The following is a 144,179-nucleotide window of genomic DNA, read 5'->3' on the forward strand; positions in this document are numbered from 1 at the left end:
AAGTACTACTTTAGGGCATGCCACTCTATTCTTCATGCTTGACTACACTTGAGTGTTTCTATCTTGTGTCAGAATTTATTTCAGTCCTTGCAGGGTTTTTTTTTTTTTTTTCCATCTCTGCTGTTATAAAGGCCCAAAATTCTCTTAGGGAACAAGATTTTTCAATTCCTCAGGAGATACAGCTCTCCAGTATGCTCTGCAAAGTTCAAGCCTCTAGTTTGGGGCCTTTTTCCTCTGTGCATATGCATTCATCAAATTCTGAAAGGAGGTTCATGAACCCAAAAAAGGCTAAGAACCACAGCTCAAACTATTATGACTGAAGCACAGCTGCTCTATTTATGAGGAGCTGGGGTTTGGTGCTTTTCTCCCTAGTCCTAGTTTTGTATGTCCAATGTCAGATAACACCTAGATTTTCTTTTTGTCAAAGCCCCGTGGAACGCTGGTATCATTCCATAAACCCTAAAAATAATTCTGTGTTGTCAAAATTCTTAAAGTTTGGAAACAATACTTAAAACACCCCCATCCTAGAGATTCAAATGCTCACTAGCCTGTTAAAAATGCTGAGAAGTACTGCAGTAAAGAAAGCTGTTTAAATTACCTCCTCGTGGAAATGCCTTTTCCTGTGTAAACCTATTAACCCCCCGACAGCATTAGTACCTGGAGAAAAAAAATTCCCTATTAGACAGAAGTGTGCAATCCATGAAATTCATACAAAGTGTACCCCAGGAGCAACGCATTTCAGAGTTATACTCTTTGAACATTTCATGCCAACTTTCAGAAGGACTGTATATAATTTGCCATATATAATTCATGATTCTCTCTCATTATGCTGAGCATTTTGTAAGGACTCATTTTTTGGTCATGCTTACCTTTCAAATACCATCCAAATGTCTGAAATGTTTTAGTTATCAATAAAAGCTTCATGAATAAATGAATAACTCAGAACATTTTGTTTGTTTCATTGATGGGGAATTGAGTAACCAACTGTTCCAATTTTCCCAGGACTGAGAGGTTTCCCAAGACTGGAGTCTTTCAGTACTAAAGCTGGAAAGTCCCAGGCAAACTGGAACAAGTTGGTCATGCTAAGTGGTGGTGATTTTTTGTTTTGTTGATTTTTGTTTTCAGTAGTTCCATTTGTGCATTCTGTGTGTGCGTGTGTGTGTGTGTGGTATGTGTTGGGAATTGAGCTAAACATTGACCATGAATTTTTTATTGTCGTTTAATCCTCACAACAGTCCCAGGAGATAGGAGGTATTATTTTGTCTCCATTTCAATGACAAGGAAACTAAGACAAAGGTTTCATGCCTGGCTCAAGAATACATAGACTTTCTCTGAAGAAAACCATAATTCGAAAGGATACATGCACCACAATGTTCATTGCAGCACTGTTTAGAATAGCCAAGACATGAAAGCAACCTAAATGTCCATCAACAGATGAATGGATAAAGAAGATGTGGTACATATATACACTGGAATATTACTCAGCCATAAAAAAGAATGAAATAACGCCATTTGCAGCAACATGGATAGACCTAGAGATTATCATACTAAGTGAAGTCAAATATTACATGATATTGAGAAAGACAAATATCACATGATATCACTTATATGTGGAATCTAAAAAAAAAAATGATACAAATGAACTTATAAAATAGAAACAGACTCACAAACTTCAAAAACACACTTATGGTTCCCAAAGGGGAAATGTGAGGGAGAGAGATAAATTAGGGTTTTGGGATTAACATATACACACTACTATATATAAAATAGATAATCAACAAGGACCTACTGTATAGCACAGGGAACTCTACTCAATATTCTGTAATAACTATATGGGAAGAGAATCTGAAAAAGAATGAGCATATATATATATATATGACTGAATTACTGGGCTGTACACCTGAAACACAACATTGTAAATCAACTATACTCCAATATAAAATAAAAAGTAAATTAAAAAGTAAAAAGAATACACATCCTTGACCCCCCTCCAGCCCTGGAGCCTGTGCCCTTAACCACCTCCCTCCTGCCTTCCAAAATGGATTCTGCAGGTACAGCAAAGACAATAAGGTCACAAAATTCCTCTTTGAAAATAAGCACTCAGTAATTCATGTGGAAAATAACGTGGACAAGGATAATCCAGTCCCTGCTGGGTGAGATAGAGATGGGAAGAGAAAGAAACCTGGAAATTCATAATCTTGACATTAATCCAAGAGGCGAGTGAATTTGAATATGAGGTTTTAATATGTTATAAACAGGCCAAGCAAGCTGAGAGCTATTATTAGCTCTGAGTTATGAAATACAATCACATGGGCAAGTGGCCTACATTTTCAGTTTTATATTTGGTGAGGAGTTTTGCCATCTAAGTGAGAATGACATTTTGCCAACCCCATTTGGAAAAGGCAGCTGGAGTCCTATGGATTCTGAGTGTGCCAAGCAGGAGACCTATTGATGTTGAGGAGTGGGAGACAGAAAATCTGGGACCACTCTCTAGCAATATGACTGGGGTAGAGCCACTTACAGAGTTTGTACCTCAGCTTCCTCATCTGAGAAACAGGAGATGGTGGGAAGGTCAAGATAGAGTAGAAGGCATGGAGAGCCAACAAACAGAGTGCATTAGAATCCTGGTTCTACCCCTTAGCACCTGTGTATCTGAACCTCAGTTTCACCATCTGGAAAATGAAAAAAATTAATTCACCTCTCACAGATGTACTGTGAATTTTAAAGAGGTACTGTACATTAAAATATAGAAAACATATCTGGCATAATAAAAGTGATCAATAAAATTATAATTCCCTTTCCTTGAAGGTTTAATCATTAATCCTTTCAGGAAGATGCATTGATTTAGATTCCGCATAGAAGCGATATCATACGATATTTCTCTAAAAAAAATTATTTTTAAATGATGATACACATGAACTTACATACAAAACAGAAACAGACTCATGGACTTAGAGAAAGAACTTATGGTTACTGTGGGGAAGGGTGTGAGGGAGGGAGAGTTAGGGAGTTTGGGATGGACATGTACACACTGCTGTATTTAAAATAGATAACTAATAAGGACCTACTGTATAGCACAGGGAACTCTGCTCAATATTCTGTAACAACCTAATTGGGAAAAGAATTTGAAAAAGAATAGATACATGTATATGTATAACTGAATCACTTTGCTGTACACCTGAAACTAATACAACATTGTTAATCAGTTATACTCCAATATAAAATTAAAAATTAAAAAAATAAAAATAAAGGAAGATGCATTGAACACCTGCTATGTGCCAGGTACTAAGTTAGGTGCTAGGGATTCAAAAGTAAAGATGACACAGTGCCTGTCCTCAAACCACTTACCATTTAGTAGAATACGGTGACACATCTCCAGCTTTTCGTCCTTCGGGAAGTTACTCCACAGCTCTAAGCCTTGGTTTTATCAATTATAAAACTAGGGATGGAGTGGGAGTTTGGAGTCAGCACATGGAAACTATCATATGTAGAATGAATAAACAACAACGTCCTGCCGTACAGCCCAGAGAACTATATTCAATATCCTATGATAAACCGTAATGGAAAAGAACATGAAAAAGAGTATATATATGCATAACTGAATCACTTTGCTGTATAGCAGAAATTAACATTGTAACAGTGTAAATCAACTATACTTCAATTAAAAAATAAATAAAAATAAATAAAATTAAAAAATAAAACTAGGATAATAAAGTAAATGCTAATAGAGTAATTGTGAGAAATAAAAGTGTTCAGCAGAGCTTTTAGCACACAGAAAACCCTCAGAAAATATTTAAGGAAGGGGGGGGTGGTCTCTAAGCCTCTTTACATTTGTAGGGTGTATGAATATTGTGTTCACTAACCTCAGGGCTACTATTTTCTGCTTTCTTCAGAAAACAAGTCTGGAGATTTAGGATTCTATCTCTGCAATTGTTGGCAACAGAAATCACGATCCTGAGGAATGTAAAACAATGTTATTCGACCCTCAGAAACTATCATAGAATTTAGAGTGTGTGAGGAGACTTCTTAGATCATATTTGCTGGGAAATGGGCTCTGAGACTGAGGTTTGCATGCAGGTGGCTCCCTGGGGAATGCTCTTAGGAACAGCACCTGTGAGGGAGAGATGGCAGCGGGACCAGCGCGAAAAGTTGGACCGTGATGCAGTTGCAACAAAGGCCTCAGCCAATCCCTTGGGGATCTCTGGGGCTGGGATGGCCCTCAGGAACTGTCTCAAGCAGATAAGGGGCCAGGCCTTTGTATCCCTCACTGACCAGTCTCGGATGTGGGTTACCTTGAGTGAGGCGGCTCCCTTCAGCCGAAGGCAATTCCTGGAGGGAGTTCAAATATGAGGTCCAATTAGAGAAATGCAAATCAAAACTACGAGGTACCCCTTCACACCGGTCAGAATGGCCATCACTAAAACTCTACAAATAACAAATGCTCGAGAGGGTGTGGAGAAAAGGGAACCCTCCTACACTGTTGGTGGGAATGTAAGCTGGTGCAGCCACGATGGAAAACAGCATGGAGGTTCCTCAGAAAACTAAAAATAGAATTACCATATGATCCAGCAATCCTACTCCTGCGCTTATATCCGGACAAAACTCTAATTCAAAAAGATAAACACACCACTATTTTCATAGCAGCACTATTCACAATAGCCAAAACATGGAAACAACCTAAATGTCCATTGACAGAGGAATGGATAAAGAAGGTGTGGTACATATATACAATGGAATAGTACTCAGCCATGAAAATGAACGAAATAATGCCATGTGCCGCAACATGGTTGTAACTAGAGTTTATCATACTAAGTAAAATAGGTGAGAAACAGAAAGACAAGTACCATATGATATCACTAAAATATGGCACAAATGAACCTATCTACAAAACAGAAACAGACTCACAGACACAGAAAACAGACCTGTTGCCAAGGGGGAGGGGGGAGGGGGAGGGATGGACTGGGAGTTTGGGGTTGGTAGACGCAAACTATTGCATTTAGAATGGATAAACAACAAAGTCCCACTGTATACCACAGGGAACTATATCCAATCTCCTGGGATAAACCAAAATGGAAAAAAATATAGAAAAAGAATGTATATATTTACTATTATTGACATAAGGGGTGCTTGGAATTGAGAGAGGAAATGTGAAGAGTAGCCAACTAGGGACCCAAAGAGAAGAGGCTACAATTAACCTGAAAGACACAGGTTGGCTCTTGGATATGACTTTCTGTCCAGCTCTAGCCAGGCCCACGTGTCATGCAGGTATAAACTGATATTATCTGAGGAGGGAAGCAGTAATGTGTTTATAAGGACAAAGGGTGATTCTACCAGAAACATCCCGGGAGAAGCAAAAGCGGGTGTTCTCAAGCATAGCGTGGGTTGCGGCCAGCAGCCAGGAGCACTGTGGTGTGCGTGGCGTCTGCAGTGATGGAATATGTCACAAGATCTGGCTCTGCCACTTTCTGGACGTGAGACCACTTCCCCTGCCTGGGCCTCAACTTCCTTGTCTTAAACATGCAACGGTGGTCTCTTTTATTCCTATGTACCGAAAACTCCAGATCTTAATCAACATTGTCAGCATGAAAAATTGGTTAAAAAACGGATGATTTGGTAATTATTTAGCTTTCTGAAGTAAGTTAAATTTTGTGGCAATGCTTTCTCTGCATTATTCATTTTCCTACTGAAACGCCAGTTGAAGTATTTATGGATTCATATTATTGAGGGTTTTTTTCCCTATTCTTTTAACATTTTACATTTCTACTCTATTTTTCAATTTCTTGAGGCTGGGAGCTTGTCTCTTGTTCACTGTACAGTCCCTGGAGGAGTGTCTTTCACATGCTAGATATATCAGTTATGTTTTTTTACAGGGACCAACTCAGGCTAATATAAAGGAAAAAATGGGGGTGACTGAAAGAATATCAAGACATTCAGAGAATCAAAGGGAAACTGGACCAAAAGTAGGAACCAAGGGCATTTCAGAGGCTAAGGAACAGAAGTCAGCAGCCAAGAAACCATGTCCTGGCTAGAATGGCCCAATGAGAATCCCACTAATGGGGCAAATGCCTCCAAGCCTACATGCTGCCCTTGCATCACTTGCTTCAGATTTAAATTGGGGGAAATAAGAACTTGTTATTGGCTGAGCTTAGGACTCATGCTTGCCTCTCTATACCTCTATGCATTACAATTCAGGGTTCTTTCTCTAGGGGGGGCAGGGAAGGAAAGACTCTCCTTGCCTCAGTTTCCATAAACTTGGGTGGGCACAGGGAATTCTTCCTCCATCAACCCAATAATTAAGAGATCATTCTCCAAGAAAGTCAGAACGTTTTTAAGAGGGAAAATGGATTCTGGATACATCAAGAAAAAATGACCAATGTCTGTTCCAACAGGTGCTGGAATAACTTTTTAGGTGGATATGTGCTCACACATAAAATGTTGAACAATTTGCCTAAAGCAAACAAAAGCTTTGCTTTAACACAGATGCATAAGCAAACCTGTTTTAAATGTTTTCCTACAGTAGTTGGGATTTTGCCTTTAGCGCTGATATCTGCACAATATCTAAACTTTCTTTAGTGGAGTTAGAATCTATAGCATAAACTTGAAAATCTTAATCTGAAAGAGAATAGCCTCTACAGTTGGGCACCAACTTACAGCATTCCAAACTTATTTTCTATTATTTCTCTTCATGAATATTACATTCCAGACAAACAGAATACTGTTTGCTGAATACATCTGCATACCGTCCTTCCCATTTCACTGTATCTCTCTCTTGTCTAGAACAAATGTTATGTTCTTCAAGTCTCCACTCTGGCATCTATCCTTCCTTTATTCTACCATAGCATTTTTTTTTTTAACATCTTTTTTGGAGTATAATTGCTTTACAATGGTGTGTTAGTTTCTGCTTTATAACAAAGTGAATCAGCTATACATACACATATATCCACATATCTCTTCCCTCTTGCGTCTCCCTCCCTCCCACCCTCCCTATCTCACCCCTCTAGGTGGTCACCAAGCACCGAGCTGATCTCCCTGTGCTATGCAGCTGCTTCCCACTAGCTATTGGTTTTACATTTGGTAGTGTATATATGTCCATGCCACTCTCTCACTTTGTCCCAGCTTACCCTTCCCCCTCCCCGTGTCCTCAAGTCCATTCTCTAGTAGGTCTGCATCTTTATTCCCGTCCTGCTCCTCGGTTCTTCATAATCTTTTTTTTTTTTTTTTTTAGATTCCGTATAGTCAGAAAGAGAAAAACAAATACCATAGCATTTTATGTGTATCTCTTGTAGTTGTTTATAATTTTCCACATAGAATTAAAGTTACTTATATGTAGATATTGTCCTCACTTTAGTTTATACTATAAACTGCTTGAATATAGGAGCTCTGTTTGATATATCTTTTTTAACATTTCTACTGTGAAATATATCTTATACAGAAAAGTACATAACAGAAATGTACATAAACGCTTTGATTTTAGGAGCTATGTTTGACTTACCTTTTTTAACATTTTTACTGCGAGACAGGCATGTATATTTTTAAGTGCATAAAACATCTAGTTTTAGTTTAATAATAGCAAACTCCAATATATCCACCACCCAAGTCAAGAATAGAGCAGCAGCTCTGTACATCCACTCCCATACATTTGTATCTGTTTGTGGTTTGCTTTCTTTTTACACAACAATAGAAAAATGGCTGAAAGATTTGGAAAAAAAAAAGAAACACGTGTGTTTAGTTTCATCAGTAATCAAGGAAATGCAAATTAAGACGACAATAAGAAAACACTGACCTCTCTCCAAATTGGCATAATTTAAAACCCCAGTTATACCACGTGTTGGCAGTGGGAATTCACACACTGTTGATGGGAGTATAAATTGGCACAATCACTTTGGAAAATAGCACATTTTATTTAGTAAAGTTGAAACTGTATATAGTCTATGATTCAGCGATTACACTTTAAAATAGAAACACTCTAGAGAACTGAAGGCAATGTGCACTGACACACATGACAAAAATGTTCACATCAGCCTTGTTCATCTTTACCCCAAACCAGAGATAAACCAAATTAACATGAACAATAGACTGGATAATTAAATTTTGTATTTTTCTATTGGGTTGTCTGACTTTTTCTCACTGATTTGTAGAAAGTTTAAAACAAAAACATTTTATACAAACACACGCACACTAACTTTTTGCTGATTAAATACACTACAGTAATCTTATCCATCCCCGCCCTCCTCAACTAACACACACACATACCTTGCTTGTGAAATAATCACAGACCAGCCACTGAGAAATCCCATGCTATGAACAGGAGGTAGGACTCCAGGGCTTGGATCTGCATAGCTGAGTGGTGGTATCCTACAGAAGTCTCTCTGTAAAAGCATGATTTCTCTGTGGGGACACAGTTGTTCCCATAAGCCCAGGCTCTTCATCCAGTTTGATGGGAAGGAGTCTTAATTGACTAGAAGTAATGGACTGAGGAGTTGGTGATTTACCTACTTCTAATCTGAATAGTTTATTTTCTTACAAGTTCCTGCCAACAGAAGATCCTGCCATATGCAATCCCATCTCCACACCTGAGTTCAGATGGGTCCCTATAGGTCAGGAACTCCCCCATTCAGCTCTGCTTATAATAGAATTCCCAGCAGCAATAATGTCCTTAGAACAAGGGTGGCAATTTTTAAAATGCTTTCCTGCCCATTATCTCACTTGACCCTCATAACACCCTTGAGGAAGGCGTGGCTGGTGCTTTTATCTCCACTTTGATGAGGAGGAAATTGGCTCAAAGCTAAGTGGCTTATGCCAATCTCAGAACCAGTAAGTGGTAGAGTTTTGACTTGAATCCAAGTCTCCTGTCTTGGAATTCTGGACTCTCTGTATCATCTCTTCAGATTCTGGCTCAAGTTCCACCTCCTCCAGGGAGCTTTTTCCACCCACAGGATTCTTTCTCACCTCTGAAGAGTTCTAAATATTATTTTCTATACTACTCACTTGACAATAACCACAAATGCCTTGAGTGGTCATCTATCTTGAAGTATGTGCCTTGTTCCACTGCACTATTTGCAAGCTTCTCCTGAAGCAGGAACAGTGTAGTCTATTACTGGTTCCTTCACAGACCTCACACCATGCCTTTCCTGCAGCTTGTGCCCAGTAAGTATTGGCTGGGCCTTGGCTATCCCCATGGGATGCAGCATTCAAAGAGCCAGTTCCAACTATCAAGACTGATATGCTCTGATCGATGCATATTTCATAGAATATAGGACAAATTCCTGCCAACAAAGTTGCTGAACACTGAGTCATGAATCTCAAAGTGCATTACATCGGTCACCATATATGCAGGAGGATTTGCTTTGTTGAAGTAGGAATTATATCTTATATTCTTAAATGTGTTTGTATTCTCCAGCATGCCTTTCCACACAGCAGGGACATATCATGAAAGACTGTCTTTAAGTGATTTATACATCAAATAAGTCATCTATTGAAATTTACTGAAATACAAGGCTACTTTTTTTTCTCAGAGAATTGGGCAGGAAAGCAAGACTTATGTTCAAATCTGGCTCCTCTTGTTACTGCTAGGCAAGTAAGCTTTGCAAAGAGTTGATGTCTTCAACTGCAAAACTGAAGCACAAAAATCTGTCTCCTAGTGAACAAATGAAAGTAAAAATGTCTTTTGATACATCAAGAACTTTATAGAAAGTAAATGATGAATAAGAGTCAAGGAAGATTTGGTTCTTGGGAGGTTAAGCAAGTTAAACTGTGGGAATCAGGGTTTTCAATTGTAAAATGAGAGAACTGGTATAGATTATTTTTAAAGACTCTTTCGTGGCTAAAGAGTCTATGACTCTGTAATGTTAGCTTCAATCGTCCAGGACTCTTAATATTTTAATTTTTCTTTCCATATACATAAAAGCTAAACAAATTATCTCATGCACAAAGGGAGACTCCTATTTAAAATAATTCAATCATGAATCCTTTTTCAAAAGGATAATCTACCCTGATGTAAATAATTGTCCTTATATATGTGTTTTCACATTCTGTTTTTGGACATTTCAGGAAGGAAGTCTTCCTGTGCCTTTACTGTGCTAACTTGAGCTTCAGGTCTTACTCACAGTGCCTTTCCTTCATGAGGACATTCATGCAGGGAGACAGTGGGTGTTGTTAAAAACCAAATGAGCATTTTGTCTCCATTTGAGAGATTTCCCTTGTGGATGTGAAAAGTTCCCCATGGTAATTTGTATTCTGTAAATTGATGTCTTACTGGCAACAAGACATCTCCTTCTGAGTAGCTTATGTAAATGAATACTCACACGATGTCAGATTGAAATGTGTCTGCTGTAGGACTGGGAGGTTGGAGGACAGGAAATTAAACAATGAATGGACCTAAAGGCTTGGACGTGGATGGGGTGGACAGAGTGGGGGAGCTCAGGAGCCAAAAGTGGGAAGTACAAGAACAGATAAGTGAGAGCTATTGCAGGACTCTCAGCTGTATAAAACATGCATGCATTATGACGGGCATGTTTGCATACTTTATTTCATGGTGTCTTCACAGTTTATCCTGTATGTTGGGTTCAAAGAGATCAAATGACTTTTTCAAGGTCACACAACTGATAAGAAGGGTAAGAATCTTCATCCAGCTCTTGATACTAGAACTAGGACCTTCATACCCATTTGTAGTCAACTGTAGTGCTAGTTTGAGATGACTTCAATAGAAAACGTAATATGTAGTCATTAGGCCTTTAACTCTTAGAAGATCCACATACTTTTCTGCCTAAACTGGGATATAGAGGCAGAAAGAAGCATGCCCAGAAACACACCTTACTAGGTACTGTAACAGTTTTAATATAAAAACTATAGACTTTAATTTTTCATAGGGATCTAACTGCTTAGTGGTGAGGGAAGTTCTTGCTTGGGCTGAAGATGGAAAGAGGTTGAGGATAAAAAGGAAGAAAAAGAGGAAGAGGAGAAGGGAAAAGAGGAGCAGGAAGAAGAGGAAAAGAAGTGAATGATATCTATCAAGTAGGAAAAGAAGCTGAGCTCTGAACGGAACACACTCAATGCTCGGATAGATGCTTCCCAGACTCATCTCCATATCTGGGTACCTTGAGCTCTGCAACTTCTATAAGTCACTGAGAAGGACTCCTTGGTGAAGTGGATCCTGGCCATTCAAGGTTGTTCTTCTGTGTGTTACTGGAAAATCCTCACTGCTAAGGCAGGGAGGTGGGAGGATGGATGAGGCAAGCCTAGGTTGTCAAGGCCTTGGATCCAGAAGAAGCTCCCAATCCCTTTAGGTGATGGTGACCATGTGCTTGAGAAAGTTTTTCCTACAGATCAGCCTAATGTCCCTCTTTGCTTCCCTCTCCACAAGACCCATGATCAACCCTCTTCAGACCAAGGCTGCCCTGTGCGTAATGGAGTTTGATCATCTCGAAACTAATATGACCTTCTAAGCTCCCTGATTTAGCCCACCAAGATTTCTGGTTTTCACATTTAAGATAAAAAAAAAAAATTTTTTTTTGAGATCTTGAAATCATGAAATATGTGGCAGCTTAGACTAATCGTAGCTATAAATATCAAGCAGTTGATATGTGAGAAGTGAAATTAATCACCGCTCCCTTCCCACCCACACACATCCGCTCACACCATTTAGCTCACGAAACAAGACCTGAAGGTACACTTGTGCTGTGTATCATCAGGCCATTCCCATCTTAGGAAGTACATTAACACAGGCTTTTTAATTTTTGCTGCATCTAATTACAGAACATCTGCATAGAACAGGGATCCAGAGGTGAACTGAATTATTGAAAAAACAGAAGCAATGAGGGCACAAAAATCTATTGTGTGAATTCATAATAGATTCACCAAACTTAAGGATGCCGAGAAATGCAAGCATTTAATTCAGAAGACAAATATCCCTTCTCAAGGCCCTTGGAAAAAAATTTTTTTTCTTTAAACCTTCTGTAAGTTTTGCTTATTATGTTAGACCAAGGCCAAAAGCATAGAACAGAGTGCAGGAACTCTAAAAAGAGATATACTTATTCAGGTTAAAGTTTAAACAATTTATCTACTGAAACATACATACACAAGGTGGCTTATTGTTTTCTACCAAAGTTGTCCTAACACTTTAACAGAAGGAGATGGAGAATACAAATGCACACAACCTATGAGTGAGGATGGGAATGGGAGTGGGTGCAGAAGCATCGGGGTTAGAAGGATTTCATACTGGGTCACCTGACTCTTGGTCCAGTGCCTTGTCTTTCAATTACAACCTTCTCTGAGACGTTATTAAAAATATTGAAACATCCTTTGTCAGCATTAGACACTTTAACTTTCAAACTCACAGATCAAAGAAACGAAAAGCACAAGGCGGTGACTTCCAGTTGACAACTATTATTCAATGAAGATGTAGTCCTTACACCACGTTTTAATAACAAATGGAAAATTTCTTCCAATTAAAATAGGGAGAAGGAAAGTCAGTGCATTCACTTTATGCTTTGATCTTCTGCTTTAAACCATGTCGGGAAACTAAAGCAGGAAGGATTTTAAATATCCCAGGGTGTTGTTCACTAAATATAAGGTTATTTTTCTGAGTGAGACATTTCAGAGGACTGCTTTTTTACCACTTTTCCTAACAGCAGAAGTAACCACTGTTCTTGGAGAAGAAAGAACTGAAATCTGCCAAACCTCAAAAGTTGAGGTGGCGTCTAGGTCTGGGGGGAAGGTTTATCCCTTAGTTACCTGCCTACTTCCTACTCACACTTAAAGACTGGGAATTAAGTTTGTTGAGTATTTTCCAGAGAGCATGTTTCACTTCTTTGTTCCTAAGACTGTAGATCAAGGGGTTCAGCATGGGAATCACCACCGTGTAAAACACAGATGCTATTTTGTCCATGTCCACGGAGTGGGTGGAGCTGGGCTGTAAGTACAGGAAGATGATTGTTCCATAGAAAATGGAGATGGCCGTGAGATGGGACGCACAGGTGGAGAAGGCTTTCTTCCTTCCTTCCGCAGAATGCCTCCGTCAAACAGCAATGTATATGAAGAACTAAGAGGTAAGGATGACCAGGAGGGTGAAAAAGACATTGAAGCCCACGACAAAGAAGACCACCAGCTTGCTCATGCATGTGTTGGAGCACAAGAGAGCCAGGAGTGGAGGGACTTCGCAGAAAAAGTGATTCATCTCATTTGAACCACAGAAGGAGAGTCTGAGGGTGTCTGCTGTGTGGATGCAGGCATTGAGGAAGCCACGGACATAGGAGCCCATCGTCAGGAGGGCACACACACCTGCTGTCATGGTGGTGGTGTAATGAAGGGGCCTACACAGCATTGCATGGCGGTCACAGGCCATGGAGGCCAGGAGGTAGCACTCGACGGTGGCAAAACCCACAAAGAAGAAGGACTGAGCAGCACATCCATTGTGGGAGATGAGTTTGTTTCCAGAGTGCAGTGCAGCCACTGTCTTGGGAGCTACAGCTGATGAGTAACCCGGATCGACAAAGGAGAGGTCCCTGAGGAAGAAGTACATTGGAGTGTGGAGGTGGGAGTCTGGGTAGATGACCAGCATCACCACCCCCCATTCCCAACCAAAGTGATGAGGTAGATGAACAAAAATACCAGGAGGAGGGGAACCTGGAGGTTGGGGTCATCTGTTAATCCCAAGAGGATGAACTCTGTTGCTTCTGTGCTATTCTCCACTGAGGTTAACTTCAATTTAGCCTGGCAATTAAAGAAGAGGAGCCAGTGAAACAGGTGAAAGTATAGAGGGATGATGTAAAAATAGAAAACTAATATATATTGAGAAAGTACTCTGTGTAAGGCACCTGCTAGACCCTTCTATTACATTACAGCATTTAATCCTGTGAGATAAGTACTATTATGCCTGCTTTCTTGGGAGCTTAATATTGACGAGAATAACCTAATTAGTAGGGGTCAGAGTTTAATTCACATCTTTATACTTCTGAACCCAATGTCCATACACTCAGAGCTTGAATTATTCTACCTGTTTATATCATATGAAACAAAATATGATATGTCTGGTAGCCTAGCTTTTAAGATTTTGTTTATTCAGTTTTTAAAAAATCAAAAAGAGAATAGTATGAAGTAAAAAGTATAAATCCCTCATTCCTTGTTTTTTTATTCCACTCCTAAGAGTACAGCCTCTACAGAGATTTCCTGATATTTTGTATGCCAATAGAATTATATGGTATTAAGCACAGTAAGAGCTTACTGTATGCCAGGCACTGCTCCAAGAGCTTTACTTGAAGTTAACTTCTTTAATCCTCAAACCAAGTCTTTGGGGTTGATCATATTATTTTCCTCATTTTACACAAGGAGAAACTGTATAAATGTGTAAACTGTGCAAAATATACCCAAGGAGTATATATGATAATACCCTTATTTCAAAATGTTCACCTTTTTCAACAATGTTCCATGATATAAAATATGCAAATAGAGCATTTTGCTTTTTACTTAGATTATTTCCAGTTGTCAGTATATTTTATACTTGGTCTCTTTTTTCTGGCTACTGTCTGCTCCTAAAATCTAGTAGCTTTTAGATGAAGACTGGAGAGCTATTATTATGTAATACTAATAAGATGAAGAAGAAGGAGGGGGTGTAGGAGGAGGAAGGGGGGAGGAGGAAGAAGAGGAAGAAGGAGAAGAAGAGAAGAAGAGGAAAATATCGCCCAAAGTCACATAACTGGTAAGTCTTGAAAGTGGAATTAAAACCTTGGTCTCTCTGATATCAAATCCAAAGCTCTTAACTACAATTTTAATGTCTTTATAAGTTTATCCCTCAACAGTAATTCAATTGTATTTTATATTAATATATTTAAATTGAGATTATACCTCTCCACTTCCTATCAGAAGTCTTTGTCATTGATCCTGATTACAATTAAGTTCTCCCTTCTCTGCTCTCCCAAAGCACTTGAGATTTGAGTGATTCACACAATTAGTTGAGCAACCACCCAGCCTACCATGACCCCTTGATCACATACCTAAATATTTGGTGAATTAATTAGAACATCAATAGCAAAGTGTTTAAACATTTTTCATGCTAACTAACCCCACAACAAACAGCTTCTTGTTCTCTTGTCTAGCTGGGTCCACCCTTTCTGCCAACATATTAGCTAAGACTTGTAGTATAAAAATTATTCAGAACTAACAGTGAGACTGGGGATGGGAAGGCCTGGTGAAAGACTTGTGCCCTAATTCTAGTGACCTGTCTCTCTCTCCTATTGTTTTCCCTCAGTCTGATGTGCTTATAGGTTTGTCCTGTCCCTGGTGGCAGAATGGGTGGCAACAGGCTCAGACAGAGGAAGAGAGAAAAGATGTGAAGGAAGGAGAGAAAGGGAAAAAGAAGGGATGTACGGGAGAAAAGGCTTCAGCTCTGCTTGGCCTTGGTTAATCTGCAACTGCAGTGATCAGATTGGGTAAGGAGCCTTTTTTATACCACAAAAGGAGACAGCCCAGCCTGTCATGTTCGGATGACGATTACACACATGAGTGTCTCAGTTGGTATCACAAGACTGGCTCAGCCAGTTTGGAAATGCTATTGGTCAGGAACCATGATAAAACTCCAGTCCTGGTTTCCATTTTCCACCTTTATAAACAGTGCTCCAGGGAATACCCTTGTAGATGTCCTCTCATGCCCCTTTCTTTTTCCTTAAGATAAATTCCTAGGATTTTACATTTTTATCCTTCTTTTGCTTATTGACAGATTTCCATTCAGTAATGTGTCCATTAACTTTCCAACCAGCAGCACTTTCATTACATCTAGCCAGTCCTTCATTTTTTTTTTTCTTTCAACTTTTGTCATGTGTGCGTACTCTGTAATTTAGCAGACACAATATCCTATCATCTATGACAGGCAGTTTCCTGATATTACATATTAGGAACCTGGGGCCTCTTAACTGCAATATCTGTACAAAGCCCCAGAGCAGGATCTATCAACCTCATGACTATTAACATTATGTGCTGGATTAAAAAAAGAATGGAATAATGCCATTCGCAGCAACACAGATGGACCTAGAGCTTGTCATACTGAGTGAAGAAAGTCAGACAGAAAAAGACAAATATCATATGATATCGCTTCTACGTGGAATCTTTAAAAATGGTACAAATGAACTTATTTACAAAACAGAATTAGTCACAAATGTAGAAAGCAAACTTACGGTTACCAAGGGGGAAACAGGGAGGGGGAGGGATAAATTGGGAGATTGGGATTGACATATACATGCTACTATATATAAAATAGATAACTAAATAAGGACCAACTGTATAACAGGGAACTCTATTCAATACTCTGTAATGACCCATATGAGAAAAGAACCTAAAAAAGAGTGGATATATGTATATGTATAACTGTTTCACTTTGCTGTACAGCAGAAACTACCACAACATTGTAAAGCAACTATAGTCCAATAAAAGCTAATTTAAAAAAAACTTTATGGGCTGGACAGTTCTTTGGTTGCAGGCGGGGGTGAGGCAGGGCAAAGGCTGTCCAGTGCATTGCAGGAGCTTTAGCAGTATCCCTGGACTCTATCCACTAGATGCCAGGAACATAGTCCCTTCCCGAACTGTGACAAACAACAATGTCTCCAGATACTGCCAAATGTCCCAAACGTCCACAGGGTCATCCCTGGTGGAGAACCACTGTCCTAGAGATTATAAAACTCTATCTGTGTTCACAGTTTACTAAATCACAATTCCATGAGTTATGTATATTATATATTTTATAGCACACATATATATTACAGACCCATATTCATGTATGGATGTATATATATGAAGAAACTGAGACTTGGTGAGATAAAGCAGTTAGTTCAAGATCTAGCGCTCCAGCCAAATATTGCTGCTTATTGGTGGGGTAGTCTAGGAAGGGAAAACTGCTTGCCAAGTACTGTGGTCCTTCAACTAAAGAGATACTCACCTTCCTGTTTCATAAACCAACCTCTTCCCCAACACGAGGTAGGGTAAGCGACGCAGAAAAACTCCAAAAATGAAAGGCAGCTGACTTAGTGTGGATTCTGAATTCTATTCCAAAACACCTTCTCAAATGCTTATTTAATCAATTTTCTTGGTTAATACTGACCACCCAATTATATGTACCTAAGCCGTAGGTCTGATTTCTAACAGTTATCACGCACTCCCTATATTGAATTGCCCCAGACTGCCATCTTCATATATTATCAATTAACATTCAAAGTATTTCTATGTTCTCTTGATGGACAACCCTTTCTATCATGCATTGTGTCACTATTAATAAATGTGTCTGGATGCAGAGCAGCAAAGAGAATTTGGAGTCAGGGCAGAGAGAGGAAAGCCTTGTTTTGCCCAGCACCATCCCTGAAGGCCTGAATCTAAATTCCATTGCTGCCACTGCTGCTGTGTTCCCTTCCACCAAAGTCCTACAAAGGCCAAGCTTTTCTGCATAGGCCTAAAATAAATATCAGAAGGAGCCTTGAAAAAGTAAAGACATTTAAAAAAAAATTTAAAGATAGCCTGTGATCAACTGCTTTATTTAATAAATAACAAACATGAAGGAATTCCCGGGCGATCCAGTGGTTAAGACTCTGCACTTTTACTGCCGAGTGCCCGGTTCGATACCTGGTCAGGGAATTAAGATCCCACAAGCCGTGTGGCCTGGCTAAATAAATAAATAACAAATAAGAAAGTGTGTTGAAGACTGAAAACCATTAAAACTTCAAGGATTAAGGGATTATAAAAGTAGAAACCACCAAGACAGATAATCTGAAAATAAAAGTGTTATCAAAATTGTTTCTAAAGGTGTTTGAAGAATCACCCTCAGCCATCACATCCCACTGGGGGATTTCCAAAAGAAGATTCTCAACGGAAAACCATAAGACTAAATTCCACGAAAAAAGAGACAGTAAAGGATTAAGGAAGATAAAATATGAGAAAATCTAGCCACTGTGTGGTCTATGGTGGGTGCTCAATACAAACTAGTTCATCTTTTCATTAAACTATCCGTCAATCAATAGAAAACAAACTTACGGTTACCAAAGGGGAAAGGAGGTGGGGGAGGGATAAATTAGGAGTTCGGGATTAATAGATACAAAATATAAAATATTGTATCTATATGTAAAATAGATAAATGACAAGGTCATATATATTTATATATTATATATACATATATTATATATATATTATATATAATATATGTATATATAACTGAATCACTTTGCTGTATACCAGAAACTAGCACAACATTGTAACTCAACTATACTTCAACAAAAAATATTTTAAAAAACCATCGGTCAATCATATGAACTTGAGTCCCAGATTTTATTAACACCAGCTGGCAGCAGCATTCTACCTAGACATGACCATGTCAGTTTCTGTTTAAGAAAAGATGACCCAAAAATTACCTAGGAGAGGTTCATTGTCTCAGTTTTTCATGTGGCAGAGGAAAGTGGGGAAAATGGAATTGAGTCCTTTTTTTATACCTACTTCTGAGCCCCTTTCTCCTAAAAAAACCCATTATTGTTACCCACAGTACGATGAATGTTGGAAAAAAAAAAGTCAGGGAAAACATACCTAGTTCCTTGGGAATTCTGAGACCTTAATTCAGAACTGCCTTCAACTACGGGGGTTTTGGAAGCCTGCAAAAGAAAAGAAAAGCTGTTCAGTCTCAGAAGACGTCAGATTTCAAAGCGTAAAAGATTTCCTGAGGCTACAAAGTAAGTGTAAAAGCAGTTCCGCTGCGTTTGCTGCTTGTTTCAGAGCGTGAGTGGTACCAAACTGTATGAGAGGCCTGGGATCAGCCAGAAGCTGGCATCTATGTAGATGTGGGAGCCTCTGGAGGGACTCAACCCCAATCCAGAGCTCAGTAACGTGCAAACGAGTAACCAAAACACCACTTTCCTCAGGCAATGAAACATTATCGTGATGTGGAAAGGCTTAAAGGCCCAGGGGGAGCTCCAGGCCTTCAAGCAAGGGCTAAAATGATTGGTGATCAAGTTCCATCAAAAATGCCTTCAAAGGAGCTGCAGCGTCCAACCATCCCCACTCAGAAGACGTCCTGTGAGAATTTGGGATTTGGCACTTTCTCTAAGATTAAACGGGGAGAAATTTTCATTTTAATTTAATCTTTATTTAAAATTAGAATTAAAATTTCTAATTTTCATTTTAATTTCATCTATATTTAAAATTAGAAATTAAAATTTCTAATTTTAAATATAGATGATAGACTTCATCAAAATTTCCATTTGCCTAAATCCAGCTCTAAGGAAACTCAAGTTACAAGGACTTTTATGGATCAAAACGGTTTCATGAAATTTTTTTCCAATCAACTTGATTTTAGATGAGCTTTAGCATGCAGCTTACAGGAAGCAGTCTTCTATTCCAGCCCCTACTGAATGATCACATATTGGATGCTTCCTATGTTTCAGACCCTTGCTAAGTACTATATGAGTATGTTTTTTCACTTACTGTTCACCCAACTCTACGAGAAATGTATTGATATTATCTTTCCAGTTTTACAGTTGTGAAAACTTCAGTATATACCTAACACCCTAATCTTGGTTTCTAATAATAATCTCCAATAAAAGGAACCAGAACTCCTTGGAGAACTGACTGATTCCAAGACTAGAGCAAGGGACACAACACACGAACTTGGAGCAGCTTGTCACTCCAGGAAGTAAGGAGATGCTCAAGTCTGTCTGACTTAAAGTCTACATAGGTTTACACTGTGCTCTACTGCTCCTTTTGAGAATCAGTGTAGAAGAACAGGGCTGCTCTCAGAATCCAGAAAAGGGTCCTGCTTCCCACAGGGACTCACAAATGCATGTTCCAATAGAGTCAGCTACAAAAGTGAAGCTTATTTACATTTTTTTCTTTTCCTTTTATAAAAAAATTTCTGTTAGAATAAATTTAAATTTTTTTGATAAAATAAGAAGAGGCCAGGGGGAGGAGAGAAGATGGCGGAAGAGTAAGATGCGGAGATCACCTTCCTTCCCACAGATACAGTAGAAATACATCTACACGTGGAACTTCTCCTACAGAACACCCACTGAACGCTGGCAGAAGACGTCAGACCTCCCAAAAGGCAAGAAACTCCCCAGGTACTCGGGTAGGGCAAAAGAAAAAAGAAATAACAGAGACAAAAGAATAGGGACGGCACCTGCGCCAGTGAGAGGGAGCCGTGAAGGAGGAAAGGTTTCCACACACTAGGAAGCCCCTTCGTGGGCAGAGACTGCAGGTGGCAGAGGGGGGAAGCTTCGGAGCCACGGAGGAGAGCGCAGCCACAGGCGTGCGGAGGGCAAAGCGGAGAGATTCCCGCACGGAGGATCGGCGCTGAGTAGCACTCACCAGCCCGAGAGGCTTGTCTGCTCAGCCGCCGGGGCGGGCGGTGGCTGGGAGCTGAGGCTCAGGCTTCGGTGCTAGCCGGGAGGGAGTCCAGGAAAAAGTCTGCAGCTGCCGAAGAGGCAAGAGACTTTTTCTTGCCTCTTTGTTTCGCGGCGCGCGAGGAGAGGGGATTCAGAGCGCCGCCTAAACGAACTCCAGAGACGGGCGCGAGCCGCGGCGATCAGCACGGACCCCAGAGACGGGCGTGAGACGCTAAGGCTGCTGCTGCCGCCACCAAGAAGCCTGTGTGCGAGCACAGGTCACTCGCCACACCGCCCCTCCCGGGAGCCTGTGCAGCTCGCCACTGCCAGGGTCCCGTGATCCGGGGACAACTTCCCCGGGAGAACGCAAGGCGCGCCTCGGGCTGCTGCAACGTCACGACGCCTCTGACGCCGCAGGCTCGCCCCGCCTCCTCCGTACCGCTCCCTCCCCCCGGCCTGAGTGAGCCAGAGCCCCCGAAGCAGCTGCTCCTTTAACCCCATCATGTCTGGGCGGGGAACAGACGCCCTCAGGCGACCTACACGCAGAGGCGGGTCCAAATCCAAAGCTGAACCCCGGGAGCTGTGCGAACAAAGAAGAGAAAGGGAAATCTCTCCCAGCAGCCTCAGAAGCAGCGGATTAAAACTCCACAAACAACTTGATGTGCCTGCATCTGTTGAATACCTGAATAGACAACGAATCATCCCAAATTCAGGAGGTGGACTTTGGGAGCAGGATATATTAATTTTTCCCCGTTTCCTTTTTTTGTGAGTGTATATGTATATGCTTCTGGGTGAGATTTTGTCTGTATAGCTTTGCTTTATAATAGCTTTATTTTACTTCACTATATTATAGCCTCTTTCTTTCTTTCTTTCTATTTTTTCTCCCTTTTACTCTGAGCCGTGTGGACGAAAGGCTCTTGGTGCTCCAGCCAGGCATCAGGGCCATGCCTCTGAGGTGGGAGAGCCAACTTCAGGACACTGGTCCACAAGAGACCTCCCAGCTCCACGTAATACCAAACGGCGAAAATCTCTCAGAGATCTCCATCTCAACATCAAGACCCAGCTTCACTCAACGACCAGCAAGCTACAGTGCTGGACACCCTATGCCAAACAACTAGCAAGACAGGAACACAGCCCCATCCATTAGCAGAGAGGCTGCCTAAAATCATAATAAGGCCACAGACACCCCAAAATACACCACCAGACGTGGACGTGCCCACCAGAAAGACAAGATCCAACCTCATCCACCAGAACTCAGGCACTAGTTCCCTCCACCAGGAAGCCTACACAACCCACTGAACCAACCTTAGCCACTGGGGACAGATACCAAAAACAACGGGAACTACGAACCTGCAGCCTGTGAAAAGGAGACCCCAAACACAGTAAGATAAGCAAAATGAGACGACAGAAAAACACACAGCAGATGAAGGAGCAGGGTCAAAACACACCAGACCTAACAAATGAAGAGGAAATAGGTAGTCTACCTGAAAAAGAATTCAGAATAATGATAGTAAGGATGATCCAAAATCTTGGAAATAGAATAGACAAAATGCAACAAACATTTAACAAGGACCAAGAAGAACTAAAGAGGAACCAAGCAACGATGAATAACACAATAAATGAAATTAAAAATACTCTAGATGGGATCAATAGCAGAATAACTGAGGCAGAAGAAAGGATAAGTGACCTGGAAGATAAAATGGTGGAAATAACTACTACAGAGCAGGATAAAGAAAAAAGAATGAAAAGAACTGAGGACAGTCTCAGAGACCTCTGGGACAACATTAAACGCACCAACATTCGAATTATAGGGGTCCCAGAAGAAGAAGAGAAAAAGAAAGGGACTGAGAAAATATTTGAAGAGATTATAGTTGAAAACTTCCCTAATATGGGAAAGGAAATAGTTAATCAGGTCCTGGAAGCACAGAGAGTCCCATACAGGATAAACCCAAGGAGAAACACGCCAAGACACATATTAATCAAACTGTCAAAAATTAAATATAAGGAAAACATATTAAAAGCAGCAAGGGAAAAACAACAAATAACACACAAGGGAATCCCCATAAGGTTAACATATGATCTTTCAGCAGAAACTCTGCAAGCCAGAAGGGAGTGGCAGGATATACTTAAAGTGATGAAAGAGAAAAACCTACAACCAAGATTACTCTACCCAGCAAGGATCTCATTCAGATGTGATGGAGAAATTAAAACCTTTACAGACAAGCAAAAGCTGAGAGAGTTCAGCACCACCAAACCAGCTTTACAACAAATGCTAAAGGAACTTCTCCAGGCAAGAAACACAAGAGAAGGAAAACACCTACAATAACAAACCCAAAACATTTAAGAATGGGAATAGGAACATACATATCGATAATTACCTTGAATGTAAATGGATTAAATGCTCCCACCAAAAGACACAGGCTGGCTGAATGGATACAAAAACAAGACCCATATATATGCTGCCTACAAGAGACCCACTTCAGACCTAGAGACACATACAGACCGAAAGTGAGGGGATGGAAAAAGATATTCCACGCAAATGGAAATCAAAAGAAAGCTGGAGTAGCAATTCTCATATCAGACAAAATAGACTTTAAAATAAAGAATATTACAAGAGACAAAGAAGGACACTATATAATGATCAAGGGATCGATCCAAGAGGAAGATATAACAATTGTAAATATTTATGCACCCAACATAGGAGCACCTCAATACATAAGGAAAATACTAACAGCCATAAAAGGGGAAAGGAAAATACTAACAGCCATAAAAGGGGAAATCGACAGTAACACAATCATAGTAGGGGACTTTAACACCCCACTTTCACCAATGGACAGATCATCCAAAATGAAAATAAATAAGGAAACACAAGCTTTAAATGATACATTAAACAAGATGGACTTAATTGATATTTATAGGACATTCCACCCAAAAACAACAGAATACACATTTTTCTAAAGTGCTCAGGGAACATTCTCCAGGATAGATCATATCTTGGGTCACAAATCAAGCCTTGGTAAATTTAGGACAATTAAAATTATATCAAGTATCTTTTCCGACAACAACGCTATGAGATTAGATATAAATTACAGGAAAAAAACTGTAAAAAATACAAACACATGGAGGCTACACAATACACTACTTAATAACGAAGTGATCACTGAAGAAATCAAAGGGGAAATCAAAAAATACCTAGAAACAAATGACAATGGAGATACGACGACCCAAAACCTATGGGACGCAGCAAAAGCAGTGCTAAGAGGGAAGTTTATAGCAATACAAGCCTACCTCAAGAAACAGGAAACATCTCGAATAAACAACCTAACCTTGCACCTAAAGCAATTAGAGAAAGAAGAACAAAAAAACCCCAAAGCTAGCAGAAGGAAAGAAATCATAAAGATCAGGTCAGAAATAAATGAAAAAGAAATGAAGGAAACAGGGCTTCCCTGGCGGCGCAGTGGTTGAGAATCTGCCTGCCAATGCAGGGGACACGGGTTCGAGCCCTGGTCTGGGAAGATCCCACATGCCGCGGAGCAACTAGTCCCGTGAGCCACAATTACTGAGCCTGCGCGTCTGGAGCCCGTGCTCCGCAAAAAGAGAGGCCGCAATAATGAGAGGCCTGCGCACCGCGATGAAGAGGGGCCCCCACTTGCCGCAACTAGAGAAAAGCCCTCGCACAGAAACGAAGACCCAACACAGCCATAAATAAATAAATAAATAAATAAATAAACCCAAAGTTTAAAAAAAAAAAAAAATGTAACACTCAAAAAAAAAAAAAAAAAGAAATGAAGGAAACAATAGCAAAAATCAATGAAACTAAAAGCTGGTTCTTTGAGAAGATAAACAAAATTGATAACCATTAGCCAGACTCATCAAGAGAAAAAGGGAGAAGACTCAAATCAATAGAATTAGAAATGAAAAAGGAGAAGTAACCACTGACACTGCAGAAATACAAAAGATCATGAGAGATTACTACAAGCAACTCTATGCCAATAAAATGGACAACCTGGAAGAAATGGACAGATTCTTAGAAATGCACAAACTGCCGAGACTGAACCAGGAAGAAATAGAAAATATGAACACACTAATCACAAGCACTGAAATTGAAACTGTGATTAAAAACCTTCCAACAAACAAAAGCCCAGGACCAGATGGCTTCACAGGTGAATTCTATCAAACATTTAGAGAAGAGCTAACACCTATCCTTCTCAAACTCTTCCAAAATATTGCAGAGGGAGGAACACTCCCAAACTCATTCTACGAGGCCACCATCACCCTGATACCAAAACCAGACAAAGATGTCACAAAGAAAGAAAACTACAGGCCAATATCACTGATGAACATAGATGCAAAAATCCTCAGCAAAATACTAGCAAACAGAATCCAACAGCACATTAAGAGGATCATACACCATGATCAACTGGGGTTTATCCCAGGGATGCAAGGATTCTTCAATATACGCAAATCAATCAATGTGATACACCATATTAACAAATTGAAGGAGAAAAACCATATGATCATCTCAATAGATGCAGAGAAAGCTTTCGACAAAATTCAACACCCATTTATGATAAAAGCCCTGCAGAAAGTAGGCATAGAGGGAACTTTCCTCAACATAATAAAGGCCATATATGACAAATCCACAGCCAACATTGTCCTCAATGGTGAAAAACTGAAACCATTTCCACTAAGATCAGGAACAAGACAAGGTTGCCCACTCTCACCACTATTATTCAACATAGTTTTGGAAGTGTTAGCCACAGCAATCAGAGAAGAAAAAGAAATAAAAGGAATCCAAATCGGAAAAGAAGAAGTAAAGCTGTCACTATTTGCAGATGACATGATACTATACATAGAGAATCCTAAAGATGCTACCAGAAAACTCCTAGAGCTAATCAATGAATTTGGTAAAGTAGCAGGATACAAAATTAATGCACAGAAATCTCTTGCATTTCTATACACTAATGACGAAAAATCTGAAAGTGAAATTAAGAAAACACTCCCGTTTACCATTGCAACAAAAAGAATAAAATATCTAGGAATAAACCTACCTAAGGAGACAAAAGACCTGTATGCAGAAAATTATAAGACACTGATGAAAGAAATTAAAGATGATACAAATAGATGGAGAGATATACCATGTTCCTGGATTGGAAGAATCAACATTGTGAAAATGACTCTACTACCCAAAGCAATCTACAGATTCAATGCAATCCCTATCAAACTACCACTGGCATTTTTCACAGAACTAGAACAAAAAATTTCACAATCTGTATGGAAACACAAAAGACCCCGAATAGCCAAAGCAATCTTGAGAACGAAAAATGGAGCTGGGGGAATCAGGCTCCCTGACTTCAGACTATATTACAAAGCTACAGTAATCAAGACAGTTTGGTACTGGCACAAAAACAGACATATAGATCAATGGAACAGGATAGAAAGCCCAGAGATAAACCCACGCACATATGGTCACCTTATCTTTGATAAAGGAGGCAAGCATATACAGTGGAGAAAGGACAGCCTCTTCAATAAGTGGTGCTGGGAAAATTGGACAGATACATGTAAAAGTATGAAATTAGAACACTCCCTGACACCATACACAAAAATAAACTCAAAATGGATTAAAGACCTAAGTGTAAGGCCAGACACTATCAAACTCTTAGAGGAAAACATAGGCAGAACACTCTATGACATATATCACAGCAAGATTCTTTTTGACCCAGCTCCCAGAGAAATGGAAATAAGAACACAAATAAACAAATGGGACCTAATGAAACTTAAAAGCTTTTGCACAGCAAAGGAAACCATAAACAAGACCAAAAGACAACCCTCAGAATGGGAGAAAATATTTGCAAATGAAGCAACTGACAAAGGATTAATCTCCAAAATTTACAAGCAGCTCAACATCAAAAAAACAAACAACCCAATCCAAAATTTGGCAGAAGACCTAAATAGACATTTCTCCAAAGAAGATATACAGATTGCCAACAAACACATGAAAGGATGCTCAACATCACTAATCATTAGAGAAATGCAAATCAAAACTACAATGAGATATCATCTCACACCGGTCAGAATGGCCATCATCAAAAAATCTAGAAACAATAAATGCTGGAGAGGGTGTGGAGGAAAGGGAACACTCTTGCACTGTTGGTGGGAATGTAAATTGATACAGCCACTATGGAGAACAGTATGGAGGTTCCTTAAAAAACTACAAATATAACTACTATATGACCCAGCAATCCCACTACTGGGCATATACCCTGAGAAAACCATAGTTCAAAAAGAGTCATGTACCAAAATGTTCATTGCAGCTCTATTTACAATAGCCAGGACATGGAAGCAACCTAAATGTCCATCGACAGATGAATGGATAAAGAAGATGTGGCACATATATACAATGGAATATTACTCAGCCATAAAAAGAAATGAAATGGAGGTATTTGTAATGAGGTGGATGGAGTTAGAGTCTGTCATACAGAGTGAAGTAAGTCAGAAAGAGAAAAACAAATACCGTATGCTAACACATATATACAGAATCTAAGGAAAAAAAAAAAAAAGGCCATGAAGAACCTAGTGGCAAGACGGGAATAAAGACACAGACCTACTAGAGAATGGACTTGAGGATATGGGGAGGGGGTGGGGTGAGATGTGGCAGGGTGAGAGAGTGTCATGGACATATATACACTACCAAATGTAAAATAGATAGCTAGTGGGAAGCAGCCACATAGCACAGGGAGATCAGCTCGGTGCTTTGTGACCACCTAGAGGGGTGGGATGGGGAGGGTGGGAGGGAGGGAGATGCAAGAGGGAAGAGATATGGGAACATATTGTATATGTATAACTGATTCACTTTGTTATAAAGCAGAAGCTAACACACCATTGTAAGGCAATTATACTTCAATAAATATGTTTAAAAAAAAATGCCTTCAAAGGAGCTGCAGGGTCCAACCATCCCCACTCAGCCTATAGAAGACGTCCTGTGAGAATCTGGGATTTGGCACTTTCTCTAAGACTAAACGGGGAGAAATTTTCATTTTAATTTCATCTTTATTTAAAATTAGAATTAAAATTTCTAATTTTAAATATAGATGATAGACTTCATCAAAATTTCCATTTGCCTAAATCCAGCTCTAAGGAAACTCAAGTTACAAGGACTTTTATGGATCAAAACGGTTTCATGAAATTTTTTTCCAATCAACTTGATTTTAGATGAGCTTTAGCGTGGAGCTTACAGGAAGCAGTCTTCTATACCAGCCCCCACTGAATGATCACATATTGGATGCTTCCTATGTTTCAGACCCTTGCTAAGTACTATATGAGTGTGTTTTTTCACTTACTGTTCACCCAACTCTACGAGAAATGTATTGATATTATCTTTCCAGTTTTACAGTTGTGAAAACTTCAGTATATACCTAACACCCTAATCTTGGTTTCTAATAATAATCTCCAATAAAAGGAACCAGCACTCCTTGGAGAACTGACTGATTCCAAGACTAGAGCAAGGGATACAACACACGAACTTGGAGCAGCTTGTCACTCCAGGAAGTAAGGAGATGCTCAAGTTTGTCTGACTTAAAGTCTACATAGGTTTACACTGTGCTCTACTGCTCCTTTTGGGAATCAGTGTAGAAGAACAGGGCTGCTCTCAGAATCCAGAAAAGGGTCCTGCTTCCCACAGGGACTCACAAATGCATGTTCCAATAGAGTCAGCTACAAAAGTGAAGCTTATTTACAGTTTTTTCTTTTCCTTTTATAAAAAAATTTCTGTTAGAATAAATTTAAATTTTTTTGGTAAAATAAGAAGTGGCCAAGTAAGTGGCAAGCTAGGTGTTAAGAGGCCAAGGATGTGTTTGCACCACTCTTCAAATTTTGTAGGATCTAATCTTCTGACCCACACATCCAACTTGAAGACTAGACTTTCCTCATTGTTATTTTATTTGATCACTACAACAACCAAAGGGAGGATGGAGAGAGAAAGAGGGAGAGAAAAAGGGAGAGAGATTAAAAAGAGAGAGAAGAAGAAGAAGACGAAGAAGGAGAAGAAGAAGGAGGAGGAGGGGGAGGAGGGGGAGGAGGGGGAGGAGGAGGAGGAGGAGGAGGAGGAGAAGGAGAAGAAGAAGAAGAAGAAGAAGAAGAAGAAGAAGAAGAAGAAGAAGAAGAAGAAGAAGAAGAAGAAGAAGAAGAAGAGGAAGAAGGAGAAGGAGAAGGAGAAGAAGGAGAAGGGGAAGGGGAAGAAGAATAGCAAGAAGAAGAAGAATAGCAAGAAGAAGAAGAATAGCAAGAAGAAGGAGGAGGAGAAGGGGGAGGAAGGAAGGGGATGAGGAAGAAGAAGAAGAAGGAAAAGAAGGAAAAGGGAAGAGAAGAGGGAAGGGGAAGGGGGAGAAAGGAAAGAGAGAGAAAGAGAAAACTTCACCTTGTAGGTCCAACATCTAACAACCGAGACAATCTAGCCAAAACATCTGACTCTATAAAATAATTTAGTACTCTCCTTTATCTGCGTTTAATATTCTAAAAAAATTAAACTGCTTAAAATGAAGACTATTAACATTGTAAAATGGAATAGTACTGGCTCTTGGCGAGTGAGAGACCTAGAATCCGCTGCTTACTAAACGGATAACTCATCATTTCCTTGTGCTCCTGAATTTCTCTTCTTCCTCTTCCCTCCCAAAGGCTCTTAATTCCTATGGGGATACTTCTGCTTTGACTTCTGTGGCTCGTTCACCGTTGGGCTCCTCACAAGATCAAGCTGTGACTTCACCTTCAAATAAGTATACTTTGGGGTTTTAGAAAAATAAAGGGGAAGAAAGGGGTCAATTCTGACTTCGGGGTTAGTTCAAGGCCAGGTATCTCTGAGTTAATGCTGCCACCTTGCGGCCATTGCAAGCCTTTCCTGCGAGGATTACAAGAAGAGTGAAGAAGCTACCAGTCTATCTAAAAAAGTTAGTTTTATGGACACATGGGATGTCAGCACATTTTAAGACTTAAGCGATCACTAGGTGTTAAGGTACCCAAGACACCATGGCTCAGAGGTGATAAGTACAGTCCCTAGAGCTAGATGCACGGGTTCAAACCCCAGCTCTCCCCCCAGTGCCTGGATGGCTCGGACAAGTCACTTAGCCTCTCTATTCCTCTCTTTCTCATTATGGGATTGTTGTGAGAATTAAGTGAACAGATGTAAAGTACTTAGAATACTGAACACTGTATAACTATGTGTTATCTTGTAAATATCTAATTTTATAGAGGAATAAACAGGTTCATAGAGATGAAGTGATCAGCCTAAAGCCACGCTGCTGATTAACAGCATGATTGAAACCCATGCTCTAAGACTCCTGACTCATTTCCATCCATCAATTTCCCCAGAATTTCCCGAGCTTCTCTTGAGTCCTCAGCCCCACTGAGGTATCTGCACTCTCCGCGGATGACAACGTCTTCTTTACTAAGACTGGGGACACCTGATGTTAATGTCACCTCAGCCACTCCATCTAAATTCATGCTGCCTTCTGCCTTCCTAGCTCGGACCTTGCCCTCTTCTTTTTCCACCCCCTCCATCTATACCATTGATCCAATCTCTGCTTACTCTTGTGAGATCTTTACTGTAGCAATTAGTCCCATCCTTCATACCTTCTCTTACTTGCTCTTACCCCATGTGTCCACAAGCATGCTTAATTTACCCATCCTTTACCCAAAACTCTCAAAAGGCTTTCTCCCACCCTAATAGACCCTTATGCTCTACAAGTATCCCTCCTTCTACCCTTACAGTTGTCATCTATATCATCTCCCATCCTATCATCAGTCTACTGCACCATAGCCTCAACTATTTCCACCTCCATTCTATTGAAACAATGTTCTTAAAGGCCACTCCAGAGCCTGCTTCACAGACATGCATCTAGTGTAGTCACACGGGGACCCATGCTCAGAAGGGCCCCATCCTTGGGGTTTAATGCTCTGCAGTTGTCATCTTCAAATTATTAATAATTTTATCTTCAAATATGTATTTTGTAGATAAAATCTGATGGGACAATGGAGCGTGCATGAGAAGCTTGGAACCTCACCTCATGCGTGGTCACACCTCCCTCTGCCTTGCATTCTCCCTTCAATCCACCATGTTCAAAACTTCAATGACTTGCCTGTTGCCTACAGATGAATGTGCAACCTCTCCAGCCTGACATTCAAAGCAAACTAGCCCCAACCAACCTTTGCTTGCAGTTTTATTTCTCTTCCTTTTTTCAGTTTAATTTTTATTTTATATTGGAGTAGAGCTGATTTACAATATTGTGTTAGTTTCCAGTGTACAGCAAAGTGATTCAGTTATACATATACATATATTCATTCTTTTTCAGGTTCTTTTCCCATGTAGGTTATTACAGAATATTGAGGAGAGTTCCTTGTGCTCTACAGTAGGTCCTTGCTGATTATCTATTTTATATAGAGTAGTGTGATTATGTTCATTCTCTTTATTACTACCAAGTATCTACTTTATCCACACACACCTGGAAAGGCACACCTTAGATCCTCAGTAAAGGAGCTCCTTTCTCCACCTACCATATCAGGCACATTTTCCCCTTTGCCTTACTTCATGCTTCTCCGCCCTGCCCCACACCCCTGCCCCAGGTTGGAATGCCCCAGTTTTCTTTTCCTGCTTCCACGTGAAGATTCAAATTAAAGCCATCTCTACCATGAAGTTTTTCTCTGAGGTTCTGAGAAACATGTGTGCCTCCTTCTATTTATATCACTTTTCCAAATTGCCTCCTTTTGTTTCCTTTCCCAGAACCGAATACTTCCACGTTTCCCACCTCCAGGTCCTTCGTCTTTCACTGCCCTGACCTCTGCTGCCGAGGAAGAAACCCTCCTGCATGGACAAGCTCATATTAGGGCTGAATGTGTGACTCTTCCTAGACTGTAAGCTCCTTGAAGACAAAGTCTTACTATCTTAGGTTTTCCCCTGGAACCTAGAACAGTCCTGTAAACAGTAATTGCCTACTGAATTATGCAAATCCTACCTGATTTTCTATTTAAGACTAGGAACAGGGATGTCATTTGAGGAGCTCACTTAGGTCAAATTTATTTGTCTTTAACTCACCAAACTAACATTCAGATCACCAGAGGTGGTAATGTTAAAAAGCACTGTATGCTTCTCATTAAGCATAAAAATGGAAAGAATAAAAATGGAAAATTATCTATAAGAATAAAAATGGAAAATTATCTATAAGAATAAAAATGGAAAATTATCTATTTGTAGATTTGCAAACCCTGAGGGCTTCTTTGTTAGTGAAAAATAAAAAAGAAACAGTTTAAACTGGTGCTTTGAAATATATCTCCCCCTCGCCTTTAAAGAGGAAACCAACAGCCATCGGCTGTATCACAGCACATTTGCATATGTAAACTCATAGAAGAGGGACCAGCCTGATTCCTTAGGATAACACCTCACCTCAGCCTCCATCTCATCTGTCCCCTGTTGTATCTAGTTTGATTACCTTCTTCATCTTAAGACTCCAATATCTCCATCTCTGGGACCTTCGTCCTCTCAGCACACAAACATCCAAAAAATACTTCTCAACTCTGATCATCCTTAGAGCTACCCTTCTAACGCAGCTTTAGTTTCCACAATATATCTCAAAAGAGATGTTCATGTCCACTGAGTGAATGAACAAAGAGATGATAAAAAGTCAAATGATATTGCACAAGGTAACAGAACTAGTAAGCAGTAGAGCTGGACAGAAGCCTACACCTGAAGTCAAAACCCACATCATAAAGCCGTCCCCAACTTCCCTGGTGGTGCAGTGGTTAAAAATCCACCTGCCAGTGCAGGGACACGGGTTCCAGCCCTGGTTGGGGAAGATCCCACATGCCGCGGAGCAATGAAGCCATGCGCCATGCCTACTGAGCCTGCGCTCTAGAGCCCGCGAGCCACAACTACTGAAGCCTGCACGCTCTAGGGCCCACGTGCCGCAACTACTGAGCCCACGAGCTGCAACTGCCGAAGCCCACGTGCCTAGAGCCTGTGCTCTGCAACAGTAGAAGCCACCGCAATAAGAAGCCCACGCATCCCAGCGAGGAGTGGCCCCTGCTCGCCGCAACTATAGAGAAAAGCCCATGCACAGCAACGAAGACCTAACACAGCCAAAAAATAAAATAAACAAATAAATAAATAAAATAAAAAATCGTAAAAAAAAAAGCTGTCCCCATCTTTTAACTAAAGTTCAAATACATCAGTCCCAAATGAGCCATAAACCCATGCCTTAGTGTGTTTACTTGAAGGAAATGGGTTTACTACTCGACAAGCAGAAATCATTGCATCTGCATTGGTCAAGATCATGGAGGCCAACATGGATCTCATCTACAAAGATATGTCACCAAGATGCAGCGGGACATCATTCTTCGGCAGATAATGTCTCAGGTTGCTAATGTGAAAAAGGATATGATTATTATGAAGAGGAGCAAATTTCCATCCTTCAAAGCAGAAAATGAGAAAATGAAACTTGAACTATATCAATTAAAACAAGTTATGGATGAAGTGATAAAAATCAGAACAAATACAGAATTAGATTTCAATGTAGAAAAGAGCAGAATCAAAGAACTATATTCATTGAACAAAAGAAAGCTGCTGGTAATGAGAACAGAAATAGTGATATTACATCTCAGCAAGATCAGTCCCCCATTTAGATAGACACTGAGGTTGCTGGCCTCAAAACCATGCTAAAGTTGTACAAGCTTGATAATATTAAATAGTTAGCAGGGTCTATATTTTTGTGCCTAATGTAAGTCTGGGATTTTATGACCTGTGTATATAATAAAGTGTCTATTAAAAAAAAAAAGATCAAAAAAAAAAAGGATCAAAATTTGCCTGTTGATGAGTCTGGAATTAGATAACGGAGTGAAGCCACCAAGCTTATGACCAGAAAGCATGTGGAATTGTATCTTTGCCACTGTATCCTTTTAAGTAATATTATGGACAGAATTGTGTCCCAACAAAGTCCATGTGTTGCTTTGCTGTTTATCTGAAACTAATGCAACATTGTAAATCAACTATACTTCAATTAAAAGAAAAAAAAAAGACTATGTGTTGAAGCCCTAATTCCCAATGTGTCTGTGTTTGGAGATACGGGCTTCAAAGAGGTAATTTAGATTAAATGAGGCCATAAGGGTGGGACCCTAATCCAATAGGACTATTGTTCTTATAAGAAGAGGCAGAGACACCAGGGAGACACATGCACAGAGGAAAGAACATGAGCGGACAAAAGAGAGAAGGTGGCCATCAGCAAGACAAGGAGAGAGAACTTAGGAGACACCAAACCTGTCGACACCTGGATCTTGGACTTCCAGCCTCTAGAACTGTAAGAAAATAAATTTCTGCTGCTTCAGTCATCCAGTCTGTGGTATTTTGGTAAAGCACCTCTGGGAAAACTAATACAAGTAATAATGATGCCTGGGAATTTCACTTGAATTGTGGTTAAGCCATTGACAGGCAATGAACATCATGGCCTTGGAAGGTTCCTGAACTCTTTTTCCTTGGTTCTGCTTCCTTAACCTGGGTTCGCTGTTTTCTATCTATGGGAAGCAGCTCACTGGATGGATTTCCTGTGCCATGGAAATCATTCTGTCTTGAGCATTACTTTGTCAATATGTTGCTGCAAAGGAAGATTATCAGCTCACACTGAAGCTCTTCTCCTAATCTCCCAGCATTTTCAATTCCATCAGCTTTCATCCTTATCCCAAAAAAGATTTCTAAAATCATACATAAACAACTAAAAGCCTGCCATGGTTTCACAGTCTCCATGGAAATTCTGCAGAGGGAAGCTATACTGACTTCCTCACATATCTCTTGGACTATTTTGTTAATGCCTTTTATGTACGATTCTTGGAGGTTTACAAAGCTCTTTCGCACTTATTATCTTGGTTAATCCTCACAGCAAACCCACATGGGAGGTATTATTACCCACATTTAGCATATTATGAAGCTGAAGTTCGGAGAAGATAAATAGCTTAACTAATGTTTACATAATTTGTAAGTGGTACAATTGGCCTGTGAACTTGGGTCTGTCTGATACCAAGGCTACAGTTCTTGCCACTATACCCCTAAACAACATAGGTTGCACCACTGGATCACCCTTCCTGCCCTAGTGCCCCTCACTCATCCCTTGAAAATTCACCTCATGGGACATATTTCTGAGATGTATTTTACACTGTTGAAGTAAAGCCTAAGAGAAAGTGTCCCAGGCAAGGTATACTAAACAGACATTGGCCTGGTTCTAGTGCTATCACTAAAATTGAGTGATCTTGGCCCATTCATGTCATTGATCATTTTTCCATAGGTAAAATGGAAATAATAATCCCATTGCCCACTCTCTTCCTCCCTAAATGCCCTCCACCATTACTACACTAGCTGTAAGCTAGTGTAATGCATTAAGCTTTCTAGAACTGGGAACATTTTAAAATTCTGCAAACAAATGGCTTACGACCCATTCCAAATATGATCATCAGTGACTCGAAGACCTTTCCAGTGAATTTTTTTTCTTACATGCTTACCTCCTCATAACTTTCCCCAACAGATGCTCTAAGTTTCCATATCTGGTGGTACTCGTGGCCAGGGGCACGCTGATGCTTCCTCCTGCAAGCAGCTGTGACTCAGACTAAAGGCTTTCCTTGGTCAGAAGCATGTCCAGCTTGCACAGAGGGAGGCAGAGGTGGGGTGGGGGCACTGGCTGGCATCCCATGTGGTCTACAATCAACCTCAGAGGTCATGAAGAGTGTTGAGCTCCAACTTCCCATAGCAGCAACCTGTTCATTAACGAACGCTGAACTGGCCCTTTGCTGTCTCATTCCCTCGCCCCCCCGCCACCTGTACATCCAGCGACACCCTCCTAAATAGACTATTGCACACAAATTCTAGTCTCAGGGTCAACTTCTAGGAAAACCCAAACTAAAAGACACTCCAGGATGAGAGGTAGTATCCCCAGGCAACTTGCATAAGGGAATTAACTGAGTGACAGGATCCCCATTACAACCACTCTTCCTCACAGAGTGTGTTGTATGTCACCCTTCTTGTTTCCCCATGTTTCCTTCTTTACTGGAAGCTCTGGAAATTTCACCTTGTCCAACTCACAAGCTCTCTTGTATATCCCATAACTTTCTCCCCTCCTTCTTTCCCTCTCTTTCAAAATTTTCAGATTATTTTAGGAAAATCTCTCTCCCTCTAAGCTCCCCCACCTTATTTTTGAGCCTCTGATATTTCTTAACTCACATCTGAAAATGCAAGGGCACCGGACAGGGAAAGTCATATTTTCCCAGTGTCACTGGACATAATGAAAACCATCACCCTCAACCTCCAGAGCACAAAAAAGTATCCCTACAATCTCCTCTCAGCATCACTATAAATGTCTTCTTTCTCTTCCTCAAGCTCTCATAAACCCAATTTTCTTCAAGTACCAACTTTCGGGATAAAGGTAAATATAACTCTCTTATAATTTTCCATTTTTTTTCCTTGTTTTTTGCAAGTAAGGCATCAAGTTTTTAAAATTATTTTTCACTACAAATACACAGCACTACAGTAACATTAAAGGTTTAATCATTTTCTATGCAGGGGCACTAGACAAAGCAGCATATATAACATGATTTTCAACACATTTTTGCGTCTCAGAGGATGGCAGCACCCTTCCCTCTTTTTTGCCCCCTTAGTGATATTGATACACATTACTCAACTTTACTAGCAAATTGGACAGGAACAAGAAGCTTGTTTTCTAAATATATGAGCTATGCACAGGATGCCTCAGACTTAAAATACAGCATTTCACTGTGCTCTAATGTAAAAAGTACTGGGCAGTGAGCAGATAGTTTTTTGGTCTATTTGTTTTTCATGGTGACATGCAGTGTACATCCTGTACCACTATAGAGTTTACTTGTTCATTTATTCATTTTTTCACAATACTTTAAGTTTATAAAAGAAAGAATATATCTGTTCTGCTTACTCAATTAATTGGTGACACAATTCCAACTCAAATCAGCTGAAGCAAAAAAAGAAAAGTTACAGCTTCCCAGTCTGAAGCTAAGATGCTGATACGCTAAGACTGAGTGGCTCTAAAAAAAGAAGACATTGCCTCTCCATTATTTATTTCTACTTTCCTCTGTGTAGGCTTCGTTCTCAGGCCCCCCAAGTGATGCTAAAGATACTACTTCTCAGCAGCAAAGGGCTTTTAATATCCTCGGAGCCAGAATCCTAAACAAATCAGAGGGCCTCTTTCCCAATAAGTCCAGGGAAGGTCCTGGGGAGCAATCTGATTGGCTTTGCTAGGGTCACATGTCTACCCCTGATCCAATCACCTTGATCCAGAAGAACAAAGAACATTTACTGGTCAGGCCTGAGACTTGGGGCTGAGGGTAAAGTCAGCCCCACCTAAGCACATGGACTGAAAAATGGGAGCCATGCAACTCCTTGTGGAAAAACTAGACTGAAAAAAATGATGCTGAGAAATGTACTTCCATTCTATTTCATATCCCCAGTTAGTCCCGTCATATAATGCAACATAGCATATCAAAGTCCAAAGGCAAAAAAATCCAAAATCAAATTGTCTCACCAACTCTGAGTTGAAGTTTACAGGAAGTAAAGTCCTGTTTGATTTCTTGATTTGTTCATTCTCAGCTATAGGAGTTGTATCATTTACACCCGTGATCTGAGATATCTCTCACTGGAATTGGGATAGTTTTCCCAGGCAGAAATGTTATTCCTAGAATGCAATATTTGTTGAGATTTGGTGATACCTAAAATAGGGAGGCAAGATGGATTGTTCTGACCAGGATGGCAGAATGTCTATGCAATTATCAGAATCCATGGCCTGTCAACCTAAATGCAGTTAGGAGATGTCTTTTCACAGGAAGTTAATTTAAACACTATGCATTTACCATAACTGGGGAGGAGGAACCTCCTACATTAACAGCATTTTACCGAATAGATTTGAGAATAGATTTGAGACATTGCTGCCTCTGGGCATAATTATACATTTGTAACAAGCACAACTCAAGCACCAGCACTGATCTGAGAATTCTTTCTTCCTCCTCCAGGGGATCCCAGTAGATTTCCATTTCCGCTTTGACCTCTGGGTTCTCAGCACTTAGTTGCTGCCCTGATGGAGAGTTTTATCTAATAACACAACCTCCACAATATTTTGAGGGCAAGTAGTCACCTTTTTAGTCTCATATTTTAGTGGCTGCCACCTCTGTCCTTATTAAGGACCTGCTCACACCTGAGACACTTGCCCCTAGAGAGAGTTGTCACTCCTTCTCACCTTTATTTCAGCTAGAAGATCTCCCTTCTCAGATTCTCACACTGAAGCTGCTTTTTGATGTTTCTTAATGCCGTGCTCCGCCCCACCCCCCAGGGCCTAGGGAAGATCAGTATCTCTGCCATATGTTGCTTTTAACATCATGTTCCTGGCTCTCCTCTGCTTTTACATCCTGTAAGGTTCTCAGGCATGTTCCCTCAGGGCACTGGAAAGATCTAGCTTACCTTCCATATTATCTTGAAACTCAGAAGCTCTTTAATATTTTTGTTTTTGAACATATAGGCATATAATTCAAGATTCATTGCCCTCTTTTTACCAGTACCCAGATTTTTCAATATTCACATCTCCTCCACAGAGCCCTTGTGTTTTTAGAAACTTAATCCTGCCCCTAACTCTGGAAATGATCTAGTTTGGTTTAAGGCAAGCTGCGTAGTACAATTCCCCAGCAAAAATCACTGGCGGGTATGTGACCTAACCTAGTACAGTTAGGATGATCTCGGGACTTTTGCTTGCAAAGATAGAGAAAAGTACTCTCTCTCCCTCTGCTGGTCACAAACAGGGAGCCTGTAGCCAGCAGCCATCCTACAAGGTTACGTGCTAGAACTTGTATAGAAAAATGATTGCCATCTTTATTGAAGTATCACCTTGGAGGACTCTATACTTATTCCAAACAATCATTGGCCAAACTGAGGATTTCCTCCTTGAGAACAGAGTTCCCAATCTATGGCACATTCTTTTATAAAAATATATAGCCTCACAGGTGGAAAAAACCTGTCTTTTGAGGGTAGGTTTTACATTTTTATTTCTTTAAATTAATTTTTATTGGAGTGTGGTTGCTTTACAATGTTGTGTTAGCCTCCCATGCACAACAAAATGAATCAGCCATTCACATACAGGTATCCCCTCCCTTTTGGACTTCCCTCCCATTTAGGTTACCACAGTGCATTAGGTAGAGTTCCCTGTGTTTACATTTTAAAAGCTATAACTTACTCAGAACCAAGAGTAAACAGGTATATATCAGTGTGAGAATAGTATTTTTTTTAACAGGCGAACGTCAAAATTTTGAGTGGTTTCCTTGTTGCTAAAACCTGGGTCCTGAAGGCAGCATCTCCTTTTGAACAAATATATAACCACTTACTTTCATTATGAAAAGAAAAAGTTTTCACTTCCTAATTTCACCCTAGTAAACTCTGGTTTTTCTTCGAAACTTTTAAATACATAGATTCTACTGAAATCTCAAAACAGCTAATCGTTAAAAAAAAAAAAAGTCAGCACCTGAATGTTCTCTCTTAAGGGTTAAAACCCAAGTTTCCTTTGTCAAATTCCCAAAGCTACCATATAAACATCTGCAAATGACATCACAGAGTCATATGCAGTAAAGACGATGTTTAGAAATCGAACATATATTTTGCTTAGTCTGGTACTCTCAGCCAGCCAAACAGGACAAAAACCCAGCTGGCTCCCTACCTGGGTGGCCTCCCACATAGTTTGGATGCATTTGGAGCTCCTATTTTATAGAATTAACTGTTACTACTTCCTTTTAATTTTCAAAAGCCCCTCATCATCCGTTCCAATAAAGGAGACCAAAATGATAAAGCTTAGCAAGAATCATTTAATCCATTTCAGTTCTCCAAGAAATTCTGTGCCCACATTAATAATCTAAAGACACCAAATTCAGCCCTATTTTTAAAAATACCTCCAGTGAAGGAGTTTTCCTCAGTAATTAAAAAAAAAAATTTTAAATACATTTATCTATTTATTTATTTTTGGCTGCGTTGTGTCTTCGTTGCTGCATGGGCTTTCTCTAGTTGCCACTAGCGGTGGCTACTCTTCGTTACGGTGTGCAGGCTTCTCACTGCAGTGGCTTCTCTTGCTGCAGAGCAAGGCTCTAGGCGTGTGGGTTTCAGTAGTTGTGGCTCGTGGGCTCAGTAGTTGTGGCTCGCAGGCTCTAGAGAGCAGGCTCAGTAGTTGTGGCGCACGGGCTTAGTTGCTTTGCAGCATGTGGGATCTTCCTGGACCAGGGCTCGAACCTGTGTCCCCTGCATTGGCAGGTGGATTCTTAACCACTGCGCCACCAGGGAAGTCCCTGAAAATTTTTTAATAACAAATAATCAAACAGTTATTTTTAAGATCATGGTAAGAGAGATATGGTATAGACCTTATCGAGATTTCTTTTGAAGAAGCATGGCTCCTTCTGAAGCTGACTTGAGATAGGACATGAGAAAGTCAGATTCCTTAATAGCCTGGCAAGCTTTTGTACAATTTTACTTATAATATTTTTCAGAGGAAAAAATAATTAAGTGGAGATTTTTTTTTTAGGTGGGCCTGGGATTCCCTAATCCAAACTGGAAAATGGTGAAATGAGGTTTTATAGCATCTTTCTTCAGAGATGCTCTAAGAACAGCCATCTTGTTTGTCTTTATGAGACAACTATGAATTAAGGAAGATGCATGTTTCATTTTTTTAAACAGCTTTATTGAGATATAATTGATATACAAGAAAATTGGACAAATATATACAAATTTATGAGTTTGGAGATATGCATACATATGCAAATATGAATTTGGAATTGCCTAGTGGAAATCACTTTTTCCATAGGTAAACAAAGTGATGAAAAACTTTTAAGAAGCTTTGCCATCTTTTAATCAATCACCGAAGTGCAAAAAATAAAGTGAATGTTATGAGCCCAAATTAAGAGAAAAGTTAGTGACTAGGAGTCCCCCCTTTTAATTTCTTTTGATTTAAATGAAGCGTCCATTGTATGGAAGTAAACAAGAGGTATGATACAAATTTAATTGCCCATTGTGCCTAGTATATAACATGGGAAGCAGAAAGTTTATTTACCAAAGTAATATGACATTGAGCCATTAAAACCACAAGCTACTTTATTTATCAATGATGTCAGTATTCAAAGTTGTCCAGTTAAAAATCTACTTTCTCTTGAAAAAGAAATACACTGAAGGGAAATGCAAGGAGCTTAAGAGTGATATCATGATTCCTAACAGCAAAATAAAGTCTGCAGCAGTGATTGTGAGAAAGTGAGTCACATGGAAATGCGGGTAGCTTAAAAGACCCAGTTATGAGGGCCAGAAAAGAGAATATCTGAGTAGAGTCATCATAGGGGTGAAAATGGAGAAATGTGAGTAAACCAGTGTGGAATGAATGTGTGCATGTGGAAAATACATCTGCAGAGGCACTAGACAGCAGCTCCCAGATCTAAATTCAAGTACCTGATAAAAAAAAAAAAGTAAGACTTGAAATCAAAACTTAATACCACAAGCCTAGTCATGTAACATCTAGACGTTCCCTTATTTTTTCATCACCTTTGCTTTCTCTGTAAGCCTATGGAGCAGAAGGTCAGTAACTACAAATGTACTCTCTCCTCTCTTGGTTTAAATTTTATAGCAAATCAGAAGAGGGTGTGGGTTTAGCTGAGATTACAGTGGGAAGAGCTTATTGAAGCAGGGTTGACAGTAGGTCTTGTCATTCTGCTCTCTGAAGATTCCCTTCGACAGCTGCGTCAGGCAGAAAGCACATACAAAGTGTTCAGGATGGAACTTGTAGCCCATGGCACTGATGCAGCGACCAGTGATGGGCTGCCCACATCCGTGGCAAAGGGTTCCTCGGCGGTGATGGTAGTGGAGTTCACAGAAGGGACGTCCATCCAGTTCAAAGAAGGAGCCAGTAGAAAAACTGCTAAAGCAGTCCTGGGTGGGGTGGTGGAGAGAAGAAAAAGAAAAGGGAGGCAGATGTCAAGCAGTAAAAGCATCAGCAAAACTTCAGCCTTGAAATCCCTGCTAGTTTCCTGCCAGTGCAGGAATTCACTCGGGTTCTTGACAAATAGACGCTAGAATATTGCCCATTTGCAAGACAGACAAGCAAATGCCCACGATGGAGGCTGTGTTTTGTGTTTCTTTTAAGAAGGCCCCTGTCAAATTCTCATCCCGAGCTGTGAACCCTCTTACCAACTGCCTCTCAGAAAGGAGAACCCTGACTTTCCCTAAATCCAAAAGATAAGTGAGTATACAGACCCCACAGACAAAGCACTCTGGGTGCCAGACAGTGTCCATGGCTGAAAGGTAGTTTTCCAACACTGGGCGGTTGCAGCCGCCACACTTGGGTGAGAACATGGCTAAGAAATCCTTCCGGCAATACGGCTTCTTGTCCTTCTCATGAAAGCCTGGAGAGAGAAAAATCAAGGGTTCACTACTGCACTGTGAGACCTTAAACCAAGGTAGAGACTGAGAAGAGGCCAATGATTTAAACTCTCCCAAACTCAGTGTCTTCATATTCAAAATGGTGCTAATAGATACCTACCCCAAAGGGCTGTTAGAAGAAATATATGAGATAATGCAGGTAAAGTGTTTCCGTATTGTGTCTGTTTCATAGTAAGCATTTAATAAGCATTAAGGTCTATTCCTCCTCAATGCCTTTGTACTGAGTACTCCCTCAGCCTGTACAGTTCTGCCACAGGCCTTGATATGGCTAGCTTCACCCTGTGTTTCAGAAATCAGCTCAAATATCATCTTATCAGAGAGGCATCTCTTTAGCCTGTATCTACACTTCATCTTTTTTATTGTCTTTATAACATTTTCTATTATCTGAAATTTTGTGGTCTGTTGTCCATCAATGGAACATTTGCTCTAAAAGAAACTAGATATTGTTGCTCTGGTCACATTATATCCCTAGTGCCTAATATTTAAAAATAAAGTACTATTAAGTAATAATTACCAAATTGATGCAAGATCTAAATATAATAATAAAAACCCTACAAATACTTAAATTAAATATGGATAGGTTCCTCTTTAATCAGGGAATGAGAAAATTGTAATAAAAACATCTCACATTTCAAAAGCAAGTTAGAGACTAATAAATTTAGCTACATTAAAAATACATATGAATGACTTACGCATGACGAAAAATATCATAAGCAAAGACAAAGACGAAGGACAAACTGAGGAAAATATCTGCTAATTATATCTCAGAAAAATATAGCTAATACAAGAGTTCCTAACTGGATGCATGATTTAAAGTATTGTTTTATAAAATTTTAAAAAATATAAAATAAAATAGAAAAAAACACAATCCCTAAAAATTAAATCAAGTTTAGGCAAATTAACTTAACTGTATATCAAATTGATGATATGACTAAAGAAAGGCAATGATTCATTCATGTGGCTTTAAAACACAGTATTTTGACTGTATAGTCATACTGGATCTAGCCTAAAGACAAAAAGAGCTACAAAGAAATTTTAAACTTTTTTCAATAATCTTGTTTTTGCAACATTTATATTCATTTCTTTAAAATAATATGGGTAGATTTATAAGAAAGCAAATAATCAGTTATAGTAATTTGGTAATACCCTTGGTAGGTAAGGCTTTCAGTGTGAAAAAAAGATACAAGCATAATATAAAACAATTTCAGTAAAGGAAAAAACCTGTAATCTTATATTAGAAATATCAGTATAGAGATAGCCTCATCCACCAGAGGGCGGACAGCAGAAGCAAGAAGAACTACAATCCTAGAGCCTGTGGAACAAAAACCACATTCACAGAAAAACAGACAAGATGAAAAGGCAGAGGGCTATGTACCAGATGAAGGAACAAGATAAAACCCCAGAAAAACAACTAAATGAAATAGAGATAGGCAATCTTCCAGAAAAAGAATTCAGAAAATGATAGTGAAGATGATCCAGGACCTCGGAAAAACAATGGAGGCAAAGATCAAGAAGATGTAAGAAATGTTGAACAAAGACCTAGAAGAATTAAAGAACAAACAAACAGAGATGAACAATACAATAACTGAAATGAAAAATACACTAGAAGGAATCAATAGCAGAATAACTGAGGCAGAAGAACGGATAAGTGACCTGGAAAACAGAATGGTGGAATTCACTGCTGCAGAACAGAATAAAGAAAAAAGAAAGAAAAGAAATGAAGACAGCCTAAGAGACCTCTGGGACAACATTAAACGCAACAACATTCGCATTATAGGGGTCCCAGAAGGAGAAGAGAGAGAGAAAGGACCTGAGAAAATATTTGAAGAGATTAGAGTCGAAAACCTCCCTAACATGGGAAAGGAAATAGCCACCCAAGTCCAGGAAGAGCAGAGAGTCCCATACAGGATAAACCCAAGGAGAAACATGCCTAGACACATAGTAATCAAATTGGCAAAAATTAAAGACAAAGAAAAATTATTGAAAGCAGCAAGGGAAAAATGACAAATAACATACAAGGGAACTCCCATAAGGTTAACAGCTGACTTCTCAGCAGAAACTCTACAAGCCAGAAGGGAGTGGCATGATATACTTAAAGTGATGAAAGGGAAGAAGCTACAACCAAGATTACTCTACCCGGCAAGGATCTCATTCAGATTCGATGGAGAAATCAAAAGCTTTACAGAGAAGCAAAAGCTAAGAGAATTTAGCACCACCAAACCAGCTCTACTACAAATGCTAAGGGAACTTCTCTAAGTGGGAAACACAAGAGAAGAAAAGGACCTACAAAAACAAACCCAAAACAATTAAGAAAATGGTAATAGGAACATACATATCAATAATTACCTTAAACGTGAATGGATTAAATGCTCCAACCAAAAGACACAGGCTCGCTGAATGGATACAAAAACAAGACCCACACATATGCTGTCTACAAGAGACCCACTTCAGACCTAGGGACACATACAGACTGAAAGTGAAGGGATGGAAAAAGATATTCCATACAAATGGAAATCAAAAGAAAGCTGGAGTAGCTATACTCATATCAGATAAAATAGACTTTAAAATAAAGAATGTTACAAGAGACAAGGACACTACATATTGATCAAGGGATCAATCCAAGTAGAAGATATATCAATTATAAATATATATGCACCCAACATAGGAGCAACCCAATACATAAGGCAACTATTAACAGCTATAAAAGAGGAAATCAACAGTTAACACAATAATAGTGGGGGACTTTAACACCTCACTTACACCAATGGACAGACCATCCAGACAGAAAAATAAGGAAACAAAAGCTTTAAATGACACAATAGACCAGATAGATTTAATTGATATTTATAGGACATTCCATCCAAAAACAGCAGGTTACACTTTCTTCTCAAGTGCGCACAGAACATTCTCCAGGATAGATCATGTCTTGGGTCACAAATCAAGTCTCAGTAAATTTAAGAAAATTGAAATCATATCAAGCATCTTTTCTGACCACGCCATGAGATTAGAAATCAATTATAGGGAAAAAAACGTAAAAAACACAAACACATGGAGGCTAAACAATACGTTACTAAATAACCAAGAGATCACTGAAGAAATCGAAGAGGAAACCAAAAAATACCTAGAGACAAATGACAATGAAAACATGATGATCCAAAACCTATGGGATGCAGCAAAAGCAGTTCCAAGAGGGAAGTTTATAGGTATACAATCCTACCTCAAGAAACAAGAAAAATGTCAAATGAACAATCTAATGTTACACCTAAAGGAACTAGAGAAAGAAGAACAAACAAAACCCAAAGTTAGCAGAAGGAAAGAAATCATAAAGATCAGAGCAGAAATAAATGAAATAGAAACAAAGAAAACAATAGCAAAGATCAATGAAACTAAAAGCTGGTTCTTTGAGAAGAGAAACAAAATTGATAAGCCATTAGCCAGACTCAATAAGAAAAAGAGGGAGAGGACTCAAATCAATAAAATTAGAAATGAAAAAGGAGAAGTTACAACAGACACCACAGACATACAAAGCATCCTAAGAGACTACTAAAAGCAACTCCATGCCAATAAAATGTACAACCTGAAAGAAATGGACAAATTCTTAGAAAGGTATAATCTTCCAAGACTAAACCAGGAAGAAATAGAAAATATGAACACACTAATCACAAGTAATGAAATTGAAACTGTGATTAAAAATCTTCCAACAAACAAAAGTCCAGGACCAGATGGCTTCACAGGTGAATTCTATCAAACATTTAGAGAAGAGCTAACACCCATCCTTCTCAAACTCTTCCAAAAAATTGCAGAGGAAGGAACACTCCCAAACTCATTCTATGAGGCCACCATCACCCTGATACCAAAACCAGACAAAGATACTACAAAAAAAGAAAATTACAGACCAATATCACTGATGAATATAGATGCAAAAATCCTCAACAAAATACTAGCAAACAGAATCTAACAACACATTAAAAGGATCATACAACACGATCAAGTGGGATTTATCCCAGGGATGCAAGGATTCTTCAATATATGCAACTCAATCAATGTGATAAACAATATTAACAAACTGAAGAATAAAAACCATATGATCATCTCAACAGATGCAGGAAAAGCTTTTGACAAAATTCAACACCCATTTATGATAAAAACTCTCCAGAAAGTGGGCATAGAGGGAACCTACTTCAACATAATAAAGGCCATATACAAGAAACCCATAGCAAACATCATTCTCAATGGTGAAGAACTGAAAGCATTTCCACTAAGATCAGGAACAAGACAAGGATGTCCATTCTAGCCACTCTTATTCAACATAGTTTTGGAAGTCCTAGCCACGGCAATCAGAGAAGAAAAAGCAATAAGAGGAATACAAATTGGAAAAGAAGAAGTAAAACTGTCACTGCTTGCCGATGACATAATACAATACATAGAAAATCCTAAAGATGCCACCAGAAAACTACTAGAACTAATCAATGAATTTGGTAAGGCTGCAGGATACAAAATTAATGCACAGAAATCTCTGGCATTCCGATACACCAGCAACAAAAAATCAGAAAGAGAAATTAAGGAAACACTCCCATTTACCACTGCAACAAAAAGAATAAAATACCTAGGAATAAACCTGTCTAAGGAGGCAGAAGACTCGTACTCAGAAAACTATAAAACACTGATGAAAGAAATCAAAGATGACATAAACAGATGGAGAAATACACCATGTTCTTGGATTGGAAGAATTAATATTGTGAAAATGGCTATACTACCCAAAGCAATCTACAGATTCAATGCAATCCCTATCAAACTACCAATGGCATTCTTCACAGAATTAGAACAAAAAATTTTACAGTTCATATGGAAACACAAAAGACCCCAAATAGCCAAAGCAATCTTGAGAAAGAAAAACGGAGTTGGAGGAATCAGCCTCCCTGACTTCAAACTATACCACAAAGCTACAGTAATCAAGACAGAATGGTACTGGCACAAAAACAGAAATATAGATCAATGGTACAGGATAGAATGCCCAGTGATAAACCCACGCACGTATGGGCACCTAATTTATGACAAAGGAGGCAAGAACATGCAATGGAGAAAAGACAGACTCTTCAATAAGTGGTGCTGGGAAAACTGGACAGCTACATGTAAAAGAATGATATTAGAACACTACCTAGCACCATACACAAAGTAAACTCCAAATGGATTGAAGACTTAAATGTAAGACCAGACACTGTAAAACTCTTAGAGGAAAACATAGGAAAAACACTCTTTGACGTAAACCACAGCAAGATCTTTTATGACACACCTCCTAGAGTAACGGAAATAAAAACAAAAATAAACAAATGGGACTTAATTAAACTTAAAAGCTTTTGCACAGCAAAGGAAACCATAAACAAGACAAAAGGACAACCCTCAGAATGGGAGAAAATATTTGCAAATGAAACAACAGACAAAGGATTAATCTCTAAAATATACAAACACCTCATGAAGCTCAATATCAAAAAAACAAACAATCCAGTTAAAAAATGGGTGGAAGACCTAAATAGACATTTCACCAAGGAAGACATACATATGGACAAGAGGCACATGAAAAGATGCTCAACATCACTAATTATTAGAGAAATGTAAATCAAAACTACAATGAGATATCACCTCACACCATTCAGAATGGCCATTATCAAAAAATCTAGAAACAATAAATGCTGGAAAGGGTGTGGTAAAAAGGGAACCCTCTTGCACTGTTGGTGGGAATGTAAATTGATACAACCACTATGGAAAACAGTATGGAGGTTCCTTAAAAAACTAAAAATAGAAATACCATATGACCCAGCAATCCCACTACTGGGCATATACCCTGAGAAGATCATAATTCAAAAAGACACATGTACCACAATGTTCATTGCAGCTATTTACAATAGCCAGTTCATGGAACTGACCTAAATGCCCATCAACAGATGAATAGATAAAGAAGACATGGCACATATATACAATGGAATATTACTCAGCCATAAAAAGAAACGAAATTGAGTTATTTGTAGTGAGGTGGATGGACCTAGAGTCTGTCATACAGAGTGAAGTAAGTCAGAAAGAGAAAAACAAATACTGTATGCTAACACATATATATGGAATCTAAAAAAAAATGGTACTGATGAACCTAGTTGCAGGGCAGAAATAAAGAGGTAGACATAGATAATGGACTTGAGGACATGGGGTGGGAGGGTGAAGCTGGGGTGATGTGAGAGTAGCATCGACATATATATACTACCGAATTTAAAATAGTTGGTTGCTGGGAAGCAGCAGCATAGGACAGGGAAATCGGTTCAGTGCTTTGCGATGACCTAGAGGGGTGGGATAGGGAGGATGGGAGGGAGGCTCAAGAAGGAGGGGATATGGGGACATGTGTATGCATATGGCTGATTCGCTTTGTTGTGCAACAGACACTAACAGTATTGTAAAGCAATTATACTCCAATAAAGATTAAGAAAAAAAAAAGATTTCTTTTAAATATATAAATATCTCAATCCTGAAAATTAATCCATACAAATAATTCAAGAGAAGAAAATTCTACGTTTAAAGATAGTCATTACAGGACTTCCCTAGTGGCGCGGTAGTTAAGAATCCGCCTGCCGATGCAGGGGACATGGGTTCGAGCCCTGGTCCAGGAAGATCCCACATGCTGCAGAGCAACTAAGCCTGTGCACCACAACTACTGAGCCTGCACTCTAGAGCCCGTGAGCCACAACTACTGAGCCGTGTGCCACATCTACTGAAGCCCGTGTGCCTAAAGCCCATGCTCTGCAACAAGAGAAGCCACCGCAACGAGAAGCCAAGCGCACCACAACGAAGAGTAGCCCCTGCTCGCCGCAAGTAGAGAAAGCCCGTGTGCAGCAACGAAGACCCAACGCAGCCACAAATTAATTAATTAATTAATTAATTAATTAAAAAAAATAGATAGTCATTACAACACTACTAAGACACCAGAAGTAATCTAACTATACTACTACAAGCACATTTATTGTAGTTGTTTTCAGTATTTGGAACTATAATGCTTCAATGAACATCTTCAGGCATATAATCCATTATAATTTGTTTACATAAAGAAAGCCCTAATGGAATAACCGATATTATTTAAATTATTATTATAAAATTATAAGACAGCATGGAGAAATAAGTTAAAAAAAAAGGAATTTCAGATACACTATATCTTTTGTATTCATAAATATTAATAAATGTAGAAAAAATATTGGTAGGGCAAATTTTTTGTTGCATTAGGTTAAGAAGGTAATAGATTATAAATGAAATTTTATGCAAAGTCTTCTTATTGTCTTTACATTAAAAAAAAGAAAAATATAATAAACTAATGCATCCTCAAGCACTTATTCAAGTGATATATTCCCTCTGCTTCAAAAATCACTTCCCAAGATACCCAGATGGTTTGGTTCTTCACTTAACTCAGGAGTCTGCTTAAGAGAACAACTGATCGGATCACCCTATTTCAAACAGAACCCTGTCACTCTCCCCACAACCTCTTTAACACATAGAGCAAGTTAGTTAATTAGTTAGTTAGTTGGCTAGTTTGATTATTGTCTGTCTTTCTCACTAGCATATATGCACCATGAAGGCAGGAACTTTGTTTTTTGTCATTGTCTCCCTAGCACCTAGAATAGTACCTGACACATACACAGTAGCTGCTCAATAAATATTTAACGAATGAGCAGACATGTGAACAATATTACAATGGCAAAATTGAGACCATCAGCTTCAGAAGAGGGTTGCCCCACTTCAAGATTAACTAGAACATGTATAAACAGGAGAAATTTTCTGGAAGAAACTCTCCTTAGCGTTTACAAGGAGAGTCTCCCTAAGACGAAGAGGACTATTAGCAGTCCCATTTGCGCAGGGAAGTACTTTGTACTGGTTCCAACTGAGGGCTCTCCCTACAGTATTAAATCAAAATTAGATTCTTCACAGCATTCCTCCCATTTTACAGGTGAGAAAAGGGAAGCTCAAAGAAATTACATATAACCAATGTCAGTGGAAGAGCTGAAATTCAAATCTAGGCCTAACTTCAAAGCCTAACTTGGATGTCACACCCCTAGCTTAAATGCATTCTGACCTTGACCTCTCTGTGGGAACTGAGAGTATTAGCTGAGCCCAAATATCATAACCCAATAACTTTGTAAATATGAGAGCTCTCTAACTGTGCCCCACCAAAACAGCATGTAAGCAAAACATGCACAGTGGATTGGAAAGCAGCCCATCCAAGAAACATTATTTCTAGAAATATGCTTTGATAGTAGCAGCCAGACCAAAAACAGGCAACAGGAGTAGCCAGGTTTGGGACCCAAATCATGTAGCTGCAGTGGTCTGTTATCTGCGGTCACTTTTTGATATGCCTTACCTTGTTCAACTATGCTTTCTTTGAAAAGCAGACAATTTAATAGACTTCTGAGGTCTCTATATCTAAGAATGTAAACTAATACTTTTATAAGCTGTCCTGTATTCTTCTTTTCTACCCCTGAGACACAGAAAAGCTCACTTTGCTTTTTCACTTTATCGAAGAATGTCCAGAGTCTGATCAAGTACAAAACTGAAAGCAGGCATGGGGGTTCCCTGGTGGCGCAGTGGATAAGAATCTGCCTGCCAATGCAGGGGACACAGGTTCAATCCCTGTTCGAGGAAGATCCCACATGCCGCAGAGCAACTAAGCCCGTGTGCCACAACTATGGAGCCTGCGCTCTAGAGCCCATGAGCCACAACTACTGAAGCCCGCGTGCCTAGAGCCCGTGTTCCGCAGCAAGAGTAGCCCCCGCTCACTGCAACTAGAGAAAGCCCGCGTGCAGTAACGAAGACCCAACGCAGCCATACATACATACATACATACATACATACATGAACTGAAAGCAGGCAGTCCTGCTATTTAAGAAAAACAAACCAACACCCACAACCATCTTTCTTGCTTTTGTGTGGCACACAAACTATAACGTGCATCCATCACCTGGAGAGTTTGTCAGTATGCTGACTGCTGGGCCCCATCCCACCCAGAGTTCCTGATTCAGTAGGTTTGGGATGGGCTCGAAAGTTTGCATTCTGGACAAGTCCCCAACGTGACGCTGATGCTTCCTAAAGCAAATGGCGTAAAACCGTGCTTGCCTATAAGTAGGTGTCACTCGAGAAAATTATAAGACATTCCGACTGACCTAGGAATGACCCTCATCTAGGCATTTACAGGGTATCTGGTCTCAAGAATGAGACAGCAGAGAAGTAACAGCCTCCGTTTCAACTCAGGTGAGTCTCAGGAGAGGAATCAAAAGCAATCAGCCAAACTTGCTGTGATACCCCTGCATTTAGTAATCCAATAAATTGAGGAAGTTTCAGCACTAACTTTCCTGGAGGCTCTCTCTGGGGCCAATTACCTCTGGAGGATGGATGAGAAACACTAACAATTAGAAGTGCCTTAGAGAGAAGAAGGGTGTTCATACTCTGCTGAGGCTCTTAGCCACAGGGGAAATTAGGGAGCACCTGCATGGCCTGGATAATGAACAATTAAAAAGAAAGACATAGGCACTGAGGACCTGGTCCCTGTGGGAGGACGCTAAGGCCCGATGTGCTTAGAAACTTGAACCTTAACAAGGAATTCTCTGAACTGAAACAAAAATGCAGACGAATTTAATTTCCCAGGAGGCTCAGTAGTTAAGCTGTCATTACAGAAACTTTGTGTGTGACTATGTGACTTGGGGCAAGGCAGGATGCCTTGGACTAATTAATGGACTAACCATATGGCAGGAGACCCATTTACAGAAAACAAAGGATGAAAACAAAAATACAACCCAAGAGGAGCTTCTGGTTAGTAAATGGCCTTTTTTGTCACTTGTCTCAGTAAGTATGTTTTAGGTGTGGCTTCATATTTTCATGTAAAGTCATAAATGACCAAATCAGCCTTGTCTGGTTAGAAGGGGTCCAAGTCAAAAACATTAAGAATTAGCTACCTTCATGGCACTTTCTGATCATCCTATGAATAGGGTATTTTTCTTTTGTATCTAACTTACGTCTCTTCTTGAAATATGTCTGCATCCTGTTATTCTGCTCTCAGGCAACTTCCACATCATAATCATCTGTGAGCAGTATTCACTTGCTGACTGTTCTACTCAACAAACCCTCAGACTTCTAAGGCTACCAATGCAATATAAACTGACCATGACTTAGATTAAATCTCAATGAAAAATGCTGCTTAACCAAAGTGCAATCTAAAAATGAAAGACCTAATGATTTGTGAAAAGCATTGAACAAGCTTCAGTGAGCAAGCAAATTACTACAAAGCACTTTGACAATGGATTTTATCAGTGCTACTCTATCCAGGTCTGTCTTCAAATAAAGTGTACCGTGTTGGTGCCAAGAAAGTAAAGAGACAACAACAGCAGAAGAGGGGCTGAGCCTCTGTCAAGGGGCAGTTATGATGGTGCAGAACAAAACATGGAACTTGCTGAAATGAGACCTGAATTTAAATTCCAATTCTTTGATTTTCTAGTTGCATGACTTTAAAAAAATCACTTTACCTCCCTGATGCTCAGTGTTTCCGTCTATAACTTGGTAAAATGTGGGATAAAATTATTCTCTCAAAGTTGTGGTGGGGATTAAATGAATAATAGTTAGGAATATACATAATAACCTGCCTGATATTTAGGACCTGACCTCCAGGAGAATGGCACAACACACAGGTATATCTTCACGCCCTCTTGAAACATCACCACAATAGTTAAAGAATTATTTAAAACAGAAAGACTCATAGGAAAAAAGAGAAAAGGAAAGGACATGCCACAGATGAGATATCAATAAAATTCTCCAAAATTTAAAGTAGGTATTAGAGTGGCATGTAGCTTGGCAGAAAGAAAAAACAAACTGAAACCTAAATCTCTGAAGAGGGGAGGTGCCAATAAAACTCAAGCCATCCTGAGCTCCAAAACATCAAAGGGGCTCAGGAACTGAATGCATAAAATAGTCTTCAAGGCTGAAAACAGGATTGGTGGAAAGTCCGAAGAGCTGTCAGAAAATCAGATCTCTCATCTTAGCATAAGATGCAGTGATTATTTCTATAAATTTCAAACCAGAGGGTCTCAACGATCAGGGATACTGGACATCATAAGAAAAGAAGTCAAGCTTTCTACTAAAAATTGAGAATTAAATAAAAGTTGGCATGCCGAATGGTGAAAACCCCATCCCCCAATCTCTTTTACTAACTTCTGTAATGTCAAAAGGAGAATAGAGGAGGATATCAGAGGAGGATGTCAGAGGAGAATATCTCTTTGGTAAAATTTATTCAAGATGAAAGACCTAAAATAGTCAGGGGTCCCACAGCAAAATGGCCAGAGCACCCTACCTGAGTACCATACAGTTGAGTCCACCAGTCAACACGTTCTGCCTTACCCACAGAGCTTCCAGTTAGCATTTTAGTGTCTCATTCATTCTTAAATAAAAAATGGGCAACCAAAGGTCAGCAGCATTTGGCAAAGACCATTGTAACAAGATATAAGGCATCAAGATGTAATAGACGTCAAAGTTCAAAGTGGGCTGCAAGACATCCCTCAAAGTAGATAGCCACGGACTATTTGCACAAATCTTGAACTCTGCACTCACACCTAGGATATCAAACAGGTAAAGAGAAAGGGAAATTGAGAGAGGGATTTCTTTGGAGAAAACTGTGCTATGTGTGCTCCACCACCACCACCAAGAAGCATGCGGTACGGTTCCGGCTGAGCTCAAGTCAAGAGAGGGAACTCAGTGGGACCACTCAGAGAGCTGGGTATGTGTCCCCTGCCATTAGTGGGATACAGTTGATGGTACTTGATTCATCCCAGGTGAGCATCTGGCTGAAGAGGCCTATGGCAGCTGAATAGAGTGATGCGCCTGAAATTAACTGCAGTCCCATTGACTGCAAGAGAAAGATGCAAGTTTCCCATGGTCCCTATTTGAAACTATGAGTGAAAGAGTTAATCTGGAACCATTATAATCATTTCTAAGTGATCACCTAGAGGGAACAATGAAAATCCTGCAGAAAAGAGTCTCTGTGGAATGGATCCTCAAAGATCCATGTGCTAAGGGGAGAACAGCCAGCCAAGACATGTAAAGGGCCACCAAGAATTTGTAATTGGATCCGGACTGAATCCACAAAAACATCCAAGTAAAAACAGAAAGTCAGAGTTAAATATCTGACAGGCCCGGAGAGCACAAAGCAAATTAGACAAGTTAGAACTTTCCTGCCCTCCAATCTCACCTCTGTCACCCCCGTTTCAACCCTGGAGCGGTCAGCTATCAAGATTAGCAGTGGGTATGAGAGTGGAAGCAAGAAAGGACCAATGAAAGGCCACAACCCCCTTCCCTGGCCTCCTGCAGCTTAAAGGCCCCACCAGGGGAGAGTGTAGCTGTCACTTTAAAGTTGGAAAGCTCAGCTCTTACACAGACTGAATTACCTAAGGACTCAGATTTGTGTTTTGTGTCTTAAATTGATTTTCTATTTAGAAGAGTTTATTAAGAACAATAAAAAAAGACATGGGACTGCCCAAATCTTTATTTAGAAGAAAACTTTTCCCACTGAGTTAATTCTAAAAGGACAGGAACAGAAAAAATAAAGAAGCTTTCTGATTCCATGCATGAATCATATTTGTTCAAAAGAAACATAAAAAGAAGTCAGAAAAAAAATCAAGAAAATTCAGAAAACAGAAGGAAAAAAAGCTTGCAAAAGGGGAAAAACAGGTCACATAGAAAGGATCAGGAACAAGAACAAAATTTTAAGAAAAAACTTCTCAACCATGGAAGCTGGAAGACAGTGAAGCAATGTCTTCAGAATGATGAAGGGAAATAGTTTCCACCTAGAATTCTATGTCCGGGCAACTTAAGGTAGACAAAATATTTTCAGGTATTCAAGGTTTCAAAACGTTTACCTCCTATTCATTCTTTCTCAGAAGCTACTGGAGGTGTGCTCCACCAAAATAAAGGCAATAACATGTATTGAAAGATAGAGGGAAATAGTAAAAATAATTCCCAAGATACCGGCCCAGAATAACGGCTTCTCAGCAGGCCTGAGGAGAAACCGTTTTAGGCAGGAGCAGGAGGAAAAAAGCCTCCTGGACAGACGTCTCCAAGAAGAAAACAAATGGAACTGACATACTACCAGATGTGGTGGACCCTTTTGGGAAGGATTTCACAGCTCTGTCAGATAAATTAGTGATAAGTACAATGAAAATTAAGCTAATGAAAAAGGGATCCAAATATTAACTTCAGGAAAAAAACAAATGTGTATGAAAAGGACACCATGATAATGATAATCATCATCATTACCAGGCTCCATGCGCCAGGCACTGTTGTAAACGCTATACTGATACTGTCTCTTAAAATCTTCATAATGATCCTAGAAGGTAAGCATTATTATTAGGCCCATTTTACTCATGAGGAAAGTGAGGTACAAAGAGGTTAAATGACTTGAACAACATCACATAACTGATAAATACCACAGCCCAGATTTGAACAAGACAGTCTAACCCCAAAATCCATGCTCTACTATATCAGTTTGTTACGTGGCTCAGCTGTGAGCCATATTTATGTGACTGTCAACATATACACACTGAATACTGATCTGACCTCTAATTATGACCTACTTATAAGTGAGAGAATGGGGGAGGAATTATGTTGGGGGTAGGTGGGGTAGTAATAAAATTTCTAAATCCTCATCTCTCCTGGTAGAAAGTTAATACATAATGGTTAAAACTGGGGGAAAAAAAAATCAGTATGTAGTAATATATTATTTAAAACATACAAATAAATAATAGAAGAAGCTAAAAAATTTACAGAGGAGAACTGGATTTGGCAGTGGAAAAAGGAAAAGCAAGGGACTGTTCTTTTTAATATTACTCTTGAAGTAATATTTGCATTTTTAAACTATGCATTTGTATTTCTTTGATTAAAAAAGTCAATTTAAACAAAATTCATCAATGTTGGAAAAAGGTAGGGAGGGATGGCACTTGGTACTGAAATGGGCACTTGGATGGTAGAGGCAAGAACCAGGACCAACAAAGCAGATCAGGGAAAAGCTCTGCTGGTCTTCTTGTAACCACCCTGGGTCATACCTTCTTCACCAAACACCTCTCCACAGTGAGCGCAGAAGAAGTGCTCTGGGTGCCAGGTTTGGTTCATGGCCGTCAGCACTTTCTGGAAAAGAAACACACCGGAGAGATTAAAATGCTACAGAGCTGTAAAACCTGACCCCAGCTCTAAGCGAGGAGTAAAAGCTACATGAAAGCTGGGGGGAGGGCGGTTTACTTACATCCAGGATGGGAGCTCCACAGTAAGCACAGCGCGGAGAGAAAAGGTGGTGGTAGTCCTTGGGGCAGTAGGCCAAGCCACTCCGCTCAAAGAAGGGACTGGAGCCGATCTCTCTTTTGCAGTGAGCGCAGACAAAGTGCTCCGGATGCCACGCTTGCCCTAGAGCATGGATCACCTGGAGAACAAAACAAGGCCTGGCAAGCGGGGGCCCAGTTGGGGGCTCTAGGGTCCATAGGGGGCACGACTCTGGAGGGCGCTCTTCCAACAGTATTCCATGTAAACGACTCCCCCTGGAGTTGCACAACACTGAGGCCTAGACCTAGGTCTCTTGTCCGTACTTTATGGATAATAAAACAGTGCCCAACTTTCCTGAGCGATCACACTGAGAAAGGCCTATAAATGATCATTCCCACTATACTGCCCCAGAGGATGGGAGAAACAAAACAGAGCATCACAGTGATGGACAAGAGATAACTAACCATACCTTGGCATGGAAGGGACCCCTGGAAGAGGAGAAGGCCAATGACAGTTTTCATTCCTCTGATCTGAACACCTCACCTCACACCCCATGCAAAATCAGGTCTCAAAGCCCTTTTTTATGGTTTTGGTGAAGGATGATGCCCGAGCAGGGGTCTGTGGCCATGATATGGAGCCGAGTGCAGCTAAAAATCGAAATCAATTGATTTACACCCAGAATGTCTGAACAGAGGGAGCAGTGAGAAAGTTCCTCTGGGTGAAGGCAGTACAAGAAATTGGTTAAGAGCTCAAACTCGGGAGCCAGACTCTCCTGGGTTTGGATCTTACCTCTACCTCCTACTAGACCTTGGACATGTCAGTTAATGACCCTGAGTCCTCGGGTTCCTCATCTTTATAAAGGGCTTGTGGCCACTGAAGGGCTAATGTGACCATTAAATAAAGGAATACTTGTAAAGTGCTTTGTTCAGTGCCTGGAGCACAGTAAGGGATCAGTAACTATTACTAAACTGTCTTAGAATATAAGGAGAAAGAACAATCCTTAGTGGGATGGAGACAGACATACACACAGACATAGACGGCTGTAGGATCAACGTCTTGGCCTATCCCACCTTTCCAGCAATCGGTTTCCAGCAGGAAACACAATGGCCCTTGGGCACTGTCGCAATTCCAAGGTCCTGCAGTTCCTGCTCCAAACCCCCCAGCATCGAGTCCAGGGAGGCCTTGTGATCCTGCTTGTCTGGTAAGTGCTTCTTGCTGGTATCTGCTTTCACTGTAACCTGTGTCAGGAAGAGAACCACAGAGACAGTCATCCTCACTGGCATCTTCTGCACGATCCCTTAGTCTTTCGCTAGCCTTCCTCCAACGCACTGGGAGAATCTAACATTGTAACACCAATAAAAATGCTTTCATTTCCTTCTCATTCTAAGTTCCTCAGGGCAAATGAAATCTGACTAATCTTCCTCTGTTTGCAAATCTTTTCTGGCAATAGGAAATTGAATATATGAAGATGATACTTTATCTCTTATGATGACCACAGGTCAACAATTAACCTTATTTTCTTTTTATTCATTTATTCTGCAGTATTTATTGGGCACCTGGTTTGTGCCAATCACTGCTCTAGGCTCTTGGTGTAGAACAATGTACAAGACCAACCAAGTGTCTGCCCGTCATGCAGTTTACATTCTCTGGGTAATAGACAATAAGCAATTAAAGAAATAAATATATGATGTATATCTCAGGTGGAGATAAGATGTAAGTTATATATTGAGACAAATGACAGAGGGTGGAATGGAGAGGAAAAACGGATTTAGATGAGGGTGATCAGAGAAGGCTCTCTAAGGAGGTGATATCTGAGCAGATATTTGAGTGATGTACTGAGATCTAGAAATATTGATATTTGTGGGAAAAGCATTCCAGAGGGAAAGAAGGCCCAGAGGAAGGAGACAGTCTGACACATAAAAAGAAAAGTAAAAAAGGTCAGTAGGGCTAGAGCAGAGGGAGTGAGAATGAGTGAGTCAGGAAAAAATGATGGAAAAAGAGGCAAAGATCACATAGGGCCCTCAGGATAAAAGCTGCAGTTCTATTCCAAGGGTGATGGAACCATTTTGTTTCAAGCATGAGCGTGAAAGAATCTGATTTACAAGATCCTTGTGGTAGCCGAGTGAGGAATTAGGTGTGGGCAAGCCAGAGTGGAATTAGAGGCACTAGTCAGGCAGGAGACCATTATAACAGCTCAAACTAGAAATGACTTGGACCAGTGTCAGTGGAGAAGGTGGTGAAAGCTGTCAGATAAGACTTGCTGATGGATTGGATTTATTAAAGCAAAACTCCAAAACAGTTATTATAAAACGTTCAAAGGAAAAACCTCAAATTACAAAACAGAACAAATTACAAATTGCCCAACTTATCCTTCGTCAACTCTGGTCCTGAGATTCCATCTCTCTCAACTCCTTTCCAACTGGGCTACTGCAACCATCTATCTAATACTTCCTGATCAGAGAACTACGATGATTCTCCATTGCTTCCAGCATGGAATTTGCAGCATCAGATGGGCATTCTAAGTCTCCCATCCACTGCCCTCACTTTACCTTTCCAATCTCATCTTTTATTACTCCGTAAAAAGCCTCCATTGTTTAAAGCCAGCCAGGTTCCCTGCAGTCTCCTGAATGTGATCTGTTACTGTCTGCCTTCAGGCCTCTACTTATCCACTTTTTACTGCTTGGAATAACCTCACATTAGCTCACTAATCCAAAATGCTCATTTCCCTTCAAGAATCTTATCATATGACACATTTCCTTCCTCCTCTATTATATAATGTTAGTTAATGCTGAAGAGAGTAGTGTTCAAAAGGTTAACAGGGAAAAGGCCTGAAAGTACCTAAGTAAAAACACAATAATGTATCTATAGCTACACATCGTACATTTACATCTATAGCTATTTGCTGGTATATTCCAGAGTACTTTTGAAAGGGTATGTAAAAAGTAGAAAATACTGACTACCTCCAAGGGGCAGAACTGGATGGCTAGGAACAGCTCACTGTAAACTTTTGTACTTTTGATTTTTGTACAGTGTAAAGGTATTCAAAAAATAAACAGATATTTTTTGAAAATGTAAATAAACCAAGACACGTGCTAAACCAATTTAAAAACACCACACAATTAAAACTCCTAGTGCAGGGACTTCCCTGGCAGTCCAGCGGTTAAGACTCTGCACTTCCAATGCAGGGGACGTGGGTTCGATCCCTGGTCAGGGAACTAAGATCCCACATACAGAGCGGCATGGCCAATAAAAAAAAAAAAATTCCTAATGTAGATTTTTTTCTAGTATTTTCAGATATACAGTGCAATGAGGAATGCACCCAGCTTTACTGTAGACATTAAAGAAACCTTGTTTCTGATATTTATTCATTTGTCCCTCTAATAAGTACGCATTATTCATAATGTATCAGGAACAGTGCTGGGCATTGGAAGTCCAAACGTGAGCCACAGAGATAAGCTTCCTGCCCTTCCAATCACACACATTTTTATACACTGCCCTGAAACTATTTCATGCTCATTTCATGGGTACATATCATATCCCCCAACCAATTCAGAATGGATGGATTCTCTATCTCAAGAATTCTAGCTCAATATTCTGTAATAACCTAAATGGGAAAAGAATTTGAAAAGGAATATATACCTGTATATGTATAACTGAATCACTTTGTTGTACACCTGAAACTAACACAACACTGTTAATCAACTATACTCCAACATAAAATAGTTTAAAAAAAGAATGAATTCTAGATGATAATTCCCTTAATAAATTCTTAGGTCCATTTATGTGAGTTCCATTCCCTGCCAGGCCAGTGAGCTTGCCACCCATGCTCTGGAGACTAGAACAAGGGGGCAGATTTTATCTCAGTATGAGTTTAGGACTCATCCTTCCTACTGTCAAAGCCACACTTTGCTCTCCCTTGCTCTGACCCAGCTAGCCCACAGGTGTCCTCCATCCCACTCAGGGGGTTCTCTTTAACAGCCCTTCCACGCTTTATCCAGCTTTAGTGGCAAACAATCTGTCTTTTATTCTATAAATGTCACAGAGTCTTATGCCTCATTTTATCAAGCACACTCCAAGCCCCTTGAGATCAGAACCCGTATCACAGTGTCTTTTATGTCCAGATAATACACCTTAAAAAAACTGATACAAATGAACTTATATACAAAACAGAAATGGACCCACAGACATAACAAACAAACTTATGGTTACCAAAGGGGTAAAGGGGTGGCGGGGGCTAAATTACGAGTTTGGGATTAACATATACACATTACTGTATATAAAATAGATAACCAACAAGGACCTGCTGGATAGCACAGGGAACTATACTCAATATTTTGTAATAACCTATAAGGGAAAAGAATCAGTTTTATATATACATACACACACACACACACACACACACACACACATAACTGAATCACTTTGCTGTACACCTGAAACTAATACAACACATTGTAAATCAAGTATACTTCAATTAAAAAAAAATACATAGTACAAATTTGAGTTCATCCATTGAATTAAATTTAGTATGGGAAAATGAATAATGACTTAGAAGAGTTTCTCAAGGGGGAATGCAGAGCTGAGTCCACAGAGATGAGACCCTGATGGCTGTATCACAGGGACTGTGCTCACCTGGGTCTGCATTTCACACAGGTGGGCCATCAGCTCCTCCAACTGCACAGCTGCTGAGGTTTTAGGAGGTGGTGGTGATTCCTTTGGTTCTTGGACCTCACTATAGGGAGAAAACAAAAAGTCATACCAACACATCAAAACTCAAATAAATGTTAGGCCATGCATAAAATACCAGAAAACGCAGTTTTAACTATTAACCCCTTAGATATGACTAAAACTAGAGACAGAGACTATTTTTAACAAATAGGTACTAAACATCTGAACAAGGTCTCTCTGCCTTTGTCTCCATGTCTCCCTCTGGCCGTCTCAAAAACTGACTATTGTTCTCAAGTGCATGAAGAAAAGTGCCGGACCTGTAGCTGGGTGGCCATTCTCCCCCAACAACCAGGAAAAAAGCAGCCTCTGAAAAGAGTTTGAAGACCACGGTCCAATGTGTATTTTTTATTTTAACAGCATTCTTTTTTAAACTATAAAGTATTATATCTTCTTTCAGTTATTGTCAAGTGAAAGACAAAAAATAAATATAATATATATACTATATACTTATATAATATGTTTAATATATATTTATATAACATATAATAACATTTATATAATATATAAAATACATAAAAATAAATAAATACAGGGAAGACATTGGTCCATGGGCCCCAGAAACAGTAAACAGATTTTTATTCTAATATCTGCATAATCATTAGTAAAATTAATCATGTGTGAGGACACAAAATAGTCTAATAAATTCTAAGAAGTAAGTCATACAGACCATATTCTGTATACTTAAATAAAAATAAAGTAATTCTTGGGAGAAAGAAAAAATTAACAATTTTCAAACTGTTTAGAAATAGCTATAAAATCACACATGCTCTTCAGAGTTGAAAGCAAAATGTTATTGAAAGGAAAAATATAAATAGACTTAGGTGCAATATTGAAAAATAAAAAAGACCAGAAGCAAATGAAACATCCAACTCAAGACTCTCAAAAAATAAAAAATAAAATAATAATTAAACAGAAGGAATAAAAGCATAAATCAATTAAACAGAAAACAAACCAAAAAAACTAACAGCTTTTTGGGAGCGTTGTATAAATTACCAAGTACATAATAAAATATGGAAAAATCACCCAACAGGTTCAATGAATATCTCAGAAACTTGGTACTAAAACCAAAGACAGAATGGTGTGCATGTGTGTGTGTGTGTGTGTGTGGTAGTGTGCATACCAGTCATCCAAGAATGGTTCAACATTACGTAAAGGATTATTATAATTCATTATACTAACAGAAAAAGAGAAAATCTTTATAAACATATTGAGAAGTACTGAAAAGCAATTGAAAACAAATTTAACCACCATTCTTGTTGTTGAAGATCGAGGAGAAGAAGAAAAATTCCATAACCTGACAAAATATGTCTATAAAAATCTATAACAAGCCTCATATTTAATAGTCAAATACTAAGCACATTTCTAATTCAGGGAAGAGGAGGACAAGGCTCCTACCCTCATTGATAGTCTCCAATATTATTCCAGAATGCATTAGCAAATGCATTTAAAAGTAAAGATAAGAGATTTATATATTTTAAAGAAAAACGTAAAGCACTCTCACTCTTTTTAAATATATAATAATATTCCTAGAAAATGACAGATAAATGATATAACAACTATTATAATGAATTTTTAAAAATCAGGATGGCTACTAGATACAAGAATAAAATGAAATAATTCGTGTCTTTCCTATAGACCAGGGGTAACTGATTTGAAGATTCAATGAGGAGAAAAATGTGTTCACAATGCCAAGAAAAAAATATATTAAGTATTAAAGAATAAATCTAACAAGAAATGTGTAAGATTTCTATGAAGAAAAATCACTAAAAACAAGACCCACCTAAATAAAGATGCATAATATGATGTCAGTTTCTCCCAATTAAACTATAAATTCAATATAATCCATACAAAAATTATAATCGAATTATTCAAGTTAATAGGCTGATGCTAAAATTCAATACAAGCGAGAACACTCAAGGCAATTTTGAAGAAAGAAAAAAAAAAACAGGGATAACTTGCCCCAGTAGATGCGGTATCCTATAGAGTGATAATAATTTAATTTGTGTGATGTTGGTAAAGAAACAGACAAGTAGAACAAAAGTAGGGTAGACTAGAAAACCCAGAAACAGACTCTGGTACCTATGAGCACATTGCATATGGTAAACCTGGCATTTCAAATAATCAGGAACAGACTATTAGAATCAAGGTGCATGATAACCTATTTGGAACACAATAAATTTAGATCCCTAACACACTGTACGCACAAATGTGTTTTTAATGAATTCAAGATATAAATGTTTAAACAAAAATACTAGAAGAAAATGGAGGATTTTTTAATAATTTGGAGTGATAAAGACTTTCCTAAGAAAGGCATAAAACTCCCAAGTGATGTCAAAAAAGAAAAAATATTGATAAAGATAGTATTAAAAAATTTAACATGAATAAATATTTAAAACATAAACAATATTCAAATATTTAAAAGTTGATTAATCAATAGTAAAAGTATAATGCAAAAGAAACCTGAGCTAAGGATTTTTTAAAAAGTAAGTTTCAGAAAAAGAAATTTGAATGTTTACTACATAAAAATATACTCAATCTCAATCTTTAATATGCAAATTAAATGGTGAGATACCATTTTTTTCCCATGAATCAAAGTTTTGAAAGATTGACAATATGCAGTGTTGGCAAAAGTCAGGGTTATATCTACACAGATACATTTAAATATATTATAGGTAGCTACATAAGTTATAAAACCCTTTGCAAGGTAGCATCTATCAATATTTCAAATGCATATACCCTTGGATTCAGCAATTTCACTTCTAAGACTCTATCCTACAGAAAAATTGGACATATCTATAAAGATATACGTACAAGGACATTCCTTAAAACACAAAAACAGAATAGTTTTTATGAGCAAATTAAAACTAAATGAAAATATAGTCAAATAAATTATGGTCCACCCATGCTATGGAATAACCCTGCAGCTGCTAAAAAGAATGCCCACATAGAATTTTATGAACTAAGGAAGACTTCTCATTTATATTGTTAACTTAAAAAAGCAAGGCCCAGAACAGTATGAAAAATATCCTTCCATTTATCTAATTTTAAAAGCACAGATACATAAATATGAATATGCATACACAAAGTTCTGTAAGAAGACATACCTACCGGCACAGTTACCTAAGGAGCTGGTAATTAGGTGGTGGGAGGAAAGACTCTACTGGAGGTGGTCTCACATCTTACCCTGTATATTTTGCATTTCTTTGACTTTTTTTTTTTTTTTTTTTTTTGGTGGTGCCAGCGTGGCTTGCGGGATCTTAGTTCCCCAACCAGGGATTGAACCCGGGCCCAGCAGTGAAAGCACAGAGTCCTAATCACTGGACCACCAGGGAAGTCCCTTCTTTGACTTTTTTTAAAGACTATTTTTTAGGGCAGTTTTAGGTTTACACTAATATTAAGCAGAAGGTATCTCTCTGACTTTTTATATACGTGAGTTTATAAAATAACTGTGTACATGAAGTTGTATTTTCAACACAGAGGTCCTCTATACTAGAAAAGAAACAATCATGAAAACAGATGAGGCATCACCAGTACAATTCTCACGTATATCTTAGTTATACACACATGCACACATTCATAAATAACGATTCCATAAACAACCTTCCGTATACTACATTAATACAGTTACAGTGTTGTGAGTGAGTCCTACTAAAATTATTTTTAAATATAAAATTAATACGTTAAATGTAGAACATTTTTAAACTGCAGAGGAATACAAAGAAAAAACTAAACCACACATAATCTTCCTTTTGAGAGGCAGTTAATACTCTAGACATGCTGGCTTATATTTTTACACTCTTCTATGATTGTGTATGATTTTAGAAAATTTGAATATTACTGTTTTTTTCATGTTTTAAAGTTAACATTTTTCCATACCCTTATGCACATCCTTATCTGTCCTTTGCAAACGTAATAGTTAACATTTATTGAGTGTGTACACTACACCAGGCACTCTGTAAAGGGTTTTACACATGTTCTCTTTAAATCCTCATAAAAACCTTAAAGGTAAGTTTTATCACTCCCAGATGAAAAAACTGGGGCCTAGAGAAGTTAAAAACTTTGCTCTACCCAATACAGATGGCAAATAACAGAGTTTGGGCCTGGACACTCTGAAGCTTGTGTTTTCTATCACTAAATTATCTTTTTAAATGATATATAAAGGCTATATAGTTTTCAAATGCATAATGTGCCATAATTTATTAAAATCAATCACTTATTGTTAGATACCTAGATTGCTTCTGATTTTCACTGTTATAATCAATACTGCTACATAAATATTTGATATTTATTTCCATAGAGTACACTCTGAGAAGTGGAATCACTGGGTTATACAGGTAACTGACTCCGGAATAATGTTTGCAATTAACATTAACCAAGAAGCTTAGCTAACAACCCACCAAACTGTGTGTGTGTGTGACAGAGACACACACACACACAAAGCAATAAATAAAACCAAATATTCTACGTCTTTCACTAAATATATTTTCAAAAATGACAACAAAGTCTTACTACTTTACTTATTTTTATGTATTTATCAGCTGGGGAAAAAGTAGAAGGAAGATGCTTATCTTCCTCTCTTAAGAAAAAAAGACTATCTCTTGGGTACAACATGTCCTGCTACTGACTCAGTTTGAGTATTTAACAAGGAAAATTTAGGAGGAAGTGGATCTCTTCCCTTCTTAAAAGACTTTGTCTTTTAGGTACAACATGGCTTCCTGCCCCTGACTCAGTTTGAGTATTTAACAAGGAAAATTTAGGAGGAAGTGGATCTCTTCCCTTCTTAAAAGACTTTGTCTTTTAGGTACAACATGGCCTCCTGCCCCACATAAGCTTGGGTTTTTTTTTTTTTTTTTTTTGGAGTAGGGGTGTTTAATCTAAGAACAAAAATGGTCAGGTGACTGATTACAAGTGACTGATTTAGTTCTTGGAGGTTTCCAACAAAGTACGGAGGAGCTCTCTCTCACAACTCTTTTCAGTCATAATCCCTTAGTAATTGCTGCCACAGGCATGTGTCTTGGAAATACAAAAGGCAGCAGGACTGGGAACACATTCTTCTGCCCTGTGCCCCAGCGTAGAATAAATGTAGTTTCTTAGATGGGTCTGTATAATCCTAAAAACCTGTCCATCTCACAGGTGGGGTATACTTGTGCTTATTGAAAGAACTCTTACTGGTTTCTAACCAGACTCCTAGTGCATTGTGTAAAGAGAAATAGATCATTGCCAAAATACCCTAAGAGTAATTGTGTCAACAATATAAACTTCTAAATAAGAAATGAGAGACCTTGAAGAGTTGATGTTTGCATCACTACAGGAAATGTTTGTGAAAAGAGAGAAACCTCAAATCTCCTTTGATTTGTCCCCAGACCTATTGAAGATGATAAAGGCGCTTAGCATGCCATCAGCAACAACTTCGTTACTCAGAGGTTTTAATAATACAAATACAAGAGATGCGTTTAAAAAAATCCAGACTTCTCAAGTGAGGGGCTTCATTTTTTTCCCCCATTCATTCCTCTGCAATATTTTTATGAAGTCTCCCTCCCTATTCTTACCAAAATTATTTCTGTTCATATAAAAGATACATTTCTAAATACTATCATATTGTTATATTCTCAACTAGTATTTCAAGGTATTGGTACTTTTAAAGTTGAAACTAACGTTTGGTTAATTTAAGCAAGCCAGAGGAAATGGTGGAAACAATGCAGGAATCTTGTTTCTGTGTCTCATGTTCCATCTGTACACGTGAGCCTTATTGGCTCTGAATTATACCAGCCTCGGGTTTGTATCAGTCCATTACATATTTACTAGGCCACCTGGATTTCATATCACTCTCCCACTCAGATCTACGCAATAAGTATCATTCAGTAATGGTTAAGTACATCGATCAAGGTCCACTCAGGAAAATACAAACACTAGGAGTAAGAAGAAGGAATTCAATCTAGAAATTTGATTACACAGGTGATGGGAGAGCTAAGAAGCAAACAGAAAACACTGAGGGAACCCAGAGATTAGCTACAGCAGGAAGCCATGAGGCCAAAGGGACAAAGCAAAGAGGCAAAGTTACCAGAGCCCAGGAGCCCAGGTTAATAGGCATAAACTGGAACCAAAACAGACCTGTTTTTCTCCAGCTGAAGCCATAAAAGTAGATATAACTGCTGACAGAGACACTGTGGAGAGAGAGACTGGGGGGAGCAAAGGCCCTAAATTTCCCTGCCTTTCACCCTCCAGTCTCTCCACAGTGCCTCCCATTGGTTGAAACCAGTAAAAGCCTACAGACCCTGGAGCCTGGAAAACCCAACCTGCAGGGTTCAGCTCCCCTGGAGTACAGAGCAGAACAAGAGAAGAGGGAGAAAGGGGTCTGATGGGAAACAGATCACAGATTTGTACTACAGAGGAGGGGGTGTCAATAAGTTACCATTGGCATGCCATCAACTGATCACAATGCCAGATATACAGGAAAATGGCTGTTGGTTGGGCCGGTTCTCATACGTTCCTGTGTTTATTAGTATTTCCATTAAAGTCTTGGTTTCCTCAATTTAAAAAAAAATCAGTATTAACTGAGAGCCTATTGTGTACCAGGTACTGTTTTGTTGTTGTTGTTGCTTTGCTTTGTTTTCATGTTTTTACAAGGGGGAGAGACAGGAAGGCCTAGGAGACACGCCCACCAGGCAGCTTCCTAGAACTGGAATTAGCTGGCATATGTATTAGTAAATTGGCCTCACTCCCATCAAAGTAGAAAGTGCCTTAAAGTGGGGAGTTGTAAAAAGACTTCAAAAGATAGCACAGGTCCTTCCCTTATTTTTACACCGTGTGTGCACTATTGGTGGCAATTCTGAAACCAAATAATATGTGGTGTAGTACTCTTCACCAAGCATGGACCTTTACTACCTACATTTTAAACCCTTTGTTTCCCAGAATGCTGTCTCACTTTTTTTTAAAAAATTGCAAGCTATAACTGAAGAGAGAACAGGAAAAGTGGCCTTTTAATTTTTTTAGACTGTCAATTCTGCTTTGGCCAGAAGAGATAATTTAGTAAGTGGATCTGTTTCAATAAATAACTTTTATTAAAAGGAAATCCCTCCACCACTAAATAAATTTTGAGCAAATATGGAAAGAAGTATATATTCATCAATCTTCCATGGAGACACACTGTTTTAGCGCAGCCCTGATCCTAGGTCTGACTTTGTCGGCATCTTGCTGAAATTTCTTTAGGTGTTTTCTCTTTTGTGAACTGAAGCATGATATCTGAAATGGCTGGGCCAAAACATCTGTGGTGACTTGGACTATTTACACTTTTTCAGGTGGTAAAGGAAATAGCAGAGCCCACCAGCCTGCACAACCCGTCTAAAAGCCAGGCTCCTTGAGAAACTGCCAAGTCAGCTGGGAAGAAATCCACCTCTGCTCACAGATCATGGAACGAGGGGGAGGGTAGTAGGAATTCTAATAATAAACACCTGTAAAGCAAATTATGGTCCAAACACAGGTGATAACAATTATCTAATAAACTTAATTTTTTAAATATTTAATTTTAAAAAATACCTGTGGACATGGGGCTCCTGGATTTTGGTAGTATACACGAGCTGCACCTAAGACATACAAGTGAAAGAGAAGAAAGAATGAATTTCTGTTGGATGCTGGATAAACAACAAGGTCCTACTGTATAGCACAGAGAACTACATTCAATACCCTGTGATACTAACACACCACTGTAAAGCAATTATACTCCAATAAAGATGTTAAAAGAAAAACCTGTGATAAACCATAATGGAAAAGAATACGAAAAAGAATACGTATATATATGGATAACTGAATCACTCTGCTGTACAGCAGAAATTAACACAACATTGTAAATCAACTATACCTCAATAAAATAATTTTTTTAAATAAAAAAAAAATGTTGGTACTTATCTACACCCAGAGTTAGAAGATGTTTTTAGCTTGTAAAGGGGACGATAACTAGCCTATCTGAAATCTCCTTTCACAAGGCAGAGGAGTACCAGCCATCCCACAGAGGAAGGCCAAATTCTAAGCACAGTAGCTGGCATGTGAACAAATACGGTGTCCCCCTCCCTGCCCTAAAAGCACTGACATAGAGAAGTCATCGTACTCAGAAAAGAACCATAAAACAAACAAAATGAGTCAGAGGAAAGCCCCTTAACTAGACAGGATGGTGTCTAGGGGAAGACTATAACACAATTAAATTTAACATACCAAAAGAAATAATGAGTGACTCTAAAGGGTAGTTGACCAGTAGTTTATTTCACGAACAAATATTTATTGAGTGTCTGTCATGTGCCAGGGCTGGGGATGCAGGAGTCAACAAACAAAACAAAACAAAGGAACAGAAATGGTTCCTGAGCCTTACATTATGGTGGTGAGAAACAGATAATAAATTAATAGGTAAAAAAATATAAAAATTAATGAAGGGTAGGAGATAAGAAATGGGGGAGGGATGGCATTTATAAATATATTGGTCAGGGAAGGACTCACTGAAAAAGGGGCACTTGGACAAGGGCTTATAGGGGGTGAGGGAAGCATGCAGATATCAAGGGTAACATGATCCAGATAGCACCCTGGAGCATCTATGGAACAGATAGGAGGTGAGTGAACCAGTGAGACAGGGGCAAAGAGTACAAGGGGCCAAGTCATGCAAGTAGGGTGACCATATAATTCATTATTCAAACTGGGACACCTTTGAGAGTGAAAGAGGGGACTAAAAAATAATTAGTATTACATTAATTTTTAAATATGTATTTATGGACCAAAAATTTTATTTTATTACATTGGTGGACCAATAAACTAATTCTATTCAAAATAAAATTTTCTAGAATATTTTTAAATGACACACAGCTATGAACATGAAAGCAAAAAAATTTTAAACCTTTCATATTGATTATTTAAACATTTAAAAATAGCATAAGTAAATAATTATTCTTGAGATATAGATATATTTATATATACCTTAATTGGCTACTTAGCCATTGTTGCCTTTAACACTGTGATGTGAAAATTTTTCTGAAAAATGTCTTTCTTTTCTACATGATCTTATTTATTTTTATATTTTTTATAAAATTGCAATCTTCTACAAAGCTTCATTTTATGGTTAGTATATTTGAAATTGTTGACACTGCTTCTCCATAGCCCAGAATAGTTTTAACTGAGAAAATACTCTCTCTCCAGATGCTGATGAACCTATAAGTTCAGAGCAGATTCTGCTAAATGGAAGATATTCTGAATTCTATTTTTTATATTAAAATGTGTAATTATTTCAGCTCCAATATTTTCACATGCGCTGTATTTCTGCCTCCATTCGGCCCACCTTTCTTCAATAATATTTTTACAGGACAGAGCTCTTAAATTGTCTCTATTTGTGATGCCTTTTAACACTTCATCAAATGTAGATACTGCAAAATCACAGGCCTTTACAATTTCATCCCATTCCGGTGGGAATATAAATCTATCCAATTAAAATCAGGAGGTCCGTCAAAGTCAAGATGTTTCCAAAGCACGATTTTCAAGTTAGGTAATTAAACCATTTGAACTCTCATCTTTTGATTTGTTGAATTCCTCCCAGGCTTTTGTAGGGAGAAATCTGAGCTTCTTCCTTTTTGTAAGCTTTGTTTCACATAATTGCAACTTGTTAAAAACTTCAAAAGCTGACTTTTCATGCTACATTCATTGAATAATTTGATTAAATATTTCCAATTGATTTTGCACATAAATGTGGCCTAAATTTAGGCTGCTTTACAAAGTGGTTTTTCAAAGGCTCAGGCTCACAGGCAATGAAGAGAGAAAATACATACAGCCATGCTAATATATTTTTACATTCAACAAGAGCTTCTGTCACGAAAGTTTTGTAGATGAGCTATATATATACCCTGATTGTGTACAAATATACATACATATATAATTTGTAAATTTTAACAATTGCAGTTTCTATTTTGATTGGTGGAATACTAAAGCTTATTTGGATGCAGTCACGAATTTTGTGCATATCACAACAAATTCCAAGTACACATCTGCACCATAGGCTTTTAAGTATGTAAGAACATTGATTTTACCACATGCTCTGCTCCACCAAAATCTGTATTAGTATTATCACCCCCCCAAAACAACATTTAATCTCCATTGTTGAACTTTTCAACTAAATTTACAATGGCATTAACAATCTCATTTCAGACAAAAGAATGAACTTCTAAATACTTTGCTTTGATTCTTTGAATTGGATGTAAAAATTAAACCATTTTGAAATTAAATTTTCTAATTGAGGTCTCTAATTGATTTAATCTGGTATTATTTGATGGCTTGCAAAGGGAATCAATTAATTAATCATCACCAATTCACTTTACTTACAAGCACAAGAAAACTTGGAATTGAAAATGAGCAAAATTAATTTAGAAGAGTAATTTGATCCAAATGGAAAGGTGTGCTTTTCAATGACATGTAAACATACCTCCTGCAGCTTCACATATTGAATTATCATCTGCTGGCCCATTCTTCTTAAATTAGACATTAATTTTTGAAGTAGATCCTGATGCTTCTTCCCCATATTTGTGTCTTGCGGTTTTCAAATGGACAGTGATAATTCTATTCCCCCCACAGTGGATGGTAAATGTTAACAAATACTTAGATTCCACATCCATTATCAACTTTATTTTATTATTTTTTTAATTTGGTTGCTCTGGGTCTTAGTTGTAGCAGATGGGCTCCTGAGTTGCAGCATGTGAGCTCTTAGTTGCGGCATGCATGTGGGATCTAGTTCCCTGACCAGGGGTCACACCCAGGCCCCCTGCATTGGGAGTGCAGAGTCTAAGCTACTGCACCACCAGGGAAGTCCCATCATCAACTTTTTTGAGACAAACGTGCAGTTTTGGTTTTGGTTTGAGCCAAATGCTGCTGAAAGCGTTTGTTGCAAAATTTAAAAGCATTACCAAATAATAAAACTAACAGTTATTGCTTTAGTATACAATTAGTGACAAAACTGATTTAACAAGAACATTTAGATTATACTGTACTCTATGGCAAGAATGCTCAGCCTCTATTTCCTAGACACAACTTGTATGACATTAAGTCACAATTTCCCATATTTCTTTCTGACCCTGAAGAGGCTCCCTGCATCTCACAGACCACCACATGGACCACAGCACAGCATGAGTGGTGCTATACCAAGTGGCCACCAGGGGAGAAAAAAACCTCAAGGTTTTTCCTGCCACCACCTAAGACCAAAGGAGTTAGCTGCCCCTGACGGCTGTGCTTGAACTCTTAGCTTTAACAGCCAGTACCTTGCATATTATCCTTCAAAGGGAGCTGTCAGTTAGATTTTGTCTTATCAGGATCAGGAAATGAGAGACAAGTGGTCATTGGTCTTTTAGATCCAGCTACAATAAAATAAGAACTCTGTTCACTGCACATGTGTTTTATATGCTACTACATGAGACTGTGAGAGAAGCCAGAAGAACCAAACGGAGGTCTATTAATCCATGCTGGTTTACTTTAATGCAAATACTAATTTTAAAAATTTCACACACACAAAAAATGGAAAATCTGGGGTAAAAGGTAAAGTCAGTAATACGATGTCAAGAAAATAAGCATAAACCCAGGCTCTTCCAAGGGAACCAAGACGTAGGTCACCCCATAAAGTCAGTGTAAAGACTGTGGCTTTTATTCCAAATGAGATGCCAATTCATCGTGGGGTTCTGAGTAGAAGAATAAGATGATCTGATTTAAGTTTTACAGGATTATCCTGGCTGCTTTTTGGAGAATAAATTGCAGGGGGACGGTCAGGATAGGGGATCAGTTAGGAATCTATGGCTATAATCTCACAGTGAGAACAAAGACAATAGCTCCTTAGTAGAGAGATAAATGTGTATCCTTAAAACTGTATGTATATAGCTGGAAGGAAGAACAGTTAAAAGGGAAACCTACCCATAGGCTCAAATTTCAAGTCTGTGCTACTGGTGATTTCCTTTAGTGTACAAGGATGAATCAGAATATCATAGTTGAGAAACACCAGATATGAAGAGCACCTACTTAATTCCTCTTACACTAATCCATTCTCATCAAGTAACCTTCTAACCATAAAGTAGATGCATGTAGACTTATCCATAGGAAGGGAATACATATATCAGCAAATACTACTATCTGTTCTACTTGATAGTTTAAACTCTAACCAGAAATTAATAAATTGGATTTCTGGGGTTTTTTTATACATAATCTTTTATGAGTTTAGTTTGTTTGTGTTGGTTCCCTAGAGCTTCGTCATCTCTGGATATACTAATTGAATTTCCTAATATATTCAGCAGAATATAACAGCTGGAAAGTGGTGATCCTAAAAAATCATCCTCAGAAGCTGGCTGAGCTGCTGCCTGGCCTTGCCCAGGTGATCTCTGGCCTTACTGAGTGCCATTCCAGTCAAACTGCAACATGCATCTCTGATACCCAGACGGTGATATCAGAATATCCCAAGTGAGTTAGGGAATACTCTGCCTGTTACCAGGCCCTCAGGAAAAAAAAAAAAAAAAAGTTCTCAAAGGTTTATTCTTCTATGATTTTTCTCCATTCTCCTCTTCTTTCTGAAAACAACCACCTTTAAGTTATCATTGAGTAATTCTTTTCTCTTTCTTGGATATATGATTTTCCTTTTGCATCATTTTATGTAAGATACAATTAATTTTCAGAAATGCACTCAAATATCTATATTCAAGGTACTCCAATAAATGAAAAGTTACCGAAAAGGGACTTGAGTCATCCGGAATGGAAGGGGCATTTGAGGTCTCAGCATGGTTGCTCTCCTTTCCGGAACGCTGGTCCAGGGGAGGAGAAGCTGTGTTGGAGTATTCATCACTCTCCTGGAGGGTGGAGTATTCCAGTTCCTCCAACAAGGCATCTATAGCAAAAGATACAAGGGAATCATGACATAGAATATGTACGTTTTCTGGAACAATTATCCTCTTAAATATCCCCACTGTGCCTCCATTCATCTCCCTCTTCTCTTGGGTCTTAAGAGAAGGCTAAATTCAAACATCCTCCCTTACTCCTTATTTGACTTCAAGAGTATGGTCCATTCTACCAGGAGATGTTTAATGCCCTCTGCATACTGTAGCCTGCTTCTTATTTCCTATGGTTGCATTCAATTTCATAGTCTTATTCTACAATTTGGCTTTTTATATTGCAGCATATTCATTTTTATCATTTATTTAGAGTGGATCACCCACCAAGATCTCCAATTAGAAAAAGGTAAATGCTACATATTTTTTCCCATCAGAAAAATATAGGCAATTATATTACAGTTTTCCAAAACATGCCAGTACAGTAAAACTTATTCTTAATCCTGATAATTTTTTTTCTTACATCCCCAGCACGTAACAAAATTCTCAAAGCAAAGTATAAGTATTCTGTCATTTAAGGTGTGGGGAGAAAAAGGGATTGGAGGGGAAACAGATGTTGCAAAGTCAAGCAAGATGCTGCAATCCAAACAGCTGAGATTTGTTTCTCTTGTAGTTTTCTTGGGAAAAACCAATGGACTTTAATGGATGAGTATTACACTGTTACCTTTCTGTTTTGAGGAGATTAATGTTAATAATAAAATTAACACAGGACAGGCATTGTGCTCAGGAGTTTATATACTTCTTATATATTTAATTATATATTTATATATTTAGTCATCCTAATGCTTTGAGGTAAGTGATAGCATTGTCCTTATTTTGTAGATTAAGAAAGAGACAAATACCTTGTTTAAGGTAACGCTGCTACTGAGTGAAGCACCTGGCTGACCCTGGGCTATCTGATCCCTGGCCCCTGCAAGTCAGAAATTCCAGACCCCATTCCCATGTGGATTCTCTGGAGCATCTTGGCATGACACTTTCTTTTCTGAAGCTGTTTCCTCATCTACATAATAAAGCAATTGTATCACAACAGTATTTTTTTAAATTGCGGATGGAGACCCACTAGTAGATCTCCAGTGGATTTCTTACCACAGATTGTAGTTTTTCAACTTTGCAAAACACTGGATTATATTGTTTCTAAGGATCTGCCTAGCTCTAAAGTCTTCAGATGAGGAAAATGAACTTCACAGGTCATTAAAAAAAGACTTTAATTTATTTCAGATATTCGGGGATGGGTATTTCTTAATGGCATAAGAAAAGATCTAAACATTTCTTACAAATGAAATCCTCTACAGATCTTTCTCAAGAATCCAGCTCACAAATATAATGAATTTTATGCACCATTTTAGAGATAAGCAAACTGAGCTAAACTCTTCAGGGCAAATGATCCTTCAACAAATAAACTGTAATGGAAAAGAAGAGATAGAGGGGGAACCAAAAGGCTAAAAGAGACATAAGAGACTTACAACTGATTTCAATGTATGACTCTTAAATAAACAAGCAAAAACCAAACAAACAAAGAAACAATTAGTAATACTGAACAGTGAAAATTCAGTAAGTAATAAGTACTGTTAACTTATTTTAGTTGTGATAGGATATTTGATAATATTAAGTAATTTCTGTTAATATTTTAGGTGTGATAATGGTATTTCGTGACATTAAGAAATTACTACTAAGGATATTATGGATATGATAATGGTATTATGGTTATTTGTATAAATGTATATATATATATTTATGCTGAAATATTTACATATGAAATGATACAATGTGTGAAATCACTTTAAAGTAATCTAGGAATGGAAGGAATGGGTGGATGTATACATGAAATAAGATTAACCAAGAGTTGATAACTGTTTAAGGTGATTGATGGGTACATCAGATTTCTTTAGCTATTTTCTTTCCTTTTGTAAATTTTAAAATTCTCTATAATAAAAGGTTTTTAAAAAGAAGAGGAAAGAAAAGAAAAAGTAAGGTAGAAATAGAAAGTAAAACTTTTTCTCTCAGGACTTTACTAGCCAAACTGAATGCCAAATCTCTGAGTTCCAAATTTTTATTCTATAGCCCTCTATTAAGATATAGCTTCTTTCTTTTCTATTTCCTAAGCTTTGCTCCAAACAGAAGTCATGGTTTCTCTTGGATTCAAAATAAAAAGTCGGGACTTCCCTGCTGGCGCAGCAGATAAGAATCTGCCTGCCAGTGCAGGGGACATGGGTTTGATCCCTAGTCCAGGAAGATCCCACATGCTGCAGAGCAACTAAGCCTGTGCACCACAACTACTGAGCCTGGGTGCCTAGAGCCCACGCACCACAACTAAGAGTAGCCCCCGCTGGCCACAACTAGAGAAAGCCCGAGCACAGCAACAAAGACCCAACGCAGCCAAAAATAAATAAAATGAAATCTTTAAAAAAAAAAAAAGGCATTTACAATAAAGATGAGGGGAGAGGGAAGACCCTCTATAAGAGAAGCAAACCATACCACTAAGAGTAGAAGGTTACCCTTAGAAGCGCCAGCTAACCAGAGTTACTAAAACTCCTTTCTGGGTCATGAGTTAACAGGCCTTTCTCTTCCTGTTTCCTATGAGTGTACACATCACCAACACCCCGAGATTATCTCCCTTTTGGCCAGATGCTGTAATTTGAAGATGACTAATTTCAGCATGACAAATACGGGATTACTGGTGCAGGGTGGGGGGTATCAGACTGAACACTCTGCAGTCCATTTTCATAGCGCCTCGTCTGTGGAAATCAAACAGTGTCAACATTCACAGGAAGGGAAGTAAGTGAGGTGTGTTGAGGGTCTCACTAGACTGTAATGACTTCATTCCGAGCCAGAGTCTGCTCCCGGTTCACCTTTATCTAGCATCCCCATGTAATGAGGGTTTAGGTAAGACTTTCTGGGTGGATATAAACTACCAACCTTGAGGGCAGTACTGCAGAGAGGAAATATTGGCCCGCCTGGGCTGACTTGTCCTCCAAGCTATTTCCCCACATTGGAGAAGAAACACCCACCCTAAGTCTTTTGGGTAGTTATTGAGCTGATGACAATTTGAAGAAGTGATTGAGGTGTAGCTATTAACAGCCTAATGAGGTTTAGCCACCTGGATAACATACATGAATGTTCCCTTCCAGGCCACTTGGTACTTTCCACATTCCTGGACCAAATTTCTCTACCATTCATCCTGCTGAGGAAATGCAAAACTGCGCAAATCTACTTTTAAAAAAATTTTTAAATTAGCTGGGTTATCCTATTGGCTGGAACACCAGAGCCAACAAACTGCTAAAATAGGAGAACACCTTGTCACTTAATCGGTTTTGGTGTCAGATGCTCCTATGAGTGACATTGAACAAGTTATTTTGTTTTCCTTAGTTTTCTCATTTGAAAAAAACCAGTGGATAATACCTATTTCAGAAGGTTGCTTGGAACACTAAAATGATTAACATATGTACAAATGTAGCTTAAGTCACTGAATAAGCATTACTTCCCTTGCCGATTACCTACATTAAAGCCATGAGGTATCCCTAAAATAAAAAAGCAGAACTGGACTCTGGAGGAACTCATGCAGAAATGTGAACTTCCCCAACCTTCACACAGGATAAGAACTGGGAGTCTACCCCAAATCCAAAATATATTCTACTCCAACTATCAAAATAGACTTTATTTCCAAAACAGTTCAGTATTTATTAAACATTAAATACTCTTCTCCTTTTCATTAACATCTCTTCCCTCCTGTAATTTGCCTTCCTTCCTTCCTCTACTCCTCCAGCTCTCAAAATACATTTTTTTAAAAAAGACAACATGCAAGATGTTTTTTGTTGTTGTCATTTGCACTTTTGACATACCCCAAACATACAAAAACCCAGGACGCTGTGTAATTATGCAGCTTGAACATTGGGTAAAGGTGACTCAGTGTTAGTAAGGATGACAGCAACAAAAGTTGGCAAAAGATATGGAATGAGTCCCAAGAATGAACATTACTCCAGAGGTTTGAAATCAGGGATCTCTCTGAGCAGCGTGGCCAATGGCTTCACTGCTGGTTTCAACTGCTTTGGAGTGGAAGGAGGTATCATATTTGCAGGCCATGGTAATCTGTTCCTTCAGAATTGCTCTCAATAAAAAGCTTAGCAATGAAAGCACTAGAGTAATAGTGCTGTGTCTTATTTAATACTAAACCATGGAACAAATGAAACCGCTCTGGCCTTTCTCCAACCTTTGCGAATCCCTCATTCTTGTACTTCTATTCCATTTCTTCTCATAACACCCTTTAACCCCCCTCCTTTTTTCTTTTGCCCCCCAAATCACATCTCTGAACTTGCCAAATCTGTGACCACCCTAAGATCTCCAGCAGCCCCCAAGAGGCAAAATGTTCATAATAAAATGACAATTTCAATCACAATTCAGTCCACAAGTATTTGTGCAGAGTTTACTCTGTGGTTAGCACCAAATTCTCTGCCTATTGTGCCTCTACAAACAGCAAACCCATAGTTCCCCAAAATAACATAGTTCCTCATGCTTCACTCTTGGTTGGCCTGAGGTCAGGAAAGAAGTGAAAATAAAATCTTCAAAACACTATCCTCCATCTGGCTAGAAGTATACCCCACCACACATGGAGATGGCAGCCAAGTCTTCATTCCCTCAGAGTTTCTCCTCCAAGAAGATCCTCACTCACCCAACTCTTCCATTGTCACACACCCAAGATGCTCTGGTACCACAGGTTGTGAGGAACTGTTTTGGCATGTGTTGAAGAAGAGGACCGCAAAGGAACTGAATGAGCCAGCGTGAAGCAGCCTCTATAACCCTTTTTGGTTCCTGTATTTGCTTAGCACTTCCTCTCTTTTGATTTGGTGAGTTTCTTTCTTTCTTTTTTTTTTTTTTTTTTTGTAGGTCAGAGTTTTAAAAAATGAGCCTGACATAAAAGGTGAGCAATTGGATTCGAGTTCTGGCTGTGCATTGGCCAGGGTGATAAAGAATCAAAACTAATTTTGAAAAATTTGAGAACCTACTATGTGCCTGGATTCATCTTGAATTCATGGGAATGGCAGATTTGCACTTGTGTTTTTGCCCAGTGTGGGTATCCTGCTGTAACTGTGCATGATGGAATCTGATTTTTTTTTCCCCTGAGGGACCACGGAAGCATAATCTCCTTCATAAAATTTCCATCAGAGTTAACTAGCACCCAATTCATTTTGCTTAATTATCCAGAAATTGTGCTTACCTGGTTTTCTGAATAGATCATAAACCCATTAAAGGCAGGGAAAAAAAGAGATACAAATGAACTTATTTATAAAATAGAAGCAGACTCACAGACTTAGAGAACTGAATTTATGGTTACCAGAGGGGAAGTGGGGGGGGGGATAGTTAGGGAGTGTGGGATGGACACACTGCTATATTTAAAATGGATAACCAACAAGGACCTACTGTACAGCACAGGGAACTCTGCTGAATATTCTGTAACAACTTAATTGGGAAAAGAATTTGAAAAAGAATAGATACATGTATATGTATAACTGAATCACTTTGTTACATACCTGAAACTAATACAACATTGTTAATCAACTATACTCCAATATAAAATAAAAAGATAAAAAAAAAAAAAGGCAGAACAGGATTCTCAGGACCAGGTTCACATTTGGATTCTCAGGGCCAAGTTTATTTCAGTGGTTCAAAATGCAAACAACTATAGGGTCATGAAGAATGAAACAGGAAGATTTAAGACACCAGGTTCTAAGCTGCAGACATCTCAATTAAGCACAATTCCTGCCTAGTTATATTGTCTTAGTTTCTCTAAAAAGTGACACTGAGGTTAACTTTCACCTTTTTTTTTTTTTTTAACCACTGTGATTTTATTCACCTTGAATAAAATAAAACAATTACAAAAAGCCTACTATGAGAAGGCAGTACATAAAGAACTAAAATTACGGTCCTGTGAAACAGATATTATCCCCATTTTTACCAGTGGTGAAATAGATACAAGGAATAGAAACTTGTTAAAGATAATATAATTAGTAGGTGGCTTTGCTACTTACTATAACAGATTTAACTTCAAAGCCTGTAATCTTTCCTCTACAACACAGTGGTCTTTTTAAGGTTAATCTAAAGGAATCATTCATTCTCCATTCCATTGTGACTCTAAGACTTATAAAAAAATTTTTTTAATGTAAAGGAGATCCCACCTCTGCATTACTTTGAGCAGCCATTGGATGTCAGTGCCATTCTAAAAGTCTGCTCACTGCAAACATAGGTTTGAAAAATTCCCATCCACACTATGCTAAACAGTTTTTACAACTGAAATGCCATTATCCGCATGAAAGTGCAAAACACTCAACAGAGAATATGAACATTTGCCCAATCTGAAGTGGTAACTGAACCAAAATACTGGAAGGAAAAATGCTCTTCAGCATTTGGCTTGCAGATATTGGACTCCATCTGCAGTTTAACTAAATGATTAATGTGAAATTTAGAACTGGATTCCGAGATCTTGTTTCCATTCACTTACGTTGGAGATTTTTAACCCCGGATGCTTTAGTTTCCAGGGGTAAGAACTGTTCCTGCAAATCGCTCCTTGATTATAATGGATGAAAGGAAAAAAGGAAGCAACGCAAAAAGCTCACAGCCATCACCAAATGCAACTTGGAGATAAGCAAACGGAAACTCCCGTTTGATGCGTTAGAGCAATTTAGTTTCACATGCTAGCGAAGAGAAAAGTAATTTCTGACAAAGCTGCTATTCTGACCATGCTTCCTGTGCAGCAGAAACATTTAAAAACCGCAGAAGCAGATGGTTTCAGGGTGGGGAGTGTGAGGGAGGCCTTCAGTTTTCCGGGTAGGTCACGCTAACAACCCTTCACCTCCCTTCCTTCCAGCCCAGGGACCACAGCCAAGTTAAGCAGCCGATACCAGTTCCTCGACCCCGACAACATCTAGTAAAAAAGCAATTCTACAATTATTTCTACAAACTTTTATTAAGAATCAAATGAGTGGTAGGAATTGTGCTAGCCCCCCTAGGATCCAACGGAACCAGATTCAATCCCTGACCTCCAGACGCTCACAGGTTAGTGGGTCAGACACAGAAGACGGATATTGCAGATATAAACGCTAACCGGTCCCAGATGAGGTGCCACCTAACCAGACAAAGGTGAGGGCTATTACGTGTCCACCCTACAAATGGTTCGCCAACACCAAGTACGAAACTACGGAAAACCCTGCCAGGCAAATCCCACCAGCTACTGGCCCCACAATTGTGACCAGATCTGCGCAGGCGTTGAGGCCTAACCCGGAAACACTGCCTCCCCGGAAGAGTAAATTCGAACTGCGGAAAGAGTAAACTACCTTTCCCATCGCGCATTAGTCAAACACTCCCAGCATCCTCTCCGCCTCTGCCTTCGTATCTTTTTTTCCTAAGGCGTAGGATAAGTTGAACTTCATTTCCCAGGATGCCTCTGGGCAAGTTAACCATGCTCATGCGCCAAAAGGCGGGTCCTCCTTGCCCTCACGACCCCGCCTCTGTCCTACCGCCGCCATTTTTTCAGAGACTTTCATCCGGCAGCCGACGGGGCTTTTTTTCTTAAAGGAGAAGCGACAGCTCAAAAAAATTTCCCCCTTCTCCCCGCAAGACCTGGCGGCGCTGGGGACAGAAAGGCTACAGACAGGAAAGTGGGATCGGGGTGGGGGCAGAAAAACGCCGAGGCTACTTCCGCGGCTTAAGGAAGAAGGCTAGAAAGAGCCCTTGCGGCATTAGCGGCTCCTTAGGGAGGCAGGTGCGCGCGCAGCCATTCCGGGGTGCGCGCGAGGCGGGGAAAGAGGTGCGTTTTTTTCCCACCAACCTCCTCGCGAGACCTGCCCCTCCCACTGCCCTTAGCGCGCGTTGAGCTCCGGAGGTGGGGGAGAAAGGTCACTTTGGCATTGTCGCGAGACGTAGCCGTTTAACGGTGAGAACGGGTGCGCGGGGAAGAAAACCTCGCGCGCTCCCTTGGAGCCGTTTCCTGATTGGTTGAAGGGAGGGGTGGGGGAGGGAACCGGTACGCCGCTGCGTGAGAGACCGTGGGGGGCGGGGCGAAGAAGCCGTTCCTTCTCTCCGATTGGTCCGCTGAGCGTCTGTGGCGGGCGCGCGCGCGCCGCCTGCGGTAGAAGGCCTTGAGTGGCAGGGGGTGGGGGGGGCGCCCTCGGAGCCGGGCGGAGGGGAGGGGGGAACGAGGAGCGCCGAGTGAGAGTGAGCCGGTCGCTCCGGGGGGCGGGGGGAGCAGCGCCGCGGCCGCCGCCGCCTCCGCCTCCGCCGCCTGGGACTAGGGGGTGGGGGGCGGGCGAGTCCCGATGCCGGGGGAGACGGAAGAGCCGAGACCCCCGGAGCAGCAGGACCAGGAAGGGGGAGAGGCGGCGGCGGCCAAGGCGGCTCCGGAGGAGCCCCAACAACAGCCCCCTGAAGCGGCGGCGGCGGCCCCTGGGGGGACCACTAGCAGCCGCGTGCTGAGGGGAGGTCGGGACCGGGGCCGGGCCGCTGCGGCCGCCGCCGCCGCTGTGTCCCGCCGGAGGAAGGCCGAGTATCCCCGCCGGCGGAGGAGCAGCCCCAGCGCCAGGCCTCCCGACGCCCCAGGGCAGCAGTCCCAGGCCGCGAAGCCCCCGTCTCCAGCTCAGGGCAAGAAGAGTCCGCGACTCCTGTGAGTAACGCAGTCTTTCAGGCGGTGGGAAAGACCCCCCTCTACCCGCACGCAACCCTCTCGGCTCCCGTAGCGATCACTCCACGTGACATCCTGCTTGCTCTGCCCCCTGCCGGCTCGCATGGCAGATGTCACGCCGCTTCCCTGGCCGTCTTATCACTCCTCTCTGGCTTCCTCCGCCCCCCTTGCCTGTCTGTCCGGCCACTTCCCCACTCCCTGAAGGCGTCCTTTGTAAGATACACTTCTTCTGCTGCTTAGTGACCCACCTCTCCCCTGCCGCCTCAGGCTTCTCCCGCACTCTGGCATCTGCGCTCCTTTTGTCAGCCTATCTCTTTCCCGCTTAGGGCGGCTCTCCAGTATTACATCACATCCCCATTAGGAAATCTACAGCATGAGCTTAGATCTTAGCCTTCAAAATTGTGTCGTCCCCCTCACCCCCCCGTCCCATTAATTAGCTCCAGAGCCGGTTGTACTAGTATCGTTATGTAGCTTTTTTCACTCTACTGAATTTTCACATCACTTTTCACTCGTTTTAAAAGCCTAGGACTTAGTAGTCGGGTAAAACGTGGCTTGCCAATTTTAAGTGTAGAGCCTTTCATGTAACGAGATGAGTTTTCTTTCATTTTTTTTGACAAGTAGCTTATGTGTTTGTTTTTGCATATGTTTTAATGTAGGAACTTCGTCCTTAAAAATTAGAATAATCTGAAAGTAATTTCTTTATTACCTAGAGATCATAGAGAAACTCAGTTGACCAGAAATATAAATATTTTAAATTGTTTATTAAAATACTGAAGCACACGTGTTTGTAAATTCTAGAAATTAATCACATTAGCCATTGAATTCGTTACTGAAGACATTTGTGTCTTTTGACTTTCAAGTGAAAAAAATTAGTAAAAGCAGGGAAAGTTGAAGGTGGGGGGAGAAATCAGTTTTAAATGCCCCCCGACCTCCACCACCACCCTACCTCCCCAGCAGAGAGCATGGCAATATTTTGCTTGTACAGACCCGATAGATTTAAAACGCTCCTGTTCTGAAATTAAGAGTGAAGTCTGTGACCTTAGCGTGCTTGTCTTAGAAGACTCTCAGAAAGAGAAATAAAATTCAAAGGTATATTGTGTATTATATGTGCTTCCAAATTATTGAATGTTTAAAAAAAAATTATTGAATGTTATTTAAATTAACATAATTTAGAGAATTGTGTAAACTTTCTGTGGACAACAAAAATATGTACTTACAAATGGTTCAGCTGCAATTAGAATTCTAATTGCTGTAAATGAATTTCATGGTCACAAAAAATTTAAGCTTCTGTATTTAATCTCATAAATTTGAAAAGATATATCATTAGCCTTATTTGGATATAAATTCCTTGGACAAATTAAACTGCTCGTGCCTCAATTTTATTATCTATAGGAGATAATGTTAATCTCTATGAGATGCGTTTGTGAGACTTCAGTACACCATGTGAAACACTTAACACAAAGAATGATATGTAGGAAATATTTACTAAAGGTTAGTGATGCAGTGATGTCTTTGGTAGAGGTAAAACTAGTGTGTAGTGGTCTTTTTCATGTAAATTCTGTGAAATTGGATTTTTAATTCTTTTTGTATTATCGTACACAGGAAGGTTAATAACTTAATATATATTTTTTAAATTCCCTTCTATTTTCACCTACCCATTTGAAAGTTAAATATACCTATATCTCCTTGCCACATTTCCCTCCCACTGATCCACCAGTTTTACTTATAGAAATGATCTCTTAAGATAATTATACCTAGAGTGGTAGTTTTACTGGCTGTCATGGTTTATTACGTTCCCTGACTCTTGGCAAAAAAGTGCTAATGAGTCTTTTTTTATTTCCACATTATAAATGTTACAGTAGTTGAACTTGGATGAAGATGACTTAATTAAACCCCTTCAGTTTTTTTCTCCACAATATTCCTTGTGGGGAGGAAAGAATAGTCTTCATTCTTAAAGTCCCTTTCTCTCTCATCCAATATCATAAAAGGTAGTAGTGTTCTTTTACCTTCGCTTAGCCTCAGAACGCTCTCTTAATTATATATATATATTAAATTATCCAGTTTTGATTGGATTGTTACAATACATTTTCATTGTAATAATTTTTTGGTTACACATTTTCAATTTACTGCATGCCCTGGAAATCAAAGAACTAAAGCATTTCAGCTCAAACCTTGATTGAGCAGTAACTGGTCCTGGTACTGTGTTGACCCAGTGTTTATAAAGGAAAATGAGACATGGACTTTATCCTCAAGGACTTTTCAGTAAAGGAGGAAGATGCATTGATTAGTGGAGGTTTGTCAAATGTGTGCATGGTTTACAGGTTTTCAGAATGATAAAATAAATTTTAAAACTAGTTAAGTGAGAAACAATCCTTTAAGACATTGCAGTTTACTAAACCCTGGTCTAGTGCGTTCTCACCTTGATTCAGCCCTACTTTCCAAATAACATTTCCCCCAATAAATTCCCAGTCATCAGCTGTTTAACCTGCATTTGTTTCTCTTGATAGAAGAGACAGCAAAGTGTATAGTAGCTTAATAATGTCAGTAAATACAGAGACTTGGATTGAGTGTAACCTCTTTTCCTCTTACAAGGCAAAATAACAGAGGAAAAAACATTGCTTTCTACTGCTTACTAAGTGACCTTGGGCAAGTCACTTAATCTCCTTAAATATGCTTCTTCATCTTTAGTTGATAATTTATGATTTGTGAAATGAGCTTTATAGTTAGATGACAGTTATCGTTTTTAGAAACTTGCCTAAGCTTTTAACAACTTTTCTGTTTGCACTGAAATGTTCAGAAATTAATGAAAAGAGTAGGAACTCTTTGTGAAGGGAAATAAAGAATTTTTCAGTGAATGTGCTCAAGAAAAAGGCATGAAGTTAAATCTATAATCATTATAAATTAAAACTTAAAGGCTAATAGTAAGGAAAGATAAACCAAATTCGAAGAAAGATTATATATCAGTACTAAGAATTAGGCTTTTCATTTGCTGTATTTTAGCCAATAAACTCCAGAGTTAAGATTCTTATGTTTCAAATACAGATGTTTATGTACTCATCTAACTTAAAAATGTGTATGTGTGTGTATATATATATATATATATACATATGTATGTATATGGGAATTTATATATATACACACACACCCACACTCCAGCTTATTTCTGATTCATAAGTTAAAACGTTCTTGCTTTCTGCTAATATGGAAACAATATAATTGTTAAAATAAGACTACTTCAAATGCAAAAGGCTTATTTTCTTTCTCCCATGTGATAATAAGTCCTTTAGTTATCTGATGCATTTCAGAATTTAACACTTAAATACTTTTTTTTAAAATTTCTCATTTAGCTGTTGAGGAAAGGTGTTCTTTCCTCACCACAGGGAATATAGGCTAAAACTGAATATTACTGGAGGTAAACCTACAGGCTCAGATGGGTTACAAATGAAGGAAACAAATACTGCTCTGTTTTCTGGTATATGGAGTTCCATTTTGGGTTTATTTTCTTGCTGAAAGTAAAATGGTAGTAAACCTTTGCATGATACCTTCTTGCTGCTTTTGTAGGGAAAAGGCAATGGTCATAATAGTGAGAATGAAGAGGCAGTAATATTCTGAATTGGAAAAACTTTTATGACTCTTTGGAGAAGGCTTCAATTGTATTTAAGCCTGAAATCCTGAGTTTTCCTCTTAACAGTGATCAGTGTGGTAAAAGAAACATTGAACCATTCCAGAAGGTTTTCAGAAAGTTAATTGTATAGTGTTTAAAGATCTAACAATTGTTTCTGTACTTTTCATTTAGAGTTAACATGATTAGCAGTATTCTTGTGTTGTTAATTGGGACATTAATAACATAATTTAAAATTATTATACCAAGCTTTTTTTAAAAAAATGGTATGAGAAAATGATATCTAGTCTTTCTAAAGGGAACAGAATATTTATATTATGCTATCACTTCTGTATTTGCTTAGATATTCTTTTGTAACATAAGAGTCTTCATTTGTGTTAGGTTTGCTTTCAGAGAAAAAGAGAAAACTTTGTACTGCTCAGAGATGCTGTGTGGCATCTTTATGGTAAAGATCCAAGACATGTCAACTTTGAATGGGGGTAATGGCTATGAGGGGATTCATTATACCGTACTCAACAGTTATGTGTGATAGAAATTTTCCTGAATTATAAACATGGGGATGACATTTTTTTTAGCCAGTAGTTTATTACACATTAGCCTCTTTACTGTTCCTATCTAATTTGTAAATTGCAAGTTACATTTATTTCTGAGGTCCAGTCTGTTGCCTTTTTAGAAATAGATTTTGACTTGGGTTTAATAAATGAATAATGTTAGGGTTTTCTTTTAGGTTCATTAAATTTTTATTATGAAAATTGTCAAATAAACACAAAGTAGAGAAATAGTACAATGAAACCCCAGTATTTATCACCTAAATTTAACAATTGAGATTTTGCCATGCTTGCTATCTTTATCCCGCTTCCCCCTCTTTTTCTTTCAGTAGAAGTGTTTTAGAGGAAATCTCAAACATTATTTCATTTCACCCCAAGTTACTGCATTTGTGTAGAATAAGGACATTTTTCTCTTATGACCATTTAATACAACAAAATTAGCAATATTTTCTTTGTATAAATATCTTTTTACAGTTAAAAACAACTTTTGAATGATACTCTAGCTGTGTGCTGTCAAATATGATAGCTACTTGTGGCTATTTAAATTTACATTAATCAGAACTGAAAATTCAGTTCCTCTGTTACATAGCTATTTTAGGCACTCAGTAGCCACATGGCGACTACCGTATTGGACAGTGCAGATGTAGAATATTTTCATCACTCCAGAAAGTTCTGTTGGACAGTACTACTCTAGATGTTTTCTGCATCACTCTGGAGATGAACTTGAAAGAGGTGAATATTTGTGTTTTAAGAAAGTGTGCAAGATTATTCATTTAATATTTGATTCTCTTTTCTTTCAGATGCATAGAAAAAGTATCATCTGACAAAGGTAAGATTGAGTCATTCTTACCTCATGTATATTACATGACTGCTTTACAATCTGATAGAAATTAGAATGAGCTTCAGCCTAATAATTCAAATTGTTCCTATTTAAAAGTGACTTTTATTTAGTAAAGAATTACTGGAGTAGATAGAACCTATTTAAGTTAACAGCAGGTTTGGGCAAGTGGAACGTTTTGGCATTATTTAGAAACCTAATAATGGGAAATCAGATTATTTGATGTCACTTTATTGCAATTTTTAAAACTATTTGGTTGTTCAGTAAAGTAACAGAGAGGAATGATATACACTATACAGAGTAAAGTATAGACAAACTCTTGATACTTGTAGAGACTCATGTTATAAATGCAGTTTGAAGAATATGAAGAGAAAAGTTTTCTAAGATTTTAGCCTGGTGAATAATTAAATCGGGTCATTAGGTCTTTCAAATAGTAAACCAAATATATGTATTAAATGTACTCTTCTGCTTATCTGGATTATGAAGGGAAGCTGATGTTCACTTTATCCTTTTAAATGCTTTTTTAAAAAGACTATTCTGGCTTTGCAGATTGGGTTATTAAAATTGCCCCTGTCATGTTGGGCCAGTTGCTCATTTATTAAATTTTTTTCCCTAGTTATTGGCTGTGTTCCTTGATGCTGCATTCAGATACACAGCGTCCTTCTTAAAACTGGAACAAAGATACTTTTAAGCATATTTCATTTACAGTGTCTGATCTTGGTCCAGTCCTAAAGGATTGATCAGTTAATTCATTATGTATATATATAACATAAATACTTATTATTCTTACTGTAGACTTTTTCCTTACAAAGAATGCTTTGCAAATATGTATAAGGCAAGTGTAAAACCTGAATTTATGCCATTGAGAAGAATGACAGTGTGGTTAGGAACCAGTAACTTGAATTGGTGGCTGCTTTGTAAATAATTAGACGTCAGTGACCAGGTTTCTTTTTTCTCTGAATTTTAGAATCTAAGGCTAATATTTCATAGTATACCAGGCGTAAGTATTTTGTACTAGGCAAGTTTTTTGTGTAGAAAGTTTTGCATGACTATTTTGTTTAGCAAGTTTTGGATTTTGTTGCTGTTGATACTTGGAAATTAGAATATGTCTGCCAAGAATGGAAAGTCTTGTGTTCCTTACTCAGAGATCATTTTGGAAATTTTAGGATGAGGGGAAAATGTAGAGACAGGTGGCAGTCAAGTACCAGAGCAGTTTCTATTAAGACAAAAAACAAAAACTGCAACCTGCCTTTATCAGAGCTAAAATTACCTCCTGTGACTAAAGACTATGTCTAAAGAAATTATTTTGGGTTGTCTTGAGGTGAGCTCACAGAATGTGGTGGAAATTTTGAACCCTGCTGGAGATAAATTAATCACTGTTTGTGTCAATTTCTTAAACCAGAGGTTGGCATATTATGTACAGTTTTGCAGTTGAGGAGAGATTAAAACTGCATTGTGGTTAATTCAGTCTCAGTCAGTCCCACTTTAATCCACTAGTTAAATGATCTGGATCTAGAGTTAGAGCTCAGGGTTTGAATTCAGGTTCTTCCTTTTATTGCAAATAATCCAGTACACTGAATCCAGTAAGGACTCAATAAAAGGTAGCTGTTGTTAAGTTTGTAAAATTTCAAAGAAATACTCTCCAACCCCCATCTCAGTCTCTGCATTAGTTTACTTGTTACGGTGGCTGTTCAACTCTATAAACAGTATCTATAGGTACATAAGTATATCTTATCTTATACAACTAGATCAGTGAATAAAGAAATAGAGGTTGATTTTCTAAAGGTACAGCTATCTTTTTGTTTTCTTAACATTGAAAAGATGTTTTCAGGATTGTTTTTACTCTTATTTACTCCAAACAACTTGAAATTATGTGCTGTCCTTCAACTAAAGATAAGAACTTTGGACATGTTTGAATAAATGACTTGGCACACACAAAAAAACAGCTTGCTGTTGTTTCTAAATTACTAAATTGCAAAGTGCCATGTTCGTTTTCAAGCTGAAATAATAGTAAAGAAACATATTAGTATAGGTTCCTGTTCCTACTATATTTATTTAACCCTGATGGGTATATGTAAAAGAATGGAAAGTTGCTTTGAGAATAGTGTTTATTAATTCATTCAACAAGTGATCGCTTAAAACATGAAAGCTTGGTTTACCACTGCCAGAGATGATCATCGTCATTGTGGAGCTTCCAAGAACGTTAGCAGAAATTCTGAGGGATGGAGCCTGGCTAATGCCATTTTAACTTGGCTTTATGTTTTCATTCTGGTCTCTGTTTTGAACCAATGTTATACTTAAGGTAATGAAGTAAAGGAATGGTTTGACTAAATGTAATTATTAATAATCCCAGTGTTACTTAGTCTGCTAATTTTAATTTCTTTCACTTTTCAAACCTCCAACCAGAACTGCCCAAGATAAATCGTAAAAAAGGAGACAGTAGTATCTTAATCTTTATTAAATGTTTCAAGAGTTTCATGGAATAATAACAAATATTACAGAGTCAAATAAATGTGGGCAGTGTTTGAGTCATCAAAGTTATTTATTGCAGGACTTCTCAGAGACTTTGATTTCGGGTACTATGCAATGTAAATACCAAAATATGTAGCAATTACCTATAAGACACCCCCTCCTTTTTTTTTTTTTTTTTTTTTTCCTCCCTTTAAAGAATAGCTCGTGAAATTAGAGCTTATGGGAAACAGTTTGGAATCCTGGGTGCCTGAAAATTTGATTGTATAAAAGTTTGGGTCTCATCTTTTATTCAAAATCATTTTACTGTTTTTAGTTACTCTTCCTGTTAGGGAGTAGTGATGTTTGGAAAAGATTGCCTAGACAGAATCACCAGATGAGTTCATAACAGATCTATGAATTTACTTAGATTGTTTAAAGTTTTGACTATTTGCCTTATCTAGTTAATAACTTTAATAGCTTTAATTTCATCAGAGTGTTTCTGTTTTCCTGAGTTGGAATACCTTTGATTATTTCTTATCCTCTCATTTCCAGTATTTTTAAACAATTTTCTTATCCTCTCATTTCCAGTATTTTTAAACAATATTTATGTCATCCTTTAATATATAGAACAGGAATTCCCACCTTTTTTTCCCACTCTAACGAGAAAAATCTAACTTTTTAATTTTTACCATTTGGGTTTCTGTGCAAAGGATGTACAGAACGTTGTCTTCACAATTCTTTCTTGAAACATTTTGAGTTTCTTTGTTGATAACCTGGTTTCCTAGTGAAAATAAAATACTATAAGTTTTGAATAGAAAAGAACTCTGGAAGAAAAATCTCTAAGTAAAAAAAGGCATGGATACTTCCATTCTTAACCCTCAGATATGCTGTCAGGTTTAGCTAAAAGACTCTCCTTCACGTATTAATGATACTCTTCTAAAGTTGGCTTAAATATAAGTTTTTTTAAAAGGACTCGCTTTCCCTGACTTCTTTTAATATTGCTGAGATTGGCTAATATTTCAAAATGGGCTTTACTAATTATTTATGGAAAACAAAGTAGAGCTAATTATAGAAATACACAGAGTAGTACGATCAGGTTTCCGAAACTCAAGTTCTGACTATTATAATGCTTACGTCTCAAGAGGCTGACAGTACTTTAGATAGGCATTTTATCTATCCTATTTCCTTCCTAGCCCTTTATCTTAAGGTAACAGGAACCATATTATTTCTCTCAGTATGAGAATGATCAGCTCAACATCTTGTTCCATGTTGGGAATGCCCCATAACCTTTAAACCATTTTTCTAATTCAAACATCCAGACCTCCTGTGGTTCTTCCTGAAGTGCAGACATACCTCATTTATGGTTAATGTGGATTGTGACATAGGCTTAGAAAGCCTTGATTATCAGCTCCTTTCAGTTATGGCATGTTTCATCACTCAGGTAAATGAGTCTTTCTGTCCCTTACATATAGAAAAATAACTTTATAACGATTTGCTGATTATGATTCAACATATCAGAACCATCTCAACACAGTTTATTCTGTTATATATAATAGTGATTTTATATTGAGATTCCTTTCCCTGCCAGAACCAATTGAGAGTTGCAACAGAATGCCCTGGTAGAAGAAAACTGAAGCAGAAGAAGCCTAAGGTCCTGAGTGGGCAAGCCTACACTCAGCATATAAGAATCTGAAACCCCTGAAGAGACACCCGTCTCTACATGCAAGCATAACATTATCCTCACACTGAGATCATGGGTGGATGAGAACCTCTGACAAAAAGAAATTCGCTCTGATTTAATGACCCCTGACCTTGTAAGTCCAAGAAGGATCAAGCTCCTCTGAATTAAAACTAGCCAGGTTGATCTAACTACATCCAGGCAAATACCCCTTTAGCTTCAGTGCAGTTAATTCCCTTAGAGGTAACTGAGGTTCTATCTTTTGCCTGCCTGCTTCCTTGCATGTGGCTTACTTCTTTGATCCTGAACTCCCAACTTACATCCTACCTTCTTATTGACTGATTTTGTTTGTAACTTTACCTCTTTGAGAATTTCTAAACCCCATTTTCTTTACTGTGACTCTCTAAACTCTTATGCATTGTTGTATAACAAACCATTCAAAAACTTAGTGGTTTAAGATAACAAAAATTTGTTATTTCTCAGTTGTCCCTCTCCTCAGTGGCCGTTCAGTTCAGGCATTTTCATGTCATGGTAGGCTCAGGTCAATGGTCCAGAAGCTGCAAGGCCTCTTGAAGTCACCCCACAGGATATAAGATCAACATACAAAAATCAATTGTATTTCTGTCTATTGGCAACAAAAAATTAAAATTATAAAATTTTTAAAATATCTTTTACAATAGTATCAAAAATACAGAATACTTAGGGATAAATCTGATAAAAGATATGAAGTATACCTATACACTGAAAAGTATAAAACATTGCTGAGTGAAATTAAAAACCTAAATAAATGGAGTGATGTGCCTTGTTCATGAGTTTGAAGACTCAATATTGTTAAGATGTTATTTCTCCCCATATCAATCTATAAATGCAGTATAATCCAAATCAAAATCCCAACAGGTTTTTTTGTGAAGAATTTTGACCTTGAAAACTTCTTGAAAGGGTATTGGGGACCCATAGGAGGTTGCAAACTACACTTTCAAAACCATTAGCTTACCCTCTTTTTAATAGTGGATTTGATTCTTTAAGGAGAGAGGAAGAGATGAATTAGATACTTGGTGGGCACCCAACCATGACTACTACACATGTATGTTCTGTGTTTATTTAACTATTACTTGATTGAAGGACATTTGCTATTTCTCAGGTCCCTCCCCCCCCCCCGATTACAGGTGATTTTATTTACTGATTGATAGGCTGCTCAAGACATACCATGCGTATACAAAGGTACACTTATTGGAAGTGTACTGCTTCATGAATATTCACAAGGCAAGTCCAGTCATATAACCATTACCCAGCTCAAGAAACAGAACATGATCAACCACTCCTACGTGTAACCACCATTCTGACTTTGAACAGCACAAACTAGTTGTGCAAGTTTTTGAATTTTATATGAATGGAATAATGCATTATGTTCTCTTTTTGTAGGGCCTCTTTTGCTCACTGTATGTGACATTCCTCTATGTTGTATTTGTTAGAGATTGTTTATTTTCGTTGCTATGTAGTGTTCCATTGTGGGGGAATGTATCACAGTTTATCCATTTTACTATTGATGGGCATTTGGGTAGTTTTCAGTTATTGGCCTTTATGACTAGTGCTGCAGTGCATATTTTATTAATATTTATTGAGGCATAATTTACATACCTTAAAATTCACACATTTTTAAGTGTGTAATTCAGTCTATATAGATTTGCCTTTTCTGACATCTTATATATAGACTTGTACATACAGTATGTGAGGTTTTTTGTTTTGAGTCTGGCTTCTTTCACTTAGCATAAGATTTTTGAGGTTAATCCATGTTGTAGCATGTATAAATATTTTCATTCCTTTGTATGGAAATACTCCATTTGATCTATCAATTCATCAGTTGATCCACTTTTTAGCTAGCTACTGTGAGTAGTGATACTGTGAATGTTCTAAACATGCAGTTTTAGGTTAAGAATTCACTTCCTTGAAGTAATTCTTCTTGCCGTCTTTTAGGTCAGTATCTTACATAAGTGAGCTTCTCTTTTGGCTCTGAACCTAAGGCTGGGTGGAAATGAACCAAATCTGAATTAAGCTCTTGGACTGTCACGTTCCCATTCCTCTTTTATATGATTAGGTGTGGTATAGTAGAAAGAATATAGACTTTGGACTTAGATATACCTGAGTTCAAATCTCAGCTCCACGATTTAATATGTGAGCTTGGGAAAGTCAGTTACTTGCTTTCCTCATCTATAAAAATAATAATTACTTGGCAGGATTATGAGGACTAAGTTTAGAAAAAGGGAAAAAATATTAGGCACTTAACAAGTATTTAAGGTTTGTTAGTTTCCCAAAAGAAATGTAAATATTTAAATAAATAGAGATGAGACTTTTACTCTGGTTTCTTCCAGCCTATCAACCAACTATTCCCTATTTACCCCAAATCAGTGTTAGCTTTATAATCTTGGGTAAGTCATTTAATTTCTCTAAGCCTCAGTTAGGAAAATGAGGCAATCTGAAGGAGGACCAGGTCATGTTAGGATAAACCTTAAGACTTGAAGTATTTTATCATGATGAAATGGCTATCACCTTTTGGAATTTGATGTTAGGTTGTTTTGAAAGGATTATTGGTTGCTCTAGGATTGAGAAAATTTACTTTATGTTTCATCTTTTGGTACCTAGAAGAATTGGGAGAAACATTCCTGCCAGTAGTACCAGTATCTTTTTATCTCAATTCATAGCATCAACCACTCTTGATTTGTCCCTTCTTTCTCTTTCCAGAACGTGGTTGTATTCACTGTGCCTGCAGTGGCTTGCCTGGTGTCTTCCTTCACCCGGGCTGCTGTGGCTCTTTTCTCTTCTTATCACTTATGTATCAAGGAGCCTCTTCAAAGTCACCTACTATTATGAGAAACAACTACAAGTTGTCTTTGAAGCACCACACAGACAGAACTTGGTTCTTTTCTATCTTGTCGTGATTATCCTAATGTGTGGGTTATCCTCTGTTGTCAGTTTCTACTCTGAGAACCTGAACTGCTCCTTTTTTTCCCTTTGTATTTTCTTTTTAAGGTGAAAATCATGTAACAAAATTAACCATTTTAAAGCATAGAATTCAGTGACATTTAGTACATTTATAGTGTTGTGCCACCATCACCTCTGTCCCCACCAAAGACCCTATACCCATTAAAGGTAGTCATTTCCCACCCCACCCCCATTTCTAGCCTCTAACAAACATTAATTTGCTTTTACCTTAGTTACCTTAAAACATTACTCTGCATTTACCTCTATTCTGAATATTTCATGTACATGGAATTGTACAATATGTGACTTTTGTGTCTGGTTTTTGTCCTATAGCATAATATTTTCAAGGTTCATCTGTGTTGTAGCATGTATTAGTACCTATTGGTACTTCATTCCTTTTTTTTAATGAATTTTTAAAACAATCTTATTTTTTATTTTTGTATATTAGAGTATAGTTTATTAACAATGTTGTGTTAAATTTCAGGCATACAGCAAAGTGATTCAGTTATACATATACATGTATCTATTCTTTTCCAAATTATTTTCCCATTTAGGTTATTACAGAATGTTGAGCAGAGTTCCCTGTGCTATACAGTAGGTCCTTGTTGGTTATCTATTTTAAATATAGCAGTGTGTATATGTCAGTCCCAAAGGTACTACATTCCTTTTTTTATGAGTAACATTCCATTGTATGGATATACTGCATTTTGTTTATCCGTTCATTGTTTGACAGACATCTCGCTTGTTTCCACATTTGTGGATTGTACTGTCTGTCAGGAGCATCCATGCACAAGTATTTGTTTGAATACGTGTTTTCAGCTTTGGGGGTATATACCCAGGAGTGGAATTGCCAGGTAGTATGGTAGTTCCATGTTTATTTTTTTTGAGGAACTGCCAGATATTTTCCACAGTGGCTGCACCATTTTACATTCCCACCAGCAACGTACAGGAGTTCCAGTTTCTCCACATTCTCTCCTACACTTGTTATTTCTCATTTTAAAAATTATTATTGTAGCCATCCTAGTGTGTATGAAGTGGTAATCTCATTGTGGTTTTGATTTGCATTTCACTAATGACTTATATTGAGCATCTTTTTGTGTGACTTTTGGCCATTTGTATATCTTCTTCGGAGAAATAACTGTTCAACTCCTTTGCCCATTTTTTAATTGGATGGTTTGTCTTTTGTTGTTAAATTGAGAGTTTTTTATACTCTGGATATTAGACTCTAGATATACGACCTGCAAATATTTTTTTCCATTCTGTAGATTTTCTTCATTTCTAAGAGTTACTTAGTGTTAGCTCTTACAATTAGGTCTTTGATCCATTTTGAGTTAATTTTTGTGTATAGTATAAGGTAAGGGTCCAGCTTCATTCTTTGCATGTGGATAGCCATTTGTTGAAGAAGCTGTTCTTTCCCCGTTAATGGTCTTGGCAACCACGTCAAAAATTATTTGACCATAGATGTATGGGTTTATATCTGGACTCTCAATACAGTTCCATTGGTCTTTATGTCCATCCTTATGCCAGTCCCACACTGTAGTACTGATTGATTACTGTAGCTTTGTAGTAAGCTTGGAGATTGGACAAAGATTGTTTCGGCTAATCTGGGCGCCTTGCATTTTCATATGAATTTCAGGATCACATTTTCAATTTCTGCAAAAAAGGAAGCTGAAATTTTGATAGGGATTATATTCAATCTGTAGATCTACTTGGGGAATATTGCCATTTTAGCAATATTTAAGTCTTTTTTCTTTTTGATTGAATTGTAAATGGAATCATTTTCTTAACTCCCTTTTTGGATTGCTCATTGCTGGTATAGTGAAAGTAATTTTTGTCTGTTCATCTTGTATTCTGCAACTTTGCTAAATTTGTGTATTACCTTTAATAGTTTTTTGTGTTTTTTTTTTTTTGCAGATTCGTTAGAAATAAGGTCATTTCATTTGCAAATAGAGGAGTTTTACTTCCTCCTCCTATTTATGTGCCTTTTTTCTCTCTTGCCTAATGCTCTGACTGGAACTTCCAGTACAGTGTTAAATAGAAGTGGAGGGAAAGGGCATCCTTATTTTGTTTCTGATCTTAGGGAAAGAGTTTTCAGTCTTTTGCCAGTGAGTTTATTAGCTCTAGGGGTTTGATAAATGCCTTTTTATCAGGTTGAGGAAGTTCTAGTCTATTCCTAGTTTATTGTGCGTTCTTATCTTGAAAGTTTGTTGATTTTGTCAAATGCTTTTTCTGTATCAATTGAGATGATCATGTGGGTTCTCTTTTCCTTCATTCTGTTAACGTGGTATATTACATCAGTTGATTTTTGTGTGTTGAACCACTCATAATCCTGGGATGCATCCCACTTGATCGTAGTTTTAATGTGCTGCATAGTCTTAATATGTGCTGGATTTGGTTTGCAGGAATATTGGTCTGTAGTTTTCTTGTGATGTCTTTGTCTGGCTTTGGTATCAGAGTTATGTTGGCCTTACAGAATGAGTTGGGAAGTGGTTCCTCCTTGCCTTTTCTTTCACTGGGAGGATTCTGATTACTAATTCAGTGTCTTCACTTCTTATAAGTGTGTTCAGAATTTTGGTAATTTGAGCCTCCTCTTTTTTTCCCCTCCGTCTAGCTAAAGGTTTGTCAAGTTTGTTGATCTTTTCAAAGAACTAACTTTTGGCTTCATTGATTTTTCTCTGTTGGTCTACTATTTTCTTATATGTCTCTGCTCTACTCTCTATTTCCTTCGTTTTGCTAGCTTTGGGTTGGTTTGCTCCTTTCTGCCCCCTTTTTCTTTAAGGTGTGAAGTTAGGTTATTGATTAGACATGTGATTTTTTTTTTCTATTTTAATGTAGCCATTGATGTCTATAAATTTCCCTCTGAACACTGCTTTTGCTGCAGCCCATGTTTTATGATATGTTGTTCTTTTGTTTTGTGGTTGTGGTGGTGGTGGTTGGCCACACCCCATGGCAGGCGGGATCTTAGTTCCCCGACCAGAGATCGAACCCTTGCCCCCTGCAGTGGAAGCGCAGTGTCTTAACCGCTGGACCACCAGGGAAGTCCCTCAATCTTTTAAAATTTCTTGAGTGGCTTAATATATGGTCTACTCTGGAGAATCTTCTGTGTGTACTTGGGAAAACGGTGTATTCTGTTGTTTTTGTGTGATGTATTATATATGTGTTAGGTTTAATTTTTTTTTAATAGTGTTGCTCAGGTCCTCTATTTCCTATTTGAATTTCTGAGTAGTTATTTTATTCATTACTGAAGGTATTGAAGTTTCCAAATTATTTTAGTAATACCTATTTCTCCCTTCAATTCTGTCATTTTTTGCTTCATATATTAGGTATGTATAGGTTTATAATTCTTATATCTTCTTGACTGATTGACTCTTTTATTAATATACAGTGTCCTTCTTTGACTCTTCTAACAGTTTTTTGACTTGAAGTCTGTTTTGTCTGATATTGATGGAGCCACTTGCTATCAGTTTGTTTTCCCCCAAAAGATGTTGAGTACCTGTGAATGTAACATTACTTGGAAGTAGAATCGTTGAGTTTCTTGCCTGTGTAGATTTGTGTCTTTTTTTATATTTGGGGGTGTTTTTGTCCTTTATTTCTCCAAGTATTCTTTCTGCTCCATTCTCTGCTCTCCTTCTGGGACTCTGTATGTTGATTTGCTTAATGGTCCCCCACAGGTCTCTTAGTCTCTGTTAATTTTTCTTCATTTTTTTCTTTCTATTCTTCGGACTAGATGCTCTCAGTTGTGACCTATCTTAAAGTTTGCTGATTTGTCTCCTTTCTCAAATCTGCTGTTTAATGAAACCCTCTAATCAGTTTTTCATTTCAGATATTATACTTTTCAGCCCTAGAATTTCTGTTTCGTTCCTTTTTATAATTTCTGTCTTTTTGTTGGCACTTTTCTATTTGTTGAGACATCATTCTTCTGATTTCCTTTAGTTCTTTGTCAGTGATTTCCTTTAGCTGTTTGAGCATATTTTAAAAAATCATATTCTTTGTCTTGTGTGGTCTCTCTAAAGGCTCTGTTTGGTTAAGCTTGTGCCCAACGTGTGATTTGACAGAGATTTCCTTACATGGCTTGTTTAACTTTTGTCTTGCTTCAGTGTTTACTTGGTTGCTGTAAACCTATGACTATATCCCAGAGTTCTTACAAAGTTGATTCTGGCAGGTGTGTGGTGTGTGTGTTTCTGACAAGGGACCTTTTTGCTGATGTCACTCTATGACAATGCTTTTTTTTAAACTATAGAGTTTTACGGAATGGGTATGTTATTCAATAAAATAGGCTATTATGCTTTATAAGGATAAGCAGTTCTCATCAAATTGCTGTTATTTGTCCAGTGGATAATATCCACAGCATGAGAAGATGTGGGCATACAGTCCTTTCATCATGAAGTATAAAAGAGCTTTATTGAGTATAGGAAGTTATGGAATAGGTTTAAAGTCCAAATTAGCATAGCTGGGTTTAGTAAAAGAGAAATAATTTTCTCTTCATTATTTAATGTTCAGTACTTTATGGAGGGTATTGAATTGCTCCCTTTGAAGAAATTTTCTTAAAAGCAGCCATGACCTACATGTAAAAGTCCTTGATTACTAGTCTCAAGACAGGATTTTTAAATCCAGGTCTGCTTAGATAACTTTGTGATCTTGAACAAGTTGTCTTCATTGGCATTCCAGTTACTTTAAGGGGAAAATTCATTGGATTGTACTTAGACTAGTTAATCTTTAAGATATTTTCAACTGTAAACTTTTTATTATTATTATTTTGACACTTGAAGTAGCTCAGATAGTAGAAAGGTAAAAAAGGCATTTTAATGGTGAAAGGGAAGTCAAAGGAAACGCATATCTGATTTAATAATTATGTCTGTTTATTTTAAAGTTCCCACTGCTATTCATATCTGCATTTCAAATGAATGTTATTTCATTACCTTAATATGTTCTCATAAAACTTTCAAACAATGTAGTTAAAGCTGAAATAGCCCCCAGTCACCACCTTGTTCCACAGTGGAGGAAACTATAGTTTTTTAGATCATTTTTTTAAAGGTTAAGCAAAAAAAATTACCATACTATATGTGTGTGTGTGTGTGTGTGTGTGTATGAAGTTTTATTTTTTCCATTTAACAACATTTTTGCCAGTAATTCCATGTCATTCTTTACAGATACCTCCATATATTTTATTCTGTCTTGGTGATATACCATGGTTTATTTAATAAACAGTGTCTCCTTAATATGGAGAGTTAGGTTGTTTCCATCTTTTGGCTGTTATAAACATGTTATAGTGAACCTCCATGTGCCAGTTTATTATCCTAGGGTAGATACTTTGAGGTGGAATTACTGGAAGTATTTTTGGACCTTCCCTGGAAGGTGACCAGTATTTATCTCAATTTCTTGAAATCTGTCCAGGAGTGTTGTTGTGATATATAGATATAAATAGATAGATTTATTTATTTATACCACGGGTATACACACATATATATAATATTTGGACATTTTACGGACGTGGGTTTTATAAGTGTGATTATAGTTTTGTAGGATAAATTCCTAGTAGTTGAAATTAATGTGAAAAGGTATATGTACTTATAATTTTGATAGATGTTGCCAAATTGTCCTTTATAGAAAGGTTTTGCTGGTGTTCACACTGTTATCTCTATTAAGAGTTCCTATTTTCCTACAGCCTTGCCAATACAAACGTTAGGATCATTGCCAATATGCTAGGGGAACAATACCACAGCAATATGATTTTCATTTGAGTTTCTCTTGTTATAAGTGGATTGAGCTTTGTTGTCATTGTTTTTGTTTGTTCATATGTCTGAAAACCATATGTTTTTACTGAGTTGCCATTTTTCTGTTGGGCTGTTAGACTTTGCTTATAGAGGAATTTGCCATGCAGAAAACTTTATGTTTATATAGTCAGATGTATCAGTCTTAAGACCTAAAATTCTGTGCTGTTCTTAGAAAGGACTTCCATTCTGAGATTATTAAAAGGATCTTCCATGGTCAATATAGGCTCACTTCTAATATACTAAGTAAAATTATTGAATAGAATCAAGGGAAGGCATTCCTACCATGGAATTCCTCTTTATGGAATTCCTCTTCAGTACTTACTTGAAGCATTGTTTGATTATTAAATTGTCTAGACGTATGCTTCTTTCTTATAGTAGATCTGGTCATCTTTTTGGGACCACTCACTCAATTTAGTTTCTTCTGTCTTAGATCTAAAGGTTAAAATATAGAACAAAAGGTTAGATCTTAGGTATATTTCTCTTAGCATTATTTTTTAGTATGTATATAAAATATACTATACGTGTAAAATAACTACTTTGCAACATACAAAGTTTTTTCTTTAGACTGATGACAATAAGGATAAGTTTTACCAAATTTTCCTCTTATCTTGTTGTTTCTATTATATCAGTAAAATTCTGAGGTTTTTTTTTTTCTCCCCCCCACCCCCGCCCGGGGTGGGGGGGAGAAAAAAAAACATTTATCATCTTTCCATTGACTGTATTTATAATAGTAGATATACAGAGATTGTTATTGGTTAACTATAAACTTTAAAAGAATGGTGTATGTTTTCATTTAGATCCCAAGGAAGAGAAAGAGGAAGAAGGTTCTACCGTCCCTCAGGAAGTTTCCGTTGCCGCAACTAAGCCTAGTCGGGGCTGGCGCAGCAGTAGCAGGACATCTGCCTCTCGGCATCGTGACACAGAGAACACCCGAAGCTCTAGGTCCAAGACTGGTTCATTGCAACTCATCTGCAAGTCAGAACCAAATACAGATCAGCTTGATTATGGTACAGTGAATATAGAGTATGGTTATTTAATAACCAGTTGCCTGTTGATTTTAAACGTAATGTTGAACATTTACCAGAACAGCTTAACTTTCAGGGGTAAGTGTGGTGTTATAGGAAGGATTCCTTTTTGACATTTTGCAGATAATTCTCCTTTTGTATAATTACCCTAGGCAGTAATTTGGTTTGAGTCTCTTGGCTGCAGAGAGAAAATATCTATACCTACATAGATAAAGTTTTGTTTTGGACTTTTTCTAGATGTTGCAGAAGAGCATCAGTCTCCAGGTGGCATTAGGTAAGAAACTTTTCATATTTCATATTTAAACCCTTGGGGATGTAGAACACGGTCAGTCATATCACATGACTCAGAAGTTGTTTGCTACTTGAAATAATAGTCAATTGTTTTTTAACTCTTAGTGTCACTGAGCCATCATTGCCTTGCCTTTATTTAATGAAGTGATAGCATGTCTAAGATTTATGTATTTTTTGTTCCAATTATTATTCTTTAGGATAAAGCAGCTAGATTGCAGTCCAACTACACCATAAGAATGAAAATCCTAGATAACTTACTGTAAATCTTCAGCTACCTCTAAATAAATTACTGAATAAAATCAAGTCAGATATAATTCGTATAGCTGGAATTTCTAATCTCTATTTGCTTCTTTTTAGCAGTGATGAGGAGGAAGAGGAGGAAGAAGAGATGTTGATCAGTGAAGAAGAAATACCATTCAAAGATGATCCAAGAGATGAGACCTACAAACCCCACTTAGAAAGGTATGTCTCAGATTTGTCAGTGAAAAATAAGTTAGGAAAGCATTGTTGCATGCTTTTATTTCACCTTGTTGCCAAACTAATGGATATGGACTTAATTTTAAATGAGTAATTAATTATGCACTTGTTTTGCAAATCTAACATTATCTTATTACTCCCTCATACAGCCCTCTCTTCCATTTATAGAACTTTGTTTTGATCATATTCAAATTATTATGATGTCTGCCTGTTTTATCTTAAGGTATCATGAATTGCGTGAATACTTAGAATTTTTTATTTTTGTTTCTCTTTACAGCTATAGTGAGATTTGATTCTAAGGCATTGTTAGCTTGCAGAGGGGGCGGGTCATCTCATAGGCTCTAAATATATGTATGATGTACATATGAGGAACAGCTGGCTGGAAACCACATTTCATGGACTGAGGAGCATAATTTTATTTTTTTAATTTCTTAAATTTTGCATTTATTCATTTTATATATTATGAACATATTCCTTTTTTTAAAATTTATTTTATTTATTTATTTTTGGTTGTGTTGGGTCTTTGTTGCTGTGCGTGGGCTTTCTCTGGTTGTGGCGAGCAGGGGCTACTCTTCGTTACGGTGCACGGGCTTCTCAATGCGGTGGCTTCTCTTGTTGCGGAGCATGGGCTGTAGGTGTGTGGGCTTCAGCAGTTGCGGTGTGCGGGCTTAGTTGCTCCGCAGCACGTGGGATCTTCCCAGACCAGAATTGGCAGGCGATTCTTAACCACTGTGCCACCAGGGAAGCCTGAGGAGCATAATTTTATAATAAATCAATGATAACTCCTGGCTTTACCCTTTTGTCACAGTTGTCCTTGAAAGGGTCCTTTGCTGGATACCAGTGTTGAAATATATTTGTATTTTCAGGGAAACCCCAAAGCCACGGAGAAAATCAGGGAAGGTGAAAGAAGAGAAAGAGAAGAAAGAAATAAAAGTGGAAGTAGAGGTAGAGGTGAAAGAAGAAGAGAATGAAATTAGAGAAGATGAGGAGCCTCCTAGGAAGTGAGTAGGCAATTACTACTAAAAATGGAAATTTAACAGATTTTCAAGCCACTGTGGAAAAAGGGTAGGAGTGTGAGGAATGATATTGACATATACATATTGCTGTCTCAAGCAGCTGACAGTTTCATTGGAAAGACTCTGCTCAAAAGCTTCAAAAGTTTAATTCTAAGCAATACTTAAGAGACGTTCAATTGAGTGGGTAGGACAATAATAGCTATAGGGATGCCGAGGAGGTGGAGATAGCAAGAAAATACGGCAAATATGGATCCTCAGAAGGGGGCAAATAAAGCAAGTGATGTAATAACCTTGATCAGGTGAAAATTTGGGCTAGCAATTATTTCCTGTTGCAGAAATAGCTTTTTTTAAGTTTGTAGGCTTTTGTCTCTATTGCAAGGAGAGTATAGTTTATATTCTTAGGGCTTTTAGATAATAGATGCGTTTATTCTACTTTTTAAATTGATTAAATATAAGTGATAGACTTTTCACTGAAACAAGTCTCCAAGTGGTAACCTTGAGGTTTATTCCAAATCTTCCATAGAAATGTGTAGTTTATGAAAGGTATATATTTTAACTTGTGGTGCAGACTTACTTGTAAGTGAAATTGCTTCAGAGTGAAATTGTTTTTTGGTTTGCCAGATATGTCTTTGGCTTTATGTATTCTGGGTTATCCTTTGTTTCTGCCACCTGCTCTTTGGTCTTGAGTATATGTCCTCAGCTCTCCTTTACTATATAAGCTTCAATCTGGAATATGTGCACAGTTACTCTGCTCTTTAATTACAGGAGAGGAAGAAGGCGAAAAGATGACAAAAGTCCACGATTACCCAAAAGGAGGTGAGTAATTGATCCTCCTGCTGTGTTGTGCCTTCTTTCTGGTGGTGGGCGCTTCACTGACATGTTCAGCCCTCATGATTATCCTGTGGGAATGGCTAGTTAAAAATTTCACAAAAGCAACTTCATTAGTGTCCTCGATGCAGAGTTACTATGTTTTTATTTCCATTGCAGGATCTTAAAGTTTCTAAAAATTTTAACACTTCTTTGCCTTTTGGGGAGTTACTAGTTTGTTTTGTGCTCTTTTGTAAAAACTCTAAACATTTGGCAGTTTCTGGTTACCTCTAACATAAATTCTGTGCAAGCTATAAACTTAGAGATTTTAATTCTTCATACTGTAAAATAGCTATTCCCTATAGTGCAGTTTGGCCACTGTGCAGACTGCCTCTTCTCTGTTGCTAACTTTTCTCCTACATATTGCTAATAGAAAAAAGCCTCCAATCCAGTATGTCCGGTGTGAGATGGAAGGATGTGGAACTGTTCTTGCTCACCCTCGCTATTTGCAGGTCAGTGAAGTTGTTAAATAAGGCAGCCTTGCAGGTTACGTTCCATTACTAGTTCTCATACTTCATGAGAGTTTACAGTTTGTGGACTTGTGTAGGCTTTATCATTAAATGTGTAATGTCAAGGAAAATCTTTTTGTAAACATCAAATTACTTCAGTTGAGTTTTTGTTGTTGTTGTTTTTTAAGTGATTTAGAACCTGAGCTTAAATATTTCCGTGGGATCTTGGAATATTCCAGTGTTTTTCATGGTGTAAATACTCCTGATACAAGAAATGATTGCGTAACAACACACCAAGACACAGTGGAACAGATTTTATTTTAATGTGTATTTTTAAAGAATAAAATTAGCAACTAAAACCAGTGACTTTTTGAATCCTATTTAGAATCTAAAATTTTTAGTTTTTAGGTTTCTTTTTTTTTTAAGTGAGCAGGGTTTTTAAAAATAATTTTATATAAATTGCTGTGCATTCTGCATGTTTTTATAAATTTATTTTTTATTTTACTTTATTTATTTTTGGCTGCTTTGGGTCTTTGTTGCTGCGTGTGAGTTTTCTCTAGTTGTGGCGAGCGGGGGCTACTCTTTGTTGCGGCTCGCGGGCTTATCATTGCAGTGGCTTCTCTTGTTGCGGAGCACGGGCTGTAGGCGTGCGGGCTTCAGTAGTTGTGGCTCGCGGGCTCTAGAGCACAGGCTCAGTAGTTGTGGTGCATGGGCTTAGTTGCTCCGCGGTATGTGGGATCTTCCCAGGCCAGAACTCGAACCCGTGTCCCCTGCATTGGCAGGCGGATTCTTAACCACTGCGCCACCAGGGAAGTCCCAGATTTTTTTTAATGAGTAAAGATACAGCTTGTATTTAGGTCTGGCAGAAAACATGAAGGTGAAATACTAATTACTAGAGCTTAAGAAGTGTTTGATCTTTATTTAGCAGCAAGTATAACATAAGACTAAGGCCTTACTTTCTGATTCTGGTTCTACTATAATAATGATAGCTACGCTTCTTTTGTCACGTACTATTTGCTGCACTAAGCACTGTACGATATATGATCTCTGTATTCCCACAACAACACTACAACACAGTTAATCATTATCTCCATTTTACGAATGAGAACTAGAGCTTGTAATATATGTAATGTAATATGTAAGTATTATATTCTAAGATCATGCTGCTAGTGAATGACAGACCCAGAATGGAATCACCATCTATCGGTTTCTGTAGCCTATGTTTGTAATCATTTTATTATACTGCTTCCTGTTAATATACAGAGTATTTGGTTTTCCTTCAGCACTTTTGACTTAGCAAAGGAATGAGCTAAGCTAAGCATTCTGGAATCCTTAATTTTTATCCCCCTTCACTTTCTTTTACTGTTCTAGCACCACATTAAATATCAGCATTTGCTGAAGAAGAAATACGTATGTCCCCATCCCTCCTGTGGACGACTCTTCAGGCTCCAGAAGCAACTTCTACGACATGCCAAACATCATACAGGTATTTTTTAAATAAAATGTTTATCAAGTAGCTGAATTCTCTGATTCAACATCACCAAGTTTGTTTTACAGCTAAGAAACCAGAGGCTGAGCAACATTAGGTAACTTGCCCGTGGTCACACAGCTAGTTTTTAGCAGAACCGGGGTTTTCTAATTCTGCCTCAGGTAAATAGATACTTGTAGTAACTACCTGGGCTGAAAATGAGGAGTCTGTGGAGAAAGCGGGAGCGGCCAGGAGGCTGCTTATAGTGTATGTTGCCTACCGAGACGCTCCCGAGACGTCTGCTCCTCCTGGAGTCATGAAGGCTAGCTACTGAATTCACATGTAACCTCCTGTAGGAGCCGTTGACTCAAAAAGAGAAACAGAATGTCTTTGTAATACATGTTATGGAATGGATGCAGACATCATTCATTTTTATCCACTTGACAGTCTCAGTGCAGTGCAGCTCATAGGAACAAACTGGGCTGGGAATTAGTGGTAATTGAGCACATGCCAGACACTTGAGTATTTATTATATGTTATATTCTTAATAATCCTTAGAGGGTAAGACTAGGAGTTCCAGTAGCAGAGATTTCATGTCTCTTGCACAAGGTCATATGGTCAGTGTCATATATATACCCTTTCCATCATTTACTAAATGTGTGACTTAGGAACGTTACTTAATTTCTTCTCTCTTTTCCTCATTTGTAAAATAAAGCTAATGTTACCGATAACACTGAGTTATATTACAAGGATGAAATGAGATAACCTATAAAGTGCTGTTTACTGCACAGGGCCAGGCACCTGATAACACCACGATTTAAACTCAGGTCTTAATCACTCCAAAGTCTACTGTCTTTGCATTACACTATGTTTCTTCAGAGAGTATGCTGTCTCCACTGTTTCTTGGTAGAAGCCGCCATTTCTCCACTCCTTCTCCCTGCTACACTGTTTTATCCTATAGAAAAGTAATTTCTGACAACCAGTTTAGACTGTTCTAGTTAAATATTACAAGCCTACTATGACAAACAGTGTTTTAGAAAATCAGTCCATTCTAGATGTTTATATTTGGTTGATACAGTTTTATGATGCCAGTGTTAGAGAGTTTTCCTTTTCCAAATTAGTGTTTACTGGCTCCCTTTGAAAATATAATGTATTTAAGCAAATGGAATGCCCCACATGGGTTTGTCATGCGACTGTGGAGCTAGAAAAGTGGACAAGACCTGAGAGATACTAAGAAATTGTCCCTGAGTTAGAAGTATGCATTTTTAGACCCTACCACTCATTATGTAGAACATAGACCAGCAAACATTGGCATCACTTTAGCTCCATTTAGAGATGGAGAATCTCAGGCCTTGCCTTAGACCAACTGAATCAGCATCTGCATCTAATAAGATCCCCAGGTGAGTCCTTAGTACATTCAAGTTTGAGAAAAACTTGACTCTTCTCCCACACTTGGTTTTAGAACTGTTTGGGATGGAATGTAAGATTAAATTGGATACTGTTTGCCTTTTAACTTATCCTTGTGTTTTCACTGTGACTATTTCTAGTAATTTTTAAGTAAAAGGCATAGAAGATGGGTAGTGGCCATTTATTCAGCAAATGTATGTTGAGCATCTGTTTGTCCACTTTCTCCCCAGCCACTTGATAGAGAAGAAATTAAGTCCAGTGTTCCTTTGCCCCATAGAATTTTTGAGAGAAGTTTAAATTGTTTATCTTGGGTAACTTTTTTAAAAATCTGAAATAGAAGATACGAGTAGCACTTTATATGTGGGTCACTTTTCTTTAGGGAATGCCAAATTCATTTGTTGTTGTTGAACGCCAGATTCTTTATATGTAAGCATTCAGCTTTCACAGTCTGTGAAAAAAGCTGTTTTAAGAATAAAAGCTACGTAAAATGTAGTTGTTTATTGCTAACCAATTTATCCAAGGTCTGGATTACTGGTAAAGTTGAGATTAGGATTCCAGTTCTCATATTTCTGTCTAGCTGTGTTTTTTATTTTTGTTTTTTAAAATAGGTTCGTATGCTACTGAATGAATGGACTAAAAAGAGATAAAAATGATATTATTTACTTTTAAGTTTTGTTTATCCAAAGTGCTTATACATTAAAAACAGTATTGCTTTTCCTCTAAATTCACCTGCCTGGTCATCTGCTTACTTGTTGTAAGCTAGGAAAAAATACTTAAGAGGGATTCTAAATGGAACACTAAATAACCACATTATTTTTCTTCTTAGATCAAAGAGATTATATCTGTGAATACTGTGCTCGAGCCTTCAAGAGTTCCCACAATCTGGCAGTGCACCGGATGATTCACACTGGCGAGAAGCCATTACAGTGAGTACTTATTTACTGGTGAACATCTGGGGTCTAAGTGCATATACCCCACTTGAGGGTTAGACCCTTTACAAACATTTCAGCTGGCATTGCTATTTTACTTTTACCAAATTAAAGAGTGGGTATTGATTAAGGGAGCTACTTAGTCACGTTTTTCTTTTGTTTTCCTCTTTTTCAAACAAACAGAAAGGAGAAAAAATCAGATTAGTTTTCTATCTATTAACTTTTCCTAATCTTTCACAAGAAGTATATATTACTGACTGTCACTTATAAATGTGACCTCTAAATTCTCACCCTGACCCTAAATGAGAGGTCTCTTTATTTCTCTATTTGATCAGCCATTTCCTTTTTCACTCTCCTTAGATGCGAGATCTGTGGATTTACTTGTCGGCAAAAGGCATCCCTTAATTGGCACATGAAGAAGCATGATGCAGACTCCTTCTACCAGTTTTCTTGCAATATCTGTGGCAAAAAATTTGAGAAGAAGGACAGCGTAGTGGCTCACAAAGCAAAAAGCCACCCTGAGGTGCTGATTGCCGAAGCTCTGGCTGCCAATGCAGGCGCCCTCATCACCAGCACAGATATCTTGGGCACTAATCCAGAGTCCCTGACACAACCTGCAGATGGTCAGGGTCTTCCTCTTCTTCCTGAGCCCTTGGGAAACTCCACCTCTGGAGAGTGCCTCCTGCTAGAAGCTGAAGGGATGTCAAAGTCATACTGTAGTGGGACGGAACGGGTGAGCCTGATGGCTGATGGGAAGATCTTTGTGGGAAGTGGCAGCAGTGGGGGCACTGAAGGGCTGGTCATGAACTCGGATATACTCGGTGCTACCACAGAGGTTCTGATTGAAGATTCAGACTCTACTGGACCTTAGAGGAAGGGAAGACTTTGGGCACTGGGACAGCTAAGACTTTGTATTTAAAAGACAAAAAGGACAAAAAAAAAAAATTTAAAGCATTTAAAATCTAGTAAAATAACTGAAGGGCCTGCTCTTTCCATTGTGGATCACAGCACACACACACACACACACACACCCTCTTCTCCCTCTGTTGTCCCCTTTATAAAGTTGATGTTGCCTTTACCAGAAAGCTAGACAAAGAAGCAGCAGCAGCTCTTAAAGTAACGGTTATTCTTATACTCAGTTCCATCCAGGCAGACTTCCTGCTCATCAGCAGATCCCCCTTTTCAGCCTGTAACTCTGATGTGCTCTGGATCAGCTTTTAACTCTTAATAATATATTAATACTCTCTAAACCCCTTCTCTTCCTTTACTGCTTCCCTATGGTTCTGGCTTCTATCCTCTGCAGCACATGTATCTTCAAACTATCATGTAATTCTAATCTCTGGAGGCTGGCAGCTTGACTTGGCACTTTAGGGCCCCTTAGCAGGGTGAGCTGTTAAAACAGCACACACCTCTCACCCCTTTCCCTCCATTCCCCCTGGGTTTAGGGAAGGAAGGATACACGGGGACCACCTCCTGCCTCTTCACCTCACCGCCTTCCTCAGTCCCCCTCCCAGCACCTCCATAAGGTTCTCAGTGCTGCTCACTTGCTTTGCAAGCAGGCTCCCAACAGGGAGGGAGCTACCGTCTACATGGTCTCTCTGACCATGCGACAGGGTTCTGTATCAGTGAGACAGTGAGAAAAGTCCCAGACTAGTGGCAGAAATTTGCACTTTGAACATGTGTGTTTTTGTGTTGTGGAACCTGAGATTCCTTATTTATTAACAAAGTCTGATTTTTTTTTTTTTTTGTCTTTGTTGCTATATTTTGTGGGGCTGGGAGAGATTAGATTATTCTGACATGGGGTCCTGAGAGATTAGATTATTCTGACATGGAGTCCTTTGCATAAGAGGTACTTGTAGAAGGCAAGATACAGGGTTGAAGAAGCACAGCCAGCCTCTAAAATCATAGCTCTCTAGTGGCCTTTAAAGAAAGCTGGTCCTCAGCACTAACAAAATCACTACAGTAGCCTAGTGCTTTTCTGGAAACCTCTTTAGGGAAGGATGTTAGGTTTGTGGTAATTAGTGGTCTGAGTTTTTAGAGCATCGAGATTTAGGAATTTTGAGGGGGTGAGGAAGGTTGTTCAGGGTCTGAATTACAGATAAAAGGTTTTCTCTTGTGAATTTGTTGATTTTCTTTTTTGTCCCCATCATTTCTTTATACAGACCTCCCTGTTATCCCAGCTCTGGCCCCTTGCTTTGCTTTTCCTTTTGCTTTTGCTTTGCTTTGCTTTGCTTTGCTTTATCATTGGTTCATTCCAGCTCCCAATTAGTGAAGGACACTGCCATCAGTGAAGGAATAGTCTGAGTCATACAGTTGTAAGTAAAAGAAAATTGCTCTGTTTTGTTTCCCTTTTAATAACACTTCAGAAGAAGAAAGGCTTCAACAAAGTTAATAATCTGTATAATGCTTTGGCTTTCACCTGAAATTGTAGGAATTATCATTTCCCTCGAGGTAGGGATTTTCATGGGGTGGATTACTTACTACTGTCCATGGGAGAGACAGTTTTGTACAACTTCATAACTTCCAGAAGACTAAAAACCTATTTTGGCTCATTTTTAGAGAATTAGAAAGGCAGTCTATCCTACGTACCTCAGAAACTGGAATTAAAGGCTTGCCGTATTCATTGTTTGTCAGAAGTGTATGATGGCTGTTGGAAAGAATGAAGTTTTGCTGAGAAGAAAATAAGGAACAGCTTGTTTTTTCACAAACACTAAAATTACAAAGTTTATCAGTTTTCTCTTTTGATTTCTTTTTTCCCAAAAAGAAGGGTAACAAAACCTCATCTCTGAAAGAGTCTTACTTTACACCCACTAGTGTCAGTGGTTGGGATGCCAGGGAACAGGGAGTGAAACACCTGCAGTGAACAGTCTTAAATGTACTGTTGTTTCTTTTCGGTGTTGCAGATTTGCCATCCCCTTCAGTGTGAGGGTAGAAAATAGAATAAGGTTAGAAGGGATATAGAGTATGCTTTCCTGCCCACAGTAAGGATTTGGAGTTGACTTTGGTATGTTGAGTAAATTTGAAAATATTGTAAGATTGACTGGATGGGTCTACAACAAAGTTGTTCCACTCCCTATTAAGTCCATTTTGTGCTGTTTCACTAGCTAGCATCTATACCCCACCTTACTTTTTGTCTTCGTCACATTTATCTTATCCTTTGTCTCCATAAATTACATTTGCGGTTGTTAGTCATCAGATGTTTTAGCCACCTACACAAAAGCAAACTGCCTTTAAAAAAAAACTTTATGAGATAGAGGGAAAATATATTCTTCCCTGTATCACACTCCTCCCCACCAAAAGCAGCTAGTTAGTTCCCATAATTAGAAACTTTCTCCTTTCTCCCTTTTTTACTCATCTTCATTTGCCTGTAATTTGCTTCAGTGAATTATTATAGCAGTTTGCGATAAATTTTAAAATATTTTTCATGGACTTAAGATTTTTTCCTTTTGAGAAAAGGGGTGCTAGCAAAGTAAAGAGTTGGTTAAAGTAAACTATCTTATACTAGATTCTTTTCCCTTTTCCTTTCTGCTCCTCATACGTTTACTTCATTGTCCTTCTAAAGAACTCAATCTTAAAATTCTACATTTCGTACTCTTAATCAAATTCTGCTACCTTTTTAATGACTCTTCCCACAGCATATTCTCCATCTTGAATTAGCAATTCTAAATTCTGAAAATGTACTTGATACAAATATTATTTCTACAAGATATAGAAATACCTCTTGTAGAAATACATCTTTCCCCTTGTTTGTGGTTGCCCAGGGTTATTTTGCAAAATTGAGACTTAATATGCTTCAGAGAATTTAGATAAACACTGGCCAAGATTACTGGGAGTAAAAAATAGATACATTGAGGTATGGAAAAGCATTCACATAGAGCACTTGAACTTCCTTAGAACCTGTTAGGAGAAAAAAATATAAAGAGTGTACTAAACCTAACTAAGGTTATTACAGTCTGGCTGTTCGAAGCACCATTTTTCCCTCCTGTCTTTTTCCCACTTTCCAGTGTACTCAAGAAAATTGAAAAATTGTAATGAATCAGTTTAAAATATTTTATTTCCTAGAAGCCTTTTTTGCCTGTTGTAATATGCAGGACCCTTCTCCTTTGATGGGAGAGACAGGTAGTTACCTGAATCTAGGTTGAAAAGGTTATGTAAAAAGAAATTATAATAAAAGGGATACTCTGCTTTTCAAATCCTTGTTTTCTCTTAATCTAGGTAAGGCATATCCAAAATAAATATGTAAAGAAGAAAAATAAAAGTTGTCTTCTTGGAAGCAACTGGTCTTCCTTGGTTGTACTGAGTTACAGTTATCCTGGGGTGAAATAATTGCTGCTGCCAAATAAGAAAAACAAGTTGCCCTCAGGGCAGGTTTTATGTGGCAGATACTGTTGTTTGCTCTTGTTGAGAATCAGGTAGTTAACTTTTGACTTAGTTCAGTTCTTGATTTCTGATGCTGAGATGCCATATGATTCTATGATCATTTGACAAAGTTGGAAATCCTTTCCATGTTTCAGCCTTAGGAAAGATGGATTCTTAATCTAGTAAAGAGAACGTTAAGGAAGCTGTGGGGTTACTTTTGCTCTGATGATGACAAAACCCTGATAGCATTTAATATCAGTGCTTCTTCACAAAACTCAATGTCCATACAAATACAAAGTTAAAAAAAAAAAAAAAATCCTCCTACCTTCTTAAAAAGCCTACTGTGACAGCCACCCTGGCCTCATTTCTTTCTCCCCTATGTCCCTCGATTATTGTTTATGTATGGAAATTTCCCCCTGAGAAGGCATGTGTTTCAATTCAGAGGGAATGTCCATGATACAAAATAGTGAAAACTGATTCGTTTGGGGATGAAACTTGTAACTCTTACCCAATTGGCATCATCCTCTAACCTACAGAGTTAAATGCAATAGAACAACTCGCCAAGTGCTTTTAAACTCTGCCTTCATTTCACAGTCCAGCTCATGCTCTTGTTTTGTTAAGAAGCAATGTGGTATGACTGGGATAAGGAAGAAGAAGAAAAGCATGTTGTCACTTGAGTGAGACTGCCTCAGAAATGTTACCAAGTCAGGGTTGGGTGTTTCCTGTCCTTTGGAAGAGAACAGGCCTAAACAGTACCTTCCTCATCCTGTAGCTACAAGGAAGGCACCATGATTGAGATTACAGATGCTTCCTTAGCTGATTTTTAATCGAATGTAAATTTAACTTTACTCAGCAAAAGGATGGGAGTGAAAAAATGCTGTATTTTTACAGGATCTATTTCATGTAAACTTTGTGTCTTGGAACAAAATATGAACTACCTAAAGAATGATATTGGAAACTCAGTGGGAGAAACAGTTCTAGAATCAAAGACCTATATTTAAATTTTGAACCTAGTTATTGGATTTTGTGCACATTATTTAATTTCTTTAAGCCTCCATTTCTTACGTAAAATGAGGAAACTATCTTGTAGAATTATTCTAAAGATCAAATAAAGGCTTTATTTAAAGCCGTGAGCAGTGTCTGGCCTAGGGTAGATGCTTAATGAATGGCAGCTATATCAATAATAATAACAATATTATTGAATAGTTTACCAGGCCAAGAAAGAAAAGGACATGGGGAGCACAGGGAGGGTGATAATAAAATGAACTGATTATATGTGTATATAAATAGATTCCATCAGGCAGGGGTGTCATGAGGATCAGTGTGATAATGACCTTGTCGCCAAGTGCAAAAGCAAAACAATGACACGAAAACAAGTCCACTAGGCCCTGAGTGGAGGAGAGAGTTGGAGGCAGACGCTGCAGGACAGAAAGCTGAGTGAAAAGGGGCCTTTGATTCCACAGGCGCAGAAATCCACAGCCAGGAATTTGCTGCCACCTCTGAGTCAGGCGGGGGGGTGGGTGCCGAATTCCATTAGTAGGGAAATGCCCAGTGGATTTAGCCCGAGAGTCACATTTCTTATTTGGACCAGTATAGACAGAAACAAACCCAGCTCACTTGTTTCCCGGGACAGTTGAGTTAGGGGATGGCTTTCACAGAGCATTCACCGCTGACCGCTCACCGCCGGGACCTCTGTAGCCGCTCTGTCTGGCTAGCAAGGAAGATTCGTTCCGACCTGACTGCTCTTACGGAATCTTATGTAAGTTGCCTATTTTGCTGTCGTCTATTTCACTTCATCTCTTCTGATCCAGCCATTTACCATCATGTTCCAGGCCCGTTATCAGTTACGAAAGCCCTAATCATATAGTCATTTATATATTGGGCACCTGTCATTTGACATGGCCCCTTCCCTTAAGGAAAGTCATATGACCTTACTTTCTTTCTCTAGGCTATTCAGGAGACATGTTGTTCCTTGAATAAGAAAATATACATGGGGTTCTATGTAGAATTGGCTTTATGTCCTGGAGGCTGTTCCTAATTTGATTGCCTGTCTGAATTCTGCCAGAATAGATTAACCATGAGGCCTCTAAGCTTGGGTTCTTCACGTACATTGTTGTGATTTTTTGAGCTTATAAACGAAAGATGGAGTTAGGTTTCTAGGATTGGGAGAAGAACAGTATAAAGCCACCAGTTTCTCCTATTACATTATTAGCCACCCTATACAATCAAAAGTGTTCCTCTGTCTAAATAGAAAGGTCACCTACACTATCAAAAAAGTCTTCTAGAAGAATCACTGGGGACCTGGGGAAGTGTCCAATTCTTAGGGAGCTAACCATGGGATCTCAGGTTTTCTGATAGAGGAAGATCCCCCTCGGTCTTCATCTAAGGCCTGCTGTGGAAACACTCCAGGCCCCCGTGGAGAGTTCTGAATTTAGGTTCTCTGAGAATTGGTTTATCTTCATAAAACTCCAGCAGTCAGAAATGAGATTCTTTGAAATACCAATTTTTTAAAAAATAATTGCCATTGACTCCTCTAATAAAGGATTGTCCTCACCATTGACAGTGAGCGATGGAGAGGGCTGTTAGAAAAATTCTACGATGCCTATATTTTAGAGCTTAGGCGTGGCCAGTGTCTTCAGGTATATTTAAATTACTTAAACTCCAGTATGATTATAATACTCCAGTTGCCAGGAGGGAATGTCAAGTGGGAAGGAAAAATTATTCTAGACAAGTCAGTGAGTGGTTTTCAACCTTTGGAACCTAGTGAAAGCTGCAGATTCTCCCAAGAAAAATGAACAGGTAGTCAAAGCAGTATGTATAATTTCTGGGAGAATAGGATCTTCCTAAAGTCAGTCAAGGTTCCCAAATGAAGAGTTCCTCATCTAGACTCTTTATTTTCTTTACAATTTGGATCCTTGACCAGGGAAGTGAATAAGATTGTGTATGAGATTTAGAGATTAAGTGAGAATGGTGGAGTGATTACAGAAGATGTGAAGTTTTTCTGTATCCTTGACCAGGTGAAGCATCAAGGTCTGAACGAGAACATAAACCTGGACTCTGTGCGTGGTGTGCCAGTGGCAAGCACTGATCGGTGGAGTGAGCTTAGTGAGGCAGAGCGACTGCAAGAGAACCTCCAAGCTTATCGTACCTTCCACGTTATGTTGGCCAGACTGTTAGAAGACCAACGGGTGCATTTTACTCCAGCTGAAGATGACTTCCATCAAGCAATACATACCATTCTCCTCCAAGTCGCTGCCTTTGCTTACCAGCTGGAAGAATTAATGGTGCTCCTGGAACACAAGATCCCTTCCAGTGAGGCTGATGGGATGCCCTTTGTTGTTGGAGATGGCGGTCTCTTTGAGAAGAAGCTGTGGGGCCTAAAGGTGCTGCAAGAGCTTTCACAGTGGACAGTGAGGTCCGTCCGTGACCTTCGAGTCATTTCATCTTGTCAAACTGGGATCCCAGGACGTGGGAGCCATTATACTGCTAAGGACAAGAAAATGTAGCAGTTACCCCTCTCTCTCTCTTACCTGCTTTCTCCTCTAATGGAATATATATCGTTTTCTGAGGCCTCACTTTCCCATTCTTATTTTTGAAAACCTTTAAAACCACAGGCCTTTTCATCAGCTAGGGTTGGAGACATGGACAAATGGGCATACAGGTTTAGTCTGGGGGCGGGGGGGATGTGTGTGAGAGAGAGAGAGTGTGTGTGTGTGTGTGTGTGTGTGTGTTGGGGCCATAAGGGAGTGGGGGCAGGGACAACATCCTTCCACCTCAGTGCTGTGATCTTTCCTACCCACTAAATAACCTTTACAGGCATTTAACAGCCTCACATATACTTTTAATTTTAGTCCTGGATGACTCTTCTGAGAAGACTGAAATAGTGAATTAAAAATCATGGACTCTAGTCAGTTCAAACTCTTGGATAATAACAGTAACTAACATTTACTGAGTATCTACTATATTGAAGCAATATGCCAGGAGTTTTATGTATATCATAATTTTCACAACCCTGCTGAGGGAGGTGGTGTTATTTCCATTTGGCAGATGAGAAAACAGGCTCACAGAAATTTATAACTCGTTCAAGGTTAACCATCTAGCAAATGGCACACGGAGTTTGAACCCAGATCTTTCTCATTCCAAAGCCTAGTGCCCTTCACTTTAAAGGCCTGATTATGAACCTCTATCACTGTACCTCTTTGCTACAGAGGGTTGGAAAATGTATCCATGTCATCTATCCCCAGCACTGAAAAAGCAACCCCCAACTATGTCCTGATGGTGTTAAAGGCAGTACTTGTTGCCCATATTTGGCAAAGAAGAGAGCAGTGGAGATCTTAAGATTAGTCCACCAAACTTTTGAACTTTGGAAGCTGGGAGCGTGCAGTCATACAGCTTGCTTTCAAGTATCCACTAACGTTCTTGAGTTTGGGGTTGGGGACAGCTTATACTCGGTTACCTCACATTTACTGTAATCAGCAATGCAGTGGTACAGGCGCCGTAACCCGGGCATTCATGGACAATGGGTAGAATACTGCTCAGGTTAAAAAGTCACAGAACTCCTGCACCAGACAGTCTCTGGACTTAGTCATGAGCAGAGAATGAGGCCCACTCTGTTCCCAGTGGGAATGCCAGCGATTCTGAAACAATATAGAGCAAAGCCTCCATACTTCAGAACAAAGGGCACAGTTCTGCATTTAATGTTCTTGAGAGAAACGGTATGAAAACACCAACTAGTAAATGTGGGCATTAATGTAAAAGGTCATTTACAGTCAGGCCTATGAACTAGTGGTGCAAGTGGGAATCCAGAAGTTCTCAGGTGTGTCATTTATTTCACCAATTCAAACTCAAGATCTTGGGTTGGGGGCCCAAATCAATTTGGTGCACTTATTTGAGGCTTCTATATATATATATTTTTTTTAATGTATACTTTTTTTTTTTAAGGAATTCCTTTATTTTTTTAATTTTTTTAATTTATTTATTTTTGGCTGTGTTGGGTCTTCGTTTCTGTGCGAGGGCTTTCTCTCTAGTTGCGGCAAGCGGGGGCCACTCTTCATCGCGGTGCGCAGGCCTCTCACTATCGCGGCCTCTCTTGTTGCGAAGCACAAGCTCCAGATGCGCAGGCTCAGTAGTTGTGGCTCACGGGCCTAGTTGCTTCGCGGCATGTGGGATCTTCCCAGACCAGGGCTCGAACCCGTGTCCCCTGCATTGGCAGGCAGATTCTCAACCACTGCGCCACCAGGGAAGCCCCCAGGCTTCTATATTCTTAAAAGGACCATGAGTCAGAGGGGGCTAGCTGCCATAGCTTGTGTCCTTTCCTACATGGGTTTATGTCCAAAACTCCATGAAGTCAATATTCTGAGAGGGCTCTGGGTGAGGCACGGTGGCAATACAGGGGAGGTCAGGCCCTGCTCCCCAGGATGCATCTGTGGAAACGGTTGTAGGCATACAGGAGATCAATACTATTGATAGACCTGAATCGTGAGATGGGTTTAAGCGGTATGGAGTTGAAGGAGATCCGTGAGGGCCAGAAATCGCTTCCTGGAGGAGGGAGGAGTTCAGTTGTGTCTCAGAGTTTGGCTGAGTACCAAACAAAGAGAAAAGTCATGAGGGGAGAAATAGAGAAGAGTGGCCCAGTTAGAAGAAAATGAGGCAATAATAAACATTTGGGTCCACTACCACTAGAAGTTTATCATTTTGTTTGTAATTTTGGTAATGGTATAAAATTTTGCAGCGAACGCATAGAGGCTTATTTCATTCGAGCTTTTCCTTGTTTAAGTTGTTTCTTGTGCTTAAGAGCAGTATTTTGATCGGTAAAATACTTGCTTATTAATGTGAAGCTCTTAGGTTTATCTGTATAGTACTTTAGGTTTTTTTATTTAATGAAGAAAGGCGTGACTCAAATTTCTTTTTTTTTTTTAATAAGTTTATTATATTTATTTTATTTTTGGCCGCGTTGTGTCTTCGTTGTGGTGCATGGCTTCTCACTGCGGTGGCTTCTCTTGTTGTGGAGCACGGGCTCTAGGCGCGCAGGCTTCAGTAGTTGTGGAGCACGGGCTTAGTTGCTCCGTGGCATGTGGGATCTTAGCCATAATAACAAAGACATAAACGTGTGGCTCTGAGTTTGTAGACTTTGCATCATGCGTATCTAAAATGGATGAAACAAACTGAATAAGGGACTGACAATAGGCCATATACATATAACTCTATATATTAATAAGGTCTTAAAAGGCATAAATTTAGTTCCCAGCCCCTAACTCTTATTTCATAAAGGGGGTTCCTTCTATCCCACTCCCTCCAGAAAAGTCCTCTCTGTGGGGAGAGATTCAGTTCTCCTGAATCTGTCAAGGAATTGTACGTATGAGAGTTGATAAATACTTCATGCATTGATTTACGAGGATAATTTGGAAAAGACTTGCAAATTAGCACAAACTGAAAGTCCAAGCGTGGAATAAAATTGACTTTGAGACAATCAGGTTTTGAGGGAAGTGAGAATTTTAATAAAAATGGAAAGTGTAAGGTCATAGTCCTGGAATTGCTGTTATTTCAGGCTGCTGTGGATGAAAGCCCAATGGATGACTCACTGTTGTGACTGCTGGTCAGAGAGGGAGAGGACAAGTAAATATTTGGGGGAGACATATCTGACAAGTTGTTTAGAATGACTTCTGTTTGTGAATCCTCAACTCCTCATGAAGTAGCTGAGCAACTTCTCCTATTGAGTAAAGTAGAAATGCAGGACGCAGAGGGGCCTCCAGCAGAATGAGAAAGGGATTGGTGAAGAGGAAAAGGAAAACAAAAAAAAAGTTTTTGGATGTCACTTGAATTGATTTATCTGTGTGTGAGTGTGTGTGTGTGTGTTACCAACAATGTTTAGGCCAGGGCATTTACAAAGGCTGGTTTGTCCTCCTGCCTCATCCTACCTCAGCTTCAAGCATCAGACCCAAGAATGAACCTTCTGAACGCTGGTACCTTTGAAAAGTGAAAATGATAAAAATGTCATTGTTTCATTCAAAAGCTTCTATAGAGCTCTAAGGTCTACAGAAAAAGATGGAGTAAAAATATAATTTGATCTTTTGATGAAATATGTGTGGGGTGTGAGATAAGAAAATCCATGTGCATGTGATTCTTTATATAATACATTACTTTGATCGGTCTGTTTTTGGCAGATAGATGCAAGAATGAAAGAATAAAGGATTCAGTAATGGCTAACAATAAAGATTTTGCCTCAGCAAGACCACGAGTTGCTTCTTTTATTTCTGTATCTGGATGAATAAGGGGAATTTCAAGTGATTTCAACACTGGATGAAATGTAATCCTCCCAGCCAGGGCCAGGCTCACTCAAGCGTGCTAGGTAAATCTCCATGATGCCAGGCCACTGGCATCAACTCCCAAGGCCGGTCAGCCTCAAAAAGGTAGATTCCCCCTACATTTATCAGCTGGCCTGTAGATGAAGAAGATTTCCTTTTATATGGTTTAATTTAAAGTATTTGAACCCTAATCAAGCCTTTGAAACAGAAGGTTCCTTACTAGCCTGTTTCTAGTCAGTTTGAAGGCAGAAACTAAGTTGAGGAAAATACACAGGAGAAAATATAAAGCGTGGCTAAGGGTATTTTTATCCACATGTTCAAAGTCGTATGAAAGGAAATACTGCATTTACTTACTATGTCAGACAGCTCTACCCTGTCTTATGTCATTTGCTCCTCTTTCACAAACAGGGGAAATGAGAATGAGTGTTAACTTGTCCACGGTCCCTCCTCTAGTATATGACAGATTTGGAGAGTTCTGGCTCCAAGGCTCATTCCACTATAGCCAGCTGCCATGGTATACCTAGCAATCGAGATCATCTTAGACTGAAATCCATTCTCCATCTCTGTAATTCACTTTTCTTGGGTAAAACCAGCTAAAGACTTGTACAGAATCACTCTCTGTCACAAACCCTATTATGTTTCCAAACTTTGGGGCAAGTCACTTTTTCTGAGCTCCCTCATTTATGAAATGGAAATAACTAACTTCACATGTTGTTACATGGTTTAGACAAATTTGAGAATCTGAAAATACTTGTAAATGACATACAAACATCAAGTATACTTAATACCTCAAATAGCTTGGATTAACAGAAGACTTTCGACTGAGGAGAGACTATCTTAGAAATACCAGTTGCTTCCCAGGATCCATCTGGTCACAGCCTAGACTTCACTCTGTTTGTTGTGCCCATGAGCCTTTGGCCACTAGAGGCTGACCCAGTTTCACGCACAGGCTCCAGGAATCATCCACCTCTCTGGAGAGGGGAGACCAGGCTGTTCACTACATCCACTAAGATGGTTTTCACAAGCGTCAGACAAGTTCTGGAGAAGCCTGGCAGGCTCTGGAAAGAGCCAAGGAAACACGCAAGCCAAGGCACCGCCCAGGATGTGTTAAAGCATGCATTCAGACTTGGAGTCACCCCGCCATTGGCCAGTACCCTCCTCAACACAAGAAGGAACTCAAACTTCATTTAGTTCAGTCTCACCATTAAACACATTGCACAAGGAAGCCAGAGAGGTGCCCTGGTGTCCCGGCTGCAAAGTAGAATTAGAACTATAATTTGGTCCAGCGCATTCCCCACTGGGCCTCCCTGCTTCTCCATTAGACCAGTATCATCTTAGGAGGCCTCAGTTCTCTTTGTCTGCATCCTTTCACTCTCCTGCGTCCAATGCTCTCTGGCACCCTTCCTTCTAACAAGCCTTTGGAAGCTCCGGGAACAGCAGCTCATAACCCAGACTTCTTTTGCCTCCCCAGCCCCATCGCTACTATAATTTGGTGGTCCCGTATCCCATCCCTCCCCTAATATTATGGGAAAAATGGGACACATTCTGAGGTAATGGTTAAATATGTTATTCCTTCCAGGTGAGTAGCATTTGAAAAAAGGGCCCAGGGAAAATATTTAAAAATAAATTTCTGAGGCAGGTTTCTTATCTTTAGGTCAGACCAACCATTAGGCGACACCACTAGGAAAGGTTTAGGACTACTTTCTCTTTTCTTACTTAGCAATCCCTAGTTCCTATCCCCAAAGCTTGGGGTGGAAGGAGGGTTGGGAGTTACATAAATAACTTAAATAGACCAATAAAAGTTCCCAACCTGGTTCTAAGCAATAAAGCTCTAAATCTTTCAGAAGTGTTCTGCCAGACTCCAACCAAATTCAAGAACAATGCATAATGACACCTACTTTGGACCAGCACTAAGAATACGGAAATGAATATTAACGATAGTAGCAGACATTTATATGGTGTTTACTCAGCCATCCATCGATCTAATCGCTGTATGTGCATTCATTCATTTACTCCCCACAAGAACCCAATGAGGTAGGTACAAAGATATTTATGTTACAACTGAAGAAACAGGGCCACAGAGAGCTGATGCTTCCCTGCCCTGGAAACACTCACTGTCTCCTGAGAAAGACAACAGGTACTCACTCAACTGTGACAGAAATCGGGGTGTGGTTAGTCATACCAGAGTCTAACCAGGGGCTGGGGGAGCCCAGAGGAAGGAAGGGCTGGAGGAAACCTCTCAAAAGAGGCACTTTGGGAGCTAGGCTTTGAAAACTGACTAGGATTTTGCCTTCAGGAAAAAATACGGTGGGGTGAGGGGTGAGGGATGGGCAAGAACATCTCAGGTAGAAGCAGAAGCACTTGTCAAGATTTGGCTGCTGGAAGGCATGTGGCATGTTCCAGAATGTTCCCCCAAGAGCCCCAGTGGAAGATGAGGCGGAAGGAGTGAGGGGATGATGCCTTGAAAAAAGAATCTATGAAAGGTTTTTGAAGAGGGATAATGCTAGCATCTCCCCTTTGTTTTAGAAAAGGAATTCAGACAGCTAAGTCAGAGCTGTATTAGAGGTGAACGCTGCTGGAAGCAGAGAGACCCGTTAAGAAGATGCTCTTTTGCTCAAGGTAAGATATGTTTCAGCTATTTGTGGAAATGTTAGAAGCACTAGGAGATAGAGGTGAACACGACACAGTCCCTGATCTCTTAGAATCTGCATTTTGGTGGGGGAAGACAGGAACACACAATCATATAACCGAGTGTTAAAAACTATATAGGAACTTGAAAAAGTGATACAGAATTACTGCGAGTAGGAGCCGTGAAGGCCTTTCTCAAGTGGTTACTTCCTGCTGAGATCTGAACGATGACAAGGAGGCAGCCGCCAGTAGACCCGAAGGTAAGGTATTTCGATCACAGGGAACTGCTTTTTGTTTTTGTTTTTAATTTATTTATTTTTGGCTGGGCTGGGTCTTCGTTGCGGTGCACGGGCTTCTCATTGCGGTGGCTTCTCTTGTTGCGGAGCGCAGGCTCTAGGTGCGAAGCTTCAGTAGTTGTGGCACGTGGGCTCAGTAGTTGTGGCTCACGGGCTCTAGAACGCAGGTCAGTGGTTGTGATGCACAGGCTTAGTTGCTCCACGGTATGCGGGATCTTCCCGGACCGGGGCTTGAACCTGTGTCCCCTGCAGTGGCAGGCAGATTCTTAATCACTGCGCCACCAGGGAAGTCCCAGGGAATAGTTAAGTGCAAACCCCGAGGCAGGAATGAGCTTTCTGTCCTCAAAGCCACATTAGCCTGAAAGAAGGCTCACATGGCTGAAACCAGGTGAGCATGGGAACCATGCCAGTGCCAAGGCCCTCAGCCAAAGACCAGGAGAAACACACCTGTAATTAGACAGGTGGGTTTATCACCTGTTGCAGTGAGGAAGAACGCACACCGTGGGAGACTCTCTCTCGGCAAGAGAGTTCTAGAAAGAACTTATATAGGATTTAGGCTTTGGCTGGGTGATTTGGGGGAGGGCCTAAGGAATTTGCTCAGGTTTGGATGCTGTCAGAAAATGGGGGCAAGTCCATGACTGAGTATTTTGTCGGTGACCCAGTGACCTTGCTTTTGTGTGTGATTAGATAAAACTATGAAGTGACCTTGTTTTGCTGCATTTATCATGGTCTCAGGATGCTGTGTGAGGTCGCTATTCTATGGGGTTGTTTAACGTGTTTAGGATCACTGGCTGTGAGCCCCAGACTGACTTGTAAGACTATGGCAGACCAGCTGTGATCGTCATTTCAATTCTGGACATCAGAGGCTACCTTTTTTCTCCCTCACTACTAATAAGATTATGTGAGGAAAGGGAACTGGATTTTCTTCTAACTGCTGAACACAGACAACAGGTTTACAGCCAACTCTGACAGAAGTCAATGTGTGAATAGTATTTCCACGCAGATAACAAAGAATAGCTCCTCCTAGATAAAAATGACCAAGACACCAATCATAGAACTGGCTCTGCTTTCTGACAGCACCCAACTCCAGAACAAAACTATGCCTCACTGAATCCTTCCCCAAACTAACTAACCCAACTCCAAAGCTTATAGCGTCAAATCCCTCCTAACCCTTCTTTTTTGAGGTGCCCATTGCAACAAGCCAATAAACTCAACTTTGTTTGACTACAGGTATTGTCCTGGAGGTCTTTGGCTAAAGGGTATCAACACTGCAAAGGGAAACCATTGAAAATTTTTAAGCTGTAAAGTGACATGTTAGGGTTGACATTTTTAAAATGAGCACTCAAGCCGCTGTGCACGGATAGGTTTATGGGGGCAAGACTAGAAACAAAATATTATCTAGATGATGGAAAACCCGAGTTAAAACTGACAGTGGGAGTGGAGGAAAGAGAAAATCTCTGAAGATCATGACAGAGGTTTGGAATGGGAAGATGGGGAGAAGGATAGTGAGTCCTAGAAAGAGGGAGGAACCCCAAAACACCCCCTCCCAACTAGGAGGAGAGTGAATAAATTAGGCAGGAAACACAGAAGGCGGAACAGGTATTGGGGGTAACAGGAGGTTGCAAGCCCAGTTTTTACATATGTTGAGTTGAATGTGGAGCATAGGTAGCATGGAGGAAGGGGTTGGGAGGTGAGTGACTGAGATTGAAGCTGGTTGGGAATGTTGGGACTCAACAATAAGGGTCGTGAACCCCATGCTAAAGAATCTTGATTCATTCTATAGGCAGTGAGGAACGATTCAAGGTTTTAGATCAGTGACCCTCTTAAAGTCAGCATAAAAGAAACCTTGACAAGAAGGAAGGAAAGGAAAAATAAAAATCACCAAAGGTCAGGTCAGTTCTTCTGCCTTAGTCCTAATGGGAACTGAAAGTGTTCCCTTGTCCAAATCCAAGTGCAGATCTGATTCTGATGGTCACTACAGCTTTAATAGACTTAAGGCATATCAGGAAATCACCCCATTCTACATCTCCTATCTTGGGAAAATTTGCATCTCTAAAGAAGTGTTTCATTTTATTCATTTTATTCTATCTGTGCCCCTACCTCCCTTTCCACATGACTAACTCCTGTTCTTGCTTCAGGATCCAGATCACATATCACTTTCTTTGTGAAAACATCCCTGATCTATACACCTGTATCACTGCCCTCTCATCTTTGCTGCGACTTGCACCTGGTACATCATCTACTATCACCGTTGCTTCTACTACTGATTACTACGACGACCACTGCTGCTGATAATAATAATATTGGGCTCTGACACTGAACTAGGTGCTCTGCACAAAGCAGCTCATTTAATCCTCACAACAACCCATCACACTCAAGGTTATAATCATTTCTACTTTACAGATAAGAGAACTGAAGTTCAGAAAGGTTAAGTGACTCACCCAAAGTTGCAGAGCTGGGAATTGGCAGAGCTGGGATTCAAACTGAGGTATTTGAATATACAAGTCACATTTTTTCTTTACATAACTATTATACGACTTAGTACACTGCATATTGGTTATTTATGTCTATGTCTCTCTTCTGCTGGAGTGTGGGTTCCTTGGAGGCAGGGGCTGTGTTTTCCCTGGCATAATGTAGATGCTCATCAAAGGTTACCTGAATGAGAGGAGGGAGGCAGGTAGATATAGTGATGAAGGGAATGGAAGGTGGTGTGTAGTAGAAGAATGATCACTGTTTATATTGATGTTTCCCAACCTTTTTGACAGAAATGATAATGTTGCTAACATGGAGGGGATCTGGGTTCTAGGAGAAGGTTGCTCTAGGATGGAGGAAAGTGGACCATGTTAAGGACGGTAAATCTGGCAACCTCAGTCCCCAGTTAGTTACCGTAGTGTTGAAGGGATCAATATATCTTGGCATCCATTGGACAGTCTGTGCTTTATGTGAAGGGTTAACAAACTATTTCTTAAGGACCAGATAGTAAGTATTTTATATTTTTGTGTTATGAGGTCTCTGTTGCAACTATTCAACTCTGCCATTGCAGCATGGAAACAGTTATAGACAACACATAAACAAATGAGTGTGGCTGTGTTCCAATAAAACTTTATTTACAAAAACAGGTCCCAGGCTGTTGGCCATGTTTGCTGACCCCAGATTTGTATGAATTTTATGGTTCAGAGCTTTGGGTCCTTCTCCTCTCAGCCCAGTTTTTAACTTTGATGAAGTTGCAAGGGAGGCAAAACTTTACCACTATCCATTTTAGATTTTCAGCTGAGACTCTTTACAAAAAGGGAAAAACAACAGTTTATTAAAGTATGCAGTGGGGACTTCCCTGATGGCACAGTGGTTAAGACTCCCCGCTCCCAATGCAGGGGGCCTGGGTTCGACCAGGGAACTAGATCCCACATGCACGCTACAACTAAGGAGCCCGTATCCTGCAACTAAGACCCAGCGCAACCAAATAAATTAAATAAATAAATAAATATTTTTTTAAAAAAGCAGACAGTGTACATCACTCGGGAGAAAACTGAACCAGAAGTAACTCAAAATGGCGGCTTAGAATTCCAATTTATGTAACATTGTCAACAAGAATAATAAATTTGTAGAGAAATGATGGGACACAGGAAAGCTTAGGCTTCCAAGGGGGGGGAAACTATGGGAAGTTAAATATATGGGAGGAAAATTAATGGAGTAAAGTTTGTTTGCAGGTTCCTCTGGTGCCTTCTCTGGGCTGATAAGAGTGTGTCTTAGTAAAAATAGAATTTATATCCTGCCTTTAGGCAGAAAAGGGGGAGCTTTTTCTGCCTTTGCTGCTTCTTAATTTCCTTTAGTTCAAACTCATTTTTATGTCAAAGAGCATACTTTGGGATGACTTTCTGGTTTCCTTCAAAGTCCAATTTATTAATTTGTTCTTTTATGTATGGTGCTTTTGGTATCATATCTAAAAATCTTTGCCTAACTCAAGTCACAGAGCTTTTTTCCCCTATATTTTCTCCTCCAGTGTTTTTTATCTTCCCCACTTAGTAAAGGGTCATCCTTCTTAGGAGCCCCTTAAGAATGAATAAATGAATGATTTGAATGAAAGAACAGAAAACCCTTCTTTCTTCCTTACCTCCTGAGCTCTCCCCACCCTGGACTCTCCAAACCATGAAGCTCAGCAGAGATTCCTTGAACCCCAGTCTGATTTTTGAGCCCCCAACCTTGCTAATTTTTTTTGCCTATAACTTAGTGATTCCCAGCCTTTCAATGATGCAGCATTCTTTTTACAACAAACACACAGCCACTTTTATTTGCACCTCCAACCGGTTTTATTTTATTTATTTATTTATTTATTTATTTATTTATTTATTTATTTATTTATTTATTTATTGGCTGCCTCACGGCATGCAGGATCTTAGTTCCCTGACCAGGGATCAAACCCGTGACCCCTGCAGTGGAAGCACGGAGTCTTAACCACTGGACCCCTAGGAAGTCCCCTTCCAACCTGTTTTAAAAACAACAACATAGTTTTAAAATTAAATTTAAAATTCGTTTTCATTGTCAAATTTTCAGGAACTCCTTGAGATAACCAGAGACTATCTGCTTTACAACAGTCCCTCTCTATGAAGTACAGAGAACAATCACTACAGGATGATTTGGGCCAAGCCTAAAGCTATAGGTAGTGGAATTGCCACTGGGCTAAGGAGCGGGCTTGGGAGCTGGGGCTCAGAGGTTTCCCACGTTCACCCTTGTGAATCTTCCTTCACAACTGCTCAGTTCTGTTGTCCATTTCTTTATTCTTTAAAAATAATACATGGTGTTCTATGTAAATGCATATCTTACAAAATTTTGAAAAATGAGTTAATCAAGAGGGAATATAAGTACAGAAGAATTGGGACTAAGGTCGAGTTTAGCAACAGGAATGTTGAAGAAGGGGCCAAAATTTGGCTCTAGGCTCTCTGGAAGTCAAAATAAGGAGAAAGGTCTCTTTGTCTTATATGACTTACAGTGTCTGTAAGATCGCAACAACCCCGTTGCCCAAGAGAAGCCTGTTCCAGGAGGAGACATTGTGTGATATCCAAGGAGCGGCTCCCTGACAGCAAGTTGTCCATCAGTCCTCATTTTGTCATCAGCTGGGATGGAATTTCAGCAGGCTGTCCACCCTGTTACTCAGAGCTCTAAAAGGAACTTGGAGATTTGGTGGTTACCCCATGCCACCACCTCTCCCTCTCCCATCCTTTTTATTTTTACTTTTTGTCTACTTGCCTAGAATATTTTGAGACAGTGAAAACTGAGTTTTATTCATCTTTGTATTTATTCAAGCACTTATACTGGGCAAAATGAGGCTTAAAACTGGTTCATTCATGAGAATTCCCTGGCGGTCCAGTGGTTAGAACTCTGCGCTCTCATTGCCGAGGGCCCGGGTTCGATCCCAGGGGAACTAACATCCCATAAGCTGTGCGGTGCAGCCAAAAAAACCAAAAACCAAAAAAACCCAAAAAGAAAAACAACAAAAAAACTGGTTCAATCATGAAATAATACAGTTAAGAATCCCAGAAGGGCAGATAAACTAAAAGGATTTGATAGCTGAGTCTAATCACCTGGGGCCTCCCAAGATCTCTTCTGGTTTTCTTTCATTCAGCAAACTTGTAGAGCAGCTACTAGGTGTTCTGCCTGATGCTGAGCTCTGGAAATAACTGCAATGAACACAACACCTTCCTTTCTCCCACTCAAAGAGCTCATGAGCGGGTTGGAAGGAGAACTCATGCAAAGTGACAGGCTCGTAGTTACATGCTGCTAAAGAGGTTAGGAGGAGTAAGAGACAAATTCTTCCTGGGAAATTGAAGGAGTATGTGAGGGTAGGGGAAGAGGGAGCGAATAGAAATGTATTCTTGTGTATTCTCGGGAAGGTGACCTTTGAACCCAGTCTTGATTGATGAGCAAGATTTCATCAGCCAGGAATTGAAATGATGTGGGAGTCAGCACAGGACATGTGTATCATGGGGAGAGGCTAGCTGGAGATCAGGGTGATAAAGTGGGCCTGGGCCCAATGGCAAACTGTCACCTATAAAAGTGGAGCGACGTATCTTTCGATTAACATGTCCCATATAATTATTTATAGTGCCTCCTTTTGGTCTCAACGGGGTCCAGATTTGGATGATCACTTACATAGCCATCCTACTTATAGGATGGTTCATTTTGCCCCTTTTCTTCTTTATTCCACATCAAAATCTTTTATTATGCCCTGATCCCCATCTTGCTCGTATCAGTCGGAGAGCTCAGTTTTTAGAGCCTGGAGGGCTATTCCAGGAAATGAACTGAGACCATCAGAAATGGGCATTCGGTTTCTGTAGAAAGGATCCTCCCAGGCCAGCAGAACTGAGCAAATCTGAAAGTGGGCCTGGCTGAGACAAGAGTCCCGTCCCATGCCAGAAACATTATCAGTACCCTCCCAGTTAGAATTTGTGACCCTCATGCATTTTCCCATAATGCTTTGTTTGAAGCTCTATGACATTTTTACATTGGGTAATTTATGTTTTGTGGGTGTCTCACCCACTCAGCTGTGAGCCCCAATCATACAACTTTGTGTACCCAGTCCCCACATTGTGATAGCTCACTGTGACATGCCAGATGTGAGGCACTGTACCAAGGGATTTCTTTGCATTGTCTCATTTAATCCTTGCAACAATTTATGACATCAGTCTTATGATTATCCCCATTTTATAGATGAGATTAGTCCTCAGAGAGGTGAGACAATTTTCTCATAATCACAGAGCTAGTTAGCAGCTGTGCTGGGACTTGAGCCCAGTTTGTCAGATTTGATTCTGGAATCCCACTCTTAAAGCAGTGGCAAATCAGATCCCAAAGTGTTAGTGTCATCAATTTCAAATTTAGAAAGGCCAGGCTGTTCCAAGGTGCTTTGCATCCATTAGCTCATTTAATCTTCTCAAGTGACCTAGGAATTTAACACGCTAACTACATTTTATAGAGGACCAAACTGAGGCACAAGGAATTTCCAGAGGCCCATATTTGACCCAGACCAAGCCCATAGCTTTACTGCTGTGCTCAGCAAAGAATTAAATGAAATAATCTTTGCAAAGAATGAATTCTAAATCTGCAGTAGGCACTAGCCATTATTATTCTTTTTTTTTAATTTATTTTTGGCTGTGTTGGGTCTTCGTTTCTGTGCGAGGGCTTTCTCTAGTTGCGGCGAGCGGGGGCCACTCTTCATCACGGTGCGCGGGCCTCTCACTATCGCGGCCTCTCTTGTTGCGGAGCACAGGCTCCAGACGCGCAGGCTCAGTAGCTGTGGCTCACGGGCCTAGTTGCTCCGTGGCATGTGGGATCTTCCCAGACCAAGGCTCGAACCCATGTTCCCTGCGTTGGCAGGCAGATTCTCAACCACTGCGCCACCAGGGAAGCCCCTATTATTCTTATTATTTGTCACATGACTGTGGGCAAGTCAACCTCTCTGAGCTTCAATTTCCTCATCCATAGCACAAGAACTACTTATCTACCTTGAGTTCTGTGAAGGTGAAGTGCGATGCTATTATAAAGGTATTTTTCACATAGAAAAAGTCTCTATAAATGGTAGTGACCACAAGTCTGGAGAAGGCCCAGGAGAGCCACTAGTCGGTCAGTTCTTAGCTCACGGTCAGCTCCAGTGTGCCCGTATCAGACCAGTAGGAGAAATGATCTCAAACATCTAGAGTTATTTGGATTTCAATTGCCTCTTCCTCTCAGGACTCAGAGTTTGCACTATCGCATCAATATCCTGATATATTCCAATTTGTAGCCAGAGTAGATGAAACCCCAAGAAGTAAAATGACTCACTTAGGTCACTCAGGTCATGGAAATGGGGTCTTGTCAACCCTGTGAGGCCACACTTGCCGGCTCCCTAGGGTCTGTCCACGTACCTTTGGAATTGGCTCTAAAATTCACACATGAGGGGCCCAACTGGGCTAGGTTCTGCATGCCCTGTGGTTCCAAGGTTAGGATTTAATGTGACACCCTGTTTGTCCTTGTGACAACTACAGACCCACACTCTGGGCTTAAATTGCAATGAGGCTTGTGTTCTAGGAACACTGCAAAACTGAACACTGGTCCCGAGAGACTGCAGTCTTGGGTTAAAGAATGAAAATGTACTCTGGTGTACTTGAGAGAAACAGGCTCTCCAAAGGGAAAACGCTTCCATTGGGGGTGAGGACTCCAGTTTTCCAAAGCTAAGTTTCATGGAACATAGAATGAAATGGAAGAGTGGAAGAGTTTTCCCTTGGCTTTTCAGTGTTTTGACTGTGATCGTATTTTGATAGTTTGTATCACATCTTACATTGTGATCCCATATAAAACTGTGATCCCATATAAACCATACAAAACTGACATTTTTTGGTGAGTCAAAAATGATTGGAGGGAACTCCCTGGCAGTCCAGTGGTTAGTGGTTACAGCTCTGTGCTTTCACTGCTGAGGGCCTGGGTTCAATCCCTGGTTGGGGAACTAAGATCCCGCAAGCTGCGTGGCGTGGCCAAAAAAAAAATGATTGGATATGGGCAATTTTATGTGATTAACCTATTTCACAATATAATTATTATAGCTGTTTCATGCAATGTACTGTTTTCTGTCATTAAAAAAAAATTTGCTGATTACAACTTAATTCATTTCATCATCCACAAGTAGGTCAGGTCCTATTTGGAAAACAAAAAAGACCCTCTGAGTTAAACCAAGCCCAAGAGGAAACTTTCTGGGTTCAAGGCAATGATTCTGGGAAAACAAATTGACAGAATGAATTTTATTACAATTACAAAAAAAAAAATTCTAACTTCAAAGCTACATAATATGTCCTGGGGTCAATGCTGATTCTATCTCCCCTGTTTGCCCACCCCCCCCCCCAGCAAAGAACACCAGGAATACACCTGTATTTGAACAAGGTTGGGTTTATTGGCTCCTTGCAACAAGGGAGGCACCCAACATGGGAGCACACCAAGGAGAATGGGGGGCCTCTCAGCAAGAGGGCGTTAGGGAAAGAGATTGTTACAGGACTTGAGCTTGTGCTAGGTGATGTGGAGGCGGGCTTGAGGAAGTACAGTTTAGTCCTGGTACCCTCAGGAAGTGGGGCCAGTTCTATGATTAGGTATCTTACACCTTTTTACCTAGGCAGTAGAAGAAACAGAAGAGGCTAGAGCTCTGACCGGCAATGATGCAGGAGTCCTGTTTTGTTAAAGCCTAGACAGAATTCTTGTCATTCTGTATGCATTCAGACCAAGCTGGGCTCTCAGTGGTTTCTGTGGCCCCATAGGCCCTCTGTTCCTCTGTCAGGATGCCTCCCTGCAGTCTCCTGTAACCCCCTTTCTTTTTTTTTTTTTTTTAAAGGTGTAGGCTTATTTATTTATTTTTTGGTTGTGTTGGGTCTTTGTTTCTGTGCGAGGGCTTTCTCTAGTTGCGGCAAGCGGGGGCCACTCTTCATCGCGGTGTGCGGGCCTCTCACTATCGCGGCCTCTCTTGTTTGGAGCACAGGCTCCAGACGCGCAGGCTCAGTAGTTGTGGCTCACGGGCCTAGTTGCTCCGCGGCATGTGGGATCATCCCAGACCAGGGCTCGAACCCGTGTCCCCTGCATTGGCAGGCAGATTCTCAACCACTGTGCCACCAGGGAAGTCCCCCCCCCTTTCTTATAGAACCCGAAGCAGCAAGAACCCCCAGAGCAAGAGCCCCCAGCAAGAACCCCCAGAGCAAGAGCCACCAAGGCCACCATGGCACCCACCCAGGAGCCAACAATGGCCCCAACGCTGGGTCCCAAGCCAGCCTGGCTCAAGAGCTTGGCTGACAGGGATGTGTCATTAATATTGGCCTGCTGCCAGCGGTCGGAGCCTTGCAGCCTCACCCAGACCCGCTGACCACTGGAGTCAACCAGGACAGAGAGCCTGTGGGCGCTGCTTCTGTTGAGGAAGGTGGGGGGGAATAAATGGGGGCATCCGAACAGCTGCCTGCTGCTGGTCCAAGAGGGCCCCAGCCCTGAGGCAGTAGAGGATTTGGCAGCCATCGCTGAGGTAAGCCTGGTGTTGGCTGTACCCTGCTGGGCATTTCGTGGGGAAATCCGTGGGGCTGTCCTGGTAGAACACCTCCTTCATGAGCCCAGGGCTCTGGCCCTTCACAAGGCCAACCAAGGGGTTGCCCGCCTGGCAGCTGAAGAAACCCCCCAAGGGGACTGCCGGGGCTGTACCCAGCTCTGAGTCGCTACTCACACAGACCTTGAGGTCGCCAAAGAGTGTCAGTGGGTAGAAGTGGGAGGGGCAGGCCTGGGACCCAGTGAGCGGGTTTGGGTTGCCAGGGCTATACAGGCCTCCAAAGAGGAGGCCCGCAGGGGCGGGCAGGGAGGGCCCCGAGGGCGCGCACCAGGAGGCAGCCCGGCTCGCGGCGTTCCGATGCTCATGGGGGGCGCACACTGTCCAGCAGTATCGGAAGAAGAGCCAGCACCTCCGGCAGCGCTGCCGGCACTCAGGACCGCCCTCGCTCCACGTCTTCAGGCCGCTGACCAGGGCGCTGGCCGTGCAGTTGGCCGGGCAAGAGGCTCTGCCGGTGAGCGGCTTGGGGATGCGATAGGCCCGGCAGAGGTGATCGGCGTGCCGCCCGGACACGGCGTCGCATTCCTGGAAGACACCCCCGAAGCTGAAGTTGGCGCGGCGGCGGCCTCCGCAAGAACCATCGTCCACATTGGCCTGGGGGTCGAAGGTGGGAGCCCCAAGCTTCAAGCATCCGGGACGCGTGTTGACCGCGTAGTAGCGGTGGATGGCGCGGCGCACGGCGGGCGCGGGGAGCTCGGGCAGCGCCTCCGGCTGAAGCAGTACCGGCAGGGGCGGGCCCGACCTACCGATGGCCACCAGCCGGCGTCCGATGCCCTCCTGCCACTTCTGCAGGGTGATGCCCGGGTAGAAGGGCACGCCGCCGTGGCTGTGCATCTTGGAGGCCACCGTGTTCCGCCCGTAGTTCTGGAGAAGCCGGCTCTGCGCCTGCCAGGAAAGCCCGTCCCCAGCGTTGACCGCGTGGAAAAACAAGGCCGAGGCGGCGTACGTGATGTTGATCTTGTCTCGGGCTTCGCTGTCCACCAGCTCCCGCCTCACCTGGTCCTCCTGCACCAAGGCAGCCCCGGCCTCCACGTCGGTGAGAACGTGCGTGCGGTACCTAAGCACAAGCATCTCCGCCAGGTATTCGGCCCCCCGGGTCTGGTTGTTCTCCAGGTGGTCGCTGAGGGTCAGCAGATGTCGCAGAAAGTCGGGCTGGAAGTCGGGGTTCTCCGGGGCCTTCACAGAGTAGATGCCCTGGCGGATCTGCAGGTCGTGACCGTCTGGTACTCCAGGCTGTACTTCCTGACGTTCTGGCAGTCCACGGAGAACTTACCATTGAGGTCGGGGAGGAAGAAGAGCTCAGCGTTGATGGAGGTGGCCCAGGTGTCAGTGTAGTTGACCCAGTGGTCGATGAGCTCCGCCCGGGTCTCCACTATACTCTCCCGCCGCGGGACCACCTGCACGCGGTCTGGGATGAGGTACTCGCCGTCCTCGGTGGTGAGGCACTGCGAATAGTCTCTCCTGAGCACCAGCCCCAGCTCGACGTTGCGCAGGTTGCCCCAGCCACCTCCTGGCAGCGCCCCCAGCACGGACATGTTCAGGCTCTGCCTGCAGCCTTGGAAGCCGGGCGCCCTCTGTTCCCCCATGCCACCGCACCCGGCCAAGAAGATGACCAGCAAGGGCGCAAGGCACAGGGCCACAGCTGGAGGAGAGCTTCGCCTGGGCGGCCTGCTGCGCCTTAGCTCCTCCAGGGTTGGGGTCGCCGAGGGGAAGTTCTCAGCCTGGGAGCTGATGCTAAGTGAGCCTCAAGGCAGTGACTCAGCCCAACTCAAGCCCCTCCCAGTTTCCTCTCCTTGAAGTCTTCAGAGGAAAGAATAGCAAGCAGGTCTCTTATCAGAAGCACCAAGGGAAGTGAAACTAATTCCAGGCTTTGGGCCAGGGAGTGGCGAATTGCCCGAAGGCCCTCTTGAATTCATCTCTACGAAGAAAATCCAACCTCATCTGTTGAATACCTGGTATTTCAGTCTCTCACTCTCTCCTGGCCACTGGACGCAGTTAGGGTCCTGTTATTCCAAGTGTCAAGTTCAGCCTCGGTGAGGAAGTAGCCCAGGAAAACGGGGCCTTTCCCCAGTTGACCAGCCAACCTGTGGGCACTGTGGCTAGGAGGTCACATTCACTCCAGGCTGATTTCCTTGTGGGCCTTCGGCAGATATTACAGAAAAGAGCCCCTTTCTGGACTAGAGCAGGTTCAGGGCAGCTCTAAAAAAAAAAAAAAAAAAAAAATCGGGCTTCCCTGGTGGCGCAGTGGTTGAGAGTCTGCCTGCCAGCAGGGGGCGCGGGTTCGAGCCCTGGTCTGGGAAGATCCCACATGCCGCGGAGCAACTGGGCCCGTGAGCCACAACTACTGAGCCTGCGCATCTGGAGCCTGTGCTCCGCAACAAGAGAGGCCGCGATGGTGGGAGGCGCGTGCACCGCGATGAAGAGTGGTCCCCACTTGCCACAACTAGAGAAAGCCCTCGCACAGAAACGAAGACCCAACACATAAATAAATAAATAAATAAATAAATAAATAAATAAATAAATAAATAAATAAAATTAAATAAAATTAAAAAAATCAAGTATGGCTGTGCCAGTGCGCCACAGCCCTGACATATGGGCAGGACAGAGCTTCTCAAGGGGGCTTAGCACACTTCACAAACAGTCCAGGGCCCAAGAATTTTTCTCCTCCTCTTGCATCTGCTTGGAGCTCTCTAGGGCCCCTGTCTCCCTGAGATCAGCAGCTGCTCTAAATAACACCCTGGGCTAGTGCTTTATAATCCCATTCTAACATCTCACCAGTCTCTTTTTACACATTAGGAAACAGGCCCAGAGAAGTCAGGGGTAGTACCCAGGGTCACAGTTAGGTACCCAGGGGAGGCAGCATTCGAATCCAGGTTCATCTGATGCCAAAGGACAGTTTCCATCCACTGATCTGGGCTCAGGGCTTCTTCTTCCTATCCAGTGTCAGGGTCTTCTTGATTTTTGTCTCTCCTAGAGCTTTTGGAGTTCAAGAAGGCTCCTGGAAAGGGCATGTGGGATCACCGAACCCAGTGGTATCAATCCTGGTCACACCTGTTTGCAGTGGTGTGGTTGGGGCAGAGGTCTTTTCTCCCCATCGTGTATGGGAGAGGCAATACTTTCTGGAGGAATAGGTACTGGCCTTGACATCTCAAGATCTGAATTGGAGTCTGGGCTCCATCATTCATCAGCTGAGCCCTCCCACTAGCATGGCTTTCTTCTCTGAGTCCCACTTCCCTCATCTATTACATGATGAAAGCAATACAAAGCTCTTCAGGCTTGAGCTACTGGATGTAAGATGCCCAACAAGTTGCCTGGCACAAAATAGGGTGTTCATTCAGTGAAATGGGTTAAGTGACTTGTTTAAGGTCTGAATTCGCACCCACGTTGGTCTGAATCCAAAGTCTAGTGCTCTTTCTACCACCGTGTGGTTCCCTCTGATCTCTATGTTTGCAATTCTTTGATCAAAAAGTGTCATTTATTTATCATAAGGTAGTTTAGGATGGAGAATTTGCTAGAGAAGCAAATTCCCGTTCTCTGGGAAAGCAGTAAAGCTTCCCACCCCCCCTCGGTGTATCTTCCTATGACAGGGACAAGTAATCACACTGCTTTCCCACATTCTGCGCTTGTGACTTAGGAACAAACACCTCATGTCATAAGTTCAAGAAACTGGAAATTTATCACGTTGGGTGATAGCTCTTTCCCAGGACCTTGGGCAGGTTTGTGGATATTTTATGGCTGTGGAGATAAGCATGCTTTGGTTGAATGGTGGCTAAGCCTTTGCTGATGTGGATCAGATGCCAGCAAGAGGAGGGCAAGGAAAATCGTGAGGATGTTTTGTTACCAGCCCTGGGCCGCACTGGCTGAGACTCGGGGATTAAGAGGGTCAAACGGTGCTCAGCACTCACATCCCCCAGTTGTTCAGAGGCAGTGTAAGGAACACACAGGCAGGACAGCCTTGAGTCAGATGTCAAGGCCCCCCCCACTCCGTGGGACCAGGGATAAAAAAGTGTGACTTCCTGCAAAACAGGAACAAATAGGACTTTTCTAGCTATTCACTTTTAAAAATCACAACAAATGATTGTTATGGAAAATGAAGAGTCAAGAGATTAGATAAAGTGAAAAGGCCCACAGATAACCACTGTGATGAGGTGGTTATATATCCTTCCAGACACGTCTCCTTGCGTGAACCCAGGCTCATGGACACATACTGTTTGCTTTTGCAAAAGTGGTACCAGGCCGTATGTTGATTTTACTGTGGAGAAATGGATTCCCAGGGAAAGTGAGGTGCGCAAGGACTGTAGCAGGGCCAGATCTGAGTCCCTGTGTCCTGACAACCAGGCTCAGTCCAGGCTCCACCCTGCTTCACAGCCTGAGGCAGTGCGAATTCCAGTTGAGAGCCCTAGGGGACACACATGCAATTACCCTGGCGGATAGGCAGAGAAAACAGTCCAAATATTTAACACCCTGCAAGTTTCAGGCGAAGCCAGTCAGAACTGACACTAGCTGCAAGTGGCCTTCCTGGGGTTACTGGCTAAATATTGGCCCCTGCAGGTAGGGGTCTTATGGTTGAAACCAAGTTTGTGTGCCTGACACCAGTGAGGAATTTGGAGCGCAGGAAGGTTTATTGCAGGATGCCAAGCAAGGAGAACGGGCAGCTCATGCTCAAAAGACCTGAACTCCCCAGTAGTTTTGCGGGAAGAATTAAAGGCAAAATTTGGAATGAGGGCTTCAGGGTGTGTGACTTTCTTCTGATTGGTTGGTGGTGAAGTAACAGGGTGATGTCTCCGGAATCTCAGCCTTCTGGTTCCAGCTAGTCTGGGGTCTACATGCTTGTGGTCAGCAGGTGGTCACTATCATCCACCTGGGTGGGTGGATCTTAGTTTCTGTAGAAGAACTGAGAGATGTGTATCAGATTGTTATCTATAGCCCTTCAGGAGGAACTAGGAGTCTTGTGACTATATTAACCTATTAACTGCTTGAGCCTGCTCTTTGGAACTTGGGGAAGGCCTAGAAGACTCAAATTTTTTTTTTTTTTTCCTACAAACAAGAAACAGGGGACACTGAGGGGCTTTTGTACCCAGGAGAGCTCCACAGAGTCCTGTTTTCAGTCTCATTCCACACCCTACTTGTTTCTAGACGCTTATCTGAGGAGGGAATACATGAATGAATGAATGGATGAATGAGGATGCAAAGTGGTCCTAAATAACAACACAAAGGAAGACACTCCTTTCAATAGAATCACAAGATTATTAACTGCAGCATTATCTGTGTATATATTTTTCAAATAAGGACAAGGACCAAGTAATCATGCTGCTTGAAAAAAATCATGCTGTTTGTCAAAGGGAAAGAGGCAATAATGATAAAGAAGTGGAGGGGGAAGTTAGCTGGAGTTCAGCAGAACTGTATTTGGGATAGAGCGTGGCACTTAGTGGCTTTTTGTGTTCTTCGACAGGTGACTTAATCTCCTTGAACTTCTTTTCTGTAAACATCTGTGAATGTGAGGGGGAGGAGAGGAACAGTGATTTAACCAAGATTACGCCAATTAAGGGTCAGATAGGCTGAAAAGTCTGGGGGAATTTTAGTCTGGTGTGTTTATAGTTCAACGTCAGGGGCAGCCCAGGGGTCCTAAATTCCAGTCTTAAGGACTCAATCATCCTGAATTCAAGCTGATGGGGATTCTGGGTTAAACTTCTAAGTAACTCCTATTGCCTCTGTGTGGAACCCCACCCTCACTCTGACATCGACACCCAAGAGTCATCTGACCAAGGGACTTGTAGGATAAAGAAACTTCCAGTTCCCACTCCTCCTCTCCTTCCAAAGACACCTGGGAATCCTTGCTTCCTGCACAATCCCTGCCCTTCCTGTGATACTTTTCCTCATGGATTTTTCCTGGGTTTGCCTCACCTGGCAATGGATACACGTATTCTCTGCAACTTAGCTTGGAGAAGATCCAGAATCATCAAAGAGATGAGGAAAACTGGCAGCGGATACAGAATCTAGAAAAACCCTGACCAGCGTCACTGAATTAACCTGTGTTTATACCATCGTTATATCTTAACCTACAGTGGTTCATGGCTTTGTAGAGGAGGAAAAATAATTTCCCTCCACCTTTCTGAGTTCTTGACTGAGACCCCCTGTAATAAAAGACAGATTAACAAGAGAAAAACAAGTTTATAATATGTCTACCTCATGTATACATGGGAGATACCCAGGGGGAAATGAATAGCTCAAAGAGGTTGGCTTTAGAATTTAGACTTAAATATCCTTTTAATAGGAAAAGAAGAGGTGGCCACAAAGGCCTCTTAAGGGAGAACAAGTGATTTTTAGGAAAGATGAATGGGTCCTTAGAAGACAGATGGGAGGTGTGATTGTGATAAAGTTCATCTGGTTCTGGTGTTGACCTGTAGTCTCCTCTCCTGTGTTGAGTAGTACATGTTCCCTGGATGATAAACTCCTGGGGAGGGGGTTTATGACAATTGAGTTCCTTTTGGAAGATTTCTCTTTAGACAGATAAGGAAAGTTCAGAAAAAGCCTCTTCCTGCATTTGCTGTTTTTCATATGCCTTTAGCTTGAAATAAGCAATATACCAAAACAGCATATTTGGGGACAGTCTGCCCTACTACCCGTCAGCTTATAGCATTGATTCCCAATGAAGCCTATTAAAAATAAAGGTTCTTGGGTTCCACTGAACAGGAACTTTTGAAGATGAGTTCTGAGAATCTGTATTTTGACAAAGTTCTGAGACACAAACTACCTATACTCCACAGAGCTTACTCTTCATGTTAACCTAGTATTCCAATCTGTTCATTAGCATAATTTTACTATTCCAGGAGATTCTTGCCTAGACAAGTGGCTTAATTATGCTTTCCAGAATATCCATCAACGCCTCAAGGAAAGCACAACAGTTTGTGCCCTAAGATTATATGACTCCTTTGCCTTACCTTGCTTTTGCTGTCTGCCTTAGACTGTTGTGTTGTGATCTCTACCCAGTCCTAGTCAAGACAACCCTCCCTCTCCATTGAGGGACCTGCCTTAAGCCAAACTTCCAATTCTCACTAATTCTAACCTTGCCTTTCCCTCTCTGAGACACTGCCAAATCTCTGCTGAGATGGACTTCTCCCTGTCTCATCAGCTGGTTATTTTGATGGTATTTGGGGAGCTGGCATTCCCTGGACTCCAGGAGATTCCATGGCACAGTTGGATTTGAGAGCTACTGGACAAAATTAAGTCCAAATCGCTGAGCCTAACGTACAAGGTCCCCAGTAGTCTGACTGTTGCCTCACTTACAAACCAATTGTCCACTGACTCTTTTTTACAAACCATACACTTTAGCCCATTCTTTTGTGTCTTTAGATACTTTGTGCTTTTATCCAGGCTTTTCTCTCTGCTCATCCTTCTATATCTCAGCATCTTTTTCTCACCGTTGTTGTAACCAGTCTCCAGTGATGGTCCCCAATTAACCACCCCTCCCAGGATTCATGCCCCTGTGAAGTCCTATCCCACAGTGAATCTGGGCTGGCCCTGTGACTCATTTTAACTAATTCAATGTGGCAGACATTAAGCTGTGTCATCACTAGGGCCTAAATGTAAGACCTGGAAACCTGCACTCCTGAGAGCCCTGAACCATCCAGCTATTCTCCTGGAGAGGCCATACAGAGAGGGAGAGACCATGTGACTATTTGGAGAGATGCATGGCTTGCTCTGCCAGTGTCCTGGTTTAGCTCAGCTTTCGTGCCGTCTCCATGGAGGCTATGTAGGTGAGCTCCCAGCCAACATCCCATGGAAGGAAAAAGTGTCCAGCTCAACCCAGTCAAAACACAGAAGAGTGAGTGATAAAGAATTGTTGTTTGAAGCCAGTAAATTTTGTGGTGGCTTGTTACACACCAGTAGTCAACCAAATATGAACTTTCAAGCCTTATCTCAAAAACCACTCCTTTATGGAGCTTTTTGCATTGTCTCACTCAACTATCTTCCCATTTCCACAGTGGGAAGTAGAAATCACCTAGTTCCCTGCTGGAGTCGAAAGGAACACATTCAGCTTCCTGAGTGGAAACTTCGATTTTTTTTCTGGTCTCCTCCTGAAGAATATTCCATGAATTCAACCTGTTTTGAGGCCAATGGGCCTTTTTAGGTGAGACTAGCAATTTAGGAAAAACTCTACCAAGGGTCAGAAAAATTTGTGATATGCACTACAGCCAGTAGATCAAATGTGCGTTACACTGATAAAATCACTATCCTGATACATCCTGATATCCTGAGAGGTTTTTGTTTTTTGTTTTTTGTTTTTGCCCCGCCGCATGGCATGCGGGATCTTAGTTCCCCTGCAGTGGAGGTGCGGAGTCCTAACCACTGGACCACCAGCGAATTCCCCTGAGAGCTTTTAAAATTTTTTTAAAAAATCTTATTACTTTCATTATTAAAAATTTTTTTGTATTGAAATATAGTTGGTTTACAATGTTGTGTTAGTTTCAGGTGTACAGCAAAGTGATTCCATTTTATATATATATTCTTTTTTAGATTCTTTTCCATTATAGGTTATTACAGATATTAAGCATAGTTCCCTGTGCTATACAGTATGTCCTTGTTGGTTATCTATTTTATATATAGTACTGTGTATATTTTAATCCCAAACTCCTAATTTATTCCCCATCCCCCTTCTCCTGGAATCGTAGCTTTTAATCTTTCAAGTCACCAGGTTATGGTTTATCTGATAGAGGCTGGGATAACTTTTGAGAGGATGTGGGCATACAACCACAGGGGCAAGCGTAAGGGGAAAAAAACGTGAAGGATGGGGGTGGCTTTCAACCCTCTTGGTTTATGGTGCAGGCTTTCGATGAAGTTTTTACCCTCTGAGCATACTTCTGCCAGTTTTAAAAGCCGGGTAGCAATAATAAAATAAAAGGCTCCCCCTAGTGGTGAGCAGTTGATTTTATTCTGGAAGCCGGGAGTGCTCCTCCCTGCGTCGTGGGCATCGTTGACCAGCAGAGGGCAGTGCAGACAGCAAGAGACATCAGTTGGCAGGCTGTTTTATGAGCTATAATGAATTTTATTTTCCTTCAATTACGGTAAAAACCACGTAACATAAAATTTACCACTTTACCTTTTCTAATTGTTGTGCAACCAATCTCCAGAATTTTTCCTCTTGCAAAATTGAAACTCTGCACTCATTAAACAACTCACCATTCCCTGCCCTCCCTCCACCCCTTCCTCTCCAGTCGCTGGCAACACCTTTCTACTTTCTGTCTGGATGAATTTGATTATTCTAGACACCTCAGAGAAGTGGAACCGTACAGTGTTTGTCTTTTTGTGACTGGCTTATTTCACTTAGCTTAATGTCTTCAAGGTTTATTCGTTCCGTAACACGTATCAGAATTTCCTTCCTTTTTGGAGCAACTATTTTTTTTTTTACAAGAATTAGTACTGGGAAACTGGAGGTTGGACAACAGATTCTGCAGTCACTTCTAACTCTTTTTTTTTTTTAACTTTTGGGTTTATTTATTTATTTATTTATTTATTTATGTCTGTGTTGGGTCTTCGTTTCTGTGCGAGGGCTTTCTCTAGTTGCGGCAAGCGGGGGCCACTCTTCATCGCGGTGCGCGGGCCTCTCACTGTCGCGGCCTCTCTTGTTGCGGAGCACGGGCTCCAGACGCGCAGGCTCAGTAGTTGTGGCTCACGGGCCCAGCCGCTCCGCGGCATGTGGGATCCTCCCAGACCAGGGCTCGAACCCGCGTCCCCTGCATTGGCAGGCAGATTCTCAACCACTGCGCCACCAGGGAAGCCCATCGGGGCAACTATTTTTGCACGTCTCTTCTTGATTCAACACGTCAGGGTGTGTCATGTATTTGTAAGTGGGGGCATCACCGTCTCCCTTCAGTTCTTTCCTGGGCCGTCCACATATACGTGTTTACTGTACAGCCTGGTGCTACCTACGTGGCGTTCACGGAAGGATGGAGCAGGAAAACTGATACATTTCACCGGGCCATCCCCGCAAAGGGCATTCTGGCTATCGGTATAAGAACCAGGACATTGTTCATACTCCCCCTTTGATTCAGTGTCTCCATGTCTGGGAATTTATTTAAAAGAAATGGTTCAAGGAGGAAAAGAGTATTCACATTCAAAATATTTAGAGTGGTACATGAAAGCAAGAATGATGGTGCACCGCTCACATCTCCCTGCAAGAGAGATCCTGCTCGCAGGGCTGCAGGGAGCTGACAGCCCCCAGCTGCTGCCCATTTGGGATCTGCTGCAGCATTTGCCCAAACTCTATACTCTTCTTGGGAATAGGAAGAATATGCCTCCTATGGAATAGGAATATCCACTCTCTTAGAAAGTGGGCTCTAAGTTAAAACTTGAAGGATGAATACGACCTACTCAGGCAAAGAGTGGATACAAGAGTTTTCTAGCAGATGAGTTATTCATAAGCCAGCCTAATAATAAAATTTCACCCCTCCACCTTGGTTGTCAAGAGTTGTACTCCAATGGACCCATCTCTTCCCCACAAATGGCCCCAAACATGTCCTCCCCTTGAATCTGCAAATGCTGCTTCTGGCTGAAAATTCCTGGCCAGACAAGGACCTCTTGTAAATCCCCTGGATCTTTAGAATAGACTTGGTAAGTATTGGTCCGGTGATCAAGGTTTTCTGTCATCTCCTGGATGGGTTAGGAAAAGAAAGAACAAGAAGGGATTTTGAAACACTGGGGAATCTATGCAAAGAGAGGGCTTGCTCATTTCAGCTCTGGCATAAATATCACAGGGGAACGAGCTTAGGTTTCAACAAAAGCACAGATACTCCTACCCGTTCTTGTGGCCATATGATGACTGTGTTAAAATTAGACCACCTGCCCACCAGCACCTGAAGCTTGAGTAAGCGTTCCTCCGGTTTCTATGGAAAATGGTGCCATAAACCTGTAGCAGGCCAAAGACTATGGAGAGTCAAGACATTGGGAGAGGGCCACAGAGCATCCCATGTCTGTGGATAAATCTTGAAATAAATTCATCGACTTTCAGGGCTGCCAGGGTTGGGGTCTGTGTGCAGCATGTTCACAAAATGGTGTCTGCTTGAGCAGCTTGAGTAAGGGGCTCACTACCTTCAAAGGCAACCCAAGGTGCCCTTGGTCAGCTCTGACTATTAGACTTGCTTTTTGCTTGGTAGAAATTGGTCTCCTTGATGATTTCACGTTTCAATCTCAGGGTCCAGGTTACACCTGCAGGGATATTTTAATCTCATCTTGGCTTAAGT

General features: G+C 40.0%; 5 protein-coding genes and 1 pseudogene across 8 annotated transcripts; 3 read left to right on the forward strand and 3 right to left on the reverse strand.

Moving 5' to 3' along the window:
• Positions 1-12,736: 12,736 nt before the first annotated feature.
• On the reverse strand, positions 12,737-29,894 carry OR5B21 (olfactory receptor family 5 subfamily B member 21). The gene is given in 5 exon segments (XM_068556137.1): positions 12,737-13,561; positions 13,564-13,710; positions 17,532-17,601; positions 18,553-18,617; positions 29,673-29,894. Coding segments are annotated over 5 exon segments (1,329 nt in total).
• Positions 29,895-32,578: 2,684 nt separating this feature from the next.
• LOC137772280 (mitochondrial calcium uniporter regulator 1 pseudogene) lies at positions 32,579-34,979 on the forward strand (annotated as a pseudogene).
• A 5,281-nt stretch (positions 34,980-40,260) lies between these two features.
• On the reverse strand, positions 40,261-82,759 carry LPXN (leupaxin). 3 transcript variants are annotated; one of them, XM_068556708.1, is made up of 9 exons: positions 82,686-82,759; positions 73,611-73,768; positions 68,422-68,468; positions 60,790-60,889; positions 57,228-57,395; positions 56,144-56,317; positions 55,947-56,028; positions 41,653-41,801; positions 40,261-41,328 (listed from the first exon to the last, which is right to left on the reverse strand). In XM_068556708.1, the coding sequence occupies exons 1-9, from the start codon at positions 82,723-82,725 to the stop codon at positions 41,059-41,061; spliced, it is 1,188 nt and encodes a 395-aa protein (XP_068412809.1). In that variant the 5' UTR covers positions 82,726-82,759; the 3' UTR covers positions 40,261-41,058. The 3 variants fall into 3 exon arrangements, with proteins under 3 accessions (XP_068412809.1, XP_068412811.1, XP_068412812.1); XM_068556710.1 differs by lacking the exon at positions 82,686-82,759 and adding an exon at positions 81,095-81,214; XM_068556711.1 differs by lacking the exon at positions 82,686-82,759 and adding an exon at positions 78,436-78,514.
• ZFP91 (ZFP91 zinc finger protein, atypical E3 ubiquitin ligase) lies at positions 81,984-112,449 on the forward strand. 2 transcript variants are annotated; one of them, XM_068556707.1, is made up of 11 exons: positions 81,984-82,419; positions 87,408-87,436; positions 101,125-101,334; positions 101,590-101,626; positions 102,004-102,105; positions 102,987-103,121; positions 103,902-103,952; positions 104,377-104,455; positions 105,824-105,938; positions 108,154-108,253; positions 108,617-112,449. In XM_068556707.1, exons 1-11 carry the CDS (start codon positions 82,076-82,078, stop codon positions 109,125-109,127), a joined length of 1,713 nt encoding a protein of 570 aa, XP_068412808.1. In that variant the 5' UTR covers positions 81,984-82,075; the 3' UTR covers positions 109,128-112,449. The 2 variants fall into 2 exon arrangements, with proteins under 2 accessions (XP_068412808.1, XP_068412807.1); XM_068556706.1 differs by having other exon boundaries at positions 81,985-82,419; positions 102,001-102,105.
• A 1,246-nt stretch (positions 112,450-113,695) lies between these two features.
• CNTF (ciliary neurotrophic factor) lies at positions 113,696-116,253 on the forward strand. Its single transcript, XM_068556712.1, has 2 exons — positions 113,696-114,374; positions 115,633-116,253. The coding sequence occupies exons 1-2, from the start codon at positions 114,261-114,263 to the stop codon at positions 116,119-116,121; spliced, it is 603 nt and encodes a 200-aa protein (XP_068412813.1). The 5' UTR covers positions 113,696-114,260; the 3' UTR covers positions 116,122-116,253.
• Positions 116,254-132,720: 16,467 nt separating this feature from the next.
• Positions 132,721-134,474, reverse strand: LOC137772281 (macrophage-expressed gene 1 protein-like). The gene is made up of 2 exons (XM_068556138.1): positions 134,213-134,474; positions 132,721-134,159 (listed from the first exon to the last, which is right to left on the reverse strand). The coding sequence occupies exons 1-2, from the start codon at positions 134,472-134,474 to the stop codon at positions 132,721-132,723; spliced, it is 1,701 nt and encodes a 566-aa protein (XP_068412239.1).
• Positions 134,475-144,179: the final 9,705 nt, after the last annotated feature.

Source organism: Eschrichtius robustus, chromosome 11 (genome assembly GCF_028021215.1).
Source record: "Eschrichtius robustus isolate mEscRob2 chromosome 11, mEscRob2.pri, whole genome shotgun sequence".
Classification (NCBI taxonomy): domain Eukaryota; kingdom Metazoa; phylum Chordata; class Mammalia; order Artiodactyla; family Eschrichtiidae; genus Eschrichtius; species Eschrichtius robustus.

Coding starts and splice junctions, on each gene's coding strand:
- ZFP91 (XM_068556706.1), top strand. CDS start 82,076: ATGCCGGGGGAGACGGAAGAGCCGAGACCCCCGGAGCAGCAGGACCAG. Junction 105,939..108,153: donor ACATGCCAAACATCATACAG/GTATTTTTTAAA, acceptor TTTTCTTCTTAG/ATCAAAGAGATTATATCTGT. Junction 108,254..108,616: donor ACTGGCGAGAAGCCATTACA/GTGAGTACTTAT, acceptor CACTCTCCTTAG/ATGCGAGATCTGTGGATTTA.
- LPXN (XM_068556708.1), bottom strand. CDS start 82,725: ATGCCAGAGTGCGGGAGAAGCCTGAGGCGGCAGGGGAGAG. Junction 57,396..60,789: donor TGTGTGAAATGCAGACCCAG/GTGAGCACAGTC, acceptor TTCCTGACACAG/GTTACAGTGAAAGCAGATAC. Junction 41,802..55,946: donor AGAGGTGTTTGGTGAAGAAG/GTATGACCCAGG, acceptor TTCTCTCTCCAG/GCTTTCATGAGAAGGACAAG.
- CNTF (XM_068556712.1), top strand. CDS start 114,261: ATGGCTTTCACAGAGCATTCACCGCTGACCGCTCACCGCCGGGACCTC. Junction 114,375..115,632: donor CTGCTCTTACGGAATCTTAT/GTAAGTTGCCTA, acceptor ATCCTTGACCAG/GTGAAGCATCAAGGTCTGAA.
- LOC137772281 (XM_068556138.1), bottom strand. CDS start 134,474: ATGTCCGTGCTGGGGGCGCTGCCAGGAGGTGGCTGGGGCAACCTGCGC. Junction 134,160..134,212: donor CTTCCTCCCCGACCTCAATG/GTAAGTTCTCCG, acceptor CTGGAGTACCAG/ACGGTCACGACCTGCAGATC.